The sequence below is a fragment of the Camellia sinensis genome, chromosome 10, assembly GCF_055761805.1.
Source record: "Camellia sinensis isolate YWXY chromosome 10, ASM5576180v1, whole genome shotgun sequence".
NCBI classification, from domain to species: domain Eukaryota; kingdom Viridiplantae; phylum Streptophyta; class Magnoliopsida; order Ericales; family Theaceae; genus Camellia; species Camellia sinensis.
The window spans coordinates 18362798-18506976 of record NC_138970.1 but is presented as its reverse complement, the minus strand read 5'-3'; the positions used below and the strand labels follow the sequence as shown (position 1 = coordinate 18506976).

The window sequence follows — 144179 nt, the reverse complement described above, 5'->3', positions numbered from 1 at the left end:
AAAGTTCTATATTCTTTAAGGTGTGATTTGTGTACAATAAGTTGTGTTTAATCATTGCTTCCATGTAACCTAATTGTACTAAGTTTGCTAAGTCATGTTCTGCTAGTTTCTTTCAAACATTCATTGAACTCAAAAATGAGAATTATATTATTTTGATGAATGCCTATTAGAATATGAATGATTCATGTATTCATTAACATTTTATATCATGTCATCCATTGCTATGAAAAAGAGATAAGAAGTGATGAAATTTTTTGTGAGCATACTTTTCACATCTTATATATGACTTCATACTAATATATTAATTCATTTTTGAGTCACATCTTTATAGAATCAATTTTGATGTCATAGCATGTTTTTGAGATGTATACTATCTATTTTTTGAATTCTACATTTGTGATCTCTAGAATATGCTCAATATGAAAATTTCATGCTTATATGCTTTACATTAGAATATTTGAATGAGTTGTGAAATTCCTTGATTATGATCTATCAACAATGTCTAAATGAAAAGAAGTATCATACGTTTGTAGAGACATTGCATCTATCCTATTGAATATCTTTTGAATATGGATTATATTGGCATACATCTCATGAAATACTTTTGATTGATAAATTGTTGAATTAATTGTTTATAACATTCATGTTGTGTTCCATATTGAGTAAAATGTTTTATCACACTTGAGCATGTGGATTGAAATGATGAAAATGCCTTTTGATAATGTTATGTGATTAAATGAGATTGTTGCATCATTTCTTAATAAAACAAAGAGCATAAAACTATTTTATTATGTATATTATGCTATGCGTTACAACTTGAAAATTCTAAAAAATAGCATTCCAAACTCTTGTTTGATCATTGAATTATTTTTCACCTTTTTAGTTTGTGATAAGAAGTGATTAGTGTTGTATTTTTATTGAGTAATAGTGATTGTTTTATGAATTCTATATTTACATAAATCACATTAGAAAATGGTAGCACTAATTTAGGGGGAGAAATCATTTTGCTAACATACTTGTTAAACCCTTTTGAGATGAACTCCTCATGAAAGAAAATTGAAGATTGAAAAGCTTCCATCTCTTGAACCTAAGGTATGCTTCATATACTCTCTTAAGTTTTTGAGGTAAAAATTCTATCTTATATCCCTTGAGAAAATACTATTATTACTCTGATATGAAAAAGATTGATTATGCTTCATATGCAATGTGTACTCTTTGATGATGCTCGTACCTAAAAATCATGCCTATGCTTAAATGTGTGGTACATATTGAAATTTATGATTTTTCTTGGCATATGGATTGCTATACCTTGAACATGCTTCATTTTTTTTTGGAATTACATTAGCTCCATGAGATTATATTGAGTTTAACCTATTATGAGCAATATTTGGTATTCTACATAATATTTGAGCTATGATTGTTAAATCTTCTAGATTGCATATTAGTATCCTTGGTAGATTGCATATTGGTATCGTTTTGGCATCCTATTTGATATTATTGATGAGAACATTTCAGTTATGAGCTTTCATTTATCATATCTCCTATTGATTTTGCCAAATGAAACAAGGGGAAGAATTTAAACTTGATTATTTTTTAACATCCCCTCAGTTTCTATTCTGTTTTTAATATCAAACTTATGGGCTTGCACCTTCACATGTTACTATTTTTTTTGCCCATTATTGTCAAATGGTATGAGCTTCAATTGTATGATCATTATGTGCTATCATGTTTTTGGTATCATAGAGCTACCTTGATATGGATGATTATTTGTGCTATAATGAGACTTACATTCTTTCATCCTATATGCTGTACCATACTTCCTCCTTGTGCTTGATTTTGTTGAAAATGTCATCGGGGAGAAAAAGAGACTTGATTGTTTTAATATCTTTGATTATTTTGGTATCTCTATGCTTTTGGTATCTTAATTCTTACAACATGACCTTTGAGCTGATTAGTTGTTGATAATATAAGAGGAAGATCGTTTTCCTCAAGGAAGAGTGACTTGAACTTTAACTCCATATTTATGCTCTTGCTTAGAAACCTTGTTTGATCTATGCACTGTTATGTTTATTATAGTCTTGAGATTGGTATGCTCTTGCTAAGAAATTGAGAATTAGATCATGCTCAAATGCTTCTCATATACTCATTAACAATTTGGTCTCTCACTATTATTTTTTGTTTGGGCTTAATTTTCTTTTTTTTTTTCTCTGCTTTTTAATTTCATTTTTCAGTACTTAAACATAAACACAACAACAAATCAAAATACAAATATTTACATAAAAAAACTAAAAAAAAAAAAAAACACCCTTCTTTTTTTTTTACGGCCACACGTCGATCAAAATCAACATAAAAAAAAAAAAAAACCTTCATTTTTCTTTTCCTGCTATACACCGATTTTATTTACTCGCCTCTTCTACCATTTTCTTCTTCTTTTATCACCTTGGGTGACCCTTGACGCCCCTGCCCCCGTGCTTTTCCGAGAGCGATGACTCCCCGCTAACTATCAAAGGCCAAGAACTACGTTGCTCCAAATCGGGCCATGGAGGTGGTCTTTCGTTTAAGCTCTCTATTTTCGGCCTTTAGTACGCCTATTTCTGCTCGCGCATCCTTGTACATGCGCTAGAGTAGAGAGAGTTAGGCGTTGACCTGATGGAGCTCACTCGTCATGTTCTGCAATCGGTGAGCCAATTTTGTGACTGCCGTCACCGTCTCCATACAGGACGTCAGTGTGAAATGATTGGCTTCTATGTCAGATTGAGCTGTCATGATTTGCTCAATCGACATCATAGGAAGGTTAGGAAGAGGATTGACAAGAAGAAAAGGAGTAGGGGCACTCGGTCCAGCAGAGCTTATGGGATCGTTCAAGTCTAGAAATAGAGTGAGGGGACGAGATGAGGAAGCCATGGTTTAGAGGTGAGAGGTGTAAAAGAAATGAGTTGCAGAGAAATAGAAGAGAACAGATTAAGGTATGGCCTCCTCAGTTCAGTTTTTTTTTTTTTTTTATCTCTGTAACGCCCTCAAAAATTAACCCATTATATACAATGACATGCATTATTTAAAGAAAACACTTCAATAATTCATTATAATATCCATCAGAGTCTTACTAAACAAAAACATTACATGTAACATCAAATTAAATGCCCTAACGGCTTACATCTTTCCAAGCCAACACTTGGACACCAAAAGTATGAGTTCTAACTCAAATATAAATAAAGCCCTAGGCTTGAGTGTTTACATGTACTAACAATGAAAAAAAAAAAAAACAAATAACTAGAAATAGTCTTCAAAGTCCAAGTCCTTCCAAGCTAAGTCCTTGGAGGTAGCTTATCACCTGAACCTGAAAATGATGTTCCCATAAAGGGTGAGCCACAGCCCAGTAGAAATATACTAAACCACATATAAGCGATGAATAAAGCAATAGCATTCAACAAATGGTTAACCAAGATAATCAATTACTTCATTTTACAGTCTCATGACACTATTGTCTAAGACACGTTTTACTTTCCAACTTTATCAACATGGCTCAGAACCTGGCCAAACTTACAACAGTGAATTATATATATCATATTCACATCCTTCCAATATCAACAAACAAATGAGACTCAAGCTCAAATCAAAACACTTTATACTTCCAGATTGATACACATTTTAGTGCTGTATCAATAAAACACTTCTATATAAATAAGCACACATAAAAGTGATGCTAATGGAGTCCATCCCCTATCTCCTCCCAAACAAAATCCGGTTTAGAGGTCCATCCCCTATCTTCCCCTAAACCGTGGAGTACATCCCCTATCTCCTCCCACACAAAACAATGTATGCAAATGCAATGCTCAATCAATACACGTATTTTCTGTATCAATGCAATAATCAAAATTAATGACTTAACCAATGTGATTAGTTTCAGTTATTCCTAATCCACATGCAATGTCTACAACAATCACGACTATCCTCCACCGATAGCCCAAAACAGTTATTTCTAGACTGGAAATAAATATATCAACAATTCAATGGGCGAGTGATTTACATTATCCAACTACACCATTTAATCAATAAATTTCCCAATTTCATGAATTTAACCAAATTCCCCAATTTCCCTTAAATTAATTATACAAATTAATTAATTTAAACAACTAGGGTTTTTCCCAAAATTATCAAAGTAATCCCAATTTATCAAAATACCAAAACTTAGAACAAAACTTATAAAATAGAGTAGGAAATCCCTACCTTGAAGAAAATAACCCAAATGGAGAAGACGGAGATGAAGACTCAAATTCCAAAGTGCTCCAAATCCTCTCTTTTTCAGATTAAAAGAAAGCTCTCGCGAAGCTCTACCTTTCTTTCAAAGGAACTAGGGTAGAAGACCCCAAGGAATAGATCAAATCTTAGAGAGAAGGTGAGAGTAGAGAGAGAAACTCTCAAATGGCGGTTTTTAAAAGTTAAGAAAGAAAAAGTAGGTCAAAAAGTGATCCAAAAAGTGAAATCACGGACTGATGTAGTCGACTCTACGCTCGAGCGTGAAAAACCCCGCTCGAGCGTAAGACACAGACTCACGCTCGAGCGTGAAAAGAGCCGCTCGAGCGTCGATTGCACCCATCTAGAAGTTTTGCAGGCGATGGTATCCGCTCGAGCGTAAAACTCTCCGCTCGAGCGGAGGGACAAAATCAAGAGATCACGCTTGAGCGTAAAAAAAATGTCGCTCGAGCGGACGGACTGCAGAGTAAAGTACTGGGAGATGGAAAACCACGCTCGAGCGTAAAAACTCCCGCTCGAGCGGAGAAGCAACAACGAAAAGCCCGCTCGAGCGTTAAAACTTCCGCTCGAGCGTGAAGGCAAAAACCTGGGCATCACCTTTTGGTTTCAAAGTGCAACCAACCTGTTTTAAACTTGCCCATCACAACTCAAGACTCAAATACAAAGAGTAAAGGCTAGAAGTGATAATGATACAAAACAAATCCACGAAACCAAGTCTAGAATACAGTATACAAAGGAAGGAAAAACCGGGATCGCTATAATCTCTCGATGAGGAAGAAGAAACAGACAAGAGTGGTGAAGAAGAGATAGAAGAGAATGGTGAAGAAGAAAATAGAAGAGTGTGTGATTAAGAAGAAGGCAAAAGAGAAGAAGACAAGGAGGAAGAGGGAGCTGAGACGCGTACAAATCGAGGCCTGCTTTTTTCGGCCAATGACGTAAAAGTGAGGCCACGTGTCAAACGCGTTTATCGAAGGAAAAAGAGAGACGTGGGCGAGTTATATGTGTATGCATATATGTATATATATGTTTTGAATTGTATAGATGTCATTTATCACTATCATTCTCGTCCTCCTCCCCCAGATTCTGACCCATGATTTCCTTTTGATAATGTCACAGGGGGAGAAGTTATATGATGTTATGTATTATGGTATTATTTTCAAACTAATCTGATGTTATGTATTTATAGTTTGCTATCTTAATCTTATATCTTGTTGTTGATTAAAGCTTATTTATTACACATGTGTTAACCTATGTATTTAGAAATGAATTCAGGGAGCATGACTTGAGAGGGAGCCTTTCTTACTCCAAAATCAAATCAAAACACCATTGTGTGCCATCATCAAAAAGGGGGAGATTGTTAGACTTATTTATTTTGATATTTATAGTTTGATATCTTAATCTTATATCATGTTGTTGATTAAAGCTTATTTATTACACATGTGCTAACCCATATATTTAGAAATGAATTCAGGGAGCATGACTTGAGGGGGAGCCTTTCTTACTCCCAAATCAAATCAAAACATCATTGTGTGCCATCATCAAAAAGGGGGAGATTGTTAGATGTATTTATTTTGATGATTTATTTAATTATGTTTTAATTTATTTTAAAGAGAAAAACAGAATGTAAAATTTATTTTGATGATTTATTTAATTATATTTTAATTTATTTGAAAAAAAAATAGAATCAAAATTTATTTTGTCCCATTATTTCTCACCTAAATCCTAAATGTTGTTAGAATGTATTTAATATTTGATTAAATCAGGAGTTCAAACAGCCCAAAACAAAGATTCAAATAGCCCAGAACAGTAGCAGGCCAAAAGGTTCAAAAGGTTCAAGAGGAAGATATTCAAATTTGTAATGATGGAGTGGATAATATTCAAATTAGTAATGATGGAGTACAACGGCTATAAACGGCTACAATTCAAATGAATACAACGGCTATAAACAGCTATAAACGGCTATAAGTTTCATTATATATACCAAAGTCTCTAATGTAAACAAGTGACAAGAAAAACTAGAAAAAATTCTTTGATCTATAATCACTCACATCTATTCTCTGAAAAATTCTCTGAGAAGTGTTCTTCAATTTTTGTTTACATCCTCTCACAGAAATTATATACTGAGCCATATAGCATTAAGCTCATCTTTCTTGTGTGAGATTTACAGAAAAATCAAAGCTTCATTTTATATATCTATTTTTGAGAGATATTTATTGTAAGCTTTCTTTGAAAGCAAAAATACCATTTCATCTTGTAAAAGTGTTGCAAACAATGTGTTTTTGAAATCTTGAGAGTGATTGTGAATCACCTAAGATTTGCAAGGGTTTGGGCTTGTGAAGTCTATGTAAAATCAATGGAGGATTGCTCCATTTGTAAAGAGGTTGCTAGCACCCCTGTGAAACTAGAAGATAGTGAAAAATCTCAAGTGAAGCTTGAGAAGCAGATATAGGCATGGTTGAAGCTGAACCACTATAAATCTGTTTCTCTCATCTTCCCTAATCTCTTTACTTTCCTACTACTACTATAGCTATATAATATTCACGTGTTAGTCATTTGATTTACCATGTATGTTAGTTGTAACGCCCTAAAAAATAACCCATAATCAAACATTCAAGACATGCTTAGACATAAGAGAAATAAGCATAATTACATTTCATTAGAGTAGTCATTACAAAATGTATTACATGTTGACAACAAAACTAAGTGCGCTACCGGTTTACAACTTTCTAAGTCAACACTTGGTTGCAAAAAGAGAGTACTAACTCTATACAAAATGAGCCATTGGCTTGATATACATGTAATACAAAAAAAAAAAAAAAAGAAATCACAAAAAGATGTCCCAGCCACTAAGCCTCTTAAGCTACGTCCTTGGAGGTGGCATGCTACCCGTACCTAAAAATGATGTCCCATATAGGGTGAGCCAATGCCCAGTAGAGATATGCTAAACATAATATGAGTAATAACTAAGACATTAGCATTTGATAAATGTTTAACTCACATAAATCAATTTACAGTCCATTACAATTACATGACAATGTGTCCATGTTTCATACCATTTTCCACTTCTTATCCAATTTCTCAATTCATAACCCTGGCTCAGAACCTGGTCGTATACTTTAAATGAGATTACATCTCATATCAATAATACTTCCATTTCAATTAGATAACAACTCAAATTAAACACTTCATACTTCACATTAGATACACATAATTGCTGTATCAATCTCAAATAATACACTTCCGTACTTCATATATGATACACAGATTCGCTATATCAATACTTTAATAGATACACATATTTGCTGTATCGATGGAGTCCATCCCCTATCTCCTCCCACACAGTATCCGGTTTAGGTCCATCCCCTAAACCGTGGAGTACATCCCCTGTCTCATCCTACACAACACAATGTATATAAACACATATCATATACATAATCTATCAATACATAAATTTGATGTATTATTCCAACCGTCATATTCGATGACATATTCAATTGATTAGTTTTAGTTTGCCTAATCATCATGCATTGTCTACAACAATCAAGACTATCCTCCACCGATAGCCCAAAACAGTTATTTCTAAACAGATAATAAATGCATCAACAGATAAATTTATCCATGTTTTCAAGAGTGGGTGATTAATATATCTAACTCCATCATTCCATCTCATATTATGCCAATTCCATTAATTCCAATTCAATTTCATGTTTCCAAAATTCCCAAATTAATTACATGAATTAATTTGCCATAACAATTTAGGGCTTTTTCCCCATTTCTCAATATTGACCCAAAGGCTCAAAATAACTTCAATACTACCATTTTAAGACCCAAATTACACATTTATGAGTCAAAACTACGAAATCCCTCTTTTGAAAATAACACATCTCAAACCCTAATTTTTCCAAATCAACCCATCTATACAAATAACTCAATATCTATGTTAAAGCACATAAGAATGAGTAGGAATCCCTACCTTAAATTCGAAACTCAAAGGAAGAAGATGAAGAAATTGAAGATGCTCCAAAACCCAAGATTTTCGGATAAAAATGTAGCCCTCAACAATCCCTACAACTTTTACAAAGGCCTAAGGTGAGGAAATCACTCCTACTAGATCAATCCCTAGAGAGAAGGTAAGGTTTTAAAGAGAGGAGCTCTCAAATCTGGGTTTGGGAAAGTAAGAAAGAGAAAGAGAGTTGAAAAAGTGATCCAAAAAGTCGAAATACGGATTGATATAAAAGTCGCCCCGCTCGAGCGTGGAAACCCCCGCTTGAGCGTCAGACATAGACTCACGCTCGAGCGTCAAAAGCGCCGCTCGAGCGTCAATTACACGCTTCCAGAAGTTTTGCAGGCATGGTCCCCACTCGAGCGTCAAACTCCCCGCTCGAGCGGAGGAACAAAATGAAAGGGTCACGCTTGAGCGTCAAAACTTCCGCTCGAGCGTACGAAGACCTGCAGAGAAAATACTGGGAGATGGAAAATTACGCTCGAGCGTCAAAACTCCTGCTCGAGCAGAGAAGCAACAACAAAGGGCTCGCTCGAGCGTCAAAAGCGCCGCTCAAGCGTGAAAGCCAAAATCTGGGCATCAACTTATGGTTTCAAAGCACAACCAACCTGTTTCAAACCTGCCCAATACAACCCAAGACTCAAATACAAAGAGTAAAGGATGAAAATGAGAATGAGACAACAACACATCCACGGAACTGAGTCTGGAATACAATAAGTAAAGAAAGGAAAGACCTGGATCGCTATAACCTCACCCCTTAAGGAATTTCGTCCCCGAAATTAAGTACAATTTTTCAAAAACAAGGTTTTTTTTTTTTTTTTTTTCAATTCTCAACAATGTTACAATTCATTACCCAACAACTTGACCCAATGCCGGTCATCCCATCTCTATTCAAGAGGTAAATCACAAAATATAACTCAATATGCATTAACAACATGCTATTCCGTGAAATTTACCAATTTCAACACATTTTTCACAATTTCATATCATATTCAATGTTCATGATATATCTCCATTTCTACAATACATTCAACATATGCATTGTTACATTAAACTCCCATAAATCAAAACATATAGTTTTACAACTCAAGACATATTTTATGCTCTTAAAGTTCATCAACATTACAAAATCCTAATACATGGCTAAACATTTACAAACAAGTCCGGATATTTCTCACGGACATCCTCCTCACGTTCCCAAGTGGCTTCCTCCACTCCGTGATGTTTCCACAAAACTTTTACCAAAGGAATGGTCTTGCCTCGCAAGATTTGTTCCCGCCTATCCAAGATTCGAACCGGTCTTTCCTCATACGAGATATCCTCGTCAACCTCCAAATCGGTCCAATCCAGCACATGGGACGGATCCGGCTCATACTTCATAAGCATACTAACATAAAACACGTCATGTACCCTGGACAATTGCGACGGTAAAGCTAAACGGTACGCAACCTCCCTAATCCTCTCAAGGATCTCAAAGGGACCAATAAACCGAGGGGACAACTTCCCACTCTTCCCAAACCTCATCAAACCTCGCCTAGGTGATATTTTTAGAAAAACATGATCACCCGTCTCAAATGCCAAAGGTCTCCTCCTACGGTCGACATAACTCTTTTGGCGACTCTGGGCTGTAACAAGTCTCCTACAGATATGCTCAACTTTTTCCGTCATTTCCCTCACCAACTCCGGGCCTAACAAAGGTGCATCACCCACCTCGGCCCAACAAACCCGAGACCTACAAGGTCGGCCATACAAGGCCTCAAATGGTGCCATACTGATGCTCGACTGAAAACTGTTGTTGTAAGCAAACTCCACCAAGGGCAAGTGCCTCTCCCACGACCCACTAAAGTCAAGAACACAACCTCGAAGCATATCTTCAAGAATCTGAATAGTACGCTCGGACTGCCCGTCAATCTGAGGATGATAAGCCGTGCTAAAGTTCAATCTAGTACCCAAGGCACTCTGCAAACTCTGCCACAACCTAGCAGTAAAACGAGGATCTCTATTTGAGACGATCGACACTGGGACCTCGTGCAACCTCACTATGTCCCGAATATATAAATTGGCAAGATGGTCTACCGAATCTCTCACGCGCATAGGGATAAAGTGTGCCGACTTAGTCAACCGGTCTATAACCATCCAAATAGCATCACTACCCCGCTAAGTCCTCGGAAGACCTACAACGAAGTCCATCGTGATATGCTCCCACTTCTACTCGGCAATAGGCAAGGGTTACAACAAACCTGCTGGCCTCTGATGCTCGGCCTTCACTTACTGACAAGTAAGGCACTTAGACACGAAAACTGCCACATCCTTCTTCATACCCTGCCACCAAAACTGGCGACCCAAATCATGATACATCTTGGTGCCTCCCGGATGCACTGCAAGGCATGAATGGTGAAACTCTCGGAGTACCTCCTCTCGGAAAGACTCCGGTACAAACAAGCGGTCTCAGTATCTCACACTAAGGTCGAGATACACAGACAAACCCTTCTCAGCCTTCCCACTGGAGATCTTCTCTCGGGGGGATTCTACCTCAAGGTCACCTCTCTGTGCCTCTAACACTCGATTCACAAGTGTAGGCTGCGCAACAATGGAAAACAAGGCCGCAGCCTCAACGGATTCGCCCAGAAGCAAATCAAAATCGCCGAGTGCACCCAACATCTCCCACTCTCGGATGGCTATACAAGCTACATCACTAATGGATTTCCTACTAAGGGCATCGGCCATAACATTGGCCTTTCCCGGGTGATAGTGAAACTCGAAGTCATAATCCTCAATGAACTCCATCCACCTTATCTGCCTCAAATTCAAATCTCTCTGTGTAAACAGATACTTCAAACTCTTATGATTCGAGAACACCTCGAATCTCTCACCATAAAGGTAGTACCTCCAAATCTTCAAGGCAAAGATCACAGCTGCCAGTTCTAGGTCATGTGTAGGGTAATTCCTCTCGTGTATTTTCAACTGATGTGAGCCATAAGCTACCACTTTTCCCTCTTGCATTAGCACACAACCCAAACCCTCTCGTGAGGCATCGCAATAAACCACATAACCCAAATCTCTCTCCGGAATAATCAAAACCGGAGCAGTGGTCAATCTAACCTTCAACTCTTGGAACGACTTTTCACAAGTCTCACTCCATACAAACTTGATCCCTTTCCGTGTCAATCTAGTCAATGGCGAAGCTAGCCTGGAGAAATCTTTCACAAACCGGCGGTAATACCCAGCTAATCCCAGAAAACTGCGGATCTCAAAGACACTCTTAGGTTGTGCCCAATCCTGCACTGCCTTAATCTTGGATGTATCAACAGACACCCCTTTCTTGGAAACTACATGGCCTAAGAACTTGACCTCTCTTAGCCAGAACTTACACTTCCCGAACTTGGCATACAGCCTATGGGCCCTAAGCAACTCAAGTACCACTCTCAAGTATCCTTCGTGCTCCTCCTCAGAAGGTGAATAAATCAGGATGTCGTCTACAAAAACGACTACAAAACGATCTAGGAATTCTCAGAATATCCGGTTCATCAAATCCATAAACACTGCCGGTGCATTGGTGAGCCCAAATGGCATCACCAAAAACTCATAGTGGCCATACCGCGTACGGAATGCCGTCTTGGGAATATCCTCCTCCTTGACCCTCAACTAGTGGTTCCCCGATCTCAAGTCTATCTTAGAGAAACAACGGGAACCCTTCAATTGGTCAAACAAATCATCTATACGGGGCATAGGGTACTTGTTCTTAACCGTAGCCCGATTCAATTTTCGGTAATCGATATAAAGTCTCAAGGCACCGTCTTTCTTTTTAGCAAAGGGGGCCGGTGCTCCCTACGGTGAAACACTAGGGCGAATAAAACCCTTATCTAGCAACTCTTGGAGCTGAATCTTCAATTCACTCAACTCGGTTGGGGCAAAACGGTAGGGTGCCATAGAAATCGGCGCCGTGTCGGGCACTAAATCAATGGAGAACTCTATCTCTCGATGAGGTGGCAAACGAACGAAATCCTCGGGAAAGACATCCGAATACTCACAAACCACTCTCGGCAACACACCCCCGGTCTCATCACACTAACTACTCTTAAGGCTAGCGAGAAGACCACCAAGCTCATTCCGCCCTCGCGGATCATACACTGGTGGAAACACACTACCAACCCAATCCCCCAAGAAATGGAAATAATCCCCGCTCACGGTACATACTGTGACCCGCTGGCGGTAACAATCAATAACTGCCCGGTATGACGATAGCCAGTCCATACCCAAAACAACATCAAAACCCGACATAGGCATAACTACAAAAGGAAATGGAAGTCAGCGATCTGCTACCTCTATATCACAACCTCTACATCCTTGTTTCAAAATCAACTCACCCCCAACAGGTGATACAACACAAATAGGAGATGCTAACTGTGCCAACTCCAAACCCAAAACAGATGCAAATGCAGCAGATATAAAAGAATGGGATGCACCCGTATCAATCAACACATTGGCAACCGAGTTGCAAAACAAGAAGGTACCTCTCACAACCGATGGAGTTGGTACAAGATCCTATGCGGTAACAACATACACGCGCCCTGAAGGCCCCTGATCTACCTGCTCACCCCTTGGAGCAAAAGACTGTTGCACAGACTGGGACGATGAAGCCCCCTGATTGGCCCTCGAGGCCTAAACTGACTAAGCTGGCTGAAAACTCTGCCTCTACCCAGATGCACCAGAAGTGCCACTCAACTGCGGGCAAAACCTCTTCAGGTGCCCCGCCTGACCACACTAATAACAAGACAGTGGCTGACCTCCGCCTTGACTTTGGCTCTGAGGTCGAGCTGAAGATGAAGTCGCTCTCTGCCCTCCGCCCTTCTGTGGGCAAGTTGGAGACTTGTGGCCCAGCTGACCACATTTGTAACAAGTCACGTCTCCCTGACTGCCTCTCCCAGGGCCTGCACTCGGCACTGGAAATGTAGATCTAGCAAAAGCACCCTGAGACTACTGAGGGTTAGAACCCCTCTGTCTCCTACCATCACCCTGGCCATCCTGACTCCTCTTGGAGCCCCTCTGTCTCTCATCCTCCTCTTGCATCATGATCTCCATATGGGCTGCAGTATCTACAAGGTGCCCATAGTCCTGGGTCATAGAACCCCCAACCATCATCTTGAGGCCATGCCTCAGCTTCCTCTCAAACTCGATACAATGGCGTTCCTCAGACGCCACAAGTTCAAGTGAGAACCTGGATAAGCTAGTAAAAGCGGCCTCAAACTCGGCCACAGACAAGCTTAGCTGCTTGAGCTGACAAAACTGGTCTCTCAGTTTCTCCCTGGCAGTTGGAGATAGAAACTTCTCCTGGAAAGCATCCACAAAAGCCTCCCACGTGCCACCAATACGGTCCCTCATGTACTTCCACCACTGACCCGCATCCCTTTTAAGCTAAAAAGATGCCAAGGTCACCTTTAAAGCCCCGTCTTCGATGTCCAACATCTCAAATGTTTTCGTCATCTGTTCGAGCCATTCATCCGCTTTCAGTGGCTCTTTTGGATTCCCAACAAACTCATCCGAATTAGACCGGAAGAACTCCCTCTTCAGAAAGGAAGGCCCTACATCAACAACCGGGGCCTGAACTGGATTCTCAGCTCTAAGAATGTTCAAAGATTTCCTCACAGCTCCTGCTATCTCGCGAGCTAAGGCACCCATGGCCTGCTGACCTGCTGGCTCGGCCACATTGGCCTGACCAATACCCTCCTGCTGTGCCGGAATATCATCCGGTAGAGGCATCTCCTGCCTACCACGCCTACCACGTCTACCTCCACGTCCTCGTACTCGTCCTGACATCCTAATAAGGGTAACAAGGAACATCAGCACATTCATAAATGTGCTGAAGCTAAAACACTCGCATCCTAATGCATGGACAACTGTAATTCACTCCATGTAAGCACATAATCACATAAGCACTTATGAATTTCATTTTCGGATAATGATAGTCCCGAGGCGTTACTAGAGTTTCGGTTAGAAACAGCATTGATCAAGTGCTTTTCTAACAAGACTCACAGAAACCCAAGGATCCAATCAACATCCTAGAAATTAAATCCCATACCCATATAGTCATTTAAACATGTTATCACATAAGCACATAACATCACACATAAGTCTCTAACAAGCGAGACAAACCCATTGTGATACTAATCACTTCCCACATACCCAAAGTATTCAAACACGGTACGCTCTGATGCCAAGTTGTAACGTCCTAAAAAATAACCCATAATCAAACATTCAAGACATGCTTAGACATAAGAGAAATAAGCATAATTACATTTCATCAGAGTAGTCATTACAAAATGTATTACATGTTGACAACAAAACTAAGTGCCCTACCGGTTTACAACTTTCTAAGTCAACACTTGGTTGCGAAAAGAGAGTACTAACTCTATACAAAATGAGGCATTGGCTTGATATACATGTAATACAAAAAAAAAAAAAAAAGAAATCACAAAAAGATGTCCCAGCCACTAAGCCTCTCAAGCTATGTCCTTGGAGGTGGCATGCTACCCGTACCTAAAAATGATGTCCCATATAGGGTGAGCCAATGCCCAGTAGAGATATGCTAAACATAATATGAGTAATAACTAAGACATTAGCATTTGATAAATGTTTAACTCACATAAATCAATTTACAGTCCATTACAATTACATGACAATGTGTCCATGTTTCATACCATTTTCCACTTCTTATCCAATTTCTCAATTCATAACCCTGGCTCAGAACCTGGCCGTATACTTTAAATAAGATTACATCTCATATCAATAATACTTCCATTTCAATTGAGATAACAACTCAAATTAAACACTTCATACTTCACATTAGATACACATAATTGTTGTATCAATCTCAAATAAGACACTTACGTACTTCATATCTGATACACAGATTCGATGTATCAATACTTTAATAGACACACATATTTGCTGTATCGATGGAGTCCATCCCCTATCTCCTCCTACACAGTATCCGGTTTAGGAGTCCATCCCCTATCTTCTCCTAAACCGTGGAGTACATCCCCTGTCTCCTCCCACACAACACAATGTATATAAACACATATCATATACATAATCTATCAATACATAAATTTGATGTATTATTCCAATCGTCATATTCGATGATATATTCAATTGATTAGTTTTAGTTTACCTAATCATCATGCATTGTCTACAACAATCAAGACTATCCTCCACCGATAGCCCAAAGCAGTTATTTCTAAACCGATAATAAATGCATCAACATATAAATTTATCCATGTTTTCAAGGGTGAGTGATTAATATATCTAACTCCATCATTCCATCTCATATTATGCCAATTCCATTAATTCCAATTCAATTTCATGTTTCCAAAATTCCCAAATTAATTACATGAATTAATTTGCCATAACAATTTAGGGCTTTTCCCCCCATTTCTCAATATTGACCCAAAGGCCCAAAATAACTTCAATACTACCATTTTAAGACCCAAATTACACATTTATGAGTCAAAACTACGAAATCCCTCTTTTGAAAATAACACATCTCAAACCCTAATTTTTCCAAATCAACCCATCCATACAAATAACTCAATATCTATGTTAAAGCACATAAGAATGAGTAGGAATCCCTACCTTAAATTCGGAACTCAAAGGAAGAAGATGAAGAAATTGAAGATGCTCCAAAACCCAAGATTTTCGGATCAAAATGTAGCCCTCAACAATCCCTACAACTTTTACAAAGGCCCAAGGTGAGGAAATCACTCCTACTAGATCAATCCCTAGAGAGAAGGTAAGGTTTTAAAGAGAGGAGCTTTCAAATCTGGGTTTGGGAAAGTAAGAGAGAGAAAGAGAGTTGAAAAAGTTATCCAAAAAGTCGAAATACGGATTGATATAAAAATCGCCCCGCTCGAGCGTGGAAACCCCCGTTTGAGCGTCAGACACAAACTCACGCTCGAGTGTCAAAAGCGCCGCTCGAGCGTCGATTACACACTTCCAGAAGTTTTGCAGACATGGTCCCTGCTCGAGCGTCAAACTCCCCACTCGAGCGGAGGAACAAAGTGAAAGGGTCACGCTTGAGCGTTAAAACTCCCGCTCGAGCGTACGAAGACCTGCAAAGAAAATACTGGGAGATGGAAAATTACGCTCGAGCGTCAAAACTCCTGCTCGAGCGGAGAAGCAACAATAAAGGGCTCGCTCGAGCGTCAAAAGCGCCGCTCGAGCGTGAAGGCCAAAATCTGGGCATCAACTTATGGTTTCAAAGCACAACCAACCTGTTTCAAACCTGCCCAATACAACCCAAGACTCAAATACAAAGAGTAAAGGATGAAAATGAGAATGAGACAACAACACATCCACGGAACCGAGTCCGGAATACAATAAATAAAGAGAGGAAAGACCAGGATCGCTATATTAGTTATACTTCATTTTTATTTTGCATGATCATTTACTGCTAAGTTCATCATTGTGCTTATTAATAATTTGTTGTACTAGTAGTTAATTTTATTGGAGTATTATTAATTTTAATTTGTAGAAACCTAATTCACCCCCTTCTTAGGTTGTTTTTTGGGCAATAATGATTCATAAGAAGATGCATCTATTATAAAGAGTTCAGAAGCCAAAAAAATTAAAATTCAATCTAAACATCTTTTATAAGCTTTATCAGGTGTAATTAGCAAAATAAAGGCCATAAAAATTGAAAAATGGTATACAATTTTATATGAAATCTGAAATAATCTCTTTATTTAAAAAAGATATTATAATGATTGCAAATATAATAAAAGATTAAATTTAATTTATAAAATTTATTTTAATCACTTCCAAATACGTCAAAGTGTCAAAAAAATTATATTAAATTAAATTTATTCACAAATTACAATGTTATGGTTATAAAGAAAATTAAGATTGATTTACTTACTAATATAACATTTTTATAATTTAAATCTAATTTCAACTAATTTACCAAAAAATAATATGTCAAAATTAAAATTTATATAAAATCAAGATTCGAACACCATTCGTACATAGCAAAGGTAGAAAACTAGTTATGCTTGTATTTGACTCTACTTGCTCTCCCACTCTCGACCTGTTGCCACCTAAGTGTAACCCCTCCTCAGTTTGTTTTATTTATATTTGGTCATTTTTTCACTTTAGCTTTTGAAATTTTTTTCCCTCAATGTTTCAATTTTTTTTTTTTTCTAATTTACTCCTAAAACTAACTTATGTTAAACAATTTCACATTACCTACCACATGACAAAGATTTATTATTAGGATAAATTACAATTATAGTCCCCAAAGTTTAACACCTTTTTTCATTTAAGTCCCGAAAATTTAAATGTTATCAATTAAGTTCATAAAGTATTAAATTTGAATCAATTTAATCCTAAAAACAATATAAAAATAGAACATAAGTCTGAAGGTTATATAAAATTGTGATCCGGCCTTGATTTCAATTTATTGTTTACTTAATTATTCTTTGCACGTGTGTTTTTATAATTGGTATATTTATCCCATATTGATTAATTATAATTGCTTATATAGGTCTTCTTCTATTTCTATTATGCTATTATTTATTTCTTCAATTATCATTTTACTTGTATTATTTTTTACAAGAGCAAATTGTTTACCTTTATCTAACAATAGATGTCAAACTTCATGTATAATTTCAAATGGATTTTTCTAAAGATTTTCGTTAAGTTCTTTTAAAAACCTGATTATAATATTATTTTATTCAATAATTATTTGTAGTGTAGTACTATTATTTAAATTATTATATTCGATTGTTTTAGTATATCTAATGCTCATATATTAATATTGGCAAAACTGATAAACCAAACACTGATATCAATTCTAAAACATATACATTCGAAGGATAATTAAGTTAACAATAAATTAAAATTCAGATCTTATAACAATTTTATATACTTTTGAGCTTATGTTTTATTTTTATATTATCTTCAAGACTAAATAGATTTGAATTTAATATTTTAAGGACTTAATTAACAAAATTAAAATTTTAGGGACTTAAATGAAAAAAGTGTCAAATCTTAAGGTCTATAGTTGTAATTTATTCAATAATTAAATATTTTTATGTCAATATGTCATTTTTTTTAATCTAATTTTTGGACATAAGTTAATTTTTTTAAAAAAATAAATTAAGAAAAACTTCAAACATGAAATGCCAAGTGCAAAAAATAAATAATAAATAATACTTAAAGGACCAAGGTTAAAAAACAGTCAAATATAAAAAAATGACAATATAATTTATCTTGTTTGAAGTGATCTAAATAAATATATTTTTTGATTTTTTACGAAAAGATGTGAAATGTTATAGAAAAATAATATAACTCAAATAAAAAATGATGTGACTCAAATAAGATAAAAATATAAAAATGTGCTAAAATAGCACATGCCAAATTTGTATCATGTTATCCTCTCACACACTAGACTTGAGCTTATCAATTTTTGTAATTTTACATAATGTGCACTTCAACACTCTTCACTCTGAAGAATAGTTTTATAATAAAACTAGACAAAATATTTTAACGTTGTGTTTGGTTGAAAGATTTAAAAAGAAAAAAGAAAAAAGTAAGTAAAATATAAATAAAATGTATCTATATTTCTCTTAATTTTACATATATTTGCTCTTTTCTAAATTCCTTTCCAAATTCTTTAACCAAACATAAAGTAAATTATATATATATATGTATATATTTGTCATGAAACAACAAGACAATATATAAACAGTAATACTAGGTATCATGAAAAACCTTTCATGAAAATAATCATGAAAGTTTTGTGACCCTTGGATTACACTTAGAATAAAGCACCACACACTAATCAAGGTAATCCAAGCATCATAAATTTTTCATGATCATTTTCATGACAAAATTTTCATGATACCTAACTTTTCCCATATATAAAGTAAGAAATTTATTTATAGACTGAGCTAAGTTATGAGCTGGTTTCACCCTCTTTCTAAACCATAGAAAACTAAACCATTTACTACTACACCATATACCGTCAACAATAGCTGCGGAGGACCAAAAGGGTTGGACTGTATGGTTTAATACATCTACTACTGAGAGGGCCGTGTGCAAAGCACGCTGTCTAGTGCCCAATATAAATTAATATTGAAAACCTTATATATTACCATGTTTAAAATAAAGTATCTTAGTATTACATAATTACGAAATGCTTCTGTTTATTTAAAACAACGTTGCTAAATATGAGTACAAAGAATCCTACTTGTCAAAAAAAAAATGCAAGGGTAACTATTATATAAATGATTTGAAAATCGATTCAATATCAACCACCGCTCATATCATTAAACATTTTTATCACACTACTAAAAAAAGTACTTTTTGCGACCGTTACAAGCCGTCGCAAATAATAAAAAAACAGTCGCAAAAGACTTTTTGCGACGGCTCATGTGACGGCAAATAAGGGTCGCAAATGTGGGGATGGCAAATACTTTTTGCGACCGCAAAATAACAGTCGCAAATTATTTGCGACTGCCTAACCTACTTTTTGCAACCGTTATTTTGCCGTCGCAAAAAAAAAAAAAAACACTTTTAGCAACTATTTTTTTACTGTCACAAATAATTATTTTTATAATAAAATCATATACGTTTGCTACAATAAAAAAATCAATTCCGAGCACCTAACAATTTTTTTTAATAAAAAATAACAAAAATAACAAATTAATTTAAATTCATAATAGAAATACTAACCCATTCACATATAAGTGTGCAAACAAAATATAAACTTTCATACATGCAAAAACAAATATCCATCAACCATCATTAAAATATATTGTACTAAAAGATTCGAGTCCTCAAAAAAAATAAAAATAAATAAATAAAAAGAGCAACATAATCTCAGTTTGGCTCCCAAACATCACCCTCGATTACTACTCCCTCAACAAAACCTGCAAAAACATATACATGTGACTTGAAAATTTAATGCAGTTTAACTTGAAATAATAAAAATAAAATTATTTCAAAAAAAATTGTCAAGAGAAAAATAAAAAGCTGTCAAAATTCGTGTCATTGATCAGATGCCAGCCAGACTACACCATGTAATTAAAGGGATTTACCGACGCATACTATAATGAAAATTCACAAAACCTAAAAAGCCTTTTCTCAAGATTTTCCAGAATTGTTCTTCCAGTTTGCTATAACTAGAAATATATGCTGCATTTTGTTCCATATCCAATGGATGTTCATAGAAATCTCAAGCTATCATTATATGCATGTTGGGAAACATGAATTCGCCAATAGTCCGTGAATGTTACCATCGAATTATCATTGTATTTATGTTGTCATGCATCAATTATCACCACTAACATGCTTCTTTCTAACTCACTTCATCTGAAGCGAATAGTGACAATTTCAACCATGTGTGTTAGAGAGAATTCAAAGCCATCATCCACTGGTATTTTTCAAAGGCTTGCAACTTTGAAGTAAATACTCAACAACAATTCAACTATCAATAGCAAAGCCTGTTCATCATAAATTTCTACCATTTAATTAAACTAAGCTTTCAAGATCCAAATACATATGGAACAGCCCATCAATTTGACTAAATTCATAAATACTTGGTGGATAGTTTTTTTTTTTTAATTTTATTTGTTCTTCTGGGAAAAAGAATTGATTAACAGCAAAGGGCTTCTGGTATTTGCATTAAACTAAGGGAAGATTAACAGCAAGCTCTAAGGACCCCACTCCATATATAAACAAACAAGTGGCGATGACAAATTAGAGACCATAGAAGAGAAAGCAGAGGGTCTGTTGCAGAATTCGCACCTTATACCTGATTCTTTGGCTTCGATTGATGTTCAAACCCAACAAGTGGCAAAACTGACACAAAATGTTGAAGTTCAAGTTAACCTAGTGTTAAGGGATACAGAAGCAGTTTATGAGCAATCCAAGGGAATTGCAGCTTCTCAGTCAGAACTACAAGAATGCTGAAGAGATGTGCATCTTAATTCCTTAACAAAACTACTAGTCTATTTATTGTGGAAAAGAAAGCTGAATAGACTCACCTCAGCTTCGCTTGTAAGATCAAGTTTCTTCACGAGGTACATCTGGATAAATGAGACAGGCAAATTACCATTCCTGTGAGAAAGGAAAAATACAAACAAGTAAAAATAAGTTATTTGACGTTGGGAAGAGGAATATGCCCATAGATGTCCATAGCCAACTTCATAACCAAGGTCACAATTTATGAAGACCGTGTTACATTAAAATTTTATTTTCACTAAGGAACAACCCACCCTTGAAAACCCACCTCCCTCCTAAAATTTTATATCATCTGGATTGGAACATTTACCTCCTTAGGCCTTCCTCAATATATTCCTCTTTTAATTAGATAACTTAAGTCAGTAACAAGAATATATTTTTGGCATAATTTGTCAATAAATTAATTTTACAAAGTATCTGATATGATATACAATCTTTACTATTTTTGGTAACAAAAATAAAAAATCAAGTGGCTCCTAATTTTTTTAATGGAGTTCTGGAAGTGAAAAAGCAAGTACTTTACGTATGAAACCCAAGCCACTTGATGCTCCGTACAGTGTTCCATACCTGTAATTTATCGACAGAATAGATATACGAAATCTTATTGAATAGAAGTACATTTCAAAAACTTATTTTTCATTGCTTTTCCATGGCCATTTTTTTTTTCTTTTTCTTTTTTTTTTGACACAAGAAAACTTCTCTTTTCAAACGCTACTCGAGCATAAGTCTGCATAGAAGAACATGCAAAAATGACCCGACAAACATTTAACTTCAGAGATGTGAAGACGTGTAAAATAAGATGGTTAAGTAAATGAATAAAAGATCAAAACAATGGCCATGTTAATAAATAAGACGGGCTGTGTTTGGATCTTGGATTTGGGAAAACATTTGGAGAGGTGAAAGAGAATTATAAGGAAATGTGGAAAATCTGATACATCCAACTCACACAACACATTGTTTCTGCTACTAGAAATATAATGATTATGATAAGAGCACAAAATTATGCATTTAGTAGTTCGAAGATCTAAGTTCAATATGCCCAACCTCTCACCTGGGCTCCCTGGCCAAAAACACTTCAGAAGCTCCTCAACACACTGTGGCACCACATATGCTCTCTTTGATTCATTAAATGGGTGGTGACACAGAATCCGTTCTGCCACCTGCAAAATAAAATGACATAGATCTGTTCATAACTCAATTTAAGAAGTTACTATATAAACCCCTAAATAACAAGCACTTAACAGGGTACAAAGAAGAGTCAGAACTGAATAGTTCACGATGGTAACAAACTGAGAGAAGACTGCAGTTTATACAACTAAGGAAGCCTTCCAAGTTCGAAGATGAATCAGGAACATTGGTTGTATGGGTTGATTATCCTGCATAACCGTATATGATCCCTCTAGTCTCTACTAACCATATATTCCACAAGTACACACATGCATGTATCTATTTTTGTGTATATGCATTTGATATATGAAAGAACTTGATATGTGAAGGCCCCAACAATACATATTAAGTTCTCACACACTCTTTGACTAATGTAATCTGCTCTTACATGTAAAAAGCCATCCTAACATACGAACTAAAGTGCAGAGTAACAGATATAATGGCGTACAAAAACATACAAGGAGACAAACTATGGACCTTTTAGAACTGAAGTAGTAATACCATGTTAACCAATTGCCCCCAAAAGCTGAATAGGAAATGGCCAAAATGATGCATATGAACCTCTCTTGCATGCAAACGGATATTGATTTCATTCTATAACTACATAAAGCAGATGCATAAGCAGTCATTTTATCATATGTTTCAGCTTCTGATATATAGAGTCCCATTCAAATGTTTATTGCCCATACAATGTCTAGAATAACTCTAGAACTTTCAAAGGTGCAAAGGTAAAATTTGACAGTTTCTCAGTAACTAACAGAAAATTCTTTTCTAATCTGAAATTGAAATCAATTATTATTTTCTTAGCCACATTTTTAGATAGTTTGGCGAATTGTAGATCCCATCCAGAAGTATGAAATTCTATGGTAGCGGGTGAGGTACTTCTTGTACTAGCCAAAACTCATCAGCTTTCCTGAATTTGTGGTGCACATCTCACAGATAATCAGGAGAAAATAAAAACAGAGCTTGAAATCAAACCTACTGGTAGAGAGCCTAGAGAAGCAATGCACAGCAATACAGAGCTTGAAATCAGAATTAAACAGAGCAATATAGAAATCAACTACGAATAATGAAGCAGATAACAAACAGCAATACAAAACAAACACAACGCATCAGAAATTCAAATCAGACTATCAATCACGAAGCCTCTTTAACAGAAAATATAGCAAATTAGAATGTTTTAATCAATTCAGAAAACAAAGTTACATGAGTCACATTAGCATTTGCGTCTGCTATTACTAATAATACCACTTGATTCGCCCCTTTCTCACGAGCAATCCGAAATCGTCAATTGAAAACCCTAGAATTCGATCAATGGTTAAACCCAAGCGACAGAGAGAGATGAAAATGATAGAAATCTCAAGAATTTGAAAATAAATACTCTATTAAACCCTAGAATTGAAAAATTGGAGGTCTCCATAGTCGGATCTGGCGAGAAAGAGAAAGAGAAGCGTCCGTGATGGAGAGGAGGCACAGCAGAGGGGAGAGAGAGAGAGAGTTGGATTCATTCATAGAAATTTGGCTTACCGATTATGAATAGATCAAAATCTTCATAAAAAATAAATCAAAATCTTTATATCTTCATCGACAATTGATCGAAATCTTCAAAAGAACAATAATATTGAGAGTGGAGAATCGAAAGAGACTTGAGCAAGAGAGAGTGGAGAGTGAGATTTTGAGAGAGAGAGATACCGTTGGAGGTGTAACGCCCTCAAAAATTAACCCATTATATATATCAATGACATGCATTATTTAAAGAAAACACTTCAATAATTCATTATAATATCCATCAGAGTCTTACTAAACAAAAACATTACATGTAACATCAAATTAAATGCCCTAACGACTTACATCTTTCCAAGCCAACACTTGGACACCAAAAGTATGAGTTCTAACTCAAATATAAATAAAGCCCTAGGCTTGAGTGTTTACATGTACTAACAATGAAAAAAAAAAAAAACAAATAACTAGAAATAGTCTTCAAAGTCCAAGTCCTTCCAAGCTAAGTCCTTGGAGGTAGCTTATCACCTGAACTTGAAAATGATGTTCCCATAAAGGGTGAGCCACAGCCCAGTAGAAATATACTAAACCACATATAAGCGATGAATAAAGCAATAGCATTCAACAAATGGTTAACCAAGATAATCAATTACTTCATTTTACAGTCTCATGACACTATTGTCTAAGACACGTTTTACTTTCCAACTTTATCAACATGGCTCAGAACCTGGCCAAACTTACAACAGTGAATTATATATATCATATTCACATCCTTCCAATATCAACAAACAAATGAGACTCAAGCTCAAATCAAAACACTTCATACTTCCAGATTGATACACATTTTAGTGTTGTATCAATAAAACACTTCTATATAAATAAGCACACATAAAAGTGATGCTAATGGAGTCCATCCCCTATCTCCTCCCAAACAAAATCCGGTTTAGAGGTCCATCCCCTATCTTCCCCTAAACCGTGGAGTACATCCACTATCTCCTCCCACACAAAACAATGTATGCAAATGCAATGCTCAATCAATACACGTATTTTCTGTATCAATGCAATAATCAAAATTAATGACTTAACCAATGTGATTAGTTTCAGTTATTCCTAATCCACATGCAATGTCTACAACAATCACGACTATCCTCCACCGATAGCCCAAAACAGTTATTTCTAGACTGGAAATAAATATATCAACAATTCAATGGGCGAGTGATTTACATTATCCAACTACACCATTTAATCAATAAATTTCCCAATTTCATGAATTTAACCAAATTCCCCAATTTCCCTTAAATTAATTATACAAATTAATTAATTTAAACAACTAGGGTTTTTCCCAAAATTATCAAAGTAATCCCAATTTATCAAAATACCAAAACTTAGAACAAAACTTATAAAATAGAGTAGGAAATCCCTACCTTGAAGAAAATAACCCAAATGGAGAAGACGGAGATGAAGACTCAAATTCCAAAGTGCTCCAAATCCTCTCTTTTTCAGATTAAAAGAAAGCTCTCGCGAAGCTCTACCTTTCTTTCAAAGGAACTAGGGTAGAAGACCCCAAGGAATAGATCAAATCTTAGAGAGAAGGTGAGAGTAGAGAGAGAAACTCTCAAATGGCGGTTTTTAAAAGTTAAGAAAGAAAAAGTAGGTCAAAAAGTGATCCAAAAAGTGAAATCACGGACTGATGTAGTCGACTCTACGCTCGAGCGTGAAAAACCCCGCTCGAGCGTAAGACACAGACTCACGCTCGAGCGTGAAAAGAGCCGCTCGAGCGTCGATTGCACCCTTCCAGAAGTTTTGCAGGCGATGATATCCGCTCGAGCGTAAAACTCTCCGCTCGAGCGGAGGGACAAAATCAAGAGATCACGCTCGAGCGTAAAAAAAATGTCGCTCGAGCGGACGGACTGCAGAGTAAAGTACTGGGAGATGGAAAACCACGCTCGAGCGTAAAAACTCCCGCTCGAGCGGAGAAGCAACAACGAAAAGCCCGCTCGAGCATTAAAACTTCCGCTCGAGCGTGAAGGCAAAAACCTGGGCATCACCTTTTGGTTTCAAAGTGCAACCAACCTGTTTTAAACTTGCCCATCACAACCCAAGACTCAAATACAAAGATTAAAGGCTAGAAGTGATAATGATACAAAACAAATCCACGAAACCAAGTCTAGAATACAGTATACAAAGGAAGGAAAAACCGGGATCGCTATAACCTCCCCCCTTAAAGAATTTCGTCCCCGAGCGGAGAAGCAACAACGAAAAGCCCGCTCGAGCATTAAAATTTCCGCTCGAGCGTGAAGGCAAAAACCTGGGCATCACCTTTTGGTTTCAAAGTGCAACCAACCTGTTTTAAACTTGCCCATCACAACCCAAGACTCAAATACAAAGATTAAAGGCTAGAAGTGATAATGATACAAAACAAATCCACGAAACCAAGTGTAGAATACAGTATACAAAGGAAGGAAAAACCGGGATCGCTATAACCTCCCCCCTTAAAGAATTTCGTCCCCGAAATTAGGTACAAGAAATTTTTTTTTTTAAAAGAGTTTTCTCTACTTCTCACAATATGCCAACATTCTATTAACAACCTGACCATTACCAATCAATCCCATCTCTTTTCAAGAGGCATTTCACATTATACATAACAATTTGCATTATCAACATGCATTTTCCTTTCAAATTCCATAGTTTTCAATATCTATAATTTCCATTTCCATATCATATTTAATCTCATGATATAACTCCAATTCTACAACCCATTCAACATATGCAGTGTTACACTAACTTCCATTATGAGGCGAGTTTCAAAATACATTCATTAATCAAAACATAAACTATGTTTCACAACTTAAGTTATATTCAATACACTTAAGGTGCAATATTACAATAAAATAAGCAACATATGCTCAAGCATCTACGAGTAGATCCGGATATTTCTCTCGGACCTCCAACTCGCGTTCCCAAGTGGCTTCCTCCACCCCGTGATGTTTCCACAAAACCTTTACCAAAGGGATGGTCTTACCTCGCAAAACTTGATCCCGTCTATCCAAGATCCGAGCCGGTCTCTCCTCATACGAGACATCCTCATCTACCTCTAAGTCGGTCCAATCCAATACATGCGATGGATCCGGCTCATACTTCCGGAGCATACTCACGTGAAACACATTATGTACTCCGGATAACTGCGGCGGCAAAGCTAAACGATAAGCAGCCTCGCCAATCCTCTCAAGGATCTCAAAAGGGCCAATGAACCGAGGGGACAACTTCCCGCTCTTCCCAAACCTCATCAAACCCCGCCTAGGTGATATCTTCAGAAAGACATGATCACCCACCTCAAACATCAAAGGTCTCCTCCTACGGTCTGCATAAGATTTCTGACGACTCTGTGCTGTAACAAGCCTTTTACGGATAAGCTCAACCTTCTCCGTCGTTTCCCTCACCAACTCCAGACCCAACAGAGGTGCATCACCCACCTCGGCCCAACAAACAGGAGATCTACACGGTCGGCCGTACAAGGCCTTAAATGGTGCCATACTGATACTAGACTGGAAACTGTTGTTGTAGGCAAACTCCACCAACGGAAAGTGCCTCTCACACGACCCACTAAAGTCTAGAACACAACCCCGGAGCATATCCTCAAGGATCTGAATAGTACGCTCGGACTGCCCGTCAGTCTGAGGATGATAAGCCGTGCTAAAGGTCAACTTAGTGCCTAAGGCATTCTGCAAACTCTGCCACAACCTGGCAGTAAAACGAGGATCTCTATCTGAGACAATCGTCACCGGGACCCCGTGCAACCTCACTATGTCCCGAATATATAAATCGGCCAGATGATCGACTGAATCTCTAACACGTATAGGAATGAAGTGCGCCGACTTAGTCAACCGGTCGACAACCACCCAAATAGCGTCACTACCCCGCTGAGTCCTCGGAAGACCTACAACGAAGTCCATAGTGACATGCTCCCATTTCCACTCGACAATAGGCAAGGGTTGCAGCAAACCCGCTGGCCTCTGATGCTCGGCCTTCACTTGCTGACAAGTAAGGCACTTAGACACGAAAGCTGCCACATCTCTCTTCATACCCCGCCACCAAAACTGGCGACCCAAATCCCGATACATCTTAGTGCCTCCCGGATGCACTGCAAAGCGCGAATGATGAAACTCTCGGAGTACCTCCTCTCGGCAAGACTCCAGCACAAACAGACGGTCTCGGTATCTCACACTCAGGTCGGAATACACCGTCAAACCCTTCTCAACCTTCCCACCGGAAATTTTCTCACGGAGGGTTTCTACCTCAAGGTCACCCCTCTGAGCCTCTAACACTCGTGTCACGAGTGTAGGCTGTACAACAACAGAAAACAAGGCCGCAGCCTCAACGGATTCGCCCAGAAGTAAATCAAACTCCCCAAGTGCACCCAACATCTCCCATTCTCGGATGGCTATACTAGCTATGTCACCAATAGGTTTCCTGCTAAGGGCATCGGCCACTACATTGGCCTTTCCCGGATGATAATGTAACTCAAAGTCATAATCCTCAATGAATTCCATCCACCTCCTCTGCCTCAAGTTCAAGTCTTTCTGTGTAAACAAATATTTCAGACTCTTATGATCCGAGAATACCTCAAATCTCTCACCATAAAGGTAATGCCTCCAAATCTTCAAGGCAAATATCACAGCTGCTAACTCTAGATCATGCGTAGGGTAATTCTGCTCGTGAATTTTCAACTGTCGTGAGCCATAGGCAACTACTTTCCCTTCTTGCATTAACACACAACCCAGACCCTCTCGTGAGGCGTCACAATAGACTGCATAACCTAACCCTCTCTTCGGAATAATCAAGACCGGGGCAGTGGTCAGTCTAACTTTCAACTCCTGGAACGACTTTTCACAAATCTCACTCCATACAAATTTGACTCCCTTCCGAGTCAATCTAGTCAAAGGTGAAGCTAACCTGGAGAAATCCTTCACAAACCGACGATAATACCCAGCTAACCCCAGAAAACTGCGGATCTCAAACACACTCTTAGGCTGTGCCCAATCTTGCACTGCCTCAGTCTTGGATGTATCAACAGACACCCCTTCCCCAGAAACTACATGGCCCAAGAACTTGACCTCTTCTAGCCAGAACTCACACTTCCCAAACTTCGCATAAAGCTTATGGGCTCTAAGTAACTCAAGCACCACTCTCAAATGTTCCTTGTGCTTCTCCTCAGAAGGTGAATAGATAAGGATGTCGTCCACGAAGACGACTACAAAACGATCTAAGAATTCCCGGAAAATTCGGTTCATCAAATCCATAAACACTGCTGGTGCATTGGTGAGCCCAAATGGCATCACCAGAAACTCATAGTGGCCATACCGCGTACGGAATGCCGTCTTCAGAATATCCTCCTCCCTAACTCTTAACTGATGATAACCCGATCTCAAGTCTATCTTCGAGAAACAACGGGAACCCTTTAACTGATCGAACAGATCATCTATACGAGGCATAGGGTACTTATTCTTAACCGTAGCCCGATTCAATTTCCGGTAATCTATGCAAAGTCTCAAAGCACCACCTTTCTTTTTAACAAAGAGGGCCGGTGCTCCCCACGGCGAAACACTAGGACGTATAAAACCCTTGTCTAGTAACTCCTGGAGCTGAATCTTCAACTCAACTAACTCGGCTGGGGCAAAACGATAAGGTGCCATAGAAATCGGCGCCGTGCTAGGCACTAGGTCAATAGAGAACTCAATCTCCCGATGCGGTGGCAAACCAATAAGATCCTCGGGAAAGACGTCCGAGTACTCACAAACCACCCTTGGCAACACAATCTGAGATTCATCATCCTCACTAATCGAAAGGTTAGCAAGTAGACCACTAAGCTCACTCCGTCCTCGCGGAACATACCCCGGTGGTAACACATTACCAACCCGGTCCCCCAGAAAATGAAAATACTCTCCGCTCACCGTACGACAAGTGACCCTCTGGCGGTAGCAATCAATAACTGTCCGGTATGACGATAACCAGTCCATACCCAAAATAACATCGAAACCCCTCATAGGCATAACTACAAATGAAAATGGGATTCTATGGTAATCAACCTCTATATCACAACCCCTAACACCTTGTTTCAAGATCAATTCACCCCCAAGAGGTGACACTACACAAATAGGAGATGCTAACTGTGCTAACTCCAACTCCAAAATAGATGCAAATGCAGCAGACACAAAGGAATGAGATGCACCCGTATCAATAAAAACATTAGCAACCGAGTTGCAAAACAATAAGGTACCTCTCACAACTGATGGTGCCGGTACAAGATCCTGCGCGGTAACAGCGTATACGCACCTAGACGACCTCTGATCAACCTGCTCACCCCTAGGAGCATAAGACTGCTGCACTGACTGGGACGATGAAGCCCCCTGATTGGCCCTCGAGGCCTGACCCGACTGAGCTGGCTGCTGACCCTGAATCTCCCTCAAACCAGATGCACCAGGTGTGCCACCCAACTGAGGGCAATACCTCTTCATATGCCCTGGCTGACCACACTGATAACACGAGAGTGGCTGGCCTCTACCCTGACTCTGGCTCTGAGATCGAGCCGAAGATGATGCTGCTCTCTGCACTCCTCCCCTCTGAGGACAAATTGGAGACTTGTGGCCCAGCTGGCCACACTTGAAACAGGTAATGTCTCCCTGACTGCCTTTCCCCAAACTAGCACTCGGCACAGGGAAAGTCGATCTAGAAAAGCTACCCTGAGACTGCTGAGGATTAAAACCCTTCTGTCTCTTACCATCACTCTGACCATCCTGACTCCTCTTGAAGCCCTTCTGCCCTTCCTCCTCCTCCTGCATCATGATCTCCATGTTGGCTGCAGCATCAACCATACGCCCATAATCCCGAATCATAGTTCCCCCAACTCTCAGCTTGAGGCCACGCCTCAACTTCTTCTCAAACTCAATACAACGGCGTTCCTCAGACGCTACAAACTCAGGTGCAAACCTGGACAAGCTAGTAAATGCAGCCTCAAACTCGGCCACTGAAGAACTCGCCTGCTTAAGCTGACAAAACTGGTCTCGCAGCTTCTCTCTGACTGCTGGAGATAAAAACTTCTCTTGGAAAGCATTCACAAAAGCCTCCCATGTACCTCCTATACGACCCTTAGTGAACTTCCACCACTGACCCGCATCCCCCTTCAACTGAAAAGATGCCAAGGTCACTTTCAACCCCTCGTCTTCGATGCCAAGCATCTCAAACGTCTTCGTTGTCTGTTCGAGCCATTCATCTTCCTTAAGCGGCTCTTTAGGATCACCCACAAATTCATCCGGATTAGACCGAAAAAACCCCCTCTTCAGAAAGGAAGGTCCTGCATCTGCAGCAACATCCCGAGCTTGATTCTCAACTTTGAGAATGCCTACTGACTCCCTGAATGCCCCTGCTATCTCTCGGGCTAGAGCGCCCATAGCCTGCTGGCCTACTAGCTCTGCCACATTGGCCTGGCCAATTCCTTCCTGAACTACCGGAATCTCCTCTGGCACAGACACCTCCTGCCTACCCGACCTACCACGCCTACCGCGTCCTCGTCCTCGTCCTGACATCCTATTAAAGGAAACAAAGACATTAGCACATTAATAAATGTGCCGAAGCTAAACACTCGCGTCCTAATGCATTGGACAACAATAATTCATTCCACGTAAGCACATAATCACATAAGCACCTACGAATTTCATTCCTGGATAATGATAGTCCCAATGCGTTACTATAGTTCCGGTTGGAAGCAGCAGTGATCAAGTGCCTTTCCAACAAGACTACTAGAAACTCAAGGGTCCAATCAACATCCTAGAAACTACATTCCATACCCACATAATCACATAAACATGTTATCACGTCAGCATATAATATTACTTTAAGTCTCTATCAAACGAGACGAACCCAAAGTGATACTAATCACTTCCCACGTACCCAAAGTATTCAAACCCGGTACGCTCTGATACCAAGTTGTAACGCCCTCAAAAATTAACCCATTATATATATCAATGACATGCATTATTTAAAGAAAACACTTCAATAATTCATTATAATATCCATCAGAGTCTTACTAAACAAAAACATTACATGTAACATCAAATTAAATGCCCTAACGGCTTACATCTTTCCAAGCCAACACTTGGATACCAAAAGTATGAGTTCTAACTCAAATATAAATAAAGCCCTAGGCTTGAGTGTTTACATGTACTAACAATGAAAAAAAAAAAAAGCAAATAACTAGAAATAGTCTTCAAAGTCCAAGTCCTTCCAAGCTAAGTCCTTGGAGGTAGCTTATCACCTGAACCTGAAAATGATGTTCCCATAAAGGGTGAGCCACAGCCCAGTAGAAATATACTAAACCACATATAAGCGATGAATAAAGCAATAGCATTCAACAAATGGTTAACCAAGATAATCAATTACTTCATTTTATAGTCTCATGACACTATTGTCTAAGACACGTTTTACTTTCCAACTTTATCAACATGGCTCAGAACCTGGCCAAACTTACAACAGTGAATTATATATATCATATTCACATCCTTCCAATATCAACAAACAAATGAGACTCAAGCTCAAATCAAAACACTTCATACTTCCAGATTGATACACATTTTAGTGCTGTATCAATAAAACACTTCTATATAAATAAGCACACATAAAAGTGATGCTAATGGAGTCCATCCCTTATCTCCTCCCAAACAAAATCCGGTTTAGAGGTCCATCCCCTATCTTCCCCTAAACTGTGGTGTACATCCCCTATCTCCTCCCACACAAAACAATGTATGCAAATGCAATGCTCAATCAATACACGTATTTTCTGTATCAATGCAATAATCAAAATTAATGACTTAACCAATGTGATTAGTTTCAGTTATTCCTAATCCACATGCAATGTCTACAACAATCACGACTATCCTCCACCGATAGCCCAAAACAGTTATTTCTAGACTGGAAATAAATATATCAACAATTCAATGAGCGAGTGATTTACATTATCCAACTACACCATTTAATCAATAAATTTCCCAATTTCATGAATTTAACCAAATTCCCCAATTTCCCTTAAATTAATTATACAAATTAATTAATTTAAACAACTAGAGTTTTTCCCAAAATTATCAAAGTAATCCCAATTTATCAAAATACCAAAACTTAGAACAAAACTTATAAAATAGAGTAGGAAATCCATACCTTGAAGAAAATAACCCGAATGGAGAAGACGAAGATGAAGACTCAAATTCCAAAGTGCTCCAAATCCTCTCTTTTTTAGATTAAAAGAAAGCTCTCGCGAAGCTCTACCTTTCTTTCAAAGGAACTAGGGTAGAAGACCCCAAGGAATAGATCAAATCTTAGAGAGAAGGTGAGAGTAGAGAGAGAAACTCTCAAATGGCGGTTTTTAAAAGTTAAGAAAGAAAAAGTAGGTCAAAAAGTGATCCAAAAAGTGAAATCACGGACTGATGTAGTCGACTTTACGCTCGAGCGTGAAAAACCCCGCTCAAGCGTAAGACACAGACTCACGCTCGAGCGTGAAAAGAGCCGCTCGAGCGTCGATTGCACCCTTCCAGAAGTTTTGCAGGCGATGGTATCCGCTCGAGCGTAAAACTCTCCGCTCGAGCGGAGGGACAAAATCAAGAGATCACGCTCGAGCGTAAAAAAAATGTCGCTCGAGCGGATGGACTGCAGAGTAAAGTACTGGGAGATGGAAAACCACGCTCGAGCGTAAAAACTCCCGCTCGAGCAGAGAAGCAACAACGAAAAGCCCGCTCGAGCGTTAAAACTTCCGCTCGAGCGTGAAGGCAAAAACCTGGGCATCACCTTTTGGTTTCAAAGTGCAACCAACCTGTTTTAAACTTGCCCATCACAACCCAAGACTCAAATACAAAGAGTAAAGGTTAGAAGTGATAATGATACAAAACAAATCCACGAAACCAAGTCTAGAATACAGTATACAAAAGAAGGAAAAATCGGGTTCGCTATAGGAGGTCTCTTCTTCAGCCGAAGAGAGCGCGAAATGGAGACAGAATTGGGAAATAACAGCGAAACACGCTTGGAGTTCAAATAAAATTAGATTTTGATGTAAAATATGATTTTTTGCGACGGTTAAACAATCCGTTGCAAAAAATAAGACGCAAAAAACCATATTTCTAGTAGTGTCAGTCATAAATATTTTATTAAAGTAACAATACAAAAGCCACGAAGGCAAAGCAAGCAAGCATGTTTTGCCAAAGAACACTACCAGCAGAAGCAATTATTATGGAACAATTGTAAAAAAATAGAAGTAAAATGATCAACATAGTACATAGGTGATCCACAGACCAGCTAGGAAATACAAAAGCCTATAAAAACATTCAACACTTCTAAAACTCAACAGTTTGGAACACTAATTCGACTTCAAAACTTTCCATGGTATCATCCTATCAATATTGAAAAGGAATATCTTCCTTACTTGCCTAAACTCAAAAAAATTCGAACTTTAGCACAGTTCAATAACATGATTCCAATCAGCCTCAATCTAATTCGAAAACCAAATCAGTCACGAGACCTATGAACTGAAAGAAAATAAAAAAATAACAATAATAATCATAATAAGTAAAAAAAAAGAGACAGTATTTGCCTATGTTGACACCCTTTATAAAAAGATCCAAATTCTCTAGCTAAAAAATGTAGCATCAACAAAAGATACATATTATCTCGTCAATCATTCACTTATATAATGATTTAAAACAGCACAGTAGCACATCACTTTATGGAAGATGCCTTTAACATGAAAGCCAAGTGAAGAAAACTCTCATTTTGAAACAGTTTAAAAACTCTCATTTTGAAACAGTTTAAAGAAACCATATGAACATTCATTAATAGTTAAATCCAATATGACTTCAACATATCAATTAGAAAAGAAGAACAAAAACTTCAAAATTTTTGTGAAAATGACATGCACAAATTTTGTGTGCAAATATCAGTTTAAGGCGATTCAGCTTTAATGCTAAATCCTTTAAATACACAAGTATTTTTTCTTTTATTTTTCCTTTATTTTTCGCCCCTTCATTTTCACCAAAGTACTCTAACATTCTTAAAAGTTCTACAAAAAGGACAAACTTAAAATGCAGGATCTAATAAAATTAATTATCCTCATTTTATTAAAGAAAACTTTTCAATTACCTGTTATAGAACTTATATTCTTGATTGCCCTACACAACACTATACAATATATAATTTAGTTTTTTGGTTGTCTAATATTATTTTCAGCAACCAAGCAAATAGCATAAAATAACTACTACAATTAGAAAGGAAAAAAAAAAAAAAAAACATAACTTCAAAAATCAAATTAAGACAATGAAAACAAAGGAAATTAAGTATCGCATTCCTTGAAAGCATATGCATATTCTTTGCCATTAGTTCACACACCTGGACATTGACCTTGCAGCTAGCAAGCCATGGTCCTTTCATCTTCAGAAGGCATAGTCCTAAAAATTCTTTTCAAAGTTGAGTACATAACAAACAATTAATTGCAATTCATCTACTAGTACAAAAGCATAAAGAATGAAATAGAAAATTTTATTACAATCAATACAGAAAAATTCAATTAATTCCTGCATGTTTAGTAGATATCTATCGAAGATTCAAACTTGAGTGGCAATACATCTAGTATATCATATGATTCAGTTTGGTTAAGGCTCAAACTTGAGTGGCAATACATCTAGTATATCATATAATTCAAAGGTACAAATATGCAATCGCAAAATATTAAATTATATGATTCCGGTGTTTATATTCCATTATTGATGTTACAATCATGATTCAAGTAATCTTCTTCCTAGTATTATAAAAATGGAAATATTAACAATAAATAGGCTCCTAACATAAGTCTTACTAAAATCCAACTGCAGCCAAACATTTAACCTCTTCCATTAAGAAATATAATGAAGGCAATCCATAGACAAGTTCAGTTCATAAAGACTTAAGACACACCCATTTTGCTTTTCCTAAGAAAAAAGAGAAAAATTATATAAACATACATTGTCACGACCCGAACCGGCCCTATTTGGAATTAAGATATGTGACTAGCTGCTAACCACGTGGCCGCCATAGGCCGAAAAAGGTATACACACAAATATACATACATCATAAGTATATCTCAAATCATGATACTAGCCATAATATAAATAACAAAGACACCAAGCCAAGCTAAGTCTTCATGAACAAAAGGGAGTTTTTAAAATATACAAAAAGGGTCCAAGGAAGCTCCATGATCACCTCATCAAGCTTTATTACCTGAAATGGTGAAACAACGGGTAAGCTATGATCACCTCCTCAAGCCTTCTTACTTGAAATGGTGAAACAACGGGTAAGCTAATAAGATAAGTGAATAGTCTAAATCCTGGAGCGGCTTCACATGCCATAAAGAATTATTTAGTAAAAGCACAACTGTGTAACAATAGTATAAAATCCATTTCCCAGTGTTGATAGCAAGAAACGAATTTCGGGATTTAAAACAATTGACATGATTTCCACTAAGATGAACGTATAGCGAAAATATTAGTAAGTGCTGAGACAGACAAAACTCGAACCATATCAAAAGGTAGTCATAGTAGGCAAGTATTTATCAACTTAAGGTCTCATTTTAAGATTTCTAAAAAATTCACATGAATATAAGTATAACCACGTAGGGTTCTATTTTAGGATTTTATTACATTATTTCTATATTTTAAGTTATGACGAATCAGAAGCCGAGAATTTAACAAAGAGCATTAGATTTCTTACCTTGGGTTTATATTTTCAAAATCCCTCTCGAATATCTTCTAAATTTATTCCGGAGTTTTCCCACAAAATCTCTCCCCTTTGTATCTCTATAATTCAGTGGGCAAAACAAAATGAAAAACTAGAGCACTTATTATCTATTTTTAGCAAGAGTAAACATGTGATGTAACAGGATGGATGAGGTTTCAGGTATTGATGCATTGCATGATACGAGGACTAAGTGTAGCATGCATGAGGTGTCTTGCTCATAAGGGGCCACATGCCAAGATTATATACACTAATTTCATGCTCAAACTTAATTAATCACAAATCCACAAAATAAATTATGTCTCAGCACACGTTACACCTTATTTGGCAAATGCATGTTCAACACATATAGATATACTATGAAATTGAGCAAAATTAAAACAACTTAAGCATGTGGATGTCACAAACATTTTTTCTGGATTATTACAAATACATCTTAATGACAACCAAATCATTAAATACTAATCTTCAATTTAGCAATATTCTAAGAAGCTTCAAGTTATTCAAATCATAGACATAACCAATTTAATTTGAGAGCCAATTTAAACAAAAATGCAGCCATATAAGCCCACAAACTTGTTTACTGTCAAACTTATAATTTGATCAATTTAGATAAAATAAAAATTATGTGATTCTATATGAAAATTGTAAATGCTAAACTGGCATGGGAGGGTACATACTTCTTACCCAAAACGTTTAGAAAGCAACCACATTATCTAGTGTTGTCATCACAACTGTCATGAGATCTTCATTACCATCAATTTTCATCCTCATTGTCATCATTAACATCATCATTGTTGTGTCGTCACCATCATCATTATTGTCATCATTCTTATCTTCCCTTAATCTTCTTTTTCTCCACTATTTCTTGCTGTAATTAAAAAAAAAAGTTCGTTTACAAGCTACTTGTAGAAAAGGTTTAGGAAACTAGAAAGAACAAATAACTTCTTGTTATCTTGCTGAAACAAAAACAAAAAAAGAAAATGTGATTGCATACAAGCAACTTATAGAAAAAAGGTTTAGGAAACTAGAAAAGAGATAAAACTTACTATTCGTTGTTGTTCCTCCTCCTCCTCCTCATCTTCTTCGTCTTCTTGTTGCTGCTATGCAAATAGAGGAGTGCTCATAGATAAGGTTTTGATTGATAAACGATTATGTGAAAATGTAAGTACCAGAAGAAAGATGAACACGTGAAAATAAGAGATTGTCTACAATGAAAATAAGAGCTACAACTTGACTATTTTCATAACAAGAGAATGAGTAAACAATCAAATCATAAATATGAATAGTTGACGGGGAAAAGAAAGAACATCTTTTTCTCATCATTTGTTAAGTTGTCTATTCAATGAAGACAACTTCCTCAAAATTTTGGCTCAAGGAATATGAACATCACAGCTTTGCCATGAGAATTCAAATTGAAACAATCTCAAACTTGATATGGAACCTCCGTTTATGGAATTTTCAGTTGAGTACTTCACGTTTTATATTAGTTAGCTATTGAGGTGAGGGAGCCCTCAAGCATATACTCAATCCCAAAACCTTATATATTTCACTTCTCCTCATATACTTCACTTTACTTTAGTATGTAGGCGATGTGGAACTTCACTTCACACCCTTTCTCACGCATGCAGGCAATGGACATATACCTTACCCATCCATAGATACTCTGATTTTGATACCGTGTTACATGGTCTTGGGTAGAACTCAAGACCAAAAGCTAGCTATTGAGGTGAGGGTGCCCTCACGCTTATATACTTACATTATTTTAGCATTGAGGCAATGTAGGACTTCGCTTCACACCCTTCCTCACGTGCAAAGTGTTCACTCGGTAACACTTGTCGCATGCTGGCCAGGGACACACAATCAAACCATCCTTGAGTACTCCACCTCTGATACCATTTTATACGGTCTTGGGTAGAACTCAACCCAAAAAACTAGCTATTGTGGTGAAGGTGCCCTCATGCTTATATACTGCTTATATACTTGACCATTATTTTAGTACTGAGCTGATTTAGGACTTCGCTTCACATTATGTATGCAAAGACACCCTCATAAGTTAGAAAGGAAAAAAGAAAGAAAACAAATTGCTGCTTCCATTTGTAGGGTACTAGTCAAGATTCAATATTTTAAAATTTTAATACATAGAAGTGCTTTAGTCAAGTAATTTAAGAGTGCACCCCATGTGGTGAGTCCACAGTAGGAGAGACTTCACAAGTAAAAGGAACTTTTGTATTTGAAAATCTTATAAACTAAGAAAAAGTAAACTGTAAATGCAAAAATATTTTTTTCAAACTTACTGTAGATGCAGCTTTTAATTGTAAAAGCTATTGGCAAAATGCTCTATAATTTTTTTGCAGTCACATTTTATTTTTTGAAAATGGAACATTTTTGGTTCTCCCCTACCAAAAGCTTGCAAGTGCCAATTATCAAATTCAACAAAATATGGCTTTACATTTATTTATTTAATTTTTTTTTTTCCTGATCAAGATTATCTGAAGATATACCTAATGCAAGAGAAAAAGAAGAGTTGGTGGTCATCAAGTGTAGCAAGTATAAGTTAACAGAAGGAACAACATACCTTCTCAAAAAGGTCTTGTATGGTCTTATTGAGATCATCTATCCAGATGGACTCCGGTTGATTTCCTTTCGCATCCCACCAATTTGGTTCTTCAACTTTTACATGCTGTAGTTTTGGGGTATGCACGAATCCAGGAGAGAAAGTCAGCATTTCAGGGCAATTAAGGGCTTCCACATGATATAAAAATGGCATTTCCCAGTCATGAATAGCATGGCAAAACCTCCTGAGTGAAGGTAGATCTTGGAGTCCCAAATGCTTCAATTGAGGGAACAGAGGCACATAAATCCTTTCTCCTCTGTCTTGTTCCTCATCCTCATTTGCAACCACTGCTTCCATAGTTGAGCAATCATCTATTATTAGTTTTTGAAGATGCACAAGACATCTAGCAATGGAAGGAGAGAACATATTTCCCAAGTTGCCACAACATCTAACAATTAGTGTTCTTATGTTTTCAAGGGTATCTCCTTGGTGGCCTACATATCCGAATACCTCTTCCACCAAATCACAGTTCGATATTTCCACATTTTCTAGATTGGGTGACATTTTTAATATATGAGCAGGAACAACATTTCTTACTAATCCGTGACAGTCTTCCACCTTGAGGAATCTTAATTTAGAGAATGATTCAGTTGAAATTTCGCTGCACCACAAGTCACTTACATTTGGCAATCCACCAAGTTCCAGATTCTCCAAGCTAGGATTTGCAACTTGCAAACAAAATGACAGTATTAACAAGCAAAGTGTTGAAAGTATTATGTTTTGGTGCATTTTAATAGTTCATGTTTATTGAATAACATGGCTTACTTATGAGAGGAAGTGAAATGCACGAGGCTTAATTAAAGTGTAATATGAAGAGTTCCTACATTGATTTGGAAAGAGCAAATGAATAGGCTTATTACTACTTGTGTTGTTGGACTTGGGTATTACTTGCAGGAATGGACGTGGAGGAAGGAGATGGCGAAGTATGAAAATCTGGGAAACAACTATAGGTATCAGAGATATTTTCACTACTAAAAAAACCACTTTTTGCGACCGCTATAAATCGTCGCAAATAATAAAAAACAGTCGCAAAAGACTTTTTGAGACGGCCCATGCGACGGCAAATGGGGGTCGCGAATGTGGGGGTGGTAAATACTTTTTGCGACCGCAAAATAGCAGTCGCAAACTATTTGCGACCGCCTAATCTACTTATCGCGACTAATATTTTGCCGTCGCAAAAAAATTAAAAAAATACCTACAATGTATTAGCGACCATCTTGTTACCGTCGCAAAAAAAATATAAATAAATAAAATACCTACAATGTTTTAGCAACCTATATTCTCATATATATATATATATTCAAGTATTATATACAATAAATATGAAGTGATATTTGCAAAAATTCTAATACACATGTATTATTTTCCATCACTTCCCTCAACAAAATTATCTTTCTTCAAAAAAAAAAAAAAATGTGCATACAAAATATAAACTTCTATACACACAAAACAAATATCCATCAACCATCCTTAAAAGTATTTATACAAAATACTAATAGATTCAAGTACTAAAAAAAAAAAAACTGAATTTAACTCTCAATATCACCCACTCAATCATATCAACTACTCCCTCAACACTACCTGCAAAAATATACATCAATATATTAGTTGACTAACTTGGATGCCAAAACAAAAATGGATACAAAGAGCACATTAATTGACTTACTTGGATGCCAAAACCTTTTCCAATAGTGGTACAAAGAGGTTCAAAATTGTTCTTAGAATCAATACTAGTTTGAAAAGAGTTAATCATTTAATCATCTCACAAAAATATCACAGAAAAAATCAAGTTGTCACTGGATATAAGCTTTCGAATGTCCCATTGGTACAAGTAACAATACAGCTGAAATTTGGACTATTCAAGCTAACACCCAATGGTTAATTATTGAATTCTAATTATTAAGCAATGACAGGTTGTAGGCTCCATTCCAATGACTGAAAATTGTCATAGAGGCCAGAAAAATGTACAAAAAAGGGGGATGACCACAATCTCAAGATCAGCAGCTCAAACCTCAAACCCATGCTTATCAGACGAACCAAACTGAACCTCCAATTCACGTCGTTCTCAGAAATTCCATTTACAGACCAAAGCCGCAATTACTTAAATTAAGTAACAAAGAATCAGCTCAAACTAAATTCTAAAACAATCATATTTTTAAGTCCTACAAATTTCAAGCAACCAACCACACATTCAGAACAAACTAAATTCTGAGTAAATTTAAGAGTCTTCAGCATTGCACTTTTTATATTTTTAACTCACTAATACCTAAGGGCCCCATGGTCGATAATCTCCCAGAAGGGCACTCAAATGGCTGGCCCCTGCCTCCACAGTTTACATCACTCTTTTAAGTCACCCTTAAACTATATTTTGTTCTAAAATATTAATGAATTCTTACTTTAGCCCTTAACTTTTTGCTCCCAATTAGGTTATTGTTCCCAATTTGGCCTAATCCCTAACGTCTGTCAAAATTCTGATAAAAAAATATCATATTGCAGCCAAGTGATGCTACCTGGAAAAGCAATCCATTTTATCAAACCCATTCCCAATGACAACTAGTGAAAATAGGGTTAAAACTACTTTTCGACACTCTGTCTTTTTTTACTACTTCCAGTGCAATTAAATGAGAGATAAGAGAAGCAAGTGTTCTATTATATATATTTAAACATGAGTGGAGCGAGTCTCTAACAGCAAGAAACAGATTCTGATAGATACATACAACAGATTACAGTAAAACCCAAGGAGCTGGAGAGTGCAGTGACAAAAAAAGAAGCACCTTCAGACAGCATCCCAACTCATTTAAACACTGCACTACTCAGACTTTGTGGTCCTGGGTTTGGCTTTCCTTGGTGGTGCAATTAGCATACTGCTTCACACGAGTTTGATTTGTTTCAAATATGAACGGCATTCCTTTTACCTGAAAGTGCCCCAATTGCAGTAACTAACACAGGATTCCACATATATTTTGTGTGGGATGATTATAACAATAAGTGAAAGAGTTAATTTGGAATAAGTAGTCTTGTAAGGGCATATGCATCCCTCATAACACCATAAAATTGATATATCGTGTGTTGGGGCATTGCTGCGCTAGTGACCTATTGCCTTAATTTTCTATGTATTTATAGTTGAGAAGAGGTGGCTATCACTATAATCTCTTGTAACTTTTTTGATTATAGTGAAAATCGCAGTATCTGTGAACGTAGCCCTAGCTTGGGGTAAATCACATAGATTTCATGTTCTTTGTGTGTGCGTGTGATTTATCTTTCTTGTGCGTTGTCCTTATGTGTTTCGTGTTTTACTGATCTTGATTAGGTATCACGGATAGATTTCATGTTCTTTGTGTGTGCATGTGATTTATCTTTCTTGTGCGTTGTCCTTATGTGTTTCGTGTTTTACCAATCTTGATTAGGTATCACGGATGCCTAACAGTAAGGACATAGCTAGGCCATAAAAAAAGCTTGGATTGGACGTCCCCCTATGGCATTCGAGTTGCCATTCTACCTCCCCAAGCTTATTTTGATCCTTATTTTGCCTTCTTGTTACATGACCATTTCTCTTTCACCCAGTTTTAATTATCTTGCGGCTGGGTCATTTCCCTTTCAAAAGTTAAAGCACTTTTTTAAGTGAACAATGAATGCAGGCATGGGAAAGATAATCAATAAGGTTTAACACCAAGACAACAGAGGACTGATGCTGATAATCTAGACATTCAGATTGTTTTTAATTTTAAGAAAAAAGAAATAATGTAATCACCAAAAACCAGGTAAGTCGAGCATTGAGAGGAGCAAGTCATCAAAAAGAGAAATCTATTTTGCACCTAGATTCGAGAAATTCAGCAAGTAGAGCAAATAAAATAAAAAATAAAATTGATTAGTCTAGTGTCCAAGGAAGGTAAAAACATACCTCAATCAAACAACTTGAAGTAAGGTTTATAACCTGTTTAGGTACTATTTCCTGGTTGTTTACGAAGATTGAACACTTGCCAAGGTTCTTCAGATAAGAAGATCCGCTTTGGTCCATCTTTATAATTGCCTAATAAATGCAATAAAAAATTATACTCACTTCAAGGTAGAGATCAATAGTATGCCCACCAGTTGGCTACCTAAATACTAAAAAGTACATAAAAATTATGTAATAAGCTATAACGAACAACTAAAGCTGCATCCTTGTTGAAACAAAAGATTGCATTAAAATAGTAAAGGCACTAGGAATTACATAAACTAAAATAGAAGGCAAGAATGAGAAAGTATGCAGATGCAGGGGCAACACAACATTGAAAAACTAGCCAAGTTTCAATGCAAATAATCCATTCAGGTAACATTTATCCACAACATCCATCCTGAAGAAGTTGCTCTCAAACATTTTGAATAGTAACATTATTAATAGAAAAATGTATCATAACTCATAATAGGTATAAAGTTAAACAACACTCAGTTTAGTCTCCATTAGCACGAGGAATTACTGGTTTTTACTTTTTGCATAATGTGTCGTATTTTAAAACTTGTTGATTGATAGTGTGTAGTATTGATAATAGTACATAATGTGCACGGGGAATTACTGGTTTTTACTTTTTGCATAATGTGCCATATTTTAAAACTTTTTGCATAATGTGCCTTCTTTTAAATGATTGGAACTGGTCTTCTTTTGCTTATGACTATTAAATTTTACTTAGTGACTAAAAATAAAAATATAAAGATCGATCTATAGAAATAGAATCATACGTACCACAACAATCATAGAGGTTCAATGTCTCCTCCTCACCAAGTGATTTTCAAATAATAAAAACAGGAAAATGGCACATATCCAGATGCGATGAAGAAGGAATGCACAATGCACAATATCATGATTGTAAAGCTAAAATTAAAATTAGAAACAAAATCATAAAATATGTGAATCACAACAGCGATCATCGTGTAAGTAAGAGTTACCATACTTGCTGCTTCCTTTCTCCTCTGGATCAAATCCTAACCTAAGATCATGGACACAGAGAAGAGAGATGGAGGTTAGAGAGAGAAAGAAAGAGAAGGAGAGAAACAAGGAACACGAAGAAGTGAGACATATGGTTGTGTGTATATATAGATAGAGAGAAAGAGAGACAGAGAGTTGGATTCATACATAGAAAGTAGCTTACCGATTATGAATCGATCGAAATCTTCATCAACAGCCGATCGAAATCTTCAAATCTTCATCAACAAATCGATCAAAATCTTCAAATCTTGAGAGTGAGATTCAAGCGAGATTCAAATTTAGTCGAGCGAGACAGATTTAGACAGTGAGTTTCAAGTGAGAGAGAGTCGAGCGAGAGTGAGATTTTGAGAGAGAGAGGTCTGTTTGGGAAATAAGAGTGAAAGGGAGATATAGGTCTGTTTTAGATGATTTTTTTTTTTTTTTAAGAACACGATTGTTTTAAGTGATTTTGTGATTTTTTTAATGTAAAAAGTGACTTTTTGCGACGGTTAAATAATCAGTCGCAAAAACATAGACGCAAAAAGTCATATTCCTAGTAGTGTTTAATGTACTTAAATGGATTGGAAAAGAAAAACATAAAAAGATACTACTATTTTTGTAAATTTTTGTTTTGCTTCTCAATTTTAATTTATGAGCCGGAAATTTTTACTAACCCAATCTAGTGTAAAATACAAACAAATTGGTGAGTTTAATTTGTAGATTTATGTTTGTTGGCCTTTGTTTAACTACACCGTTTGCTTCAACTGAAAATTTTTAACCCGAAAAAAGTAAAGCAAAGAGCTTAGTCAAGTAGAGCTGGGTTGATTGAGATTGACAGCAAACACTACTCTACGTGTTTACAAGCTTAATCCTGTTCTAGTCCCCAACTGTTACCATCTCATTTACCTAAAACTAGCACTAGAAGATGGTTTTCCTGTAATGAAAACTTTCTGGTCACCAAGATGGAAGCAATAGGAAGCGCCCCCCCCTCCCCGCGCGCGCGCGCGAATTACGGCCTACTTGCCAACCTTTTAGAATTGACTTCAGTTTTTCTACATCTGAAATGGCACTGACAATAGGATTAGCATTAATCTTAATTCTGGTACTTTTAAATTATTTATGTATCAAGAGTTCCAATGATTGAGTAAACATTTTATACTGCTCTGAATTATGATGTTATTAACATAATGTTGAAACAATAATTAAAAATTTCTTTCATAAAATTGCAATTTTTAAAATTCTAAAGATCTGTTAACATTTTGATCTTTAAAAGACACTTTCTATGATTGCAATTCGCATTGTCCAACAGCTACTGAAATATTAACTTTGCATAGAAACTAGAAGGGCAGTTTGGTTATAAACATAATTTCTTCCTCTTGCTGCTTGACATAAGAAAACTTTTGCGTTTGGTTTAAGTGTGGAATCATAATTTTCAAAACACTATTTAAAATTCATAATCAAACACACAACTCAAAATTACTCACAACTCAATTCAAAAATTAATTTCAAAACTTATAACCAAACACACAAATCAAAACTCAATTTAAAACTCTTTTCAAGACTCTACTTTAAAAAAAAAAAAACTTAAAAAATATTTTTTATTTTGTTTTTGAATTGAGTTTTGAGTTGTGACCATATTTGTTTGACGGATTAGGTTGAATGAGATTATTAGTGAGGGGATGGTTAGTGAAAAGATTGTTAATGTGTGAATTGTTAGTGAAGAGATTAGGTGAAAATGTGTTTGTTTTGATAATATAGTGTTGAAGATGGTTAGTGACGGGATTGTTAAATTATTTTTAAAAAAATCTTTAAAAAATAATTTATATTTAAAAAAAAATCTAAAACAAATATAATTGTTTTTCCCCCTCCAAATAATAGGTTGCAATTGCCAAAACCAAACCAAATCAAACCAAACCAAGCCTTACGTTCCATCAAATAGGATCGGCTACATAAATCTTTCTTCTCCACGTGACCCTATCAAACGCCATGTCTACACTTCCATCTACTGTTACAGCATCGCATCTCTTCACTACTGCCTCTGTTGGTCAACATTGAATATGACCAAACCATCTCAATCGATTCTCTCTCAACTTATCTTCTATCAGTGCTACTCCTACCCATTCCCGAATACACTCATTCATAATTCTGTCTTGTCTAGTCTTGCCATACATCCACCTTAGCATTCTTATCTCAGTCACACTCATCTTATCTACATATTGTTTTTTGGTTGCCCAACACTCCGTCCTATACAACATTGCTGGTCTAATGGTCGTTCTATAGAACTTGCCTTTAAATCTAGTAGGTATTCGTTTATCACACAGTACCCTAGACGCACTTCTCCACTTACACCATCCCACCTTAATCCTATGGACCACATCCGCATCAATCTCTCCGACTGTTGTAATAATCGATCCAAAAAAAAAAATTATAGTGTTCCGGTCAACCGGCCAGATGTCCGGGAGGATGTCAAGACGGATGACCAGGTAAACTCAATCCGCTCTTTTCAAAATTCAAAATTCAAAAACTACTTTCAAAACACTTTTCAAAATTCTCTTCAAAACTTATAACCAAACAAATTTTCTTTTTTCAAAACTCAACTCACAATTCTATGCTCAAATCACAACTCCACCTTTGGAATCATAATTCCAAAACTAAACCAAACGCGACCGTTTTATACCAGTGAGATGTTGAATAAGAGCAAATCAACTAAAATATTGGGACACAACCAAGGGATAGATGTATCATAGATGAAGATATTTGTTCTCCTATGAATGCTCTCTTGTTTTTTTGAAGAAAATATATATGTATATAAGATAAAACATATGAACATACATTTTGGGGAAAAATAGATTGCAAGGTGGCATTGCAGTTTTCATCTGAATGCAGTGTACTCTCATTGGGAAAGAAACTCTTGATGTTTGGTAGATTTTTGATGTGCAAGGTCTTCAGTTGAGGGAACTCAATCTCTTATCAATGCGCACAATAAAATTTTCTGGGGTTAAATAAATATGAAAACTCTTTATTGTCAATTTTATTGCAAGTAATTCTTCTTCGAAAATAATATATTTATGTTCATTTGGTTTAAATGTTCCAGAATTATATCCACAAATTAATTCTTCTTTTTGTAATTTTATGGGTATTGGATTTTTTCTTGGTTTAATCCCATGTTCTGATAAAGGTATCTCTTTATCATGCCATAAATTAATGGGTATAGCTTTAAGAACACATCCCCAACATGCTTCTGAGGCATCTGTTTCTAGAATTAATTTATCACTTGTTTTAGGAAGATAAACATCTGGTAAAGTTTTCACATTTTCTTTAATTTGTTCAATTAAAGCAACATCTTCTATTATCCATTCAAAAATAACATTTTTCCTTAATTTGGTTAACCAAGGAATTTCTAATTTTGAAAGATTTTTGATAAAATTTCGTCCATAATTTAAAATACCTAATAAACTCTGTAATTGTGTTATATTTTCAAGAGTATTAGGAAAATCTCGTACTTTTGACAAAATATGTTCTTGTAATTTTAAACCTTTCTGATCTAAATTATTCTCAAAAATTCAATTGATTCTTTTTTTAGTTCAATCTTTTTTGAAGACAAAATAATTCCATGTTTTTGGAATTTTTCACAAAGTAATTTTAAATGTTTCTTATGCTCCTCCTTGGTTTTAGAGAAGATAAGTATATCATCAATATAAACTACACAACAATCTTTAAAGTCTTTAAAAATTGTATCCATCCACCGTTGAAATACCTGTGGTGCAATATTTAATCCAAAAGGCATAACATTCTAGTGATAATGTCCTCTAGGTATACTGAAAGCTTTCAATTTTTTTGACTCTTCAGTCAATTGAATTTGCCAAAATCCACTTTTACAATCAAATTTACTAAAGATTTTTTATCCTTTTGTTAAGTTAATCAAAACATCTTTTCGTGAAATAAAATATCCATCAAATTCTAAATTTTCATTTAGCCGTTTATAGTTGACTACCATTCGGTATAGCGATCCCGGTTTTTCCTCCATTGTTTATTATATTCTGGACTTGGGTTCCGTTATGGTTATTGTTGTCTTTATCTTATCTTCGTCCTTAAATTCTTTGTATTTGAGTTTAGGGATGTGTTAGGCAAGTTTGAAACAGGTTGGATGTGATTTGAAATAAATAGTTGCTGCCCAGATTTTGGTTTTTTCGCTCGAGCGAGGCTTTTGTCACTCGAGCGAGCTTTGGGTTTTAGTTCCTTCGCTCAAGCCAGGGTTCCTTCGCTCGAGCGAGATTTGAGTGGTGTGTCTCCTGGCTCGAGCGAGCACTCTTGCGCTCGAGCGTGCGTCTGCGTCTCTTTTTGACCTGAAGGTTGTGTTTCTTCGCTCGAGCGAGCTTTCCTTCGCTCGAGCGAGCGAGAACTATGTTTTGAGTTTCTTCGCTCGAGCGAACACTTTTGCACTCGAGCGTGCTTCTAGGTTGCAGACCTGAAGCTTCGCATTGTTCGCTCGAGTGAGGTGTTTGTTGTGTCTAGTCGCTCGAGCAACCACTTCTTCACTCGAGCGAGCCCCGAGTATATCAGTTATAGCAGCGTGTTTCTATTTCACTTTTTCATCCCTTTTTTCCTCAAAACCCTAGATCTGGGACACTCTCTCTCTACATACACCTTCTCTCAAGAAATACACTTAGTTCTTGGGTGTCTCTACCCTAGTCTCTTTGAAGAAAAGGTAGAGCTTTGCTTGGGCTACACATTGATCCAAAAAAGGTTGGATTTGGAGCACTTTGAGTTTCCTCTTTCTTCTCCTTTGAGCTCCGAAACTTGAGGTAGGGATAACCTACTCATTTTTATGAGTTTTGACATAAATGTTGGGTATTTCGTATAGATGGCATTGTTTGGGAGTTTTGAGAAAGTTAGGGTTTGTTTTGAAATTATAAAAGAGGGGTTTTCAATTGTTAAGCTCCATGTATATGTGTGACCTTGGAAAATGGGATTATTGGTGTAAGATTGAGGAAATTGAGCCTTAGGACCAAAGTTGAGAAAATGGGAGAAAATGCCCTAATTAAATGTGATTAATTAAGTTGTATAATTAATTTGGGAAAGTTATGGAAATATGAAATTGAGTTGAAAGTTATGAAAGTGGGAAGTTATGAGAATGAATGGTCTAGTTGGATTGATTAATCACTCACCTATGAAAATGTTGATAATTTATCTGTTTGATATATTTATTTATCTGTTTAGAAATAACTACTTTGGGCTATCGGTGGAGGATAGTCTTGAGTGTTGTAGACATTGCATGATGATTAGGTGAATCAAAACTAATCAACTGAGTTATGTCATTGAATATGACTGTTGAATTAACACCTTGAATATGTGCCTGGATTGATCATTGTGTATGATAAAGCGTTTAAATACATTGCATATGTATCTTGTTTGGGAGGAAATAGGGGATGTACTCCATGGTTTGGGAGGAGATAAGGGATGTACTCTCAAACCTGTTCGGGAGAAGATAGGGGATAGACTCTGTTGATAACTAAGTTGGTTGGAGTGTCTAGGGTGAAAGTCCCGAAACCTTAATTACGTTTGCGTAACGTAGATGATTGAAGTATTGAAGTATTGATAATATGAGTTGTAGTCTCATTTGAATTGATTATGATTGAATTATTGATAATATGAGTTGTAGTCTCACTTTGAACTATTCGAATAAACAATGAACTATATCTATGAATTGGTTTGGATAATGAAACGGAAAGGGATTCAAATGTGGTTGTGAATATGAATTGGTTATGGAAGAGATGTACGTTGGTTTATATGAGTTGAACATTTATCAAATGCTAATGTTTTAGTTAATTCTCATATTATGTTTAGCGTATCTCTACTGGGCTTTGGCTCACCCTATATGGGACATTATTTTCAGGTACAGGTGATATGCCGCCTCCAAGGATGTAGCTTGGGAGGTTTAGAAGCTGAAGGCTTATTTTTGTAGTTACCTTTTTGTACTACATGTACTTCAAGCCAAGGGCTTAATATGTTAAGAGTTAGAACTCTCTTTTGTTGTAACCAAGTGTTGACTTGGAAAGTTGTAAGCCCATGGGGCATTTACTTTTGTTGTCAACATGTAATATTTTTACTGATTACTCTGATAAATGAAAAGATGTTTTATTCTTTTATGTCTATGGATGTCATGAATAATTGGTTTATATGTATCTTTTTGAGGGCGTTATATACGGGCTTTTCCTCTTTTAATTTCAGCATAGTTTCTTACCATGAAAGCTGGGCTAGAGTGAGGGCTTCTAGTTTCTTCAATTAACTTTTTGTGTAAAAGTTCCTGGAGTTGAATATCAAATTCATCTATAACTTGTCTAGTATAGATCATTGGTCTTACCCTAATGATAACGTTAGGGTCTTTTAATTTTAAACTACAATAACGTGGACTACGTTGCCATAGTTTTAATGGATGTTCACTAAAATTTTCTTCCAAAATTTTATAAATCCAGTGTGATTCATCAATGGTTTTGATGATGGGAGTTAAATCACTACGCGGCACGGGTGCAAACTGTTTATCACAAATATATTTACGTTGTTCTAACAAGGTAATATGAATTAAGACATTAATTATGCTTAATGAAATAGTTTTTTCCTGTATTTGCATTGGAAGGTATTTATATATAAAATTATTGCCAAGAAGGTTTGTCTCGTTTGTTAGAGACTTATGTATGATGTTATGTGTTTATTTGATAACATGCTTATGTGACTATATGGGTATGAAATTTAGTTTCTAGGATGTTGATTGGATCCTTGGGTTTTTGGGAGTCCTGTTGGAAAGGCACTTGATCACTGCCGTTTCTGACTGGAACTCTAGCAACGCCACAGGACAGTCATTATCCAAAAATGAAATTTGTAAGTGCTTATGTGATTATGTGAAATGAATTATTGTTGTCCATTGTATTAGGACGCGAGTGAAATAGCTTCGACACATTTGTGAATGTGCTAATCCTTTTGTTACCTTTATTAGGATGTCAGGACGAGGACGTGGTGGTAGGCGTGGTAGGCCTAGGAGGCAAGAGATACCTATACCGGATGAAATCCCGGCACAGGAGAAGGGTGTTGGTCAGGCCAACGTGGCCGAGCCAGTAAGACGGCAAGCCATGGGCGCCTTAGCCCGCAAGATGGCAGGAGCGTTAAGGGAATCCCTGGACATTCTCAGGGCTGAGAATCAAGTCCAGGCCCATGTAACTGAGGCAGGGCCGTTTTTTCTGAAAAGTGAGTTCTTCTGGTTGAATCTCGACGAGTTTTTGGGTGATCCAAGAGAGCCACTAAAGGCTGATGAATGGCTTGAACAGATGACGAAGACATTTGAGATGCTTGGCATCGAAGACGGAGGCTTGCGAGTGACCTTGGCGTCCTTCTAATTGAAGGGAGACGCGGGTCAGTGGTGGAAATTTGTGCGAGGGCACATTGGAGGGACTTGGGAGGCTTTCGTTGATGCCTTCTAGGTGAAGTTTTTGCCTCCCGCTGTTAGAGAGAAGTTGACAGATCAGTTCTGTCGGCTTAAGCAGCTGAATACACCAGTGGCAGAGTTTGAGGCCACTTTTACCAGTTTGTCTAGGTTTGCACCTGAGTTGGTGGTGACCGAGGAGCGTAGATGCTTGGAGTTTGAGAAGAAGCTGAGGACCGGACTCATGTTTCGAGTGGCTGAGTCCATGACTAGGGAGTATGGGTGCCTGGTGCAGGTTGGAGCCCATCTTGAGACTATTATGCAGGCGGAGGAGGAGAGGATGAGGGGCTCTAAGAGGAGTCAGGAAGGTCAGGGGGACGGTAAGAGGCAGAGAGGTTCTAGCCCTCAGCAGTCCTAGGGAGCATATTCTAGATCTACCTTTCCAGTATCGAGTTCAGGTTCTGGGAGAGGCGGACATGGAGACTTAACTTGTTACAAATGTGGTGAGCTGGGCCACAAGTCTCTAGCTTGCCCGCAGAGGGGATGAGGGCAGAGAGCAGCTTCATCTTCGGCTCATCCTCAGAGCCAGAGTCAGGGCAGAGGCCAACCGCTCTCTTGTTACCAGTGTGGCAGGCGGGGCACCTGATGAGGTTTTGCCCGTAGTTGAGTGGCACGTCTGGTGCATCTGGGTCGAGGCAGACTCAGAGCCATCAGCCAGCTCAGTCAGTTCAGGCCTCGAGGGCCAATCAGGGAGCCTCTTCGGCTCAGTCTCTGTAGCAGTCCTATGCTCTGAGAGGTGAGCAGGTAGATCAGAGGCCTTCAAGGCGCGTGTATGCTGTTACAGTGCAAGATCTTGTACCGGCTCCGTCTATTGTGAGAGGTACCTTTCTGTTTTGGAACTCAGTTGCTAATGTGTTGATTGATACGGGTACATCCCATTCCTTTATATCTGCTGCATTTGCATCTGTTTTGGGGTTGGAGTTGGCACAGTTAGCATCTCCTATTTGTGTAGTATCACTTGTTGGGAGAGAATTGATTTTGAAACAAGGGTGTAAAGGTTGTGATATAGAGGTTGCTGATCACCGGCTTCCATTTTCATTTGTAGTAATGGTTATGTCGAGTTTTTATGTGATTTTGGGTATAGACTGGTTATCGTCATACCGGGCTGTTATAGACTGTTACTGCCAGAGGGTTAATGTTTGTACCTTGAGCGGGGATTGTTTCCATTTCTTGGGAGATCGGGTTGGTAGAGTCTTGCCACCAGTGTATGATCCGCGAGGGCGGAGTGAGCTTAGTTGTCTTCTCGCTAGCTGTATGAGTAGTGAGTGTGATGAAACTGGGACTGAGTGGCCCAGAGTGGTTTGTGAGTACTCAGACGTCTATCCCGAGGCTCTTGTTAGTTTACCACCTCATCGGGAGATTGAGTTCTCTATTGACTTAGTGCCTGGCACGGCACCGATATCCATGGCACCATATCGTTTTGCCCCAGCCGAGTTGAGTGAGTTGAAGATTCAACTCCAGGAGTTACTAGATAAGGGTTTTATTCGCTCTAGTACTTCACCTTGGGGAGCACCGACCCTCTTTGCTAAAAAGAAAGATGGGGCTTTGAGACTTTGCATTGATTATCGAAAGTTGAATCGGGCTACGGTTAAGCACAAGTACCCTATGCCTCGTATAAATGATCTGTTTGACCAGTTAAAAGGATCCCGTTGTTTCTCTAAGATAGACTTGAGATCGGGTTACCATCAGTTGAGGGTCAGGGAGGAGGATATCCCGAAAACGGCATTCTGTAAGCGATATGGCCACTATGAGTTTCTAGTGATACCTTTTGGGCTCACCAATGCACCGGTTGTGTTTATGGACATGATAAACCGGATCTTCCGGGAGTTCTTAGATTGCTTTGTGGTCGTTTTCGTGGACGACATTTTGATTTATTCACCTTTTGAGGAGGAGTACGAAGAACACTTGCGAATGGTGCTTGAGTTAGTTAGAGCCCATAAGCTATATGCTAAGTTTGGGAAGTGTGAGTTCTAGCTGAGGGAAGTTAAATTCTTAGGCCATGTGGTATCCAGGGAAGGGGTGACTGTTGATTCATCCAAGATAGAGGCAGTGCAGGATTGGGCACAGCCTAAGAGTGTCTTTGAGATACGCAGTTTTCTGGGATTGGCCGGTTATTACCGTCGGTTTGTAAAGGATTTCTCCAGGCTAGCTTCGCCTTTGACTAGATTGACGTGGAAAGGGGTCAAGTTTGTGTGGAGTGAGACTTGTGAAAAGTCGTTCCAAGAGCTTAAGGTTAGACTTGCCACCGCTCCAGTTTTGATTATTTCGGTGAGGGGTTTGGGTTATGCGGTGTATTGTGATGCCTCACGAGAGGGTTTGGGTTGTTTGTTGATGCAAGAGAGGAAAGTGGTAGCCTATGGCTCATGTCAGTTGAAAACACACGAGAGAAACTACCCTACACATGACCTAGAGTTGGCGGCTGTAATATTTGCCTTGAAGATTTGGAGGCATTACCTTTATGGTGAGAGATTCGAGGTATTCTCGGATCATAAGAGTCTGAAGTATCTGTTTACACAGAAAGATTTGAACTTGAGGCAGATGAGGTGGATGGAATTTATAGAGGATTACGACTTCGAATTGCATTATCATCCGGGGAAGGCCAATGTTGTGGTCGATGCCCTTAGTAGGAAATCCATTAGTTATGTAGCTTGTATAGCCATCCAGGAATGGGAGATGTTGGGTGCTCTTGGCGAGTTCGCCTTGTTTCTGGGCGAGTCTGTTGAGTCTGCGGCCTTGTTTTCTGTGGTTGCACAGCCTACACTTGTAAATCGAGTGTTAGAAGCACAGAGAGGTGACCTTGAGGTAGAATCCCTCCGGGAGAAGAACTCCAGTGGGAAGGTTGAGAAGGGTTTGACTGTGTACCCTGACCTGAGTGTGAGGTACCGAGACTGCTTGTTTGTACCGGAGTCTTGCCGAGAGGAAGTACTCCGAGAGTTTCACCATACAAGCCTTGCGGTGCATCTGGGAGGCACAAAGATGTATCATGATCTGAGTCGCCAGTTTTGGTGGAAAGGGATGAAGAAAGATGTGGCAGTTTTTGTATCTAAGTGCCTTACTTGTCAAGTAGTGAAGGCCGAACATCAGAGGCCAACGAGTTTGTTATAACCCTTGCCTATTGCTGAGTGGAAGTGGGAGTATGTCACAATGGATTTTGTCGTGGGTCTTTCGAGGACTCAACAGGGCAGTGATGCCATTTGGGTGGTAATGGACCGGTTAACTAAGTCGGCACACTTTATCCCTATGCGTGTAAGAGATTTGGTAGATCATCTCGCCGACTTATATATTCGGGACATAGTGAGATTGCACGGGGTCCCAGTGTCGACTGTCTCAGATAGAGATCCGCGTTTTACTGCTAAGTTGTGGCAGAGTTTGCAGAGTGCCTTGGGTACTAAGTTGACCTTTAGCACGGCTTACCATCCTCAGACTGACATACAGTCTGAGCGTACTATTCAGATCCTTGAGGATATGCTTCGAGGCTGTGTCCTTGACTTTAGTGGGTCGTGGGAGAGGCACTTGCCCTTAGTGGAGTTTGCCTATAACAATAGTTTTCAATCGAGTATTGGCATGGCACCGTTTGAGGCCTTGTATGGCTGACCGTGTAGGTCTCCAATATGTTGGGCCGAGGTGGGTGATGCACCTTTGTTGGGCCCGGAGTTGGTGCGGGAAACAATGGAGAAAGTTGAACTTATCCGTAAGAGGTTAGTTACAGCCCAGATTCGCCAAAAGAGTTATGCCGACCGTAGGAGGAGGCCTTTGGCATTTGAGGCGGGTGATCACGTCTTTCTGAAAATATCACCTAGGTGGGGCTTGATGAGGTTTGGGAAGAGTGGGAAGTTGTTCCCTCGGTTTATTTGCCCTTTTGAGATCCTTGAACGGATTGGGGAGGTTGCGTACCGTCTAGCTTTACCGCCACATTTGTCCGGAGTGCATGACGGGTTTCATGTAAGTATGCTTCGGAAATACGAGTCAGATCCGTCATATGTATTGGATTGGACCGACTTAGAGGTAGATGAGGATGCCTCGTATGAGGAGAGGCCAGTGAGGGTCTTGGATAGACGGAACCAAGTCTTGAGAGACAAGACGATACCCTTGGTAAAAGTTTTGTGGAAACATCATGGAGTTGAGGAAGCAACTTGGGAACGTGAATTGGAGGTCCGAGAGAAATGTCCAGACTTGTTTGTTAATGTTTAACCATGTATTGGAAATTTTGTTTTATTGATGAATTCTGGAAACATTGTATGTGTTTTGGATTATGGAAATATTATAACCATCAAATATGGTTCGAAAATGAAAGTTTACTTTAACATTGTATATGTTAAATATGTTTTAGAAATGCAAATATGAATATGAACATTGAATATGTTTTGAGAAGCATGAGATATATATGTTGAAGTTGATAAATTTTAAAGAAATGCATGTTGATAATGCATGTTGAAATGTATTGTAAGTTCTTCTCTTGAAAAGAGGCGGGATGACCGATAATGGGTCAAAATGGTAAATGTTGAATTATAATGTTGTTGAGAATTGAAAAATCACAATTTTGAAACTTATATCTAATTTTGGGGACGAATTTCTTTAAAGGGGGGAGGTTATAGTGATCCCGGTTTTCCCTCCATTGTTTATTGTATTCCGGACTTGGGTTCCGTCATGGTTGTTGTTATCTTTATCTTATCTCCGTCCTTAAATTCTTTGTATTTGAGTTTAGAGATGTGTTGGGCAGGTTTGAAACAGGTTGGATGTGATTTGAAATAAATAGTTGCTGCCTAGATTTTGGTTTCTTCGCTCGAGCGAGGCTTTTGTCGCTCGAGTGAGCTTTGGGTTTTAGTTCTTTCGCTCGAGCGAGCACTTTTGCGCTCGAGCGTGCGTCTACATCTCTTTTTGACCTGAAGCTTGTGTTTCTTCGCTCGAGCGAGCTTTCCTTTGCTCGAGCGAGCGAGGACTATGTTTTGAGTTTCTTCGCTCGAGCGAACACTCTTGCGCTCGAGCGTGCTTCTAGGTTGCAGATTTGAAGCTTTGCATTGTTCGCTCGAGCGACGCTTCTTGCGCTCGAGCGAGGTGTTTGTTGTGTCTGGTCGCTCGAGCGAGCCCCGAGTATATTAGTTACAACAGCGTGTTTCTATTCCACTTTTTCATCTCTTTTTTCCTTAAAACCCTCGATCCGGCACACACTCTCTCTCTCTACATACAGTTTCTCTCTAGAAATACACTTAGTTCTTGGGTGTCTCTACCCTAGTCTCTTTGAAGAAAAGGTAAAGCTTTGCTTGGGCTACACTTTGATCCGAAAAAGGTTGGATTTGGAGCACTTTGAGTTTCCTTCTTCTTCTCCTTTGAGCTCCAAAACTTGAGGTAGGGATAACCTACTCCTTTCTATGAGTTTTGACATAAATGTTGGGTATTTTGTATAGATGGCATTGTTTGAAAGTTTTGAGAAAGTTAGGGTTTGTTTTGAAATTATAAAAGAGGGGTTTTCAATTGTTAAGCTCCATATATATGTGTGACCTTGGAAAATGGGATTATTTGTGTAAGATTGAGGAAATTGAGCCTTAGGGCTAAAGTTGAGAAAATAGGGGAAAATGCCCTAATTAAATGTGATTAATTAAGTTGTATAATTAATTTGGGAAAGTTATGGAAATATGAAATTGAGTTGAAAGTTATGAAAGTGAGAAATTATGAGAATGAATGGTGTAGTCAGATTGGTTAATCACTCACCTATGAAAATGTTGATAATTTATCTGTTTGATATATTTATTTATCTGTTTAGAAATAACTACTTTGGGCTATCGGTGGAGGATAGTCTTGAGTGTTGTAGACATTGCATGATGATTAGGTGAATCAAAACTAATCAACTGAGTTATGTCATTGAATATGACTGTTGAATTAACACCTTGAATATGTGCCCGGATTGATCATTGTGTATGATAAAGCGTTTAAATACATTGCATATGTATCTTGTTTGGGAGGAAATAGGGGATGTACTCCATGGTTTGGGAGGAGATAAGGGATGTACTCTCAAACCTGTTCGAGAGAAGATAGGGGATAGACTCTGTTGATAACTAAGTTGGTTGGAGTGTCTAGGGTGAAAGTCCCGAAACCTTAATTACGTTTGCGTAACGTAGATGATTGAAGTATTGAAGTATTAATAATATGAGTTGTAGTCTCATTTGAATTGATTATGATTGAAGTATTGATAATATGAGTTGTAGTCTCACTTTGAACTGTTCAGAAAAACAATGAAATATATCTATGAATTTGTTTGGATAATGAAACGGAAAGGGATTCAAATGTGGTTGTGAATATGAATTGGTTATGGAAGAGATGTACGTTGGTTTATATGAGTTGAACATTTATCAAATGCTAATGTTTTAGTTAATTCTCATATTATGTTTAGCGTATCTCTATTGGGCTTTGGCTCACCCTATATGGGACATTATTTTCAGGTACAGGTGATATGCCACCTCCAAGGATGTAGCTCGGGAGGTTTAGAAGCTGAAGGCTTATTTTTGTAGTTACCTTTTTGTATTACATGTACTTCAAGCCAAGGGCTTAATATGTTAAGAGTTAGAACTCTCTCTTTTGTTGTAACTAAGCGTTGACTTGGAAAGTTGTAAGCCTGTGGGGCATTTACTTTTGCTGTCAACAAGTAATATTTTGTACTGAATACTCTGATAAATGAAAAAATGTTTTATTCTTTTATGTCTATGGATGTCATGAATAATTGGTTTATATGTATCTTTTTGAGGGCGTTATATTCGGTCTTTTCCTCTTTTAATTTCAGCATAGTTTCTTACCATAAAAGCTGGGCTAGAGTAAGGGTTTCTAGTTTCTTCAATTAACTTTTTGTCTAAAAGTTCCTGGAGTTGAATATCAAATTCATCTATAGCTTGTGTAGTATAGATCATTGGTCTTACCCTAATGATAACGTTAGGGTCTTTTAATTTTAAACTACAATATCGTGGACTACGTTGCCATAGTTTTAATAGATGTTCACTAAAATTTTCTTCCAAAATTTTATAAATCCAGTGTGATTCATCAGTGGTTTTGATGATGGGAGTTAAATTACTACACGGCACAGGCGCAAACTCTTTATCACAAATATATTTACGTTGTTCTAACAAGGTAATATGAATTAAGACATTGTTTATGCTTAATGAAATAGTTTTTTCTTGTATTTGCATTGGAAGGTATTTATATATAAAATTATTGCCAAGAAGGAAATCGCCATGCATATATGAAAAACATAAAATTTTTGGTATAATGAACTTGTTATCATTTAACCAAATAGCTATATTTTTAGCCTTGAATTGTATGGAAGTATGGTTGCCATCAATTCTAGTAACCAAAATTTAATGTTTCATTAATGTCTATTTTTCTTTTGGTATGACATTCCATTTACATGAGCTGACTGTAACTCCTGTATCTATAAGAACACTGAGGCTATATGGTTTATAACCTGCAAAATTAAATGTTCCCAATACATATGTATATTTTCTTTTTCCTTGGCTAGGAGAAAAAATAATATCATCATTTTTTGTTTGAAAATGATACATATATGCAGACTTAATATGTTCAAGTTGTTTTCTTGTTCTTGGAAAAATAGGAATCTGAACATTGTTTGAAGTAATAGATTCTTGATTAGAATTATTACTTGATTCTCCAATGCTTAATTTTGAAAATGATTTGTTAGGAAAATCTTTTTCAAATACAGAAGTTGATCTTTTAATTTTTGGAAATGTATTTTCAATATATAAATTTTTTCCTGATGCTTGCATTTGTAATTGTGCAGGATTTTTTATGTTAGAAGATTCTCCTTGTCCCACTAGGTCTTGGATTAACCATTGTCGAGGGACTTCTAAATCGCTCCAATTCATTAGGCGAGGTTGTACTACCATGTCAAATGGTCCTAGTTCAAAGATTTCAACGATTTTATTATCGTTTGATCTTGTTTTTGTTTCAGGAAATTTGGTTAATTCATGAATTGTTTTCCAACGAATAGCCAAATCATGAGAATTTGATTTCATTCCTAATCCTTGTGTTTTAATTCTTATTTTGACTGTATCTTCAAGATTACGATTATTTATGGAAATAAAGAAATTTGGTCTAACATTAAACCAAACTACTCCATTAGCCAAATTAGACTGAATTCCTCCAATGATTGCTTTCATTGGGTCAGAAAATCTTTTGTCAAAAATTACTGCCAAAATAGGAGTATCTATCCCATGGCGAAATAAGGTTATTATGGTTACTTGAATTAATCCAATATGAATATATTGAATTTCAGGATATTTCTTTTTCCATCTTGCAAGTTTTTTCTTATCAAAAAAAGGAATATCAATATTTTCTTCTTCTGACCATTTTGCTTGAGTGTTACTACTGTATTGTTCAACACTCTTGCTGAAAAGAAGTTGAATTTTGAAATTTTGTAAATTTTTGGAACAACTTCTTGCATTTTTTCGAATATTTCTAATTTTTCATCGGTAAAAGTTTTTTCTTCTTCGATTACATCTCCAAGTCAAATTGCCTGTAATTCTTCTTGAGATATACTATTTGCTTCTTGAGATATTTCTTGACTATTATTAGTCATTATGAAGATTAGTTCTTCATCTGAACTTTCTTCATCACTAGAAATTCCGTATAAGATTTATTCTTCATCAGAAATTTCTCCGCCATATATTATTTCAAAATCTTGTTCTTCAAGAATTTTGATCATTTTCTTTGCACTTTTTCCCCTTTTGGGGCATTCAGGTGTGTAGTGACCTTCTTCGTTACAAATGTAACATTTACAAGTTTTCTTTTTTGAAACACTTGTTGATGTCTTTTTTCGAATATATTTTTTCTTTTTTGAAAAAGTTTTGTTCTTTTTTCGAGGTTTTCATTTATATTTTATGTGTTTTTTGGAAAATCCTTTTCGTTTAGAAAATGTATTACAACCAATTTTTCAATTTTCTTTTAAAATTTTCTCACAACATTTTTTACCGTATTGTGAGTTGGAAATTTGATTTTTTATTTGTTTTTTTGCCTTTTGCTTCTAGACACCGATCTGCTATCAGTCTTGGAACATAATTAATGCGAAAACCAAGATTATTATATTCTTCCTTCCCTATTTTTTTGAGAAAATCAGGATATGTTTTAATACATAACTCATCCCATGGATTAGGGAGTTTATGAAAAAATTGATCTAACCAGGGTTGATTTGCTAGTGGATCAATAAGATAATAATATTTTTTAAAAGTTTGAACATAGTCTTCAAAAAGACAAATATTACATAATTCAAATTTAGTCAAAATATGATTTGCATCTGCTTGCAAATTAGTATCTTCTGCAAAATCATATAAATTTTCTTTTATGATTTTTGCAAATTTAGCTAAAATTGTGTCAAGTGTGAGAAAATTTGTTAACAAAGTCGTTTTTTTACTTTTTCCAATTTCAGATTTTTCCCACTGTCTTAACCATTGCAACACATCTCCCTGGAGAGTTGCTGCAATATAATCAATGAATTTTTCCTTTGACCAACTATTTTTATAATTGGTAATAATGATGGACAAGGATTATGCCCAGTCATCAATTGCTTGTTCTTGATCCTTAAATGGAATATGAGACAAATCTAAATAAGTATCATTTTGAGCTATTGGATACTTATGATTATTATCTTTTCTAGATATTAGTGGCTCAGGTGTAGGATTGGAGGTACTTCCAATATTAGTATCATTTTAACTTCATTTGTCTGAATAAAGTCAAAATTTTCTTTATCTCCCCATGTGACAAATAATTCAGGATCAATTGACTCTTCTGCCTTTCTTTTCCCTTTATTTATTTCGGGTGAAATATCTTGATCTAATATTTCTTCAAATGAGAATGATTGACTATCATCATCATTAGTTGACATATTAATATCATAATTAAAGTGCTGTAAAATAGCTTCATGTTCTAGATAAGTTTATCTTATCTGATCTAGTAGCATATTTCTTTCATCAATATCTAAATCTGGGTCTTTATATAATTTTTTCCAATAATCCAATATTTCAACAATATTTTCATATTTAGTCGAGATGGGGAGTGTACTCCATATGTGTTCATATACTTTAACACATTATGTATGTAATTTGTTTGGGAGGAGATGGGGGATGTACTCCATATGTGTTCATATGCTTTAACACATCATTTATGTACTCCACACGTGTGTTCATATACTTTAACACATTGTTTGTGCATCTATGTTTGGGAGAAGATAGGGGATGTATTCCATAGGTGGTTATATGTTTAAATAGATTGTATATGTATCATTACTTGGGAGGAGTTGGGGAATGCACTCCATAGATAATTAAGTTGACCGAGGCGTCCGGAGTGAAAGTCCCGAGATCTTATAAAGTGAAGTATTAGTTACGTGAGATATAATTTCATTTTTGAATCATGGGTAACGGAGGAGTTAACAAGTCGAGTAGTAGTCTCACTTAAATTGTTTGGTTAGACATTGAACCATAATTAGGAATTGATCTGGACGAATAAGGGGAGTGGATGGTAGCATAGATGTAATTATTGTCGGGCTATGAGAAGGGGGTGTTAATGTTTATACGTGTCGATCATTTGTTGTGTGATAATGTTTTAGTTATTTCTCACATTGGGTTTAGTATATTTCTACTAGGCTTTGGCTCACCCTACTTAGGACACCATTTTCAGGTACAGGGGACGTGCCAAGTTCAAGATCTTCACTTGGGAGGTCTTCGAAGTTGAAGACTTTGCTTTGTTATTTATTTTGTTGATTATATGTAAATGCAAGCCGATGGCTTTACCTGTAAAAGAGTTAGAACTCTTCTTTTGATTGACCAAGTAACAACTTGGAAAGATGTAAGCCTGCGATGCAATCTATTATTCTTTGTAAACATTTGTAATAAAAATGAAATATACTTTTGTATTATTAACTCTGATGTTTGTACGAAAATGTAAACTATCCATCATGTTTATGGAAAGATTGGGTGTGGGAATTATGTATTATTTTGAGGGCGTTACAACTTGGTATCAGAGCATACCGGGTTCGAATACTTTGGGTACGCAGGAATTGGTTAGTACCACAATGGGTTCGTCTCACTTCTTAGAGACTTATGTATGATGTTATGTGTTTAAGTTGATAACATGCTTATGTGGTTATACGGGTATGGAATGTAGTTTCTAGGATGTTAATTGGATCCTTGGATTGTTAGGAGTCCTGTTGGAAGGGCACTTGATCAATGCCGTTTCTAATTGGAACTCTAGTAACGCCTCGGAACTGTCATTATCCGGAAATGAAATTCGTAAGTGCTTATGTGATTATGTGCTTACGTGAAATGAATTACAGTTGTCCAATGCTTTAGGACGCGAGTGAAATAGCTTTGGTACATTTGAAAATGTACTAATACCTTTGTTACTTTTACTAGGATGCCTAGACAGGGAAGTTTTGATTTCCCTCCTTCCACACGGGAAGAGTTACGGAAACAGTTTGTGGAGTTACGCCAAGGTACTACACCTTTGGTACAATTTGAAGCATGGTTCGCTAACCTGTCGAGGATTGCCCCAGAATTGGTGGAGACGGAGGAATTGCGTTGTTCAGAGTTTGAGAGTAAGCTATGTGACAACATCCGAGAAAGGATTGCTGGGTCTTGGCATAGGAGCTATAGTGGGCTTGTTAAGGCGGCGGCTTATGTAGAGGCAGCGATGCTAGTCATGGGACAGAGTGGAGAGGAAGCCATTTCGGTGACTCCCGTAACTCGGGGTGTTGGTAGGCCTTTTAAGAGGCAGAAGGGTTTTAACCCGCAACAATTTCAGGGAGGTTAGTCTAGTGCTACCTTTCCAGTGTCGGATTTGGGTTCGGGAAGGAGTAAACAAAGGAATGTCACTTGTTTCAAATGTGGTCTGCTAGGCCACAAGTCTTCAGTTTGCCCACAAAGGAAGAGGGCAGGGTTGGTAGTTCAACCAGTAGTTGCACCACCAGAATCATCTAGCCGACCAAGTTTTGGATCGACCAAATGTTCATTGGGGAAGCAATCGTTGGGGTCCCCATCAGTTCAGACTTTGAACCAGTCTCGTGCTTGGGAGCCGTTTACTTGTTGGGTGTGTAATCAGCCAGGTCATATCAAACGTTTCTGTACCCAGCCAGGGGCTTCTTTGGGAGTCTTACAACCTAGTCAGGTTCAGCTTTATTCGACGGGACAGAGGCAATACCGTTTTGAGAAACAAACAGGCCAGATTTCGAGGACGTCGGGAGAGTCAAGTTCCCAAGCCCCATTTAGAGAAGTGTGCATTGTTCTAGGTGTGGCCAGTTGGGGCATACCGATAGTTCTTGTCCGTGGCTTGTAAGCTCGTAGTATATCTTGGGTTTGGGGATGACCAATTTTAGTGGTCCAGAGAGGGACGGTAGTGGTGGTAATACCGATGGGATGGTTTTGTTTTGACTAATCCGTTTTGTAATCGGTGAATTATTGTTTTGTAATCATTGGGTTCTGTTGTGTAACCAATGTATTTTGAGAATGTTAGAACATCATGGTTGCTTGTTTATATATATATATATATATATATATGTTTATTTGTGCCTGTGCTTATTTATTTTCATGAGATGGGCAGATTGGAGCATGTAGTGGCTCTAAAGTTTTATTAATGTGATAAGTTGTGCAATCGTGAAATTTTTGAGTTAATGCATTTGTATGCGTGTGATTTGGCTTAGAGAAGCGAGGGCTGGTGAGCCATGTTTTCAAATCTGGAAGAATTATTAGGGGATGCGTATCTTAGTCAGGACCACTATGGGGCGAGAATAGTTATACTTGCTGGAAGTACGGAATCTTGTATGTGTTATCTATTTGATCTTATGTGCATGGTAGAGATTTTGGCCTACTGTCGTGAGAACTTCTCGAGAGGATGTAAAGTGTGCGATTAATACTAGGTGTTGTATATTTAACATGATGTTTTACGGAGGCATAACACATAATTCCGTTAGGAATAGACTTTTATCTTCATGGTAGGTAACGTTGCCTAAATGGGCATATGTACTGATTGGTTGTTTTAATTAAGGGAGTGTTAGTCCTTATATGAGATTGTGGTTGTTGGCATCGAGGAGTGGTGTGTTGTGAGCAGCTGGTGTTATATCTTGGGCAGTGGTATAATGGGTGTTTCCCTAAGTTTCCAGACTCCTTTGTGATGGTAGAATGCGATAGGTTTGTGCCTTAGTACCGGGTAGGCTAGGAGATGTTGTCGGTAAGATTGGTTGGGCGTATAACCTGTGGTTTGGGTGTGACCTGCGTGTAGAGTCACAGTAGTATGGTGCTTGCGGAGGAAGGTTTGGGATGATAGCGAGGAGGATGAGAACCTTTACTCTTCAAGAGAGCTAGGATGGTGAGTCTTTGAAAGCTTTGTCGGCGACATGCGACTGTGTCAGGGTCTGGTTCAAGGTGGATGTCCAGCGGTAGCAATGGCTAGTGGTTTGGCACGAAGGCTTAGTGCCTTGATGGTACTCTCGGGCCGGGTGACATGTAAGGTGTGAAACAAAGAGTGGACCCTATAGGTCATTGAGGGATGAAGGTACTGAGTTCACTTGTGTTCGGTACAAACAGATATGTAGTAGTGATAAGTGTCATGGGGTGGTGAACCCTTGTCAGCTAATTCGATATGAGGGAATGGGTATGCAAATCTTGTTATTATGAGTTCAGTCAAGATGGCGAGTGAAATCTCTGAATAAGGGATTCAGTATGGATGTAAGATAGCTTGCATTAAATAAGGAGGTTTTGCTTAGTACGGTGCGTGTCAGTGTGTGGTTCGTATGTTGTTATTAGATGATGTGTAGAAGGGGAATCGATTCTAGGGAAATCCCTAGAGAATGCCTTGGTAAGGCAATAGTGTGATTACTGATTGAATCGAATGATTTGATGTTTGGTAAAGCTAGGTCACTTTGGTATAAGTGTCTTTCGTCCAGTTTGGATAGCGGTAACACTAGTGAGGTAGAAAAATTGTGTATAGTGAGTGAGGCACTCTGTTAAAGTCATTTCTACTGTTCGGTCCTTGTTTATGTGGTGTTAGGCGCGGGGGTGTGCAATGTTATTCATTGTGTTGTTGCGCTGTTGGGAATTTCAAATTTTGAGGGGTTCCTATCATTAGAGCTTTGTTCTTGGGTATCGCGTCATCACCGTGAGTATGACGAGTTTTGTGGAGTGGTTATGTTGTGATTCACGGGAGGGACATTGAGTACCCTTCATAAACTAAAATGATTTTAAATCGAAACGTGAATTTGCGATCCTTACTTTCGGGAAAATAATTTGAGAAAAATCTTTTCAGCTGTGGCCAGTTGTAAATGACGTGTTTAAGTGGTGACAGTATAAGTCTGAATATTTTTGGAAGGAACTGAGTGCTTTGAAACATAGGAAGTAAATAAAACGATTTCTTTAACCCGAATGGGATATCTTTTGAGAAGTTAGATTTAACCTGGCCTGAGTTGCTGATTATATATTGTGTGTCTTTGGCAAGACTCGAAATTTTGGGGCATTAATGTGCCATAATGTTGTTCATTAGTAGTGTTTCGTTTCGCGTCCTCGTTTTGTGAAAGTTCACCAGAGGCCTTATGTACGAATGTTTTCGTGTTTCCTATGTTGGGGTATTAAGTGCTAAATACTGGTCTGAGTATTGTCGGTAGTCGAGACGTGGTGGATGTCTCATAACACTGTAGTGGTTGATTGCGTTATATTGTTATCAGTGCCATTGAGTCTTGCGAGGTAGGGTATTTCCATTAGTTAAAGTGTTGTGGAAGCATAACGGGACTGAGGAAACCACTTGGGAAAGTGAATTAGAGGTCCGTGAGACGTATCCAGATCTATTGTATATGTTTTGAAATTGTAGAACATTGTATATGTTTCGGTTTACGGAAGTATTATGGAACATGCCTTGAAAATGAAAGTTAATTTAGCATTGTATATGTTGAATGTACTGTAGCAATGCAAATGTATCCTTAACATTGAATATGTGATGAAATTGTGAACCATGTACATTGGAAATTGTTGGATTTGAAAGAAATGCATGTTGATAATGCATGTTGGGACATATGTTGTAATTTGCCTCGAGGATAGAGATGGGATGACCGATGATGGGTTAGGTTATGGAATGTTGGTTGGTAATGTTATTGAGAATTGAGGAACCTTGTTTTTTTGAAAACTTGTATCTAATTTCGGGGATGAAATTCTATAAAGGAGGGAGGTTATAGCGATCCCGATTTTTCCTTTCCTTTATTTATTGTATTTGGACTTGGTTCCATGAGTGTGTTGATGTCGTATTCTCATTTCCATCTTTTACTCTTTGTATTTGAGTCTTGGGTTGTGTTGGGCAGGTTTGAAGCAGGTTGGTTGTGTTTAGAAACCAAAAGTTGATGCCCAGATTTTGACCTTCACGCTCGAGCGGGGCTTTTGACGCTCGAGTGGGACCTTTGTTGTTGCTTATCCGCTCGAGCGTAAATATTCATCTCCTAGTATTTTCTCTGCAGGTCATCGTACGCTCGAGCGAGACCTTTCGTTTTTGTTCCTCCGCTCGAGCGGGAAGTCTAACGCTCGAGCGAGGACCATGGTCTACAAAACTTCTGGAAGTGTGCAATCGACGCTTGAGCGGCGCTTTTCACACTCGAGCGTGAGTCTGTGTCTGACGCTCGAGCGGGGAGTTCCACGCTCGAGCGAGGAGACTTTTATATCAGTCCGAAAAATGACATTTTGGATCATTTTTTTACTTTCTTTCTCTTTCCTACTTTTTCAAAACCTCCATTGGAGAGCACCTCACTCTAAAACTCCAACTTCTCTCTAGGGTTTGATCTAGTAGGAGTGATCTTCTACCCTTGGGCCTTTGTAAAAAGTGTGGAACTTGTTGAGGGCTACATTTTGATCTGAAAATATTGGGGTTTGGAGCACTTTCAAATTTCACAATCTTCTCTATTTGGTCTCTCACTTCGAGGTAGGGATATCCTACTCCTTCTTATGGGTTTTGACTTAAATATTTGTCATTTTGATTAGTTGGTGTTGTTGGGTAATTTTGGAGAAAGTCAAGGTTTGGTTTGTAATTTATAAAAGGGGGGTTTTGTGTGTAATAACTCCATGTGTATTTAAGACCTTGGAAATATGAGTTTGAGAGTTAAATTGGTGAAATTTGGTCTTAGAATCAATATTTGAGAAAAATGGAGAATGCCCTAATTTTTGTAATGAATTAATTTGTATAATTAATTTGAGAAAAAACGAAATATGAAATTGAGTTGATGTTCATGAAATTGGGAAATTATGAGATTGAAAGGCGTAGTTAGATAATTTAATCACTCACCTATGAGATTGTCGAAATTTTATCTGTTGATGAATTTATTATCTGTTTAGAGATAATTGCTTTGGGCTATCGGTGGAGGATAGTCTTGATTGTTGTAGACACTGTATGTTGATTAGGGAAAACTAAAACTAATCGAACGTGTGATGGCATTGAATGTGATGGTTGGAATAATACAGCAAATATGTGTATTGATTGATCATGGTATGTGCTGAAGTGCCTAAATACATTATATATGTATCTTTATTTGGGAGGAGATAGGGGATGTACTCCAGTGTGTGAGAGGAGATAGAGGATGTACTCCACACATATATGTGTTCATATACCTTAACACATTATGTATGTAACTTGATTGGGAGAAGATTGGGGATGTACTCCATATGTGTTCATATACTTTAACATATTGTGTATGTAATTTGTTTGGGAAGAGATGGGGGATGTACTTCATATGTGTTCATATGCTTTAACACATCATTTATGTACTCCACACGTGTGTTCATATACTTTAACACATTGTTTGTGCATCTATGTTTGGGAGAAGATAGGGGATGTATTCCATAAGTGGTTATATGTTTAAATAGATTGTATATGTATCATTACTTGGGAGGAGTTGGGGAATGCACTCCATAGATAATTAAGTTGACCAAGGCGTCCGGGGTGAAAGTCCCGAGATCTTATAAAGTGAAGTATTAGTTACGTGAGATATAATTTCATTTTTGAATCATGGGTAACAGAGGAGTTAACAAGTTGAGTGGTAGTCTCACTTAAATTGTTTGGTTAGACATTGAACCATAATTAGGAATTGATCTGGACAAATAAGGGGAGTGGATGGTAGCATAGATGTAATTGTTGTCGGGCTATGAGAAGGGGGTGTTAATGTTTATACGTGTCGATCATTTGTTGTGTGATAATGTTTTAGTTATTTCTCACATTGGGTTTAGTATATTTCTATTAGGCTTTGGCTCACCCTACTTGGGACACTATTTTTAGGTACAGGAGACGAGCCAAGTTCAAGATCTTCACTTGGGAGGTCTTCGGAGTTGAAGACTTTGCTTTGTTATTTATTTTGTTGATTATATGTAAATGCAAGCCGACGGCTTTACCTGTAAAAGAGTTAGAACTCTTCTTTTGATTGACCAAGTAACAACTTGGAAAGATGTAAGCCTGCGGGGCAATCTATTATTCTTTGTAAACATTTGTAATAAAAATGAAATATACTTTTGTATTATTAACTCTGATGTTTGTACAGAAATGTAAACTATCCATCATGTTTATGGAAAGATAGGGTGTGGGAATTATGTATTATTTTGAGGGCGTTACAGTCCTATTATAGGTATTGGTTTGAAGTACCATAATATCTTTTGTTCCATAAAATAGCCTAGGAATGTAACTATCTCCTGGACTATTCATTCCATCATTGTTTATGAAGGATATAGTTTCTAATTTTGTCACCAAATTGTTTATTTGGTTTTTTGCATATTTATTTAAGTCAATATTTATTATAGAACCCAAATTGTCTATTTTAGATTCTATGGACTCAACTTTGGTTTCTAGATAATTCTGATTTATTTTTTGATTTTTATCTAATTTAGAAAACCAAGAACACATAATATCAGTAATATTATTTAAACTAGAACACACACTATTTATATTTGCAGATTCTTTAGTAATATGCAAACTATGATCATATTTATTATTAACATTATTTTTTGTATTTCCAAAGCATATTGTATCTTCAGGGTTAATTGCCATTATAGATTGTTGTTGGTACCTAAGACCCTCCTAGTGTAGTTATTCGGTGCCTAAAACCTCTCTTTATGATCTTAAAGACTTGATTATGGCCAATAGTCAAAAGATCTTAATGAGTATATGGGTTTTGACATACACTAAGCATATAGGTTTTACAACAACTATAAATGAAACAAATAATTATGAAGATATAAAATACAAAGGATACAAAAACTTTGAATTTTTATTTTATTTTATTTTTTATGTACAACATAAACCACACCATACACACTTATATATATGTCAAAATTTATACATAGATAGGAATACTTACATAGCTTGATCTTGCTTTCAAAAGCTCTTCACCAAGCTTTGATACCACTTAAAACAACAAAAAAGGAAATGAGTTTTTTTACTATTTTTATTATGGAATTATGATGGAGTTATGGAGTATGGAATTATGATGGAGAAGTTAGAGAAGTTGGAAGCACAAAGATAGAGAATTTACATTATCTATTCCGTTGGCTTCAAAGCCAATTTATAGACTATAAAGTCATCCTAGTCTACCTATCATTATTACATTGTAGAAACTTAACATACTAATACGCCCAAAATTTTACACCTTTCTACTAAAGGCTATAAGCCTAGACTTAGGCTTGGACAAAATTTCTACGAAAAAATAAATACAGGATCACAAAAGTCTTGACCATAATAAATAAGAATCTACCATTATTAGTAATATTCTGACACTACATTTATATACACAATTATGCTGAAACCAGAGAGACCTTCTAGTTGTCTAAGTGACATATATTCTAAACGGGGGAACTCAATCTTGTTGGTTGCGTGCCCATCTTCTCCTCTTCCTTTCCAAATAACTTCTTTAATCATAACACATTTCGATATACGAAGTTCTCAGAGTTGCACAAGTTCTCTTGCCATTGACAATGAAAAGAGATTTCTCATGCAATTACAACCATATAACTCAACGAATCTTAGATTATGGAGGGAGACAGTAGTTTGAACTGGATCCTCCACCAAGAAATGCGTCAAAGAAGGTAAGAGTCGTAGTGTTAATGTTCTTAGTTTCAAAAAGGATGCTGCTGGAAGTTGGCTATGACATATCTGTTTTAACCTACCCAAATCATCAAGTTTTAATGACTCCAATATAGGGAAAATAGCATCAATGGAATCAAGTGATAAATCCATTATATCAACAAGATACATAAGCATATCACAAGATTCAATTGATAACTCCTTTTGAACCAACTCCTGCACCACATTCCGTGAGCCCCTCCCTTTTAAACTTAGAAGTTCAGTACACTTCAATAGCTTACTAACCCCACCATGTAAAGCAATACTATTGTCGAGTTTCAATAACAAATGCTTTCGAAATGGGAACTCTCTCCACCAGGCATTATCACATAGCCGTATCTTGTATTGCGTCAGATCAGTAAAGAGTGGGCTTCTTGGCAATAGCTTTGGATCTGGTATATAAATTTCCAATATTTTCAAATCAGACAAGGACTGTAGCTCTCTCAAGCTTGCATTTCTTATTTCTTCTGTGCTCTCACCTTTGTCAGTTTCCCAATTGCTAAAGCTACCTATCATGTACAGTTCCTGTAATTGGACTAGGCCTGATATGACACCCGGTGTTATTCTTTGAAGACAATGACATCCTGTTAGATCTAACGACCTCAATTTAACAAGTTTTCCTATTTCTTCTGGTAAAACCTCAAACGAGGAACTACGAAAGCTAAGGATTTCCACATTCAATAGTTCGCCTATTAGAGTTATGTTATCTAACTTGTAACCTTGAAGACAAATCGTATGCAAGTTACTCATGAACTGCAGTGATGATGGCAGCAATGGAATGGAAATAAGCTCCAAATTTGAAACTTGCAATTCTCTCATTCCATCAAAAAAACCGTTTGGTATTCTTAGTGAATCATTCATGCATGCTAACAATAGCATCCTAAGTTGTGGACATCTTAACCCTTCTGGTAGCTCTGTGATATTCCCTGATATCAGTAAAATGGAAGTGTAATTTTCATACGTGTGCTTCTTTGGCCATCCTCTCAAATTGTCACCATGCCGTATCAGAAAAACATTCTTACCATCGGAATCAGATGCAATCGATATGCCAACATCACGCACTACATCATGCATTTTGATACAGTCATCTTTATGCTTGTCACTATCCAATAACAAATAACAGCTTTTTAGCTGATCAATCAATGCACATACACGATCTCTTGCTTCTTCCAATCCATTGATGTCTTCAAAAAGTTGTAGCCCCATTCCAAATCTAACCAAATCTTCAATCTGGATATCACAATCTTCTGGATATAAACAACATAGCAAAAACAAAGACTTGGCCTCCTCATGTTGTAAATAATTGTAACTTAGCTTTAGTGCCTGATAAACTATCGCGTTCGCTCCTAATGTCCTTTTGCCACCAGGCATTCTTAATTGTCGAAGTGTATCAGTCCAAACAGATTTTGATTTATGTCTTAGTGCCCTTCCAATAATAATGAGTGCAAGCGGCAAACCTTGGCATTCATTTACCACCTGTTCAGCTATTGGTTGCATATCAGGAGTGTCAACAACAGAATCACCAACCATCTCCTTAAAAAGATGCCATGATTCTTCCCCTGCTAAGGTTTTGACTTCAATATTCTGTTGGGATCCCATTCCTATGCATACATCCAGGCTTCGTGATGTCAACATAACTTTGCAACCCCTATTCTCACCCCAGAAAGGAATCCCAATGTCCTGAAGATGAACATCATCGAGTACAAGAAGGATTCTCTTACCATTTGCTAGTCTCTGACGCAGACGAGTTGATCTTCCAAATAAAGTCTCTTCCCCCAATCTAAGACCCAAGTTCTCTGCTATTTGACCTTGAATGTTCCTCAAGTCTGGATTCTGAGAGACTACTGACATGACAATCTCATCAAATAGATTTTCATTTTTTGCTCTAATGGCGACATCTTTCTGTTGGGATCTGGGATCCCGCCCAAGACCTTACAGAAATTATTCCATGTAGAAAAACACACCCACACTCAAGGAGACACAATATTTAACGTGGTTCGGCCTCAATGCCTACGTCCACGGGAGAGTAGCCGGTTATCACTATAATAATGGAGATATTACAGAAAGATTACAATAGAGGAGGAGCTCACATTCTCCTCACTCACACACTCACCCGTCTCCCTCGCTCACACCGAGGGAGACGGTCTCTCCGCCTCACATATCTCACTCTCTGTGGCTTGCTCTGCTCACTCACTCTCTCTCAATTAAACTCTCCCCTCAGCCTCCATTTATACACTAACAGAATAGGGAGAGCTTGGCTGTCCTTGCACATGGCCAGCTCCTTCTCCACACGTTGAAGCTTCTTTCACATGGCCAACACATGGGAAATGATCACCTTTGTGACTTTGTAGGTTGGCAAGCTTGTGCACTCACATGTGAAGGGAATCACCCCTCATATGGGATGATATCCAACAAATCACCCCCTCAACCCATGTGAGGTGATCCACTGCACACACTGCTGTTAATCTTGTCACACCCAAAATCCAACATAATCTGCATATCATCACTGAGACGCTATTGCACCCCCTGAAGCTAGAGATAATACACCAGAGATACAAGAGGAGGAGGGAATCCTACATCCTCAACTCAACTCACACCACTCTCTGATTTGGAGAGAGCCTCTGCTCCTATCTCCCACAGATCTCTTCCACGCTTCTGTCTCGGATGCCTTCACTGAGACGCTATGCTTGAACTTGCGTAACCAAGATATTTTGACACCCCCTGATTTGATGTCCTGCACCCCCTGCTCTGGATACCCTTACATTACCGTGCAACTCCTTGCATGATGAACACGGGAGCAACTAGAAAACTTCAGAGTTTGACACATCAACATCCTCAATTTTCCTTGCTCGGAGCTTATTTCTGAACAACCAGCCTTTGCTTTCTGCACTTCAGAACAACTTCCCAGCGATCTCATACACCCGTTGTCTGTGCTGCAATCCCTGATGTTCGGTTCTGTCTCACTTGTATATCCGTACTGATGTTTGACAGTTAGCCCTTCTGCCAAGACAACTTCCACCGGTCTGTACAAGTTACCACTATGCAACTCCGTGCATAGTGCTCGCACCCCCTTATTGGAGTGCATTGCAAAGCTCACTTTGCGACTCGAGATTGCATCTCTCCCTTCAATGCATCTTTTGAGAGGTTGCAAAATGTCTTTAACACGGGAGCAAAAGAAACTCTCTTCTTCACTGCATAGTCTCTACAAACTTGGTTTCTTTGCTCTGAACTTTCTTCAAGATTGGCTTCACTGGCTCAGATCTGTGCACCTTTGAACTGCCTCATTGCGTTCCCGTGCACCGTTTTTCGCCATTCCTGATGAAAGCCTTGCTCAATCATACGCTTTGGTTGCGTATGTTCTCTCTTTGTACCCTTCGACTGGCATTTGACAACACTCATCTTTGTCAAAACTTCTCCTTCCAGTCTATACAGTTTGTTGCACAATTTGCCTTGCAACATTTCTCTATCACCTCTTCATCGTCAGAGGAATTCACTGCAACTGCTGTAGTTGAGGGACCTCCACATCCCTTAGCCTTCTCTTTGGCTTGTTGCCAAATCATCTATCCGTCGATGAATGGTCTTCTCTTCTAATTGAACCAGATCCTCCGAATACCTCAACAACCAGGAAAGTTCCCAGGAAAGACTAGTGGGGTCACAACCGGTCCCACTTAAGAACCAGTCTCCTTAGACAGTGTCTTTTTTACAGAACTTTCCTAGACCTTTGAGATAATCATGTCTGCAATCCTCTGATCGCCCCTGACCAATCCTGATCTCCCTCGATCTGCCATTTGATCAAGCTTGATCTCCTCTGGTCTTCAATGATCTATCTCAATCTGTATCTGGTTGTCCAATCTGGTCAGAATCTTGCCCATTCTAACCTCTTCAGTGAATCCGCAGCGTTCCACAATATCCAGCAACCTTTCTTCGACTATTGAAGATGACAAACTCCCATGTTTTGACAATCTTTTAAAAACCGTTCAGAATTTCACTATTCTGACCTCGCGGTTGCGTCCGGAGCGGTCCGTTTAGCTAGGACCAACCTTCGCTGCACTTCCAGGGACCTCACTGAAAAAATCTCCCCAAAAGTTGGGCCACACCACAATTTTCTGAAAATTCTGGGCCAAATTGCAATTTTCAGAAGTTCAAGGAATATTCCGTGTACCAACAGAATATTCCGTCCACTGCACCTAATGTCGTTCGTCTCTTTAATCTGCCTTCTTTTTACAGAAACTCCGTCTCCAGAATCTGACCGTACGGATGTGTCCGGAATACTCCAAATAGTTGAAAACCACTATTGGATCACCAAAAACGGACTCCAAATGGCTTCGATCTAGCCAAAACATTTTGTACGCCTTAGATCTGCGGTTGCACCATACCCGCAGCACACTGGATCATTCCTCTGGATGCTGACGTGGCAGCTGACGTGGTACGCGCGTGCCTTACACGCGCCTTCCCCCACTTACCTTCTTCCTTCCGCCGCGCGTGGGGCGCGTGGGTGAGACTGGGCCGACGCGCCGACTGCCTTCACGGCGCGTGAGGGCGCGTGCAGAGACTGGGCCTCACGCGCCTTCTTCAGGTGGCGCGTAAGGGCGCGTGGGAACTCCTCTAGGTGTCTGCTTTATATGGTTGGACTCCTCTTCTCGAGCCCTTGCTCCTGGTATGCTCAAAACCTGATTTCGAGTAACTTGATTTCTGGGCAGTTTCAAACAACACGCTGTTTTTGTTCCGAAACGCCACCAACAAGGCTCTGATACCACTTGTTGGGATCTGGGATCCCGCCCAAGACTTTATAGAAATTATTCCATGCAGAAAAACACTCCCACACTCAAGGAGACACAATATTTAACGTGGTTCGGCCTCAATGCCTACGTCCACGGAAGAGTAGCCGGTTATCACTATAACAATGGAGATATTACAGAAAGATTACAATAGAGGAGGAGCTCACACTCTCCTCACTCACACACTCACCCGTCTCCCTCGCTCACACCGAGGGAGACGGTCTCTTCGCCTCACATATCTCACTCTCTGTGGCTTGCTCTGCTCACTCACTCTCTTTCAATTAAACTCTCCCCTCAGCCTCCATTTATACACTAACAGAATAGGGAGAGCTTGGCTGTCCTTGCACATGGCCAGCTTCTTCTCCACATGTTGAAGCTTCTTTCACATGGCCAACACATGGGAAATGATCACCTTTGTGACTTTGTAGGTTGGCAAGCTTGTGCACTCACATGTGAAGGGAATCACCCCTCACATGGGATGATATACAACACTTTCACCATTGTTGTCTTGCCAATACCGCCCATTCCACATATTCCAATGATGTTGATCTCATCATCTCTGAGTGTTTCCATCACCTCTTTCATAGAGGACGTTCGTGAATTGAACTCAAAACTGCCCGTGGGTACTATAGACACTATCCCCACGAGAGGTGCAGGGTGTGATACTCCGTGAAAAGTACTCGTAGATAGAAGCTCTTCCACAACAACTTGAATCCCTTGTGCTTTCTTCCACAGCAACAACTGTCCATTCCAATCCCATGACCGTCCCAAAAAACCATTTTTAAATTCCTCTTTCTCATCGATAAATCTCTCTTTTTCTGCAATAACCTCAGGCACATGATTTATCCACGTCTTAGCAGCACTGTTAATAATTTCCCCATTTTTCTCGGCTTCATCCACTTGTAGTTGCAAATCATCTCTCACAGTTACGAATGTCTCCACTTTGATCTTTCATATGTTCAATGATCCTCTCCAGGCTTATCATAAAACTCCCCCAAGGAACCATTGCTTCTATAATTCTCAAAAAAATCTCATGGGCTCTGTACTCAGCCATTTCACACAAAGTTTTTTCTTTCCTTTCCTTTTTCTTTTTCAGATCACAGAAGCAACAAAAGATGATGGGCTAACGATGAGCAAGCTGACAACAAATCTAACTTTCCTAAAATTTTGACCCAAAAAAAAAAAAAAAACAATGAGCAAGCATAGCAAATCGGAGGGGAAAAAAAATATTTATGTAAAGAAAAAAACAGACAAAAACGAGACAGCAACAAACAAAGCAGATAATTGTACCGAATACCAAACGGAATGGTAGTGTAAAAGCCAGCAGCAACTTTTTTGGGGTGGATATCCAGCAGCAGCAACTTAAAGCCTTCTTTTCACAGAGGAAGCCTATGGCCGATCAAAAAACACAGGAGGCTTATAGACTGCCCAAGTCAGAAGCCCACTAAAAGAATACAAATTTATCATAAAAAATCGATTAAAGTATGTAAGAGAGAAAGAGATTATAGCCTATCAAAAAACACACCAGACGTGTAGACTGCCAAAGGCTTCGTTTAAGCTGTGTGTTAACTTTTTAATTTTAGTTTTTTTAATTTGGAATTAAAATAATTTTATTTGGAATAAATTTTTTTAATTTTTATAAAAGAAAAAATAAAATAATTATAACTTAAATATGATAATTTTTAATCTAAAATGAAAAAGATTATTTTATTATTTTTGTGACTATTTTAACTCTAACCTATACCAAACAACTACAAAGTCAAAAGGTCGAGTAATTGTCCGAGGGGATTATAGAAATTTCATGCCCGTGGATCCATTCAAACATTCTTCTCTCAGATTTTATTCATATTTTTTTTTAGACTTCAATTCAGATTTATGTTAATAATTTAAATATTTATCTCATTAGTCAAGCAATATAAATCATTCATGAAAAAAATAATTAATTTCATTAGAAATTTATTAAAATATGAAGAAATTAGATTTTGTTTTATAAAATAAACAATAATCATTTACAAAATAAAATATGATTTATTTTGGTGTTTAAAAAAAAAATCAACTTTTAACTTTTTATCCATTTTGAGTCACATCACATCTCATATTTTTTATCCATAAAAAGATAAAATAAATTAAAAAAAATCAAAAAATTAACTTTTTACCAATTTCTCAAAACACCACAAAAATGATTATAGAGTGGTGTTCATCCCAATATGAACGTGGTTGAACTGAAGCAGCTTTTGGTTTGGGCATGGACTGTGCCAAGCCTAGGCTAGGAAGAAAATGTCATGCCCAATTTGAACGTAACATTGGGTCTACTAAAACAATTTGAAGCCCAACTCTAAAATGATGTTACAATTCTGAGCCCGCCCAATAAACTCACCTTTTATATAAAAATAAATTCTACAAAAAAAAAAAAAAATCAACGAATTTGTAGTTTTTTTTTTTTAATATTTTGTTTTGTTGTCTTTGGTTAGAAAAAAAGAGTTTATATAAAAACAATTTATTTTTCAAGTTTGCCTAGTTTAAAACAATTTACAAAATAGTATTTTAAAATAAATTCAAAAATAATTTATTAAACCCAACCTAACCTTAAGTCCCATCAAATGAGGTCGGTTACATGAATCCTTCTTCTTCACGCAACCCTATCAAAGGTCATTTCGTTAGTCAAATTAAGTAGATCCATATATCTATTTACAACGCTAGCTAACGTTAATCTAGGCCTACCCCGTCCCCTAATACTCTCTTCTATCGTTATAGTATCACATCTCTTCACTACTGTCTCTGTTGGTTTTCGTTGAATGTGACCAAACCATCTCAATCGATTCTCTCTCGACTTATCTTCAATCAGTGCTACTCTTACCTATTCTCGAATACACTCATTTCTAATTATGTCTTGTCTAATCTTGCCACACATCCACTTTAGCATCCTCATCTCAGTCACACTCATCTTATCTACATGTTGTTTCTTGGTTGCCCAACACTCCGTCCCATACAGTATCGTTGGTCTAATAGCCGTTCTATATAACTTACATTTTAGTCTAGTGGGTATTTGTTTATCGCACAGTACCCTAGACGCACTTCTCCACTTATACCATCTCGCCTTAATTCTATGGGCCACATTCGCATCAATCTGCACCGCTGTTGTGATAATCAACCCTAAATAACAAAAATGCTCACTCTTAGGCTGTTTTTGATTCTCAATCTTCACTTTTTCTCTGCTTTTATTGTTACTGTTATTAAATTTACACTCCATGTACTCTGTCTTAGTTCTACTTATCCGGAATCCTTTAGATTCAAGAGTTTTTCTCCAAATCTCCAACTTCGTGTTAACTCCTTTTCTAGTCTCATCCACTAGCACAATATCATCTGCAAAAAGCATATACCATGGCACATCATCTTGAATATTTCTTATAAACTCATCTATAACTAAAGCAAAAAGATAAGGATTTAAGGTAGATCCTTGGTATAACCCTACAGTGATAGAAAAATCATTTGTGTCTCCAGTAGGCGATCTAATAGTGGTCACCACCTCTTCTGTAATGCCTCGAAAAAATTGGGCAAGGTATATCTATTTAAACAACAAACCCACCTGATAGACAAACACATATATATAGCTAACTGTTCCATACATCAATTTCCATTTAATCCCCAATGCCAAATACATGCTGTTCACATCTCAATGCCCCAGTTCCAATCCTAAGCATGCATTTTACAACAAGTATGAAATGAAAGCCAAACAAATAATAAGTACCCTATAGGCTTACAAATTTATCTACGTACATTCTTGGTTACACAAAATGGAGTTTCAACTCAACACAAATACAGCCCTGGGCTTACATTCAATAAATAACCATAAAACAAAAATGGAGCCTCAACTCCGAGTCCTCCCAAGTTAGTGCCTTGGTGGAGCATAGCACCTGTACTTGAAATGGTTTCCCTTACAGGGTGAATCACATCCCAGTAGAGATATACTACACAACATATGGACCATGACAAGACTAAAGAGGAGTATGCTCATGCCATGCTCATGATAAAATAATTTATCTCTCTTTTTATAAAGCATGCAATGCTGAGATGCAACAACAGATATAAAATCATTTCCATTTTACACCATATCTGTTACATGAATACAGGCTATGTGAAACTCTAGATGAGTGCCTGCAAGTAGGCCCTAATGCACTACCACTATCATTTTTACCAGTAAACTGGAAGGCTAGACTACACCCCCTACCCAGGTTCACCAAGTATTTATCTTTTCACAAACAGATACATTTCCAAATATTTCTCAAAGACAGATACATTTCCAATGAAATGAATGTAATGCAATGTCCAATGCAATAAATGAGGAATGTCGTTCAATAAGTCTCATGAATTTCTACAACAATCATAGCTATCCTTCACCGATAACCCAAAACAGATATTTCTAAACAGATATTTAAACAATTAAATTCTGAAAATTCTGATAAATACAATCTATTCCATATTTCATCAAATATGAACAACTACACTAGTTTTCATATCACAATCACCTCCGGTAACCTCTCAAGGTCCATTTCAAACCGTGTCGGTTCCAACAGATACATTAAGCAAAATAATACTGTTAATGCGCAAGAAAACATTATTTTCTTTCTAAACTCATTCTCCAAGCATTATTCAACTATGGCATCCTATTTGGATCAAAAGTCCCAAAAGTTAAACATAATTCCTTTATTTTCTTTAAAAATGCTTTTTTGGTCGCAAACTGGTAAAAATTTCAAAACCGATCGAGTCGAAGTCCGTTTTTGTTCAAATTTAAAGCATAGCTCTTTCATAACCTTACAAACATATTTCAAGTTTACACCTTTGCAATTTGGGCATCAACTCTTTATTTTTCTTAAAATTTCTCTTTTAAGCAAATAAATCACAAAATTTTCAAAAATTCTAATTAAATTATATATAACTTTAAGCTTCATATAATCAAGTAAAAGTGCACAAAGAAGTGTACGAAAAATCCCTACCTCAAGCCAAGAAGCTTTCAAATTTTTTGGCAACAAAAATTATATTTGTTCCGAGCCAAATGACGCCTTTTCCGCCCTCTACGTTTTGATTTAAAGCACTAAGGGTCAAAAATGACTTACACTAAATCAAACCCAAGAAAAACCAACTTGGAACCCCTTTTCTTTCTTTCCTCACGGCAAGAACCCAAAAGCTTGACAAATAATCTATTTAGGTTCTATTTATAGATATTTTCTAAACAAATATCTAATTAAACAAATATCTAACCATATATATATACATATATATATATATATATATATATATATATCAATTAAAATACATTTCAACATTTTTAATGACAAAAGTAAATATAATTTTTTCTTACCACAAAATATATTTCGTTTAATGGTATATGTGGGGAAGTGGTTTGGAAATACTCTTCAGATCCTGGGGGACGCTTGTGATCTTCAGCTAGTCACTTGAGAAGGAATGAACACTCCAGTCGGAGATGCCGGAATTAGCACTCCGACGGATAAGTCAGTGTATATTCTCTTGATTACTTGTATCTTAAGTTAAGCATACTAATTCTCACATACCTTTCTCTGACTGATGATCCTGTATTTATATTATTCTCTTTGGGCCCTAGGGCCAGGCCCATCCTCAATCCTTTACATGTATTTTTACTCGGCCTCTGTTGTACTGATTGAAGAGCCGATTATTTTATTCGGCTCTTCAATTGACTAGGATAAATGCCGAATAAAGATTATATCCCGGACTGGACACGTCCATTCGTCCTTATTGATCCAATGAAATTCGGCTCCCACAATTGCCCCCCAAACACCCCACTAGCATCAGTTAGTCGTAGGGGTGAGCAGCGGATATACCGATCCGCCAAAACCGACCGAACCGAACCGATCCGCCACATTTTGGACGGATGCGTGATGATGAGCGGACGGTTGCGGATTGATTTTCTCCAATCCGCCAATTTGGCGGACGGATGGCGGATTTGAGATTTTTTGGCCGCAACCGAACCGCCAAACCGCCAAATCGCGAGCACCTGTAGTAATTTATAAGACTTTGTATTTTCAATTTGTTTAAATATTATGTTTGTGTTTTCAATTGAAAAAGAGTTTAAATATTTTGTTGAAAAAAAGTTTTCAACTTGAATATATTTTTGAATTGAAAAAAATAAACATATTATTCATCTATATTTTTTAGTTTTTAAATCTAACTCTAAAAATAATAAATAAAAAATATGATATATACTGGTTGGTTTTTGTAATACTTTATAGGGATGAATCATGCTGTAATTGTAATATGTGGATGAAGCATACAGTGATCGTGATATTCTAAAGTTTCAAACTTTCTTTCTTTGGATAAGGCATACAGTGATTGTAATACTTTTTTAAGTCATTGACTGTAATACTTTTTTTTTTCTTTTTTTTTTTAAGGAAGTGCACAAGTTGAATTATGTTAAAAATTTATAAAATTTTAAACCGCCAAACCGATTCGCATCCATCCGCCAAACCGCCAATCCGCTCAATCCACATCCGCCGGATTGGCGGACGGATGCGGATTGATTATCTTCAATCCGCCAATCTGGCGGACGGATGGCGGATTGGAGGTTTCGTGGCCGCAACCGACCCGCGCCCACCCCTAGTTAGTCGGCATGTTTGGCTTTGAGCCTAGAAAGTCAAAAATTTGACAGTTAATCCTCCTCCCAATGCTTGTCAGAACGTGTACACGCTTTTTGGTCATTATAACGATTTCCCGCCCCTTCGTACACTGCCTCCATTTAATGTGATTTAAAATTGTCTCTTCGAATGTATGTTTTGAATACTCAAAAATATCTGGTTTGCCTTCTATTGCAACTCCTTCACTTCGCGGCTTCTGCAACTTCTTGTTTCTTGTTTTCTCTTTCATCTCCTGTAAGTTTTCTTCTCTTTCACTTCCGATCCCACTTCCTTGTTTGCTTTTAGTTTCCCATAATCCTTGGGCTGGCTGGGATGGCAAAACATCTGAAGGAGCTCCTTTTAGTGGATCGAATCTCCGGCTTTCGATGCCATTTTTTCATCCCCGATGACGTCCATCTGTCACTTTTGGTAGACAACACCACTAATATGGAGAGGGATGAAAAGAGCACAATCGTCTTTCCTCTCCTATCAATTGCTGAGGGCTATAACAAGCCCGCGGGGGACCTCGCTACAGCTCGGACTCAATTTGTGTCACGGTTCTAAGTCTGAACCAAAGAGTCCAAATCCGGCAAATCGTTTTGAGAAAACAGATTTTTTGAAAGAAGTGCCAAACATGGACTGCTTTGCCAGATACAGAGTCGCCACCTAAATATTTTATTTTGGAAAATTTAGTAAACCCTGACTCGTTGCCAAAGGCCACGTGTCCGTCATCACCAAAGTTGCCTCGGCTCGGAAACTTGGGTACGATTGGAGAAGGTCACTTCGTGAGCACCCCCGCTCACCCGGTCATAGACCGGCCTCTACTAACCATGATATCTATTTTTGAAAACATTGTATGTTCTTATTCCGGTTATTAGCCTAGGTTACTATGTGATGCGCACAGCATACAAGTATAGACTGGATCGCCTGAATTGGAACAAAACATTTCATGTTCGCTTTTTGAAAATGGTTTGCTACCCGCAGGTAGGCTTAAAACATTTGATGATTTATTCCAATTTAAGTAACCCAACCTTCACCCACAGGCATTCAGGTAGTTTATATCATGTAAGCAAATAGCCTCATGTTAAGCATGCTATTCATGGCAGTCACTCACACGCATGCAAGGGTGCTAAAGCATAAAGCTCACTGGGTACTCCAAGCCAAAACAGAAACTCATTAGAAATCATGCATGAATCCTAAGTATACAGAAATGCCTAATGCAACACATGCAAAAATGCAATTATAGCAGGCTCGGCTATTCTAAACATGGTATATGAAATGCTACAGCTAATCATGTATTCAATTTGGAATTGAAAGTACAATGCAGTTAGTATGATGCGCCGAGCCCGGTGCATGCAAAACAGATGAATGAATGCAAACATGCTATCACACTGTATGCTAATTGAAATATGTCCTAATCTAACCATCATAAGCGGATAAATAAAAGGGAGAAAGACGTGGGGTTGGGAGACATACAACACACACACGCACACTTATTACAGTTATGCCCTCGCGCAGAGGGTCCGAATAAATAATACAGTCCCAAATAAAAGAATATTACAGTCCAAATATTACAGTCCGAATAATATACAAATTCCTAATTAATTTAACAAATTAACTAAGAAAGCTGTAAAACTGGCGTGCAAGCCAAGGACTGCCTTGCTTCTGATGGATGATGTATATTAGGCTGCTTTGCGCGGAAATCCATGACGATGCCCCAATTAGCCTCTGTTTGCACCTTTTCTTGAAATGCGCGCCAAACTCCAAAAAGTTGCTGATTCTTCATTTGCTGCAACAGAGAGCAGGAAAGGGGCATAGCAATGTATTTTCACAGATCTATGCATGTCTCGATCCTCGTGCCACCAATCACGCATACCGAGGCATGATGGCTGAGGAGTCGAATTGCACAATTTAATATGGGATGAATGCACATGAAAACACAACGAGACCTAACTCCATCATGGATGATCCGGAGTGTCGGTGACCGGGGAATTGAGATACATTCCGTCACTCGGAGTACGAAATGCACCTCGTTTCCCGTGCCCGGGCTAACTCCTATCCTGAACATGATGCAATATGCATGACATGCGTGAAATGCGACTAAGATACAATCCTAACATACACAATGCTATGAAAATGAGATGTTTCGAAATGCGTGCACACGGGCACGCAAACCGAGAAAATGACAGACGCAATGTAAATGACATGGAAAATGCAACATGGACTTATACTAACATGAGAGAGCCTCAGCCACACTCACATAAGAGGCCGGTAGATGAAAATGAAGTGCCTCGAAATGCGTGCACACGGGCACGCAAACCGAGGCAATGGCATATGCAATGCAATATGGCAAAAATGGCATGGAAAATGCAACATGGACTTATACTAACATGAGAGAGCCTCAGCCACACTCACATAAGAGGCCGATGGATGAAAATGAGGTGCCTCGAAATAAGTGCACACGGGCACGCAAATTGAGGCAATGGCATATGCAATGCAATGGCATGGAAATGGCATATAGAATGCAACATGGACTTATACTAACATGAGAGAGCCTCAGCTACACTCACACAAGAGGCCGATGGATGAAAATGAAGTGTCTCGAAACGCGTGCACACGAGCCCGCAAACCGAGGCAATGGCATATGCAATGCAGTATGGCTAAAATGTCATATAGAATGCAACATGGACTTATACTAACATGAGAGAGCCTCAGCTACACTCACACAAGAGGCCGATGGATGAAAATGAAGTGCCTCGAAACGCGTGCACACGGGCACACAAACCGAGGCAATGGCATATGCAATGCAATATGGCTAAAATGATATGCAAACATGCTAATGGAATTTCAGCACAGAAATGTGGGGGAAAACAGCCCCGAAATAAGACGAGAGTACACCCGATGCATGGAATAGTCCTGAAACATGAATTTTGGCACCCGAAATGGCCTATAGCTATACCAAACATGCACAATATGGACATGCAATGAATAGAAAGAAGCAAGGCAGTCCCAAAATTAGCATTTTTCTAGTACAAAACATGGCCAAACAGCAAGCAAAGATAGGGAAAAATTAGCATGCGAAAATGGCCCTAAACATGAGATTGTGAGGCAACTCACAGCTGCTAACCTCAAATGGTTTAGGACCCTTCAACAACATTGAAGAGGGACCAAAAATAAGCACTTTCACAGAACTGTAAAAACCTCAAAAATAAACATAGATAAGGCTAAGTTCTTACGCAAGAAAACGGACCAAAAGGTGGCCAAAGGGGCAAGTGGTATATGAAAAGTCCAAACTAAAAAATTCCCTTCTACAACATTGAAGAGGGACCAAAAATAAGCATATTTACAGAACTGTAAAAACTCCAAAACAGTATACAAACATGCTAGAAATGCAATGCAAAATAAGGCTCAAAAGAGGCTATAACATTAGGTATGCAAAATATTCCACAAACGGCCAAAGACCCTTAATGAAACATGTATAATGGGCTAAAATAAGACTATTTTCAGAACTGTAAAATGGCCAAAAACAAAATCATGATAGGCTAACAAAACATGCAAAAATGGGGACCAAAAAAGAGATAAAACATGAAGTGGCATATGGAGGTCCCAAACCATGAAAGGACCTAAATGAAACATGAATAATGGACCAAAATAAGAACTTTTATAGCTCTATAAAATGACCAAAAACCAAAGCACAATAGGCTTCCATAGCATGCAAAAATGGGACCAAAAAGGGAGTATAAAGGCAAGTATAACATGGAGGTCCCAAACAGTGTTTATCCCTTCTTCAATGTTGAAGAGGGGCTCAAAATAAGCCTACTTACAGTTCACATCATACTTCACAACAGATTACACACGAGCTAAAAATATCATGCAAGAAAACGGTATTTAAGAAGGGTATTGAAGCAAGTGCAACATGGGGGACTCAAACAGGGTTGAGCCCTTAATCAAAAGTGAAAATGAGCTCAAAATAAGGCCACTTTCAGTTATGGACGGAGCTCAGAGAAAAAAGCATAGATGGCTTACAAAAGTTACAAGAAATGGGCCAAAGAGGGAAAATTGCAACTCACCCTTGGAGACCAATTCTTTTGTTGCTTCTTGGACCAAGTTGCAGCACCTTTAGCCTCTAAGAAACCCTCCTTGTTTCTGGAAATGGAGTGATGGTGGTGGTGCTTGGTGGTGAAGAAGGAATGAAGTGTAGAACTTGGTTGTTTTGAGGTAGAAATGAGAGAAGGAGGGAGGTTTCAATGCAAGACTTGTAAGCAATTTTTTCTAACCCCTAAATGAAGTGTTGGCCTTTGGTTATAAGGACCAAAAAGAGGGTGTAAAGGGTGGGGGAAAAGGAGGCAAGCTTTCCCCCACAAAATATCCCCCGGATATTGATATTTTCTGGAGGATAAAGCTATACAGCTGTAAAGTGAACAGTGTGAGGAATACGGCCGGCCAGGTACTTTTGTTCCAGGTGGCTGGCCGGCCACCCCCCCTAGCCGGCCGGCTAGGGGTCAAAAGGGTCAAGCTGGTTTAGTGGCCGGCCACCACATGATGGTGTCCTCCCATGTGTCCTCAACACAACCCTGTGATTAAAAGTCCAAGAAAGTGGCTCAAGGGGGTTCAATATTGGCTCGGAAGGAGGGGTTCAAAAGGGTCAGGTGGGATTACTGGCCGGCCACCAACTTTTAGGGTCCTTCCCAAGTGTGTACATCACAAATATGTGGTTCAAAGTTCAAGAAAGTGCCCCCAAGGTGTTCAACATTAGCCCGGAAGGAGGGGTTCAAAAGGGTCAGGTGGAATTACTGGCCGGCCACCAACTTTTAGGGTCCTCCCAAGTGTGTACATGACAAATATGTGGTTCAAAGTTCAAGAAAGTGCCCCCAAGGTGTTCAACATTAACCCGGAAGTGTGAAAAATGGGCGTCGGAGGGCGTCGGAGGATATATAACTGGTTGCTGCAACAATTACTGGCCTCCCATTCTTCAGTGACCTTCCCGGTGATAAAACAGAGGTACCTGCCAAAAATGAACGAAAACCGTTGCAAAACGAATGTTCGGGGGCCAAAACGCGCAGTTCGAGGTCCCGAAAATGGGCTGTTAAGCACCGAAAGTGGCATTCGGCCACGAAGTGGGTTTCTCAGACCCCAGTGTCCCTCAAAAGGGAGAAAATAAGATGTATGCCAAAAATCAGAGCAAACGGAGATGATTAGGCGGCCCCGAACCGAGGCACACGGCCAACGATCCCAAAAACCGGGAACCGAACTCCGAAATGGGCAAAATGGCCTACGGCCACCAAATGTGGCCCACGGCCACTAAGAGATGGTCTACAGGACCTCTCCCTCCCCTCAGGAAAAGAAACAAAGAAAAACGAGCCTGGTTCGCAAACCGAGGCAAAGTACAAAAGAGGGTTCAGAAGTCCGGAGGCAGGGCTCGCGGCCGTGACTCTGAAACTTCTGAACGAGCACATTATGCAACATCACCAAGCGCTCAATCAGTGACGTCTGAGTCTTAAGGTCGGTCAAAAATGGGGTGTCTACAGTTGCCCCTCTTTGACAGAACTCGGAAGTCACAAGTGACGGGAGTGAATGTCAAAGCCCAGAGACGACCCATTTTTGACAAGGCCGAAGACTTAGACAAACGTACAAAGTAAAAAGAGATGTGCTCGCATGTAGGCCCGCAGACAGGAGGGGCAAAATGCAAAGCGATATGCAAGAAGCCCAACATAACTCAATGATCATGCAAATGCAGCAAGCTGTAATGAAGCAAGTATTCGCAAATAGATGCAACAGTTTTAAGCAAGAATGCAAAGCAACAACTACATTTCATGCAGTTTAGAATGCCGAGGATTATTCAATCCCCGGCACGTCTCACACGGAGGAGATACGATACCTGCGCGATTCGTCTGGTCGCACCAGCCTCAATTGAACCGTACATACAATATCGTGCCTGCAAAAGAGAGAAATTCAACAAGCACAATATGCTAATAACGTATATTTAATGTGATTCTGAAAGTTTGACACACGCAGCGCCGGTGAGTGAACGCATCGCAATGCAAGAGTGGAACATGCGTGACAACGTATGCTCAAGCATAGAGGTATGCCAACATCAAGAAATGTGCATAAAAATGTAAGTATGCTCATGAGAATGCAAGTTATGTGCATGATAGTACAAAACGAGCATAAATCAGGGTGCCCGTTTGTCGTGAAATAACGAGCACGGAAATGCGTGTTTCGGCGAAGGCAACTCGATCACGGCCTTCGATCCGCTTCCCGGAAAGGCTACAACTCATTCAAAAAGGATACACTTTGATTTTGATGAATGATGATGAGACACATGTCAGATCCCGAAGCTGAAGTTCCGACAGAGCAATTTCGCGACCGGAAGTGTACTTTTCTTAAACTTTTTCAGGTCCCGGGAACTCCGATCTTCCTCAAAATTTGCAGGGAGCTAGGTGAGCCTGTGAGGGACATGGCCGGCCGGTTTTATGGGAAGGGGGAGGTGGCCGGCTGGTTTTACAAAAAGTAAATGGCTGGCCGGCCGGTTTTCCAAAAAGGAATTGGCTGGCCGGCTATAAAAGGTGGCCGGCCGGCCATTTGCCCAAATCTGAGGGCATTTTGGTCCTTTTGCCCCCTTTCTTTATGCTCCTTCATCCCAAGACTTCAAGCCTATAAATGCAGCCGAGATCCTCTCTTGTTTTGCCTCCTACATCCTTTTCTTCTCCAGATCTGAGTTCCATACGCGTTTTCCAACGCCCCACGCAAATTGTTTTCACAAAAATATTCAGTTTCAAGCATTTTGGGCCGCTTAAATTTTGGTTTCGGAGCTTCTTTTCTCATTTTTGCCCCTTGAGGTAAGTTTGTCTCAATATTTGGAAGATTTTCTCGGGAGTTGACTTTTGTTGACTTTTTTCATTTCCCGAGAGTTGACTTTTGTTGACTTTTTCCAATCTTGGCTCATTTTCGCTCATTTTTGCTCCTTTTGCAGATCTTCTGAAAATGGCGGGTAATTCTTCCCACGACGGAGGTCCTCCAGGTGCCGGAGACGATTTTGATCCCATGACTCTGCCCCCGAGGGTCCGGCCTTTTATTCCCGGGAGGTACGCTCCGCCAGCACACGTCCTTCCTCGTGCTGTTTTCCGTCATTTCACTGACTTTGACGAGCGGGCACCTGGGGATCTGCTTCTCCGAGAGCCAGAGCATCACCTCTCTCATGAGGCCCGAGAGGTATTTACTTCATTTTCTGCATTTTTCGTGAATTTCGCACCTTTGCCATGCTTGAGCACGCAGTTTAGCTTATGACATAGTACTCTGCTTGCATCCTGAACATGTAGTTTAAACACTCGAATTTCTGAACACTCGGCTCATTAATTAATTGCGAACGCACAGTACACATTAGTTAAGAGGTGGACGCACGGCTCAAACACTGATTTGTCGAACACACAGCCCGAATTTGAAAGTGAACACACAGCCCACACTGACTAAGAGTAGAACACGCAGCCCAAACTCTAATTTTCTTGAACACGCAGCCCAAGTTAATTTTCCTGAACACGCAGCCCAGATTAGAATAGTGAACACACAGCCCACAATGATTAGAAGTCGAACACGCAGCCCAAGCTTCAAATTTTCTGAACACGCAGCCCAGATTAGAATAGTGAACACGCAGCCCACACTGATTAGAAGTCGAACACGCAGCCCAAACTCTGATTTTCTGAACACGCAGCCCAGATTAGAATAGTGAACACACAGCCCACACTGATTTAAAGTTGAACACGCAGCCCAAACTCTGATTTTCTGAACACGCAGCCCAGATTAGAATAGTGAACACACAGCCCACACTGATTTAAAGTTGAACACGCAGCCCAAACTCTGATTTTCTGAACACGTAGCCCAGATTAGAATAGTGAACACACAGCCCACAGTGATTAGAAGTCGAACACGCAGCCCAAACTCTGATTTTCTCGAACACGCAGCCCAAGTTAATTGTCCTGAACACGCAGCCCAAGTTAATTGCACACAGCTCATTCATTTCATTAGCACACAGCTCATTCATTTCATACTGACACATGTATTCATTCTGAATGCAGGTTAGTTCTCGCAGTGTACGGGGGTATAGCTCCACTGCCGCGAGGGATTGGTACGCTGAGCTCCCAGAGGCTGTCCGGGATTTAGTTGATTTGGCCGGGTTCGGGGCCTTCTGCGTGGGATTATCGCGTTGCCCGGCCAGGAGGACACTGATAGCCGCCCTGGTGGAGAGATGGTGGGACACCACCAACTCCTTTCATTTCTCTGCTACCGGGGACATGACTATGACCCCTCTAGACTTCGCTGTGTTGACTGGCCTAGACATAGGAGGTTGGCCCATCCCCTATGACGAGGACATGGGCGAGTGGGAGGCCGCTTGGACATATCTGTTGGGGGCTCGCCCGGCTGTTGACAGGGTTTCTGGGAGAGTCCGATATACTTGGTTCTCTTCCCACTTCCGACGGGCGGAGATGGTGCCCGAGACTCTTGAGGAGACGGAGCAGTACGCCCGTGGTTTCCTTATGTTTCTCTTCGGGACTACCCTGTTCGCCGATAGAGGAAACACAGTCGGGCTATACCTGTTGAGCGCTCTGGTTGACCTATCACAGGTCAGTCGATATGACTGGGGTGGCGCCGGCCTGGCTACCCTTTACTTTTATATGAGCGCCACTTCCCGCGGGCAGGGAGATTTACTTGGCGGCTATTGGAGGGCCTGGGAGGTATTTTCTGTCCCCTTGATTTACATTTCCGCTCTTCATTACTTGTCCATTGCACATACGGTGCGCTTTGCAGCCTATATTTTGCCCTCAGCATTTTGTATTTATATTCTGCACTGCTTTTCTCAGTTATGGGTATACGTATACTTCCCGACATTAGGCCCAGTGTTGGAGGTGGCAGCCCCTCCCATGACCCCATATTCATTGGTATTCGAGGGCTCGCACCGGCCGAGACGCCGAGAGTCTCTCCTTTACTTGCGACAGTATTTTGACACTGTGCAACAGTCGGAGGTACTTCAGAACTTTCAGTTCCTTTTATTTTCATCTTTGATTTGCCCTGTATATTCCCGATTTCTGATTGGTTTATGCATTTGTCATCCGCAGATCACATGGCAGCCCTGGGCGCCCTTGGGTGATGGTCTCCGATTTCAGTATACCGGAGGATCGGGCATCTCCCAGTATAGGGTCCTGCTCGAAGGGCCGGTTGGCAAGGCATGGTTTCTGGGGGAACGCTTTCTGCGTCAAGTATGGGGGTATCTTTCTCAGGATCCTCCCGCAGTACCCCCAGTCAGTATGCGGACTGCTGACAGGCTCTCTTTCTCAGAGGTAGTCGGCGCTATGCTGGGTAGCGATGCTTTATTATATCTCGAGGAGGGGGATTACGGCACTTACCGCCATACATATTTGATGCCTCCATTGACGGGAGCTCGTACCCCGATGACGAGGCCTGCTGGTATGTCATCCTCGGGCCAGGCCCGGGCTCGGGCTGCAGACGCCCCTTCTACTAGTAGGGCTGGTACATCTAGAGGTAGGGGTAGATCGGTTCCTCCGATTTCGCCGACTTATCCTCATCCTGGATGGCCAGATATGCCGACTGAGTTGATGGCGTGGCAGTATGGGGCTATCTCTCCGACTCCGATCTCGCTAGAGCCTCCGATGCCCAGTGATCGATACGCCATTGATCCTGACTCACCGCTGGTATGCTCCACTGTTTTTCATTCATCATTCAGACGTTTAGACACTCTTTCATTCACTGATGATTATGAGCTCATATTTGCAGCCATCGCGAGGGTACGTGGAGGAGGTGGTTGGACTGGTGGCCACACTCGAGGGCATGGTCCTGCGGAGGGAGGCACAGTTGTCTATCGCGGGCATTCAGGTACCCTTCAGTTTTCTGGCATTTATCATACTTCTGACGACATGCTGATTTCTACTGCATCGATAGACTACTTGTGTAGAGCACATCTGGCACACACCCCACTTGTACACTGTATTTACATGCACCCACTTTACGTAGTCTTTGCTTGTATCTGCATCTGATGTATATATTTGGACTGATGTATTTGAATTGAACTCTTTGTTTTCAGATGCCTTCATGGTCCGGTCAGCCGCAGACTAGGCCACCTGGGCCTCCTTGGGGAGCTGGGCCATCTGGGCCATTTCACGGAGTTGGGTCATCCGGGCCTTCTCAGGGAGCTGGGCCATCCCGGCCTTTCCGAGGAGCTGGGCCATCTAGGCCTTTTCGAGGAGCTCGGGGAGGGCCTGTTCGCAGACGCAAGGCTCACGTTGTAGAGGCAGAGCCTGATGAGGAGGAGGAGGAGGAGGAGGAGGCTACCGACTGTCAGTCAGAGACATCTGCTGAGGAGGGGGGCTCCGGTCTTGGTTCGGGGAGTGGGGACGAGGCTGAGGGGGATCCTGAGGATGACAGCTCGGACCCAGACGATGATGATGGTGCAGAGGCTGTCCCGCAGAAGAGGATGAGGAGTGCTTCTCATTCCCGCTCCCGGGGGCACTGATGCTGCCGTTTCCTGCTTTATTTTTCTTTTTACTAGTAGTTTGTAGCACTTTGCACATTGTTAGGCAGTTTTATTTTCTGTAAAAACTTGTACCTTTGCTCGTTGTAAAACATGATGGAATGAAACAGCTTTTTGGCAAGGTGTTTATGTTTTAAACTTTTAGCATCGTATCGCATCATTTTATTTTTTACCAAAATGAAATTGAATGGGAATGTGCATTGTGTAGTCACCAAGTCAGGTAGTGAACCGACGCAACAAACTAAGTAACTCAACTTACTAAGATATAACAGAACCTTTAGCAAGTTTACAACTCGATAAACAAAATGCAATAACGTTGACAACGCAAATAAACAAGACTTAAACAAAGATTGCTTAAACAGAGCGCAATGACTTAAAAACGTAAAACACGTCCGCTCGACAAACAACTCGATAAGCAAAACAACAACTCGATAATCAAAACAACAACTCGATAAACAAAACTCGGCAACAACAGAGTGTACTTCGGATGATCTGGGCACCGGAACGCATCCGAAACAGAGGGAAATGAAGGCCTTTTACTCTCCCGTTGCATGGAAATGCTTGAAACTTTCCCTTGAAGGGTAAAACAGGGCTAAGGGGATACACTGCAGCATTGCCGACCATCTTTGGGAGCCGGCCGGCCAATTTTGTGGAGAGAGGAAGCCGGCCGGCCAATTTGGTAAAAAGTAAATGGCTGGCCAGCCAGAAAAGGTGGCCGGCCGGCCATTTATTCCTGCAGCCACCTGGTTTTTGACACGTGTCCCTGTGAATAGTGTTTTTCCCTCTATAAAAGTCTCAACTTCGGGAACATTCATTTCATCTTAGTTTTACACAAAGATGGAGGCATTTCTTGCAGAAAATCTCACATCTTGGATCTCTTCTCTAGATGGCTCGGAAAAGCTGAACTTCCGGGGTTTTGGTTTGAATGCACTATTCACGCTGAGCCGTACTCCGCTACAGCTCCCTTTTCTCCATGCCGCGGCAAGGTTCTGGAACCCGGTGACGCACGTTTTTAGCTTTGGCGGCCAAGAGATGTGTCCCACTTTCGAAGATTTTCAGGTTTTGATGGAGTCTGAATGCTCTGAAGTGATCTTGCCCCAGCTCCGTTTTGGCCATGCTCAGGCTTTAGGGCGGATGTGTGGGCTTATGGCGCATGACGCTCGATCTCTGATCTGCAGTGGGGAACTGGACATCCTCGGCTTGATCCATCATTTTTCCGACGCCGGTGACCGCAGCAACCATCATTGGCAGGGTTTCCGGCAACACACCCTCTGTTTGTGTTTGTTGTCTCACTTTTTGCTTTCCTCGGGCTTCGGCGGAGCTAGCATTCGCCTGATTGAAGTTGCCCAAGGCTTGAGAGAAGGAAAGAGCTGTATTGCCATGACCTTGGCTGAGACGCTGATGGGCTTAGACTTTGTCTATCGCCGGGAGACGACTAGGTTCGCTGGGAGCCCACTGCTACTGCAGGTAATGTTTCCCACCCATCCTTACATATATATTTGCTCACGTCACTCGGCCCTTGGGCTCGATTTTTCTCACAAAACCCTTGTCTTACTTTTCTCTCATCGTTCATCTCTCTATTCTTTAATCTCTCATTTTCCATCCCTCCCCTAGGTATGGTTAATGGACAAGTTGCAGGTTGTGGACTCTTGCCCAGCCTACTCGGCTCGAGGCTACTTCTTTCGGCAGCGCCTAGTCAATGCTCTTGACGAAAGGTGGTGGTTCGATTGGATGTGCAATTTGTCCGCAGACCACATCGCTTGGCATTGTCCTTGGCTCAACCTCCCGACGATGAGCTATAGTATGTCCCGGCTGATTGGGATCCAATTGATTGGTCTAACCCACTGCGTATTCTATTTTTCGTTCCGGTTCCTGCGTCAGTTTGGTCATAATCAGACCTGTCCACCGGAGGGGATTGAGTACCCAGCCGCTTTCCCGGTTCGGGGTGCACAGCTTGCACGATATGCCACAACGTGGAGGACTAGAGAGCTCCTGGCTCCCGCTCCCACTTTCAGTTGCACTTTGTCCGATGAGTGCTTGGATTGGCTCAATGAGGAGGCACAAGTTGGGCCTAGCTTAGCATCAGATGCTTCGTCCAGCTCTGGGAGGGGACGCAGAGATACTTGATTTCAACTATGCCCCAAATTTATTGCTTATTTAGCATTTTCAAGTTTTCTTTATGAATGTACTAAAAAGCAACCTCGATTGTATATAAGAGCAGGAGAACTCTGTTTTGAAATCAATGAAATTGAAAGTTGTGGTACTGAAAATTTTCCGCTTTGGTCCAAAAATGGTCTTAGTTGTAAAAAGATTAATTTGAACAAAGCCGACTTTTATCAAAACTTTTCAAAACTATTTTCGATGTGGATCAGAACTGGACACGCCGAAGATCTGTCACTGAGATGCACAACCCCAGATCCCTGCGACTGGAAAGTTGCCCCTAGTCTGAAGAACAATGCGGCACTTCATGGCAACGGAAAGTTGCCCCTAGTCTGAGTAACTTTGCACCGTCGCGGCAACGGAAAGTTGCCCCTAGTCTGAAGAACACTGTACCGGAGATCACGGTAAATGCTAATGGATAAAGATGACTGAGATGATCAAAATGGACAGAGTTGATCGGGGAAAAGTTTATGGCTGAACCTCAAGGTAAATTTGCCTACGTATCCCAAAGATGGGAATCAAGCCTTACGTAGTTCAGGCCAAGGTTCACTCGAGTATTTTCACTCTCCTTTTGCGCTCTAACTTTTGCCAAGGCCGCCCTTTGCGGGTTTTCAACCTTGCGAGCTCAGTTTTTATATTTTCTAATTTTTTGTGCTCTGACTTTTGCCTAGGTCGCCCTTTCGGGTTTTCGGCCTAGCGAGCCTCTCAAGGGTAATATTTCTTCAACTTGTCCATATTGATCGGTTGTGAGAACTCCAAGCCATCTAGATCCATCAGAACCACAGCTCCACCTGACCAGATAGCTTTGATGATGTAAGGACCAGTCCAATTGGGTTTGAACTTGCCCCTTGGGTCATGGATGGGAGCTCGGTTGTCTTTGAGCACCAAATCTCCTTCTTTCAGATTCCTGGACTTAACCTTCTTGTTGAAAGCCCGAGCAATTCTGCGTTGATAGCCTTGGATGTGGTACAGTGCTTTCAGTCTTCTTTCATCAAAGAGCATGAGTTCTTCGAATCTGCTTTGCTGCCAATCTGCTTCGACTATTTGGCATTCAGCCAATACTCGTAACGACGGAACCTCAATCTCGATGGGTAGAACAGCCTCCATTCCATAGACCAATGAATATGGAGTCGCTCCAGTAGAAGTTTTGATTGAAGTCCTGTAGCCCCACAGAGCAAATGGCAGCTTGTCTGGCCAATCCCGATAGGTTCCCACCATCTTCTGTAGTATATGCTTGATATTCTTGTTGGCGGCCTCAACCGCTCCGTTGGTTTGCGGTCGGTAAGTAGATGACTTATGGGAAGCCACATTGTATTTTTCCAACAAGTCTATCACTTCTTTCTTGAAGTGGGAACCATTATCTGAAATTATCTCGTTTGGCACCCCGTAGCGACAGATGATGTTGTTTCTGATGAACTTTGCGACGTGCGACGCCTTCAACACCGCGTATGATTGGGCCTCGACCCACTTTGTGAAATAATCTATCGCTACTAGGATAAACTCATGCCCGTTTGACCCCTTCGGGGTAACAGCTCCGATCACATCAATTCCCCAAACCGAAAAAGGCCATGGCGAAGTCATGTTGTATAGTTTTAACGGCGGGATGTTCATGCGGTTTGCATGAATTTGACATTTGTGGCATCGCCGAACAAAACTAATACAATCCTCCTCCATGGTTGACCAGTAGTAGCCCTGTCTGAGGATCTTTCTAGCCAGCATTACCCCATTCATGTGTGCACCGCACTCCCCCCCATGGATGGCCTCCATCAGGCGCTTCGACTCTTCAGCTTCTACACAGAGCTTATGCATTCCCAGATGACCCCTTTTGTACAGCTTACCCCCGCAGATAACGAACTGAGCAGCCATTCTTCTGATGGCCCTCTTATCCTTGGCATTTGCCCCTAGTAGATACGTCTCCTTTTCCAAGAAGTTCCAGATGTCGTAATACCAGGGGTTGCCGTCTTGAGCCTCATCTATGGCGGAAATCGACTCGTATGCTGGCGTAAACTTTTGATCAATAATGACTGGACGCATCCGGACTCCGGACGGGATGTCTATCATAGAAGATAGAGTTGCTAGTGAATCTGCAAACCTGTTGTTCTCTCTTACGAGGTGGGTGAAATTTAGCTTCTCAAACCGAGGAATTAACAAATCCAAGGTTTGGTGGTAAATTATCATTCTTTCCTCCTTGACTTTCCAGTCTCCTTTTGCTTGAGACATAACAAGGTTCGAGTCCCCAATAACGTCCAACCGTCTTGCCCCTAGTTCTAGGGCTGCTTCCAGGCCAGCAATACATGCCTCATACTCTGCCTCATTGTTCGAGACTTTGAACTGGAGCTTGAATGCTAAAGGGATACGGGAATCATCGGGCGCTATCAGTAACACCCCTATCCCATACCCATACTGGTTTAACGCTCCGTCAAAGTACATCGTCCAAGTTTCATCTTCGACGTGCAGAATGGCTTCATCTGGGAATAGATACTCAACCGCTTCATCCCCTTCAACCGGGTGGTCGGCAAGGAACTCTGCTACCGCTCTTCCTTTCACTGACTTGCGCGTTACATACGTCAAATCAAATTCGGAGAGCAACAGCAGCCAACGAGCTAGCCTACCCGTAAGTGCTGGTTTCTCGAAAAGATATTTGATGGGATCCAAACGCGAAACCAACATTACAGAGTGAGCTAACAGGTAGTGCCGCAGCTTCCTTGTAGCCCATACCAAGGCTAAACAAGCCTTTTCCAGCGGCGTATAGCGGGTCTCGTAATCCAGCATCTTTTTGCTCAGATAGTAGATGGCTCTTTCCACTTTGTCTTCTGACTCCTGCGCGAGCATGCAGCCCATGGTAGTCTCAGTTACCGAAAGGTACAATATCAACGGTCTCCCCGGCTCTGGTGGTGACAACACGGGCGGGTTCTGTAGATATTCTTTGATCTGCTCAAAAGCTGCTTGACATCGGCCGTCCCATTGGAATTTCTTTCCTTTCTTCAGGAGACCAAAAAGTGGTTCACAAGTCAAGGTTAATTTAGAGATAAACTGTCTTATGAATTGCACTTTACCCAGAAAGCCTCGCACCTCCTTTTCAGTCCTTGGTGGTGGCATTTCTAAGATGGCCTTGATTTTGGAAGGGTCGACCTCGATGCCCCTTTGTGTAATCAGAAACCCTAGCATCTTCCCTGCTGTAACACCAAACGTGCATTTCTGGGGATTCAACCGCAGCCGAAACTCTCTGATCCTTTGAAAGAATTTTTGTAAGGCGGTGTAGTGGCCTTCTCTCTCTTTGGACTTGACAATCATGTCGTCCACATACACCTCGACCTCTTTATGGATCATATCATGCAATATTGTAGTTGCTGCCCGCTGATAAGTAGCTCCAGCATTTTTCAACCCAAATGGCATCACTCTATAACAATATGTACCCCACGGGGTAGTGAACGCAGTCTTCTCCCGGTCTTCGGGTGCCATCATTATCTGATTATAGCCTGAAAAGCCATCCATAAATGAAAGCAAGGCGTGTCCGGCCGTGAAATCTACCAATTCATCAATGTGCGGCAAGGGGAAGTCGTCCTTCGGACTGGCCCTGTTCAAATCTCTGAAGTCTACACAGACCCGAATTCTGTCGTCCTTCTTCGGCACTGGAACAATGTTGGCCAACCAAGTTGGGTATTCTGATACTAGCAGGAAACCTGCGTCAATTTGCTTGGTGACCTCTTCCTTGATCTTGAGAGCCCAGTCCGAGCGAATCCTTCTGAGCTTCTGTTTGACAGGTCGGGCCTCGGGGTCAAGAGGGATCCGGTGCTGTACAATCTCAGGATCGATTCCAGGCATGTCTTCGTAGGACCACGCGAAAACATCTTTAAAATCTTTTAATAAAGCGAATAAGCTCTCGCGTTCCTCAGAAGACAACGTGGACCCGATCTGGACCAGCCGCGGGTCCTTCTCAGTACCAACATTCACAGTAATGATTTCATCCATTAAGGGTTTAACAAATCTTTCCTGCTCTTGATCAATTAATTGTTGCAAAACTGGAGGAATTTCTTCCTCGTTGTTTTCATCAAAATTTTGAAAATCCTGATTTAAGCAATAAATCAAAGGCACAGAAAAATACTCAGAAACCACATCCACATCATTCTCATTAAATATTTCCAGGCCGTCAGATTCCTCTGTTACAACAGACTCAAAAGAAAATGAAAATGACGACCTAGACAGGACTGTGGCATCCGGGTTATCACCCCCAGGAATACCGGACTCAGACTCAGTCGAGCTGGAATCTGATTCCGACGCACAAGATTCGGTGGAATCAGATTCCGGCTCACTACCTGACCCGGAGCTGCTAGATAAAAAGCCTTCTTCATATTGCCAGATGAGAGAAGGTGCGATAGATGCATCCAAGATCGGCGCTGGAAAGCCCGCAGCTATTTCATCTCCAATCATAGAAACCGAAGAGTTATCCCCCAAGCACTCTTGGCCGATCGGAGGATCTGATAGTAGACTCGCCAGTGCTACCCCCATTTCAAGCTCTGTGCTCTCAGGATCCACTGCTCTACACTACTCAACCTCAGTTGGTGGGTCTGTCTGCGCTTCGGCAACGTCATCCCCAGGTAATTGTATGTCGAAGAAGATTTCAAAGCCAGGCACGCGCTTCCTCTCCGCGTTCAGCCATGGCTCTGGGAAGCCGTAGAATGGAAAATCTTCCCCCTCCTGGACGAAGCGTCCGTTTAGGGTGCCCCAGATGGGCCTATGCATTAACTCAAATGGCTTCCCAGCCTTCTTTGCCCTGGCCCTTCCGGCCATTTCTTTCCCTTTCCTCACCCAATCCTCTTTGGTGGGCAGATAACCCAGTCCAAAGGTGTGAGGGTTGTGTGGCACTTCGGCCGATACTGCGACGCTCTTCCGGCCGCTTCTTCCTAATCCCATCCCGGGGATATGTTGTAGCTTGTTCATGAGGTAGATAGATTAAGCACTGACGTACATACCCTCATTCATAGCCATGACATTCTGCACTACTTGAGCCTCGGCCAAAGTGAACCCCGATAAAAACACATCCTTCGTGCCGTGCTCGATCTCCAAGACAGGTGTGGACACTTCCGGCGGCGGATGGATTGATGAATTCCCAAAAACGATTGCTACCCCTTTCCCGTGAGGGTACTTTAGCATCTGATGTAGAGTGGAAGAGACTGCTTTGACCTGGTGCAACCACGGTCGCCCCAAAAGTAGGTTAAAGGTTGCGGGAACGTCCAAGATATGAAATTCAATGCTGTGTTGTCCTGGACCAACCTTGGTTTGAATTTTAACAGTCCCCATCACTTCTTTGCTGGTATTGTCGTATGCTCTGATCACTTGGGTAGTTGGGACGAAGTCCACGGGCTTCAACCCGATTGCATATGCCGTTCTGGTCGGGCAGACATTAATCGCAGACCCGGTATCAACAAGTACCACCGGTATCCACTTATCTCTACATTCCACAGAAATATAGATAGGTTTGTTATGATTTGTGCCCTCAGGCGGTAGCTCCTTGTCCGAAAAGGTTAATGCCGGGGAACCTCCTCCCGGAAAAACTAGCCCAACCAGCTGTTCAGGCGTGGTGTCTATGGAGAGTTTGGACTTGTCCATAGCAGACAGGACGGCTTCTCTATGTACTCGTGACGCCATTAGCAGTCCCTAGATGGAGATGTCCGCTTGTATCTTTTTTAACTGTTTCAGCACAGCTTCATCTTCAATCTGCTTCTCCTTCTGTTTCTGCGCTTCTCTATCCTTCCCGGATGCCTCGGGTTGGTCCAGGTGTGGGGGTTTGAAGTACCGCCCACTTCTCGTCATGTGGTCAACCTCATCGAGGTACCAAGTGTCATCCGGTTGATTATTCCCCCAGTCTTCATCTGTGTGGGCAAGACATAAGTCATCGTCTTCCCACCACATTCCGTCGGCAGCCAACAGACACCTGTCTGGCTCCGGTTTAGTTGCACTCGCAGTACTCCCTGTCCACATGCTCGCAGCATTCTCCATCTTCGTGCACACAGCACTTTCAGTCCCCTCAGGGCCCTTAGCTTTCCTAATTCTCTCGGCATCCTCAAACTTTTCTCGTTCCAACTGCATCAGTAGAGCTGGTCGTTCAACAATTCCCGTATCCATAATGCCCAAGTCTCGAGCGGAATTCTTAACACCGGCGCTCTCCGGCGATACAACTTGACTTCCGGCCATTCCGGCCACAGCTGATACCTCTGCCCCTGCCGGGCTCTGTTCTGGTTGGGCTTCCCCCACTTCATCTGGTTGATCCTCGAGCCACCCAGTGGCCTCTGCTGATTCCTCATAGTCGAACCAGTTGATTGCCGAATCCCCCGGTTCCTGGTCATCGAAAAATTACAGGTTGGTAAAGTCCTTCTCTACGGCTGTCAGATCATCTGCCCCTAGCCCAGATCCATCCCCCCGGATCATGCATAGCTCTCCTGTCTCTGGCAATTCTATACGTAGCCCAATTCAGCTCGTTGATAGGATGTACTCGCTTGGATCATAGGCTCCCCCAGCAAAACTCTGTCCAGTCCCAGATTCAACAATCTCATCCTCTCCCGAAATCTGCCCTGCCCTATCTTTGACGGTCACCACCGTTGGTTCTGGTTGGGTTTTGGAGATGTCCACCATGCACAAGAAGTCAGTGCAATCGGGGAGGAACACCTCCGGCTTGGGTAGGTGGGATGGGGTGATATAGATACTGGGATCGTAAGATGCGACCCCAGTTTGGATAAAATTGATTCTGTTGGGAGGGGGAGCTTGGTTATGTGGTGGGAGAGGGTTGGTTGTGACATTGGGTTTATCAGGAGGCGCGATCACCTGTTTGTCAATAAGATCCTGGATCTCATGACGCAATCTGAAACAACGGTCGGTGTCGTGACCGTGTTGTTGGTTATACGCATAGTACTTTGCTGGGTCATGAGAGGGAGGGAGTGGATTCGGTAGTGGGTTTGGCTCCAGGGGTTTCAGATGCTTTTTCCTGATCAACACCCCTAGAGCTTTGGACAGGGGCATGTATAATGGGGTGAAGGTTCTTTGGCCTCGTGGTTGGAATCTGTTAGTTTGTGTGTTGCTTCCGGACGCGCCGGAGAAGGGTGTGGTAGCCATGGGCCTTGGAGGGGGAGGGGGAGTGGTGGTGACCATACTGACTTCCGAGGCTCTTGTATTTGCAGCGCCACTCGGGCCCGCATTGTTGTTACGGTTGAAAGTCCTCCTCGGTTGCTCCCTATCGTGGTCAAACAGACCTTGTTTCATGGCATCTTCGATTTGCACCCCCATCTCGTGTAAATCTGCGAAAGTAGGAAAGGGGACTACAATCATTCTCTGCATCAACTTTGGGTGGAGATTGCGCACAATCATCCGGATTTGATCTTTGTTCGTGGGCCTTAAAGTCATCATTGACGCCTTTGCCCTCCATCGGATTACAAAGTCCGAGAAAGTTTCCTTGGGCTCTTGCCTTGTCATTTCGAGATCACGGGTTGTGATCTCGATCTGAGTGTTGTACGAATATTGCGCGACAAAGGCCTCAGACATTTCATCCCAATTCTTTTTCACTTCATCTTGTAACTTTGCGTACCAGTGGGCGGCCACACCCGACAGGGTTCGGCCGAATAGTGAAAGCTTCTGTGGTCGTGTTAGGCCCATTGGCCGCAAGATGTCTGCGAACAGTCGGAGATGGACCATGGGGTCGCCGGACCCGTCAAAGCGGTCGATTTGTGGCATTTTGAACCTATCGGGGAGTGTTACGGCCTCCTCGGTATATCCGTCTTCGATATCCGGCATAGCCTTGACCCCTTGGGATTTCTTGAAGAGCTTCTCAAGTTTGCTCAATTTCAGAGCTGTATGATCAACCTCGACCTCGAAGGGAGAGTCCGGGTGATTGGGTGTATGGACCTTGGACAATTGTGGTGGAAGCGGGGGCGGAGCTGGCCCCGTTGGAAGATTCGTGTCCTCCTGCAGGTTCTGGATAGTCGGCACAGTATTCTGGGTGTTTGGAGGAGCGTTCTGAACAGCAGGTGTCTGCTCAGGTAATGGAGCCCTTGCCGGAGGAGGAATTTGTTGTGAAGCAGATGCTGTATTCTATTGTTGCAGTCTGGTAATCAGCTCAGCCTGCTGGGTCATAATCTCGGCCTGTTGCTTAGCGAGTTCATCCCGGCGAACGGCATCCTGCTGCATGGCCCGCATAGTTTCTTGCATTTGGCGCATCATCTCCTCGACTCCTGTTGGTGCCGCCATACTGTTTTGATCTATCTGAACTACTGGCAGATTTATCTCTGTAGCAACGATGGGGATCTCAATTCGACTGTCCACTAATGGGGGAAACCACTGTTCTGGTGATCTCTGTTCAGATACACTACGATTTCTCTGCCTTCTCCTGGTAACGGGGGGTAGAGAATGGAACACTGGCTGTCCGTCGATTAGATCCTCAGATCGATGGAGTCGACGACCTCGTGTCCAAAGTGCTTGGGGAATGCCTGCTGGGTTGGAAGCAATTGTGCTAAAACTGACCTAGCAAAAGATAAATAAGCGAAAAGGAAAAATAAACAGATAAACGGACATCATAACAGCTTAAAAGAAATGCATGACACACAGCCTGGCATAACAACACACAGTCGATAAGCTGAATACACACTGTCCTCAAACACTGATTATTATCCCTGAATCACTGTCCCCAAATCTGAATCTGATACTCGCAGATAACTGATTCTCAAATGCTGACTGATGCCCGCAGGCCTGATACCCACAATACTGAATTGATGCCCGCAGGCCTGATGCCCAAACTTATACACTGATATATGCATTCCTGTAGAGACGCACTCTAAAGCACATAGCAGATAAGTGAGAGCCAAAACACCCCTATGTTGGGGTAGGGTTTCCCTGTCCTATTTTGTCAGGAGCTAGGGTTTCACTACGCAACAGAGTGGTTTCAAACAACCTATAAACGGGTAAGCAACCTGTCCTAATTTGGAATGGTCACTATGGATCCGAATATGCACTAGGTCGAAAGGTCAAAGAGGGTGCCCCGGTAAAACCGGGGTTTGTGTTCCCATACTGGCAGAGCCCACAACCGGTCAGCCTTATGGTCATGCCTTGACAAGACAAGCCTCCGGCAAACCGTTCAGGAATAGCAGATGGCAAACACGGTGTCCTAGGCGCACCAATGCAAATGCAATGCAAAGAAACACACAAGTGTAGTCAAAAACAGATATCAAGAGTTCGAGTCAAGTTCTCTAAATCCCCAGCAGAGTCGCCAGAAACTGTAACAAGCCCGCGGGGGACCTCGCTACAGCTCGGACTCGATTTGTGTCACGGTTCTAAATCTGAACCAAAGAGTCCAAATCCGGCAAATCGTTTTGAGAAAACAGATTTTTTGAAAGAAGTGCCAAACATGGACTGCTTTGCCAGATACAGAGTCGCCACCTAAATATTTTATTTTGGGAAATTTAGGAAACCCTGACTCGTTGCCAAAGGCCACGTGTCCGTCATCACCAAAGTTGCCTCGGCTCGGGAACTTGGGTACGATTGGGGAAGGTCACTTCGTGAGCACCCCCGCTCGCCCGGTCATAGACCGGCCTCTACTAACCATGATATCTATTTTTGAAAACATTGTATGTTCTTATTCCGGTTATTAGCCTAGGTTACTAAGTGATGCGCACAACATACAAGTATAGACTGGATCGCCTGAATTGGAACAAAACATTTCATGTTCGCTTTTTGAAAATGGTTTGCTACCCGCAGGTAGGCTTAAAACATTTGATGATTTATTCCAATTTAAGTAACCCAACCTTCACCCACAGGCATTCAGGCAGTTTATATCATGTAAGCAAATAGCCTCATGTTAAGCATGCTATTCATGGCAGTCACTCACACGCATGCAAGGGTGCTAAAGCATAAAGCTCACCGGGTACTCCAAGCCAAAACAGAAACTCATTAGAAATCATGCATGAATCCTAAGTATACAGAAATACCTAATGCAACACATGCAAAAATGCAATTATAGCAGGCTCGGCTATTCTAAACATGGTATATGAAATGCTACAGCTAATCATGTATTCAATTTGGAATTGAAAGTACAATGCAGTTAGTATGATGCGCCGAGCCCGATGCATGCAAAACAGATGAATGAATGCAAACATGCTATCATACTGTATGCTAATTGAAATATGTCCTAATCTAACCATCATAAGCGGATAAATAAAAGGGAGAAAGACGTGGGGTTGGGAGACATACAACACGCACACGCACACTTATTACAGTTATGCCCTCGCGCAGAGGGTCCGAATAAATAATACAGTCCCAAATAAAAGAATATTACAGTCCAAATATTACAGTCTGAATAATATACAAATTCCTAATTAATTTAACAAATTAACTAAGAAAGCTGTAAAACTGGCGTGCAAGCCAGGGACTGCCTTGCTTCTGATGGATGATGTATGTTAGGCTGCTTTGCGCGGAAATCCATGACGATGCCCCAATTAGCCTCTGTTTGCACATTTTCTTGAAATGCGCGCCAAACTCCAAAAAGTTGCTGATTCTTCATTTGCTGCAACAGAGAGCAGGAAAGGGGCATAGCAATGTATTTTCACATATATATGCATGTCTCGATCCTCGTGCCACCAATCACGTATACCGAGGCATGATGGCCGAGGAGTCGAATTGCACAATTTAATATGGGATGAATGCACATGAAAACACAACGAGACCTAACTCCATCATGGATAATCCGGAGTGTCGGTGACCGGGGAATTGAGATACATTCCGTCACTCGGAGTACGAAATGCACTTCGTTTCCCGTGCCCGGGCTAACTCCTATCCCGAACATGATGCAATATGCATGACATGCGTGAAATGCGACTAAAATACAATCCTAACATACACAATGCTATGAAAATGAGATGTTTCGAAATGCGTGCACACGGGCACGCAAATCGAGAAAATGACAGACGCAATGTAAATGACATAGAAAATGCAACATGGACTTATACTAACATGAGAGAGCCTCAGCCACACTCACATAAGAGGCCAGTAGATGAAAATGAAGTACCTCGAAATGCGTGCACACGGGCACGCAAACCGAGGCAATGGCATATGCAATGCAATATGGCAAAAATGGCATGGAAAATGCAACATGGACTTATACTAACATGAGAGAGCCTCAGCCACACTCACATAAGAGGCCGATGGATGAAAATGAGGTGTCTCGAAATGCGTGCACATGGGCATGCAAACCGAGGCAATGGCATATGCAATGCAATGGCATGGAAATGGCATATAGAATGCAACATGGACTTATACTAACATGAGAGAGCCTCAGCTACACTCACACAAGAGGCCGATGGATGAAAATGAAGTGCCTCGAAACGCGTGCACACGGGCACGCAAACCGAGGCAATGGCCTATGCAATGCAATATGGCTAAAATGTCATATAGAATGCAACATGGACTTATACTAACATGAGAGAGCCTCAGCTACACTCACACAAGAGGCCGATGGATGAAAATGAAGTGCCTCGAAACGCGTGCACACGGGCACGCAAGCTGAGGCAATGGCATATGCAATGCAATATGGCTAAAATGATATGCAAACATGCTAATGGAATTTCAGCACTGAAATGTGGGGGAAAACAGCCCCGAAATAAGACGAGAGTACACCCGATGCATGGAATAGTCCCGAAACATGAATTTTGGCACCCGAAATGGCCTATAGCTATACCAAACATGCACAATATGGACATGCAATGAATATACAGAAGCAAGGCAGTCCCAAAATTAGCATTTTTCTAGTACAAAACATGGCCAAACAGCAAGCAAAGATAGGGCAAAATTAGCATGCGAAAATGGCCCTAAACATGAGATTATGAGGCAACTCACAGCTGCTAACCTCAAATGGGTTAGGACCCTTCAACAACATTGAAGAGGGACCAAAAATAAGCACTTTCAAAGAACTGTAAAAACCTCAAAAATAAGCATAGATAAGGCTAAGTTCTTACGCAAGAAAACGGACCAAAATGTGGCCAAAGGGGCAAGTGGTATATGCAAAGCCCAAACTGAAAAATTCCCTTCTACAACATTGAAGAGGGACCAAAAATAAGCATATTTACAGAACTGTAAAAACTCCAAAACAGTATACAAACATGCTAGAAATGCAATGCAAAATAAGGCTCAAAAGAGGCTATAACATGAGGTATGCAAAATATTCCACAAACGGCCAAAGACCCTTAATGAAACATGTATAATGGGCTAAAATAAGACTATTTTCAGAACTGTAAAATGGCCAAAAACAAAATCATGATAGGCTAACAAAACATGCAAAAATGGGGACCAAAAGAGAGATAAAACATGAAGTGGCATATGGAGGTCCCAAAACATGAAAGGACCTAAATGAAACATGAATAATGGACCAAAATAAGAACTTTTCTAGCTCTGTAAAATGACCAAAAACCAAAGCACAATAGGCTGCCATAGCATGCAAAAATGGGACCAAAAAGGGAGTATAAAGGCAAGTATAACATGGAGGTCCCAAACAGTGTTGATCCCTCTTCAATGTTGAAGAGGGGCTCAAAATAAGCCTACTTACAGTTCACATCATACTTCAAAACAGATTACACACGAGCTAAAAATATCAAGCAAAAAAACGGTATTTAAGAAGGGTATTGAAGCAAGTGCAACATGAGGGACTCAAACAGGGTTGAGCCCTTAATCAAAAGTGAAAATGAGCTCAAAATAAGGCCACTTTCAGTTATGGCCGGAGCTCAAAGCAAAAAGCATAGATGGCTTACAAAAGTTACAAGAAATGGGCCAAAGAGGGAAAATTGCAACTCACCCTTGGAGACCAATTCTTTTGTTGCTTCTTGGACCAAGTTGCAACACCTTTAGCCTCTGAGAAACCCTCCTTGTTGCTGGAAATGGAGTGATGGTGGTGGTGCTTGGTGGTGAAGAAGGAATGAAGTGTAGAACTTGGTTGTTTTGAGGTAAAAATGAGAGAAGGAGGGAGGTTTCAATGCAAGACTTGTAAGCAATTTTTTCTAACCCCTAAATGAAGTGTTGGCCTTTGGTTATAAGGACCAAAAAGAGGGTGTAAAGGGTGGGGGAAAAGGAGGCAAGCTTTCCCCCACAAAATATCCCCCGGATATTGATATTTTCTGGGGGATAAAGCTATACAGCTGTAAAGTGAACAGTGTGAGGAATACGGCCGGCCAGGTACTTTTGTTCCAGGTGGCCGGCCGGCCACCCCCCTAGCCGGCCGGCTAGGGGTCAAAAGGGTCAAGCTGGTTTAGTGGCCGGCCACCACATGATGGTGTCCTCCCATGTGTCCTCAACACAACCCTGTGGTTAAAAGTCCAAGAAAGTGGCTCAAGGGGTTCAACATTGGCTCGGAAGGAGGGGTTCAAAAGGGTCAGGTGGGATTACTGGCCGGCCACCAACTTTTAGGGTCCTCCCAAGTGTGTACATCACAAATATGTGGTTCAAAGTTCAAGAAAGTGCCCCCAAGGTGTTCAACATTAGCCCGGAAGGAGGGGTTCAAAAGGGTCAGGTGGAATTACTGGCCGGCCACCAACTTTTAGGGTCCTCCCAAGTGTGTACATGACAAATATGTGGTTCAAAGTTCAAGAAAGTGCCCCCAAGGTGTTCAACATTAACCCGGAAGTGTGAAAAACGGGCGTCGGAGGGCGTCGGAGGATATATAACTGGTTGCTGCAACAATTACTGGCCTCCCATTCTTCAGTGACCTTCCCGGTGATAAAACAGAGGTACCTGCCAAAAATGAACGAAAACCGTTGCAAAACGAATGTTCGGGGGCCAAAACGCGCAGTTCGAGGTCTCGAAAATAGGCTGTTAAGCACCGAAAGTGGCATTCGGCCACGAAGTGGGTTTCTCAGACCCCAGTGTCCCTCAAAAGGGAGAAAATAAGATGTATGCCAAAAATCAGAGCAAACGGAGATGATTAGGCGGTCCCGAACCGAGGCACACGGCCAACGATCCCGAAAACCGGGAACCGGACTCCGAAATGGGCAAAATGGCCTACGGCCACCAAATGTGGCCCACGGCCACTGAGAGATGGTCTACGGGACCTCTCCCTCCCCTCAGGAAAAGAAACAAAGAAAAACGAGCCTAGTTCGCAAACCGAGGCAAAGTACAAAAGAGGGTTCGGAAGTCCGGAGGCAGGGCTCGCGGCTGTGACTCTGAAACTTCTGAACGAGCACATTATGCAACATCACCAAGCGCTCAATCAGTGACGTCTGAGTCTTAAGGTCGGTCAAAAATTGGGTGTCTACAAGGGCGGAGTCCGCTTTCCCCTTCACCCATTCTTGAGGGCTGTTCTTCAATATTGGGGTTTAATCCCTCCCTAGCCCAACGTGAATTTTTTTCGCATCATAATGGGAATTGTAGAGCTAAACCGGCATCTTAGGATTAATTTAGGTATACTCGATGTTCGGCATTGTTATGTCCTAGCCAAATCTACTGGTCGGCTAGGACGCTACTTTTTTAGAGCCAAGGATATTGATCATCACTTAGTGACTATGCTTGCTAGCTCTGGCAAGTGTGTCGATGACGTGATGGTCGTTGTCTGAGGCAATTGGGAATTCGGTGAGGGTGAAGATCAACTAGACCCCGTGCCAAGCTGAAAAGGCGAACCAGATGCCCGATTAGATCACTTTTGTTTCTGTTATTACAATATCTGTATTCGGCACTATATATATCTAATCGCTTTGTTTATGCAGGCAGCGACTTGAAAAGAGTATTGGTTTCAAACAACGACGCTGTTCTTGCAGAAATTAAAACCGCGCTACAGTTCATTAGCTGTCCAAACCTTCAAAAACAAAGGAGGGCGGCCCACATTCTCTTGCGGTATGAGCCGACTTACACGACATTTTCGGTGGCAGACAACATTCCAATCCTGCGAGGCGACAACCATCTTACAGCCCTTGTCTTCCCCAGCTTCAAGAACTTAAGGCAGATTGGTTTAGAAACATCCGATTCGGAACACGTAGAAGAACAAGTGGCTGAACCAATCGCCGAGGACCCGGACCAGTTGGCAGCGGAGGTTGACGAAGCTCTTAACTCGGGCTTTGAGGAAGCCGGACTCAACTCGTCCGACCCTTTGTCCATATCAAGCCGAGGGGACACCTTCGAAGATATTTTCACAAATTTGGGAGACCTTCCCGGCGCTTATTCTGAGGGTATGGCTAGGGAAAGTCTCACACAGTTGACACGAAAGAAAAACGCCGAACTCATGGTTGCCCGACGAAAAGCCGAGGCCATCCGTTCTGGACCTGCCTCGACTGAATCTGTCGAACCTATTATTGTAGAAGAAACAACTGAAGTTCATGTGGCCGAGACGAAGAAGGATGCCGAACGGCCGATTCTAGAAGAACAACCGATTCCAGAAGATCGGGGAGAAAAACGTACCGCCGCCGAGAGTGAGGCCGGCTCTGTGGAGAACCTCGTTGATAAACGACCACGCTTAGAGGAGTCGGGTGTGGTTTCTCCTTTTGTTGTTGAACCAAAGATAAAAAAACATGCCGATGTCCTCTGAAGCGTCGGCCTTGAAAGATCCAGCTGTGGCGTTGAGCTTGGCTGCCTCGGTCTCATTGCCGGCTGACAAGGCAACCTTTTATGCGGAGCCGGATTTGGTAGCAATAGCATTAGCTGCCCAGTCGACCCTTCTGGTTTGTGACTTGATCCTAACTCCTTGTTTTGGTTTGGTTTACAGACGGTATTTCTTGGTATGTGATGATCCCACCTTGTTTTGCAGACATTTGGAAGGATAGCCGAAATAGGCCGCCGCCAGCATGATGCCATTGAAAGAATTAGCTGTTTGAAGTCGGAGGTCGAAGGTGAAAGGAGCAGGGCCGAGTTCAAGGTGGCGAGAGCCACAATGGAAAGTGCACGAGCCAAAGCTAAGAAGGAGAGGGCGCGAACTGCTGACGAGCTCAGATCCGACGCCGAGGAGAGGGCAAACGAGAGCGAGGAATCGCTCAAGTTAGCCAAGGAGGAGCTTGCCAAGCTGGAGGCCAAATTGGAAGAGTCGAAGAAGGCTAAGGAAAAGGCTGACTCCGAGGCTTCTGTGGCGTTTGAGGCTAGGAAAAGCACCGTCCTTGAAAACTATGTAGAAGAAGTCTCCAAATTCAAGAATCGGGGATTCAAACACGGCTGGCTCAAAGCCCTTGTTGCCGTTGGAGTGACATTGGCCATGCCAATTCCATATGAGCAAATGGACATTGAGCTGCTTGAGTCTGATCCCGAGGATTGATTTGGGAGATATTTTAGTTTTGTTAGGTATTTTTAATATGTGTTCTTCTAAACATGTTTTGTTTTCTTAGTAGACATCTATTTGCTTGGGGTAATCTTCATGTATAAAATGATGACTATGTTGTATTCAATTTATGAATGAATATTTCCCTTGCCTTGCATTATTTCCTATATTTAATTGTGGTTATCGATGAAAGATTGCTGTTTTGTTTTTGGTATTTTGGGTAAAACTATTGCTGTCTGTTGCACGGTAGATAAACGTTCGTGTACACTTGCCAATTAGATAACTAAGGGTTAATAAATGTGATCAGATTAATAAATGTGATCTTGCCGAATATCATTAGTTTATGGGGCTTAGGTTTTTGGCCAATCAGATTAATAAATCTACCCCTGCCCCAGCCAATGTATGAACTCCGAAAGCCGAATATCATTAGTTCATGGAGCGGCTGCGGCACAAATCGATCGGCATCGGGCTTAGGTATTTGGCCGATTAGATTAATAAATCTACCCTTGCCCTAGCCAATGTATGGACTTCGAAAGCCGAATATAATTAGTTCATGGAGGGGCTGCAGCACAAATCGATCGGCATCAGGCTTAGGTATTTGGCTGATCAGATTAATAAATCTGGCCTTGCCCCAGCTAATGTATGAACTCTGAAAGCCGAATATAATTAGTTCATGAAGTGGCTACAGCACAAATCGATCGGCATCGGGCTTAGGTATTTGGCCGATCAAATCAATAAATTTGTCCTTGCTCCAACCCATGTATGGACTCCGAAAGCCGAATATAATTAGTTCATGGAGTGGCTGCAGCACAAATCGATTGGCATCGGGCTTAGGTATTTGGCCGATCAGATCAATAAATCTGCCCTTGCCCCAGCCAATGTATGGACTCCGAAAGCCGAATATAATTAGTTCATGGAGTGGCTGCAGCACAAATCGATCAGCATCGGGCTTAGGTATTTAGCCGATCAGATTAATAAATCTGCTCTTGCCCTAGCCAATGTATGAACTTCTAAAGCTGAATATATCTTCTAGATCGGAATGAATCAATAATACTGAATATTGGTGGTTGTAGGAGTGCGCGCATTAATGATGTCGCCTCGGGAGTGGGGTGCACTCCTGCGTGATTAAAAAGGGGTGAGAGATTCCATCTGAGTTTCATAGAGTGACTCAATTCTGCACGTCCTCCATGGCCAGAAAAATGTAAATGTCAACCAGACTTTTCTTTAATAGTAAGGGAGAGGGTAGGACTCTGGCGGAGCTGGAATCATCAATGAATTGAGGTGGCGAGCCTCCCCGTACGGGAGGTAGGGCATCTGCAGAGCATGAGAGGCGCCACTCTTTGCGTCGACGAAGCAGGTTACCAAGGAAGGAGAAGCGCCAGCGGGGGAGCTCCCTTCGTTTGCGAAGTGAGGCCAGTGGACCACCACATCCATTGAGCTTTTCTATTTTTGTTGGGAACAAATCGATGACAGAGGCAGATTCCATCTTCCGTGACCCGAACGTGGCAGTTGAATTTGCACGACAGATTTTTCTGCTAGAAGTCCAACAGTCGATGGTTGGTTGACCTGACTTTGAGGTGTTTCGAGAGGGCGTTAATGGGACGGTGAAAGGGCTGTACACCGCCTATGAAATCGGCATGCGCCTTCGTGCTGCGAGACGAGAAATAGAGAAGAAGGATGAGCGCATTCGAAACTTGGAAGCTCGCGCGGAAGTGACTAAACACGAGCTAAGAAAGGTCAAGGCCGGTCAGACATAACCAGCCGGGCAAGCTAATCCAGTTGTGGAAGAAAGGGTGCCCCAGCGCCTTATCAGTAATGCAATTGCCGATCGTGATACGACGAGCATGTTTTCCATAGAGTCGGCGAAGTGGAGGGCTTATGAAAAAGGCTTCCATGAAGGCCGAAAAGTAGGGATAGAGAAGACCAGGGAAAAGCTCGCCGAGGAAGTTTGCTGATATGAAAATCATGGATTTAAGCATAGTTGGATCAAGGCACTTCAAACCGCGGAGGCTCTCTGAGCAATGGGCGTTGATTCGGCGTTGCCGCTATACCAACGTGATCACTTCCCCTTTTTCACCTTTAAAGTCGAGAAGAATGACGACGAGGGAGACGCCGAATAAAAATAGATATTGTAATGCTCAAATGCAGATTGCGTATAAAACAATGTAATTATTGCCTGATTGAGTAAAATGTTTTATTTTAAATGTTTGTGTTTCATTTTGAATTTTTACATGCTTAATTAGGCATCTTACTTCGAATGTTTGCATGTTTTGATTTGTTTATGTGGTTGCGCTGAATTCGGCCCAAAGGCGTCTTGCGCCGATGGGGCTCTGACTCCAGAGGCTTTAATCGGCCCAAAGGCGTCATGCGCCGATGGGGCTCCGAATCCGGAGACTGGCCAATCGTGATATCCACGAAGGGCGCTGTGAATCTGGAGGCTTTTATCGGCCCAATGGCGTCATGCGCCGATGGGGCTCCGAAACCGGAGGCTTTTATCGGCCCAATGGCTTCATGCGTCGATGGGGCTCCGAATCCGGAGACTTTGTTTGGCCTATTGTGATATCTACGAAGGGCGCTCTGAATCTAGAGGCTTTTATTGGCCCAATGGCGTCATGCACCGATGGGGCTCTAAATCCGAAGGCTTTGTTTGGCCAATCGTGATTTCCACGAAGGGCGCTCTGAATTCGGAGGCTTTTATCGGCCTAATGGCATCATGCATCGATGGGGCTCTGAATCTAGAGACTTTGTTTGGCCAATCGTGATATCTACGAAGGGCGCTCCGAATATGGAGGCTTTTATCGGCCCAATGGCGTCATGCGCCGATGGGGCTCCGAATCCAAAGGCTTTGTTTAGCTAATTGTGATATCCACAAAGGGTGCTCCGAATCCGGAGGCTTTTATCGGAACACTTTTGAACTAGATTTCGCAGTGAGTAAACATCAATCTTTGCATTATAAAAGTGGAATGTGTACATGGTGAACCACTCAAAACTAGTATCATTCCCCACAAGTCGGGTTCAATGACTGAATTTGCACAAGTGCGTTGAATTCCAAGGCCGTGGCAGACTCCTTCCAAACATGTCTTTGAGCCGATATGCCCTACTCCTACGATCGAATCGAATTGATAGGGGTCGTCTCAGTTAGGGCCCAATTTTCCATTAGCCGGTTTCCTGGCAGCTGAAAGTACTTTCTTCAGGACCAACCGTCCTGGTGTGTAGCGGCGCAACTGAACACATTGATTGTATGACTTAGCAAGCTGTTGCTGGTATTGTGCCATAGACGCAAGGGCGTGGTCTTTTCGTTCTTCGATCTGAATCAAATCCAAGGCCAGTATCATGTTGTTTCGGCTCATATAAAAAACTTGCAATTTCAGGGTTGGGTGGCCGATCTCTAGGGGTATGATCGCCTGGGTTCCAAAACATAAAACAAACGGCGTTTTCCCAGTGAATCGCCTTGGCGTAGTTCGTTAAGCCCACAATACACTCGGCAGTTCTTCGACCCATTTGCCTTTACCTTTCTCCAGCCTCTTCTTGATGCCGTCCAAGATAGATTTGTTAGAGGCTTCAGATTGACCATTGCTTTGGGGGTAAGCTGGCATGGAAAAGTAAGGCCGGATACCGTACTTGCTGTATAGCTCTTGGTAGACGCCACAATCAAACTGGGTGCCATTGTTTGAGATAAGAGCTCTTGGAATGCTAAATCGTGTTATGATATTTCTCCATACAAAGCGCTTAACATCAGCATCTCGAATGTGCATTAACGCCTCTGCTTCGACCCATTTTGCGAAGTAATCTGCCGCGACGATCAAGTATCGCTTATTCTCCGGGGCCCTCGGCAATGGTCCTAAGATATCAAGTCCCCACTGGGCGAACGGCCAGGGACTGATGATAGAGTTTAACTCTTCAGCAGGAAAATGGGTTAACGGGGAGAACTTCTGGCACTATTCACATTTTTTCACGTAGCATTCGGCATTAGTTCTCATTGTCGGCCAATAATATCTCTGTGTTATAGCTTGATGGGCCAAAGAGTGCCCGCCAGAATGGGCACCACAACTGCTTTCATGTATTTTAGTCAGAAGCTCTTTGACTTTGTCCGGCTGTACACATTCTAGGTATGGACCAGAAAGGGATTTTTTATAAAGCTTTCCTTGCGGATCCAAGTAATATCGCAGGGCTTTGTTTCACAGCTTGTGTGCTTCTTTCTTGTCCACTGGGAGCTGTTCGGAAGACAGGAATGCAGCAATGGGGTCCATCTAACTCGGTCTTGACTCTATGACATTGACCTGGATTTCCTCTGAAGGGCCAATGCTCGGCTCCGGGATGAAACCTACTTCGATGGTCCATTTAATCTTTGAGTTAATGGCAGAGGCTAGGCAACCCAGGGCGTCTGCATGTGTGTTCTGATCGCCTGTTATCTGATTCAATTCATGATGGTCAAATTTTGCCAGCAAGGCACTAGCCGATTTCATGTAAGCCACCATACGGTCATTTTTGGCCCCGTACTCTCCCTTTAGTTGATTGATCACCAGTTTTGAATTGAAAAATACAAGCAAATGCCGAGCACCTAGAAGATGTGCATTTTACAAACCGGTCAGAATGGCTTCGTATTCGACCTCATTATTTGATGCTTCGAAGCCAAGTTTGACGGCCTGCTTAATTATTGCGCCGTTAGGAGCCATGATTACTACTCCGGCTCTGCAGCCTCATTGGTTGGATGATCCATTGCCAAATATCTCCCACATAAATTCTCCAGTTCGGTTTAGGTCGAATTTCATCAGACTTGAAGTCGGTAAGACCCCCAATGAATTCAGCCACAAAGTCGGCAAGCACCTGTCCCTTGATGGAGGTTCTAGGCAGAAACTGAATATCGTACTGGCCGAGTTCAAGAGCCCATTTTGAAATGCGCCTTGATGCTTCTGCACTGCGGAGTACTGACCGGAGGGAGTGGTCCGTTAGCACCCTGATGGTATGCCCCTGAAAGTAATGCTTCAGCTTTCTCGCTGCCATGACGAGGGCCAAAATGAGTTTTTCCAAAAGAAGGTAGTGTGTTTCAGCATCAACCATTGCTTTGCTCACGTAATACACTGGCCGCTGCTCCGCTAACTCTTCCTTTATCAGTACGGCGCTGACGGCCCAGTCGAAAACTGCCAGATACAAAATGAGCGGGTCACCTGCCGAAGGTGTTATCAAGAGTGGAACTGATCGGAGGTAGGTCTTGAGGCCATTGAAAGCGGCTTCGCACTCAGCGGACCATTTAAAAGCCTTGCCCTGCCGTAGTGTATGAAAAAATTGTCGGCAGTGGTCCGTGAAACGACTGATGAACCTATTGAGTGCAACGACCATCCCCATTAACTTTTGAACCTCCTTGACCAACTGAGGGGAGTCGAGTTCCAAGATTGCTGTGATTTGCCTTGGGTTGGCTTCGATTCCTCGATGGCTGACAATGTAACCTAAGAATTTTCCAGAGTCGATCCCAAATGCACATTTGGAAGCGTTTAACTTCATTCTATATTTGTGTAGAATGCCGAATGTCTCCTCCAGATCGGCTATATGATTCTGTTCTTCCTTAGACTTGACCACCATATCGTCAATGTACACTTCCATAGTGTGGCCGAGTTGCTCCTTGAACATGGTGGTGACTAGTCTCTGGTAAGTTGCCCCTGCATTCGTCAGCCCAAAAGGCATAACCTTATAGCAATAGGTTTCTCTTGGGGTGAGGAATGCAGTTTTATCTTGGTCCTCCGGATGCATGGCAATTTGATGGTAGCCTCTGTAGGCATCGAGGAAGCTCATATGCTGATGACGTGCCGTAGCATCTACAAGTTGGTCTATCCTAGGAAGAGGAAAACAATCTTTGGGGCAGACTTTCTTTAGGTCTGTGAAATCAAAGCAAACTCGCCAAGTCCCATTTTTCTTCTTCACAGCCACAGTATTAGAGAGCAATGTAGGGTAGGTGTAGACACCCCATTTTTGACCGACCTTAAGACTCAAACGTCACCAATTGAGCGCTTGGTGATGTTGCATATTGTGCTCGTTCAGAAGTTTCAGAGTTGCGGCTGTGAGCCCTGCCTCCGGATTTCCGAACCCTTTTCTGTGCCTTGTCTCGGTTTGCGAACCAGACTCGGTTCTCTCTATTTCTTTTCCTGAGGGGAGGGAGAGGTCCCGCAGACCATCTCTCAGTGGCCGTGGGCTACATTTTGTGACCGTAGGCCATTTTTCCCATTTCGGAGCCCGGTTTCCGGTTTTTCGGAACCGTTGGCCATGTGCCTCGGTTCGGGACCGCCTAACCATCTCCGTTTGCTCTAAATTTTGGCATACATCTTATTTGCTCCCTTTTGAGGGACACTGGGGCCTGAGAGACCCACTTCGTGGTCGAATGCCACTTTCGGTGTTTAACAGCCCATTTTCGGGACCCCGAACTGCGCGTTTTGGCCCCCGAACATTCGTTTTGCAACGGTTTTCGTTCATTTTTGGCAGGTACCTCTGTTTTATCACTAGGAAGGCCGTAGAAGGGTGGGAGGTCAGTAATTGTTGCAGCAACCAAGTTATACGCCCTCCGGCGCCCTCCGACGCCCGTTTTTCTCACTTCCGAGCCAATGTTGAACACGCTTGGGCCATTTTCTTGAACTTTTAACCACATATTTGTGATGTACACACATGGGAGGACCCTAAAAGTTGGTGGTCGGCCACTAATGTTGCTTGACCCTTTTGAACCCCTCTTTCCGAGCCAATGTTGAACACCCTTGGGCCATTTTCTTGAACTTTTAACCACATATTTGTGTTTTACACACATGGGAGGACCCTAAAAGTTTATGGCCGGCCATTAATTCCATTTGAACCTTTTGAACCCCTCCTCAAAATGGCTTGTTCTCTCTCCTGTTTTAGAGTTTCCAAATTCGAACCACAGGGTTGTGAAGAGGAGACCTGGGAGGCCACCAATATGTGGTGGCCGGCCACTAAAGCCACTTGACCCTTTTGACCCCTAGCCGGCCGGCTAGGGGAGGTGGCCGGCCGGCCACCTTCAACAAAAGTAATGGGCCGGCCATGTTCCTTGCAAGATCCTCTTTACAGCTGTACAGCTGTTTCCCCCAGAAAATATCTCAATCCGGGGGATATTTTGTGGGGGAACAAGAGGCTTGATTTTGGCTAGACTTTGGCTAGACTCTTCTCTCCCTCTCTCTTGGATTTTGCTGGCCTCCCAACTCAAGAAAAGGGGTTACAAGAGTTGCTTGGAGGATATACATACATAGCACCCAATTTCCTTCAAGTTTTGGGTTCCATTTCTCCATCATCTTCAAGCTCTACCACCACCCTTCCATTCCAGCAGCAAGGGGAAGAATTCCAGCAGCTTAGAGTCACCAAATCTGGTCCAAGAAGCAACAAAAGTGTTGGTCTTCAAAGGTAAGTCCAATTTCCCTCTTTTCTAGCTCATTTTTGCACCATCTCTAAGCCATACATGCTTGCTGATTTGAGCTCCGACCAAAACTGAAAGTGGCCTTCTTTTAAGCTCATTTTCTTGTTTCATTAAGGGCTCAACCCTGTTTGAGGCCCCCATATTGCACTTGCTTCAATATCCACTTGAATGTCAATTTTCTTGCATGCTTTGGCAACCCATTATGCTTCCATTTTTGGGCATTTTACAGTTCTTTAAATAGGCTTATTTTGAGCCCCTCTTCAACCTTGAAGAAGGGCTCATCACTGTTTGGGACCTCCATATGTCACTTCATGTTATATCTCTCTTTTGGTCCCCATTTTTGCATGCTTTGGCAGCCTATCATGCTTCTGTTTTTGGTCTTTTTACAGGCCTAGAGATGGCCTTATTTTGACCTTCTTAACATGTTTTATTAAGGGTCTTTGGCCGTTTGTGGAATATTTTGCATACTTCATGTTATAGCCTCTTTCGAGCCTCATTTTGCATCGCATTTCTAGCATGTTTGTATATTGTTTTGGAGTTTTTACAGTTCTGAAAATATGATTTTTTTTGGTCCCTCTTCAATATTGTAGAAGGGAATTTTTCAGTTTGGGCATTTCATATACCACTTGCCTCTTTGGCCACCTTTTGGCCCGTTTTCTTGCATAAGAGCTTAGCTATATCTATGTTTGTTTTTGGCTTTTTTACAGTTCTGTAAAGTGGCTTATTTTGGGCCCCTCTTCAATGTTGTTGAAGGGCCCTAACCTGTTTGAGGTCAGCAGCTGTGAGTTGCTTCATAACCTCATGTTTAGGGCCATTTTTGCATGCCATTGTTGCCCTATCTTTGCTTGCTGTTTGGCCATGATTTGTACTGGTAAAATGCGTATTTTGGGGCTGTATTGCTTCTGTCTTTTCATTCCATGCACCAATTATGCTTGCTTTGTATAGCAGTAAGCCATTTCATGTGCCAAAATTCATATTTCGGGAGAGATTCCATGCATCGGGTGTGTTTTCGCCTCATTTCGGGGCTGTTTTCCCCCACATTTCATTGCTGAAAATCCATTAACATATTTGCATGTCATTCCCATGCCATTGCATCGCATATGTCATTGCTTCGGTTTGCGTGCCCGTGTGCACGCATTTCGAGGCACCTCATTTTCATTCACCGGCATCCTATGTGAGCGTGGCTGAGGCTCTCTCATGTTGGTAGAAGCCCATATCATATTCTCATGTCATTTGCATTGCATATGCCATTGCTTCGGTTTGCGTGCCCGTGTGCACGCATTTCGAGACAGTTCATTTTCATCCATCGGCTTCTTATGTGAGTGCGGCTGAGGCTCTCTCATGTTAGTATAAGTCCATGTTGCATTCTATATGCCATTTTAGCCATGTTGCATTCTATATGCCATTTTAGCCATATTGCATTGCATATGTCATTTTCTCGATTTGCGTGCCCGTGTGCACACACTTCGAGACATCTCATTTTCATAGCATTGTGCATACTAGGCTGTATCTTAGTTGCATTCATGCATGTCATGCATATTGCATCGTGTTCGTGGTGGGAGTTAGCCCGGGCACGGGAAACGAGGTGCATTTCGTACTCCGAGTGACGGAACGTGTCTCAATTCCCTAGTCACCGATACTCCGGATCATCCATGATGGAGTTAGGTTCTCGTTATGTTTTCATGTGCATTCATCCCATATTAAATTGTGCAATTCGACTCCTCTGCCATCATGCATCGATATGCGTGATTGGTGGCACGAGGATCGAGGCATGCATATATCTGTGAAAATACATTGCTATGCCCTTTTCTGCTCTCTGTTGCAGCAAAATGAAGAATCAGCAACTTTTTAGAGTTTGGCGCGCATTTCAAGAAAATGTGCAAACAGAGGCTAATTGGGGCATCGTCATGGATTTCCGCGCGAGACAACCCGGACATGCATCATCCATCAGAAGCAAGGCAGTCCCTGGCTTGCATGCCAGTTTTATTTATTTTCTTAGTTAATTTGTTAATTAATTAGGAATTTGTATATTATTTGGACTGTAATATTCTTTTATTTGGGACTGTATATTATTTATTTGGACCCTCTGCGCGAGGGCATAACTGTAATAAGTGTGCGTGTGTGTGTTGTATGTCTTCCAACCCCACGTCTTTCTCCCTTTTATTTACCTGCTTATGATGGTTAGATTAGGGCATGTTTCAATTAGCATACAGTATGACAGCATGTTTGCATCATTCATCTGTATTGCATGCACCGGGCTCGGCGCACCATACTAACTGCATTCGTACTTTCAATTCCAAATTGAATACATGTTAGTTGTAGCATTTCATATGTCATGTTTAGAATAGCCGAGCCTGCTATATTTGCATTTTTTTGCATGTGTTGCATTAGGCATTTCTGTATACTTAGGATCATGCATGATTTCTAATGTAGTTTCTGTTTTTGGCTTGGAGTACTCGGTGAGTTTTTATGCTTTAGCATCCTTGCATGCGTGTGAGTGACTGCCATGAATAGCATGCTTACCATGAGGCAATATGCTTATGTGATATAACTGCCTGAATGCCTGTGGGTGAAGGTTGGGTTATTTGAATTGGAATAATTCATCAAATGTTTGTTTTAAGCCCACTAGATAGTGGCAAAACCATCTTTTCTAAGCCCACCTGAGGGTGGCAAAATCTGCATTTTAAAGCCTACTTGCGAGTAACAAACCATCTTTCAAAAACAAGCATGAAATGTTTTGTTCCAATTCGGGCGACCCAGTCTATACTTATATGATGTGTGCATCACATAGTAACCTAGGCTAATAACCGGAATAAGAACACACAATGTTTTCAAAAATTGATATCATGGTTAGTAGAGGCCGATCTTTGATCGGGCGAGCGGGGGTGCTCACGAAGTGACCTTCTCCAATCGTACTCAAGTTCCCGAGCCGAGGCAACTTTGGTGATGACGGACACGTGCCCTTTGGCACCGAGTCAGGGTTTCCTAAATTTCCCATTATAAAATATTTAGGTGCCGACTCTGTATCTGGCAAAGCAGTCCATGTTTGGCACTTCTTTCAAAATCTGTTTTTCTCAAAACGATTTGCCGGATTGGGACTCTTTGGTTCAGACTTAGAACCGTGACACAAATTTGAGAGTCCTGAGCTGTAGTGACCCCAATATGAATGGAACGGGAGCTCGTTCCTCCCGGGTCGTTCGGGGACGTCTACAGTAGGTCACTTTCCTGATTGCCCCGACGTCAAGCAACCGGTTAACCTCTTCAACAACGGCGGCAGTGTGCTCTGTAGCTGATCGTCGGCTTTTCTGATTGATCGGCTTGCATTTAGGGTCAACATTTAAACGGTGCTGCGAAATAGACGGATCTACACCCGACATCTCATAAAGAGTCCACACAAATACATCAAGGTTGCCGAGCAGAAAGGAAATTAGTTGCTGTCTGTCGACTTGATTCAGGGAGGCGCCGAGCATAAAGAACCTGTCTGGGTTTCCGTTGATTTCAACTTGATCTAGGGCTTCTGTGGCCTTTTCATTTGGGAGCCGCCCAACATCGTCGAGGCTCTCCCGATCCGTCACCTCAATAGAGTTCACTTGCAACTCCTTTAGCGTCTTTTCGGCAAGGAGATAACATGTTTGTGCCAATTTCTAGGAGCCACAAATTTGCTCAATGTCGCGTTCTGTCGGGAAGTGTAGCAGCTGATGATAGGTGCTTGGCACGGCCTGCATGGTATGCAACCAAGATCGCCCCATGATGAGATTATACGGCGATGGCAGCTTGACGACCAAGAAATCAACATCCATTGTTCGGGAGCCCACTTGAACGGGTAGTGCGATCTTTCCCAACGGGTATTCTGGATTGGCGTTGAAGCCGAATAATGGATAAGGAGCTGGAGAAAGATCCGACTCGGAGAAACCGAGTTTGGTGAATGTCTTGTAAAACATAACTTTCGATGTGCTCCTTGGGTCAATGAGTACGCGCTCAATGATGAATCGGTTTACATGTAACTTCATTACCAAGGGATCAATGTGGGGAAGTGTCACTCCGGCCAAATCTGAATCATCAAAAGCAATGCTCGCAGCTTCATGGGGCCGTTTAGTCGGAGTGGGTTGATTTTGAGGGTCAGGATTCGACTGAATCGTATTCACTGTGGATGACATCAGCAAGCTGTATATCATGTGGATCACGCCGAGTGGGGGTGAATCCTGTCTCAAGGCTATTGCTTTGGTTGAGTTATCTTTTCGGACGTACAGTTGTAGCCGACCATCTTGTACCAATTCCTCTAAGTGATCCTTCAATGCATAACAACTCTCAGTATCATGGCCATGATCCTTGTGATACTCGCACCGCCTATCCTGTCTTCACGTGTCAGGAGGTCCCACAATTTTCGACGGTCATTTGAAAAACGGAATGTGTTGGATTTTGGACATAACCGCGCTGATCGGCTTTGTCAACTCCGTATATTTCTTGTCGGCGTGCCTTGTGCGCCTGCTATCGACTTGCAGTTGTTCATTTGCTCAGTGGGAGCATTAGTCGCTTGATCGGCGAGAATCCCGTCTCTTGTCTCGTTTAGCTCGATGCTGTGGTTCAGGGCTTTGAGGTGGTACAAAATTTAACGGCTGAGCAATTTGAGAAGGAGCCGTCTTGTTGGCCACGTTTCTGGCTTTAACCCGTAAGGCGTCATCTTCCACTTTACAGTATTCCTCAACTTTCTTTATCAACGACCAGACTGTTTTGGGGGCCGTCTAGTCAAAGAGCTGCGGAGGGCACTATCGGGATGTAACCCCATCTTGAAGGCGGTAATGGCCATAGAGTCATTGCAAGCATCATCTACCAGATTAAAACACTCCCAATATCGTGCTGAATATGCACGAAGGGTTTGCCCCGGTTGAATCTGCATTGCCTAGAGGGAATCAACTTGCTTTGGCTGGACCTCATTATTGATAAACCTTGCCCTGAAGGATTTTAGGAGTTGGTGGAAGCTTTTGATCGAAGCCGGCTTCAGTTTATAATACCACCTGACAGCTAGCGGTCCCAAACTGCTCGGAAATATTCTGCACATGAGAGCCTCATTGTCTGCATGCAGCGTCATGGCTTGCTTGTAATGGCAGATGTGATCGGTGGGGTATGATTTACCGTCGTACAAGGTAAATGACGGTGCTTTGAATTTCTTGGGTAGCACTGCCCTAGCAATTTGTCGTACAAAGGGATCGTGCTGGTCTTTTTCGTCTGAACTGTTTCTTCTTCGCTTACGCCTCATACGTGGACTCTCTTCAGAGGAACTGGTAGTTTCAGGTCATCCCTTCTTTTTGGGCTCCAGGGATAATGAGTCGGAGTCGCTATCAGTGTCTTGTTGTCGGGCTCGAGGTCGTCGACCACCTGTCCTCAGAGGTCGCTCCGGATCTTGGCATACAACTTGTTTGGACTTCGCCACTTCCTGGGCCAAATCCTGACAGTGATGTTCGTTCTCAGCGATCATGTTCTCCAACCTCTGTTCATTTTCCTTTTCTTGTTCCATGATCGCTTGCATTGTCTCATGCGCTGAAGTCGAGGGTGAGGCGAAGTTCAAGGCGTGTCTTGCAGCGATAGTCTCTGGTCCAAGCATGTTTGTTGAGGTGAGGTTGTCTCTCTGTGTGGTTTCGTCAGTGACTATCGGAGGGTCTTCCATTACGAACGCCATGAATGTATTTAAGTATTTCCACAGACGGCGCCAATTGTAGAGAAGTGGTTTGGAAATACTCTTCAGATCCTGGGGGACGCTCATGATCCTGACCTAGTAACCTGAGAAGGAATGAACACTCCGGTCTGGGGTGCCGGAATTAGCACTCCGACGGACAAGTCAGTGTATATTCTCTTGATTACTTGTATCTTAAGTTAAGCATACTAATTCGCACACACCTTTCTCTGACTGATGATCTTGTATTTATATTATTCTCTTTGGGCCCTAGGGCCAGGCTCATCCTCGATCCTTTACATGTATTTCTACTCGGCCTTTGTTGTACTGATTGAAGAGCCTATTATTTTATTCGGCTCTTCAATTGACTAGGATCAATGCCGAATAAAGATTATACCCCGGACTGGACACGTCCATTCGTCCCTATTGATCCAATGAAATTCAGCTCTCACAGTATACACCATAAATATTCACAACTTTTTATGGTATCATATTTGATGAGATGTGGAATAGATTGTATTTATCAGAATTTTTAGAATTTAATTGTTTAAATATGTATTTAGAAATATCTGTTTTGGGCTATCGGTGGAGGATAGCCATGATTGTTGTAGAAATGCATGAGATTTAGGTAAATTGAACCACATTCCTCATTTGTTGCACTGGACATTGCATTACATTCATTTAATTGGAAATGTATTTGTTTTTGAGAAATGTTTGGAAATGTATCTGTTTGCGAAAAGATGAATACTTGGTGAATCTGGGTAGGGGGTGTAGGACCACACGGTTAGGTGTCGAGCCTTCCAGTTTACTGGTAAAAATGACAGTGGTAGTGCATTAGGGCCTACATGCAGACACTTATCTAGAGATTCACAGAGCTTGTATTCATGTAACATATATGGTTTAAAATAGAAATGGCTTTATATCAGTTGTTATATCTCAGCATTGCATGCTTTATAAAAAGAGAGATAAACTATTTTATTATGAGCATGGCATGAGCGTACTCCTCTTTAGTCTTGTCATAGTCCATATGTTGTGTAGCATGTCTCTACTGGGCTGTGGCTCACCCTACAAGGGAAACCATTTCAAGTACACGTGATATGCCTCCGCCAAGGGCACTGACTTGGGAGGACTCGGAGCTGAGGCTCCATTTTTGTTTTATTGTTACTTGTTGAATGTAAGCCCAGGGTTGTATTTGCGTTGAGTTGAAACTCCATTTTGTGTAACCAAGAATGTTCTTGGATAAATTTGTAAACCTGTAGGGCACTTATTATTTGTTTGGCTTCTATTTGATACTTGTTGTAAAATATATGCTTAGGATTGGAACTGGGGCATTGAGATGTGAACAACATGTATTTGACATTTAGGATTTAATGGAAATGGATGTATGAAATAGTTAGTTATATATATGTGTCTGTCTATCAGGTGGGTTTTGTTGCATAAATAGATATACCCTGCCCAATTTTTTGGGGCGTTACACTACATGTGCTGCCGCCTCCATAAGACGGGCATAGTTTCGAATCATGTTTCCAGTAACTTTGTACAAGATCTTGGTGCTCAATTTCTTCTCAAACTTGATACAACGACACTCTTCCGTTGCCACCAACTCTGGTGCAAACCGAGATAGGCTAGAAAAAGTCACCTCAAACTCGGCCACGGAAATGTAATTTTGCTTGAGGTCCAAAATCCAAAAACTCTTGCCTCAATCTCTCCCTAGCAATGGGAGGTAAGTACTTATCTTGGAAAGCAATCACAAATGCTTACCATGTTGGTTCCACACTAACCTTGGCGTACTTCCACTATTGACCCGCATCTCCTTTTAAGTAGTAACTCGCTAGAGTCACCCTTAACTCACCCTCTTCTATGTGAAGCATCTCAAATGTCTTCACTGTTTGTTCGAGCCACTTGTCCACTTTCTTAGGCTCGAGGCCACCAAAGAACTCATCTGGCTTGGCCCGCAATAACTCTCTAGTAAGGAAACTAGACCTTGCCTCTACGGTGTTCTCTAAGGCTTGGTTCTCAGCTCTCAACAAGTTCATAGCCCCTACTATTTCTCGGGCTAGGGTCCTCATGATGGTTTGACCCGCTTGTTCCACTTGTTCGGCCACATTAGCTTGGCCTAACTCTTCTTCTTGTACCGGGACCTCATGGGCCAGTACCTCATGCATACCCTAGCTCGCCCTACCACGTCTCCTGCCTCTACCACCATGGGTTTGACCTCTTCCTGACATCCTAATAAATGACACAAGAGAAATAATTTAATACACTAACTCAAACGTACTCGCAACTTAACTCACATATTTGACCACAACAATGCTATATATTCCTCTACCATATAACCATTAAAGTTCACCCCACATAAGCACTTAATCATGTAAACACATACGGATTATACTCTTATGATGAGATTCGTCCCACGGAAACCAAAAATTCTTAGTAGAATGAGTATTGATGAAGTACCCTTCTAATATGACCTCAAGGAATTTAATAGGCGCAAACAACATCCCAAAAGTCCAATCCCATACCCATTTAGTCACATAAGCATGTTATCACATAGTCACAAAATGCATAACACTTCCTAAGCATGCTAAATGAACCCATTGTGGTTAAACAACCACTTCCCACGAGCTCCAAGTATTCAAACCCAGTAGCTCTGATGTGATACCCCTATTCCGTAGTATGTTAATTGGTTCTTAATACGAGTATGATTATGTGTCTAATATGATTCTGTGTGCCGTTATGTGAAAATATGTGGTTTTGAATTTCTATCTGTTCATCGTAGGAATATCTGTTTGATTATCTGCTTTGAAAAATTAAATTGAAGGCCTTATCGGCCACAGAACCCGAAATTGATTGCGCCATTGTGATTGGCAAAATTTTTAGAGCCTACGGTGAAATTTAATTTGGAAATTGATTCGGACCACATTAAATTGATTTAATTAACCATAAGGTGCTCACTTGTCTATTATTAAATTAATGTGACTTAGTGGGACACTATATGCTCAATATCCTCTTTGTTATTCTACTTGGCTGATTCTAACTCAAGAAAAAGAGAGGGGGGTCGGCTAGAGAGAGAGGAAAAAGGGGAGTTAGGTTTGGCTTAATTTTGTGAAGATTGGAGGATTAAACTCTAGATTTGACCATAGATTGGAAGAAATTGAGCTTCTAGGTAAGTGAATTTATGAGTTTAATGTTGTAAATTGTGAATTCAAGTTTGATTAATGGTCAAGAACATGGATTAGTTTGATTATAAGGAAATTGAGTTGATTTTGTTGTATTTGAAGCCAATAGATGCCTGCATGTAGGAAATTACTATGAATTTCCATATTTGAGCACAATGTGTATGATCCATGTTGAATTTTTGACTTAAGTCCATATATTTGATCACCTCTTCACCAATTTAATTGAGGATATTGTGTATATCACACATGCAAGTGCAAATCGTGGAAGTATGAGCCTTGAATGTTTGAATTTGGTATGTTGGTGATGAGTTTGAAATGATTTGGGACATGCATGTGTTTGATTCATGAAATTGAGTTTCATTGTGTTGTAATTTGGTATTAATACCATGTTAGTATATGTATATGAGAAGTTTGAGCCAAAATCATGCATTTAGAGCCTTTGAATATCAAGTTGAATCTCAAGAACATGTTTTGGAATTTCTAGAATTTCGATGTCCGCTCGAGCGGGGAAACTGCCGCTCGAGCGTGAAATTCGTGTTCCCATTATTTTCTGCAGACATGGTGTCCGCTCGAGCGGGGAAGTTCACGCTCGAGCGTAAATTTGACCTATCCAGTACTTTTGCAGGCCTCAAGGGTCCGCTCGAGCGGGAACCCTATTTTCTAAAATTTTGAAAAGACATTATGTGTTTCATTTTTTGTTCTCTTTCACTTCCGAGTACTCTTAGGCATGCATTGAGCATTGTAATTGAGTTAAAGAGATAAGAATGAAGCCTAAAGAGGAAAATGTGAATTTAGAACGGATCGAATTGTTTGTGACCCTTTTGTGTTCATGGAATGTGTAGGGTCGAGCTCCAGGGCAAACCAACCAACCGATCACTATGAGTAATATCTTAACAAAGATATCTGAAATATGTTGTTGTCCAATTGCTTACTTTTATGTAAGTTTTATAAGTTCCTTGATTCGATTGGTGGACAATGGTTGCTATACCAAATGACTAGGCCAGAGGTCGTTTTGACATTAATGAATGGGCCGAAGGCCGTTTTGACATGAATGAATGGGCCAGAGGCCATTTTGACACAAATGAGAGTTTGAATTGGGCCTAAGGCCATTTGAAGCTAGTTGTTCTACATATCGTTCGTATAATTTTTGTATTTGATATTATTCACTGGGCTATCGCTCACGCTCATTCATGTATTTGCAGGTGAGCCAAGAGAGGTCCAGACCCAGCCTCAGTGAAGCCTGTGTGGAACAGCCCAAGTTTTGGAAAGTCAACCCTTACGTCTCATGCATGAGACCGTCTTTGCCCTTTTGTTGTCTTGTTTATTTTGTCATGTTGGCGAGGACTTGGTGTATACCTGTATATAGTTTTGATGGGTTGACTTAGACTTATATGATCCTGTCTGTATAGAACTTTATAGTACTATTCTTCTATTGTGAGTTATTAATGTTCATATGTTTGGTTTATTTGATGTGCCATGTAAGCACAGCTCTATGGACAATGTTTTAAATTTTGCTTCTGTTTGGCCCTTTTACTCTAATGAGTTATGTCTGATTTGGTTTGAGGCCGTAGGTAATCTCAGGATTACTGGCCGGTTATGTCCTTTACTCATAGAGGCGGGTTCGGGTCATGACATCTGATACCAAGTTGTAACACCCCAATTTTTATACCCAAATGATAATATGATAACCAAGGTTCTTTAAAGTAAATTTGAAAATAAATCCCCACACTTGCATTACATGATACAAATAGTCTTCAGGTGATAATACATTCACTTCAAATCAAAATAACATAAACAAATAGATACCCCCAAGGGTTTACAGGTTTTCAAGGCTTAGGCCTAGTTACATAAAATGGTTATTCAAATCCACACAAATACAACAATTGGCTCACAAACAAAGTTACAGCAAAATGAGAGCCTTGTGCTCTCAACACATATTTCCTCGTCTTTAGTAAGGCGGAATCACCACATCTTTGCCTGCACAAAAATCCCATAGGGTAAGCATAAGGCCCAGTAGGAAATCCTTAACAAAGTATATACATTTTGTTCAAGTCTCAAGAGATTATTGCGCATGCCATGCCATATCTTTTTGCAAATAAATCATATCTTCATCTTTTGAAAGCATCATACTCAATGATGCCATGAAATATCCATTGTTCAAAACTTAACAATTTAATTCAAGGGGCAATCAATACAACTTTGGTAATCCCTAGGTCGGTGTCTGCAAGTAGACTATACGAGTACTACCAAATTGTCATTTTTACCGGTATTAACCGGAAGGCTCGACACCTATCCGCGCTGGTTTTCGATCTTTCACCCCGGACTCTCAAGTCAACTTATTCAATATCATCTACACCACCTATCAAGACTTACCAACGTATTTACCCCAAAACCAGTTCATGAAAACTTGTTTCTCAACATTCTTTTCTCAATGCAAGTTTTCAAATCAACTTTCAAAGTTTAATGTAATCAAATGAATTGATATGCCAATTTCACAAGATGAATATAAATACTTTTATTCCAATTCATTATCCAAGGAATAACACAATTCTCTCATCTCAAGTATCCTCAACAATTAGTCATTTCAAGACTATTTCAATGTTTTGAACAATAATTTCCAAAATGAACAACAATTCTCATATTCCAGAAAATTTATCATTTATATAAATATAAATAAGAAATTTTCCAAACATCCACTTATTTTGACACACAGAATAAATATAACAATATCATTCATGGATTTTCAATTTCTTTTAAAAATTTCGAATTTCTAGGTTTTCTCACAAAAACTGTACAACTCAAATCTTTTGAAAGAAAACTTTCCAAAATCATCTTTTCTTCAATCAACGAAGATCAAAACCCATAAGATCATTTTAAAAGAACAAGAGACAAACCCACTTTCAAAATCGTTCAACTTCTTGAATCAACAATCAATTTTCAAAGCTATCGAATGATGATTTCGAAAATCATCTAGATCTTGCAAAAATATAAATATATAACTCTAAGAAAATCCCTACCTCAAGTTTTGAAGAAAAAATTAGATGAAACCCCCAAAATCAACGGTGTCAAAACTCGATCTTCACCGCACACAACGAAGCCCTCGAGAAGTTAACCAACTTTGATGAAGAAACTATGGCAGAACTCTAATGGATCTTGAGAAATCAAGGTTTTGCTCCAATTTGGAGTAGGGAAATGTAGAGAGAAGGGAGAGGAAAGGGTTTTTAGAGAGAGAGACCTAACAAGAGTGAGATACACTCAGCCTATAGAGAAGAAAAGACCAAAATTTTGAACTCACCTACCACCGCACGTGCGGCGCTTCTCCCGCACTTGTACTCTTGCGCCTGCATTTATTGCAGTACCCAAACAAGCCCTCCCCTGTTTTTCGCATGTGCGGCTCAAGCAACTTCGAATTCATTTTGCATTTTTGCTTCGGAGGCGCTGCCCCTAGACCTCACCAAGGCGCTGCCCTTGGACCCGCTAAGGGGTGCTGCCCCCTAGACCTTGCGAGCTGATCGGGCAGCTCGACCCCGACATACTCAGCGAAGTTACAAAACATGAAAGAATTAACTTCCGATATAACTCTGCAATGCACAATTCGAGTTAGATTCGTATCTAAAGGTTTGGAGACATTACCTGTTCCAAACACACCACTATAATCCGATAACCAAAAATAAAGGGAATACAAGGGAAACTAAGATACGTAACACGTTCAAAACCATACTAACCCGAGCCCAGAACACCACAAGAGACGGGTCAAAACCGAGATCACTACAGAAGCGATTAACTTCTGCTCCAGTGCTTACTATTCCGTTAAGTGGTGAAGGATTTGTTGTTTACAGTGATTCCTCTCATCAAGGGCTCGGTTGTGTGTTGATGCAACATGGAAAGGTGGTGGCCTAGGCATCTAGACAATTGAAGAATCATGAACGCAATTATCCCACCCATGATTTAGAACTCGCAGCAGTTGTGTAGACACCCCATTTTGACTGGCCCTAAGACTTGGGCGCTTTCTTTTGATTACCCGATGATGACAATTAGAATGTGTTTCTCACAGAATCCTCAGTAAAAGAGATGGAATTTGAACTTTAATCCCAACCTTCACCATTATGGCCAAATTATTTTAAAATACTGAATATTTCATTAATTTAGTATTTTTGTAATTTTTCATAATTTTATGTGTTTGTTCATATTTTTGGTGTATTTTATATAAAAGAAAATAATAAAACAAATTATATTATGTGTTTAATATTATTATATTATATGTTTAGTATTTTGGTATAAATTATATATTTTATATATTATTATAATTATATTATATATATTATAAAAGAAAAATAATAATAAAAAAAATATTGATGTCGGCATGCCGACATCAATTCAATCAATTGATCGCATAGATTATAATATTTATATTATTATTATTATATAATTATATTATATTATTATAATGTGCCTATATAAAGGGTAATCAGGAGAGGAAAAAAGAGGGAGGGAAGAAAAAAAGAAAGAGGAGAATGGGGGGAAGAAAAAAAGAGAGAAAAAAAAGAGGGGGAGAAAAAGAGTCTGAAGAGAAAAAAAAAAAGAGAGGAGGGAAAATAAAATATTTTCTTTGATATTTTTATTTTCATTTCATCAATGCACCATTCAAAAAACAACCACTAAAGCTGTAATTCTAAATTTTAGACTGAGAATTGAGAACACATTCCACAGACTTGAGAGTAATCAAAAGAACGTTTGTGACTCAGAAAATTCATCATTTCCCCCAAAAGGTGAGTTTTCGCAAATTTTCATTTAATTTAAAAAATGTGATATAATTTGTTTAAATACTTCATTTACTTCTTTTCATAACTTTTTTTTTATCGCTTTAATGGGATGGCTGTACCACCCACATATCTGCTGTAATTTAAATATTGTATATAAACTGTTGTAATTTATTACTTTAAATAATCTATTCCACTGGATGAATAGTAACCTCCAGCGGTGAATAGCACCTCCGACGGTGAATAGTAACCCCGAGGATGAATAGTACCTCTGGCGGTGAATAGTACCTCCTGCCATTTAATTTTGCTCGCTTTCTATAACTTAATTTCAGCACTATTGTATGCTATTTAGAAGGCTGTTTAATTTATTTCAATGATTTATGTTTTAAATATCAAGTTTGTTTGTACTAACCAATTAATCAATTTCGCGTAATCATCTCTGCAACTTCTCTCCATTCTTTGCTTATTTCGATTAAAAAGTTGTGAAAAATTAAAATTGTGGTTCAAATATAAGAAAGGAACTCTTCCATGCTTAATGGCTTAATCTCATCAGAGGTTCATTACCAAAAGTATAAAACGCTCTATGCTTAATAGTTTAATCTCTTTGGAGATTCATTACCAAAGGCATAAAACGTTTTATACTTAGGAGGTTCATTACCAAAGGTATAAAACGCTCTATGCTTAACGGTTTAATCTCTTTGGAGATTCATTACCAAAGGCATAAAATGTTTTATGCTTAAGAGGTTCATTACCAAAAGTATACAACGTTTTATGTTTACTGACTTAATCTCTTAGGGGATTTACTACCAAAAGCATAAAACGTTCTATACTTAACGGTTTAAATTCTTTGGAGGTTCACTACTCCAAATGTACACATGTTCTTATACTAAAGTACAATCTTTTATTTTTCATTTCTCTTTATTCATCAGTGTGTTTACTTTTAAGGGACTAATTGACCCTTGGAAATCACCAAGGAAAATGTCATTATCACTTATTATCAAGTTTGGATTTCAAGTCATTATCACTCAAGTTTGGGTTTTTCTAAGTCATTATCACTCTTTTGAGTTTGACTAGTCCTTGTTGCACATCTTGAATTTGACTTGGAATCCCTTATCACTTGTAAATAAGTTTGACTCTTCCTTTGTAATTTCCCCCGAAGAAAATTTTCTCGGGTTAAGTTAATGCTTGTTTCTCTTTATTGCATTGTTGGACTTAGTGGACATAAATATCACTTTTGCATAAACAAGAGAAAAGATAAATAAATGGAAATGTAATAAAAAAGACTAATAAAATTAGTTAAAATTGGATTACAACCGACATAAAGAACCAATATGATTAATTGAATTCGGTCGAATGTTATACTGAGTTTATTGTGTCAAGTCTTGCCTTACATCAATTCTTGTAATAAATTAGACAACCCCTTTCATTTATTATTCATTCGGTTTTGTAATAATTATTTATTCGGACATTTGGACATTCGTACCCTCCTTCGCGAGGACAAATATGTAATAAGTTGTATGTCTTCCAATCCCCATTCTTTCTTCCTTTTATTTCACTGCTTATGATGGTTAGGTTAGGGACATCATATTTTCAAATTAGCATTTCCATGACTTGCATCCATTTGTTTTGCATGCATAAAAATTCAGCTCATCATTGTAGACACCCCATTTTTGACCGTCCTCAAGACTTGGACGTCATCGTTTGAACACTCGATGATTATCCATGTTTGTGTTTGTCCTGAGTTCTCAGAGGTCCCGGCCACGCGCCTTGCGACAAGACCTCTCGACTTGCCTGTTTTGTGTTTGGTTTTACACCAAACACTTGTGTTTTTGCTTCTGAGGGTGGGAAATAGCTTGTTTTCCATCCCCATACCTCACCGGCCATGGCTCGAAGCCACCAGCCCTGTTTTGTTGCTACCGGCCATTGGCTATGGCCGGTCGGCACTCTGTCTGGTCAGTCGACCAGTGTTTTGGTCAATTTGTCTTTTTTGGCTGGCCGACTACTGTTCATCTGCTTTTGGCAGATATTTTGTGCCAGCTGTGATAGCTGGCACCCACAATTAACCCCCTCCATACACGTGTATAGAGGGATTTCCCTCTTGCTTAGCTTATTTTGTAAGCTTTGCAAGATTGAAATTCCTATAAAGGGAGGACTTCTCCTCCCTCCTCAAGGGTTCCAAGAAGTTCCAGAGGTCTGGTTTTAGGGTTAGGAGTCTTGTACCTATCCTATCTCTATATCTCTCTCTCCTTTTGATTTGTGTGTGTATAAGGTGTGTTTGTTCTTAGTTTTCGCTAAGGCACCTAGTGTTACACAATACCTTGGTTGCTGAGGTGCCAAAGGGTTGTTCTTAGAGTTCTTGGGCTGGTTTTGACCTAAGGAAGGTGCTAGAGCTCTCTTCTTGAAGAAGGTCTTCAAGGGTAAGAACCTTACCCCTTTATTCCTCATTTTTGCACAAGCTTTTAACCTATCTTGCATCTGTTTTTAAGCTTAGTTTATAACTGAGAAAAGTTTTGTTTTTACTTGCTTTTGATCTTTGTTTAAGGTCTCTTTGGTGTTTGGGGTTGTTTACCCCCTCTTAGGCCTTGTTTGGTCTCATTTTGTACCTCTTTTTGTAAGCTTCGGGACCACCTTGTATTGGTCTTCCCACCACTGAAATAGTAGTGGGGATGATGTTTTGAGGTCCTAAGAAGGAGAGGGTCATCCCCTCTCCTTGTTGCCTTCAATATTTGTCATTTTTGCCTCATGTATGAGCACCTTGTTTAAGTTCATGATGGCCATGTCTTAGCTGGTATTCGTGGTTGTTTTGCCATGTTATATCTCTATTTCAAGTTGGTTTAGACACACCATGCATGCTTTGCATACTTGTCTTGTAATGCCATGAAATTGCCTTAACCTACTTTGTGTTTTGAGCCTTGTTTTTAGCATGATTTTGGCTTAGCTTTGTGAAGATTTTATGCATGTTTTAGTGTGCTTGAGGTTTGACTTTGGTTATTTGGGTCGTCCACGACTTGCTTTGTATAGCTACCATGCAATCTCCCTTATAGGCCTTGAGTGTTGGCCTCTCTAGCATGCTCTCCTTGCATCATTTCAGTGGTTTGACACCACTTACCATGTCATTTCAGTCCATATGGTATGCTTGTATGCTTGCATTTGACACTCCTTTGATGCTTTAAAAGGTTGATGTCTTATGCTCCATGTTTGGACCATTGTGTATGCTTCCATGTGTAGGCCATTTAGATGTCATCTAAGTGTGTTTTGGGCCTTGTCTCGACCTACATTGGGACTGTTTTGAGTCCCCTCGACCCTTTGGGACCCGCCTTGCATAGCCATGGTTTGATCCCTTAGGTTAGCCTTGGGCCTTAGGTCTTGGGCTTGGTTGCATGCTATGCTTGCATTGTTTAACTGGTTTGGCACCTTTTCTAACATGATTTCAGAGCTTGCTATGCTTGCCATATGTCCATGTTCATCCCTTTTAAGTGTGCTTAAAAGTTACCTCTTTATGCTTAAGTGCTGGACCATGTGTGCATGCATGTTTGTATGTGGCTTTGTCCCTTGTGTCTTAGCATCTTGGCCACTGATTTGGGCTTATTTTAGAGCTGCCCAAATTGGTTTAAGACCATCCTTCGCATGTTGTCGCATGCTCGCCTTGTGTGTTGTTACGTACTTGGCCTATCGCATGTTGTTGCATGCTTGAATCGCATTGTATTTGGCATGTATTTTCTTTGCTAAAGTTGCTTTACATGTTCCCATGCTAAGTCCCATTCACATGTTGTTGCATGTTGGTTATTAGCATTATTGTTACATGTCTCGCATGTTTGTTTGCTTAGGTTGTGTGCCTAGTACACATTGCTTGTTTGCATGCTCATATTGCATACTTAGCTCGCATGCTCAGGTTGCATTTTGCATGCATGCCTTGTCTCTTGAATCACCATGATAGAGGTTGGGTCCCTTGTTTGTTTGGTGTGCATTTTATTTGACATTGAAATGGCACACTTGGCCTCTTTGGCCATTACGCATTGAAATGCGTGATTGGTGGCCCGAGGGTCGAGGGCCACACTCCCTTGAGTTCATAACATGATGGGGAGGTTGGTTGTGCAAACATTTGCTTTAAAATGCATTGCCATGCCTAGTTTGCCCTCTGCTGCTGTCAAAATAGGATTCTACAGGAAGATATGGTCGACCGACCACATTGAGTGCCGGCCGACTAAATATCTTTGGCCGAGAGCCATACCAATGGTCAATGACCAGTTTCCCTTGGCCGGTGGTGTTTCTTCTTGGTCGGTGACCTTTCACAGTGATCAGGAAGTGATTCTGGAGCATCATTGAGACTTGCACAATTTTCAGAGAAGCAGAGTAGGGTAAACAGAGGCAGCTTGTGCATGGTGGTGGATTTCCGAGCGAAGCCGAGCACGCATGCATTGGACCCTCTTCCCGAGGCTGTTTTACTGTTTTATTAGCTTAGTTAATTTGCTTAACTAGTTAAGTGGTTTGTAATTATTTAATTAGCTTGTTAGTTAGTTAAATTTGTATTATTCTTTTGGTCTCTTCGAGAGAGGGCGAATTGTGTAATAAGCGTGCGTGTGTATGATGCATGTCTTCCAACCCTCACTTCTTTCTCCCTTTTACTTACCTACATTGATGGTTAGTATTAGGGCATATTTTAATTAGCATCCTTATGCCATGCATGTGTGCATTCATTCATCAGTATTGCATGCACTGGGCTCGGCGCATCGTACTAACTGCATAGTATTTCATATCTAACTTGAATACATGTTATCTGTTGCATTTTACATGCCATCCATAGACTAGCCGAGCCTATTCTAGCTGTATTTTGCCTGCGATGCATTAGCCATCTTAACATGGACTTGGATCATACATTTGATTACTAACATGTTCCTTGATTTGGCTTGGAGTACTAGGTGAGTGTTTATACTTTAGCATCTCGCATGAGTGTGAATGTTAACATGAAAGCATGCTTGCCATGAGGCTAACCACTTAGTTGATTTACTGCCTGATTGCCTGTGGGTGAAGGTTGGATTGTTTGAATTGGAATAATTCATCGAAATCCGTATTTTAGCCTACTTGCGAGTAGCAAACCTCAAATCATTTCCAAACAATGGATATGCGATGCTTTGTTCCAAATTAGGCAATCTAGTCTATACTTTTGTGTTGTGCACATCACATAGTAAGATTAGCTAATTAATCGGAATAAGAACACGTAACGTTTTCAAAACTAGATATCATGGTTAGTAGAGGTCGATCTTTGATCGGGCGAGTGGGGGTGCTCATAGCTGACCTTCCCCAATCGTACCCAAGTTCTCGAGCCGAGGCAACTTTGGTGATGACGGACACGTGGCCTTAGGCAAACGAGTCAGGGTTTCCTAAATTTTCCCATAAAAAATATTTAGGTGGCGACTCTATATCTGGCAAAGCAGTCCATGTTTGGCACTTCTTTCTAAAAATCAGTTTTCCAAAACGATTTGCCGGATTTGGACTCTTTGGTGATTTATCAGTCTTGCATTGCACTTTGTGAGATCAGATTAAGAACCGACACAAAACGAGTCCGAACTGTAGCATGAGGCCCACGGGCACGTCCATAGTTTCTGGCGACTCTGCTGGGGAACTTAGAGAGCTTGACTCGAACTCATGATATCTTGTTTTGATTACACTTACGTGTTTCTTTGTATTGCATGTGCATTGGTGCGCCTAAGTCGCAGTGTTTGCCGTCTGCTATTCCTGAACGGTTTGCCGGAGGCTCGCTTCGAGAAGCGTGCCATAAGGCTGACCGGTTACGGGCTCTGCCACAATGGGAACACAAACCCTGGTTGTCACTGGGGCACCCTTTTGACCATTCGCCCTAGTGCATGTTCGGAATCCATAGTGACCATTCTAAGCTAGGATAGGTTGCTACCCGATTATAGGTTGTTTGAAATCGCTGTATGCGTAGTGAAACCCTAGTTCTTGATGAAACTATGACAAGGAAACCCTACCCCAATATAGGGGTGTATTGGCTTTCATTTGCTTGTTATATGTGCATTTAGAGTTGACCTCTACAGGGAACACACATATCCGTTTGCAAGTCTGGGCATCAGGCCTGTGGGCATCAGTGTCAGTGTTTTGAGAATTAGTAGTATATGCGGGTATCAGATTAGTTTTGGGGCAGTAGTTTTGGGGAACAGTGATCAGTGATCAAATATAGTTGTTTGGTTATGCTTACGATTGTTTGGGTAAAATTGGGCTGAGACGCTGCCTGTTTTCTCTTTCAGAGATCTGAGTTCAGAATAGCCAGTGTTCTCCTTCGCTGAAGCAAGACAGATATCTGATCAGTCAAGTCACCAGTCACATCACCTCTGTTCAGTTCAGCGGATTTATGATGTCACAGAATTCAGAGGAAGTTGTGGTTATGGCAGCCGCACTAAATCAAGGGATCATCTTACAGGGTGAGACCAATGTTGAGATATCACACCCGCCCAGGTCGCCTGCTGCGCGCCTGATCTGGGAACCCAGATGTTTCCAGCTCGTGAACCCACCACGTTTTAGTTAATGGGAATGATTGGCGACCTCCAGAGATCCGTGGCTAATCTAGCCTATAGAATGTCAGCCCTGCCACCAACTGCATCGTATGTTGGGAATTTCACGCCGCAGGAGCCCCCGCTACTGGGGCGAATTGTAATTGAGCTCAGCCAGCCTGAAGCTGTCTCGAACACCGGCAATGACATATCAACGACAACGGGGCTTCGCATTGAAGCAACAACCCAAACCTCCCACCAAGCTGAGGCTAGTGGAAAGAACAAGATGAGGGCAGATGCAGATCCCTATGCGTAACTCTAGCAAGCTGTTGAGGCTCTGAAAGCCGGGGGGTTGAATAAGCAACAAGTACTCACGGTTTTGGCTAAAACTATGGATGACAACTTCCCCACTCAGACTGAGAGTAGTTCAAGCCAAAGGAAAAATCGGGATAAGGACCATCACACCGGAACTGTTCCTGCTAATCCTAACCCTACACCTGGGAAAGATCAAAGAGCCAAGGCAGCACCCGCTGATCCGTTTGCTAGTGCGCCCAGCAAAAATCCACAGACTTCGAAGTACCTGCCCCGAGGGCGCAGGGTCTTTCATGCCCTTTACATGCCTTTGTCCAAGACTCTTCGAATCCTTACGGAAAAAGGTCATCTCAAACCTCTTGAGCCTCGGCCTCTCTCTGCTCATCTTCCACCGGGTCATGATGCTACCCAATACTGTGCGTACCATCAACAGGCTGGTCACACCATCGACAATTGCTTTCGTCTTTGCCACGAAGTGCAAGACTTGATCGATAATGAGGTCATCCTCCTGTCAAGCTCAGCCAAGTTTGTCACCACTGAGTTTTTGGACTTCGAAGATACTGCAAGTATGTGATCAGGGGTTGGCCCACCTGCGGGCGGTGCTTGGCTTACTTCAGATGTGGCGTGTGGCACGCATTGTTTTGAGCATCTGCGAATGCTACCTTTGTAGTTTCTGACTCGGGTGTTGAGTTAGTTCTGTGATTTTGTTTTTGAGTTTGTCTCTTTGTTTTGAGTCAGTCTTTTTGATTAAAGGTCTGTCTTGTTGTATCGAGTCAGTCCTGTTGTATAGAAGTTGGGTGATTCCGGGGTTGTTGCTTTAGATATCACTATTTTGTTTTGTGTTCGTCCTTTCTTTTGAGTCTGTTTCTGTCTTGAAGCCAGTTACACCAGAAGATCTGAATGAAACAGCAGTAATTTTCACACTCTCGTGTTTGCTTCTGCCTCGCGCCAGTTGTGCCAGAATCTTGAATGAAACGGCAGTGCATTTCACCTGCTCTTCTGTGCTTTGAAATTGTTGCACTGACCTAAGTTTTTCAAAACTTTTTGAACATTGTGATGAAAATGAAGAGGAAGGAATTCCTCGGGTTTTCTAAAATTTGATCAATTGAGAGAAAGAGAGGCGTGCTAAGCCCTTAATGAATGAGATCATGCTTGTTAGTGTGAGTACTGAGAAGGATCCTGGCTTGATCCAGACTGGTTCTACACTGTCTTCAGCGTGAGCGATTCGTCGCTTTCTTAACACTGTCTTCAGCGCGAGCGATTCGTCGCTTTCTTAAAAGTTTTCAAAAAATTTTTTTTGCACGGTCCCGTAAAGACGTGTGGAATCACTTTTGAGATTGTACAGCCTAGGATCGCTCTCAGCCTCGAGACTCGACCCTTTTGCTTTCAAAACCTTGAACTTACATCCAGAATGTTCAAACGACCAATCACGACGTGAGGCTCGTATGGCCAGATCAGAAGCACCTCTCGAACAAGAGGCAAAAAACGTCAGATAATGCACTCGAAGAGTCCAAGATGAAGATCGGCAAGAATGCCAAACCCCAGAAGGGAGGAAAGAAGAAAGTACTACCGAAGAACAACTGGGTTCCTATCCACAACATTAGGGGCAAATTCAGCCCCCATTGGATGGATTCTGACATCATCCGTAAACAGTAGCCACTCTCCTGGATTCAGATGGCTTCGAGATCTCAAATTCATTTGACATGGACAAAGCTACACTTTTACCCTTGAGAGGCTCGCTGGGCCGAAAACCCGGAAGGGCGACCCAGGCAAAAGTTAGAGCAAAGAAAAGAACAAGAAAAAAGAAAGAAAAAAAAATGCAAAAAAAGAAGAAAAAAGAAAAGAAATGAAGAAAAAGAAATGAAAAGAAGAGAAAAGAAGAGAAAAACATAACTTGCAAGGTCGAAAACCCAGAAGGGTGGCCTTGGCAAAAGTTAGAGCGTAAAAAGTGAGAGGTTAATACCCGAGTGTACCTTAACACCGGAACTACGTAAGGCTTGATTCCCATATTTGGGATACGTAGGCAACTTCATCTTGAAGTCCAGCCACAAACACTTCCAAATTGATTATGCCCATGTAATGGTTTTGATCATTTTTGCCTTATTTGTATCCAAGAGTTTGGTTGTGTTCGTCACTATGAGGACTGACTACAATGCACTGTGGTGCCATTCAAACAAGGGGCAACTTTCCGTTGCCATTCAATGTGTTGCGGCGCCATTCAAACAAGGGGCAACTTGTCGTTACCGAGCAGTGTCCTTCAGACAAGGGGCAATTTTCCATTGCTTCCGATTCGAGGTTGTACATTTCAAGAGTAGGTTCCGTGCTCGTAGAGCAGTGGCCGTTTACAAAAATAGTTTTTGAGAATTTTTACTGAGGTTGACTAATTTTCTCAAAAATTATTCCATTTTTTCAAAACGGGACCTTTTTCTTGGACCCAAAAAAGGAAAATTTCCAGTGTTCGCAACCTAACTTGCATGATTTTAAGTCAGAAAGTTGAACGAGCATGTTAATCAAACTTTTGCATTGATCAAAATTGTTTTAGTTGAAAACAAAAACAAAAAAGGGTCAAAATGATGAACTAGGGGCACAGTTGAGTCAGGCTTCCTGTCTTTTTCTCGTCATCCATGCGTTTGCCAGAAAGGGCACTCTACCTGCCAGAAAGGCACACAGCTGAAGCTAACAACAAAGGGCCGAAAGCTCTCAACATCCTCCGAGCAACGAGGTATCAAACCAAGTGCGAAGCACGAACTCGAGTGGATCAAGTTACTCCATTCCCTCTTCCGGGACCTTGACTAAATGACACCGGAGGAGATAGCCGCAAGCTAATAGTGTTGGGCATGAACCCACAACCTTCTTGTTTATTCATCAAACCACCCAGGGGAGGGATAAAAAATGAGAGATTGAAGAATAGAGAGATGTGCGCAGAGAGAAAAAGTGAGGAAAAGGGCTTTTTGAGAGGAAAACAGAGATTGAGTGCCAGAGTGATGTGAGAATCACAAATGAGAAAGGGTGGGAAACAATACCCGGAGAAACTAGCCTCTCGCTTTTGTAACATGTCCGAATGTCGTGTCTTTTGTTTGTCTCGATTCTTGTCTTGAGTCGTTTCAAGTGTATGTGTTTGTCTTTAGGTTGTATACCTTTTGTTTTCTGTTATTGAGTCTTTTTTCGCTGTGTTCAGTCGTAGGCTCAATACCCGATGAGGAACTCATTTCTCAATTTTCAAAATGAATCGCTTTGCGCTCAGAGTGCTATGCTGTTCTCCACATTTGTTCTTCCACATATGGAGCATTTGAGTATGTTTCAACTTCTACCGATCCCATCTTTGCCTCCCGTCTGTTCAGATCGAACTGTTTGTTTAGGATTGGCTGTGTGTCGAATAAACCGAATGTTGTGTTATAGGCTGTGAGTTCAGGATGGGCTGTGTATTCAGAATTAGCAGTGTCCTGCATGGGCCGCATGATCAAAATGAACAGAGTACTGTGTTGCAAACGGTGTGTTCGAAACGAACACTCTATATGTTGAACATATTGAGAACTTGTGATTAGTTCCATTTCCAGTGCCTTCCAGTGTTGATTTTGCAAAGTCACACCTGAATTACTTCAATTTGCTTATCGAGTTGTTGCTCATTTGCTTATCGAGTTGTTACTCATTTGCTTATCGAGTTGTCACTCATTTGCTTATCAAGTTGTTACTCATTTGCTTATCAAGTTGTTGCTCACTTGATTACCAAGTTGTCGCAATTTTCTTATCGAGTTGTTGCTCTTTGTTTATCGAGTTGTAAACTTGTCAAGGTTTTATGGTCGCTTATTGAGTTAAGTTGCTACGTTGGTCTACCTGACCTGATGATACATGCTTACTTCATTTCCAATTCAATTACATTGTTATGTAATATGATGCGATGCGATGTATGAAATATGCGATGCAACACTTTTTGGGAAAAAGTTTGTTTCATTCCATCATCTTTTCAAGTACATAGTTTTGAAGAAAACAAAACCTACCTGCGGCAGCACAAAGTGCTCAAACTACTAGCTAAAAGGAAAATAAAGCAAAAAGAAAGAAAAACTGCAAAAGTCTGGATCAATGTCAACTGGCCTTAGGCATGAGAGTCGGTCCTCGTCCTCTTCCTGGACGAAGGTCTAGGAGCATCATCGCCGGCTCCACCACCTGAGCCCGAGTCCGAATCATCTCCAGTCTCATCCTCTGATGACTCTGCCTCTGCCTCTGTCTCGGACTCATTATCGTCCGAAATCGGTGCTCGTAAGCTGCTCCCAACATGAGTGCCCCCCACCTTGGTGCGGGGGTGTACTGCGGTCCCTCGCCCTGCTCTCTCTCCTCCTCAGGTGGATATAGATGGTCCAGCTGGAGCACCTTCTGCAGCTGACATCTGGAATGGGGGCTGAAAAGGACAAATGGTAAATGCATCAGCAAAGCAGAGTATGAATACAGAATGCAGTGTACGAGTGCAGTGTATGAATACTGTGAACAGTATATCAGTGCAGAATGTCGTGTTTGAATGCTATGAGCAGTGTATTAGTGCAGAATGCCGTGAGCAATGCTATGAGAAGTCTGTGGGTTACAGTGTATCAAACGCCGTGAGGGCCGTGTATCAGGTGTTGTGTTGATAATGCAATGAGTCAGATTATGTAGGGTTTGAGATTGTAGTCGAAAGAACTTACCGGGATACTGTAAATAGCTAGCAGGTCGAGGCTCCGCTGCAACATCCTCATCACGGAGGTGGTCAACTCCAAAGACTGGCGAGTGTACTCGACAGAAGTATGCAAAAATGTTAGAAACATCAGTATTCTGCAGAATATCAAGAAAAATAAAATGAAATGACTGTATAAGATACAAAATGCAGTAGCGCATACCGGAGGCAAGCCGTAGAATCCGACTAGCTTGTGATCAGGTGGAGAGGGAGCGATGGGGATCTGGTAAGTCTCCCCACCTTGCCCTCGGCATGTCATCATAGTAGGCAGCTCAGGCCAACCGGCTCCCTGCCCTCTCCGACATCCACTCCTGCCTCGAGTTGGAGGTACCCTCGC

General features: G+C 40.6%; 2 protein-coding genes and 2 long non-coding RNA genes across 4 annotated transcripts; 2 read left to right on the top strand and 2 right to left on the bottom strand.

Moving 5' to 3' along the window:
• Positions 1-42218: 42218 nt before the first annotated feature.
• Positions 42219-42872, top strand: LOC145801572 (uncharacterized). Its single transcript, XR_014343186.1, has 2 exons — positions 42219-42672; positions 42770-42872. It is a non-coding gene; the product is annotated as an uncharacterized LOC145801572 (long non-coding RNA).
• Positions 42873-70729: 27857 nt separating this feature from the next.
• On the bottom strand, positions 70730-72760 carry LOC145800189 (putative disease resistance protein At4g27220). Its single transcript, XM_082889833.1, has one exon. It carries the CDS (start codon positions 72758-72760, stop codon positions 70730-70732), a length of 2031 nt encoding a protein of 676 aa, XP_082745959.1.
• A 3389-nt stretch (positions 72761-76149) lies between these two features.
• Positions 76150-78564, bottom strand: LOC145800187 (putative disease resistance protein At1g12290). Its single transcript, XM_082889832.1, has 3 exons — positions 78545-78564; positions 76789-76846; positions 76150-76635 (listed from the first exon to the last, which is right to left on the bottom strand). Exons 1-3 carry the CDS (start codon positions 78562-78564, stop codon positions 76150-76152), a joined length of 564 nt encoding a protein of 187 aa, XP_082745958.1.
• A 13322-nt stretch (positions 78565-91886) lies between these two features.
• Positions 91887-92514, top strand: LOC145801571 (uncharacterized). Its single transcript, XR_014343184.1, has 3 exons — positions 91887-92038; positions 92121-92219; positions 92428-92514. It is a non-coding gene; the product is annotated as an uncharacterized LOC145801571 (long non-coding RNA).
• Positions 92515-144179: the final 51665 nt, after the last annotated feature.

What these genes read in the sequence shown, in the direction of transcription:
- LOC145800189 (XM_082889833.1), bottom strand. Translation starts at nt 72,760, where the DNA reads ATGTCAGTAGTCTCTCAGAATCCAGACTTGAGGAACATTCAAGGTCAA.
- LOC145800187 (XM_082889832.1), bottom strand. Translation starts at nt 78,564, where the DNA reads ATGAGTGTATTCGAGAATAG. An exon ending in ATGAGTGTATTCGAGAATAG is followed by an intron (nt 76,847 to 78,544) that starts GTAAGAGTAGCA and finishes TCAAAATTTTAG; the next exon opens with GAAAGTTAGATTTGTTGTCA. An exon ending in CATCATCTTTTGTTGCTTCT is followed by an intron (nt 76,636 to 76,788) that starts GTGATCTGAAAA and finishes AACATATGAAAG; the next exon opens with ATCAAAGTGGAGACATTCGT.